At 40.7% G+C, this 104,813-nt stretch overlaps 4 protein-coding genes and 2 non-coding genes across 7 annotated transcripts in view; 1 reads left to right on the forward strand and 5 right to left on the reverse strand.

Annotated features, from left to right (window-relative positions):
- LOC119730793 (RING finger and transmembrane domain-containing protein 2-like) overlaps positions 1 to 193 on the reverse strand; it is a 9,936-nt gene extending 9,743 nt beyond the window's left edge. Inside the window, exon 1 of the mRNA XM_038203823.1 lies at positions 52 to 193. The gene's annotated coding sequence lies outside the window, so the exon portion shown is untranslated. The remainder of the gene's footprint in view (positions 1 to 51) is intronic.
- A 6,381-nt stretch (positions 194 to 6,574) lies between these two features.
- Positions 6,575 to 45,681, forward strand: LOC119730791 (proteoglycan 4-like). Of its 2 annotated transcripts, XM_038203821.1 has the most exons (13): positions 6,577 to 6,849; positions 9,725 to 10,427; positions 11,357 to 11,392; positions 13,979 to 14,183; positions 15,745 to 15,869; positions 16,858 to 17,235; positions 17,729 to 17,913; positions 19,054 to 19,156; positions 20,884 to 20,892; positions 23,675 to 23,776; positions 25,246 to 25,452; positions 43,175 to 43,338; positions 44,787 to 45,681. In XM_038203821.1, the coding sequence occupies exons 2-13, from the start codon at positions 9,837 to 9,839 to the stop codon at positions 44,920 to 44,922; spliced, it is 2,241 nt and encodes a 746-aa protein (XP_038059749.1). In that variant the 5' UTR covers positions 6,577 to 6,849; positions 9,725 to 9,836; the 3' UTR covers positions 44,923 to 45,681. The 2 variants fall into 2 exon arrangements, with proteins under 2 accessions (XP_038059750.1, XP_038059749.1); XM_038203822.1 differs by lacking the exon at positions 20,884 to 20,892 and having other exon boundaries at positions 6,575 to 6,849.
- Positions 45,682 to 52,137: 6,456 nt separating this feature from the next.
- Positions 52,138 to 75,476, reverse strand: LOC119730794 (72 kDa type IV collagenase-like). The gene is made up of 9 exons (XM_038203824.1): positions 74,891 to 75,476; positions 62,464 to 62,581; positions 60,512 to 60,750; positions 59,504 to 59,726; positions 58,365 to 58,523; positions 56,704 to 56,808; positions 55,693 to 55,853; positions 53,873 to 54,023; positions 52,138 to 52,825 (listed from the first exon to the last, which is right to left on the reverse strand). The coding sequence occupies exons 1-9, from the start codon at positions 75,032 to 75,034 to the stop codon at positions 52,437 to 52,439; spliced, it is 1,689 nt and encodes a 562-aa protein (XP_038059752.1). The 5' UTR covers positions 75,035 to 75,476; the 3' UTR covers positions 52,138 to 52,436.
- A 5,307-nt stretch (positions 75,477 to 80,783) lies between these two features.
- LOC119730754 (sodium-dependent serotonin transporter-like) lies at positions 80,784 to 96,363 on the reverse strand. The gene is made up of 11 exons (XM_038203779.1): positions 95,794 to 96,363; positions 92,583 to 92,717; positions 91,295 to 91,508; positions 90,151 to 90,424; positions 89,445 to 89,548; positions 88,827 to 88,951; positions 88,196 to 88,308; positions 86,989 to 87,120; positions 85,106 to 85,306; positions 83,793 to 83,948; positions 80,784 to 82,935 (listed from the first exon to the last, which is right to left on the reverse strand). Exons 1-11 carry the CDS (start codon positions 96,128 to 96,130, stop codon positions 82,855 to 82,857), a joined length of 1,872 nt encoding a protein of 623 aa, XP_038059707.1. The 5' UTR covers positions 96,131 to 96,363; the 3' UTR covers positions 80,784 to 82,854.
- LOC119730989 lies at positions 85,600 to 85,717 on the reverse strand. The gene has a single exon (XR_005271412.1). It is a non-coding gene; the product is annotated as a U5 spliceosomal RNA (small nuclear RNA).
- LOC119731000 lies at positions 86,146 to 86,262 on the reverse strand. Its single transcript, XR_005271422.1, has one exon. It is a non-coding gene; the product is annotated as a U5 spliceosomal RNA (small nuclear RNA).
- Positions 96,364 to 104,813: the final 8,450 nt, after the last annotated feature.

The raw sequence follows: 104,813 nt of genomic DNA on the forward strand, positions 1-104,813 counted from the left end.
TTTACAAAACCGTACATATCCAATTATCCATAAATAAAGACATCTCCTTACCATGTCCTGAATGTTTATACTACTAGCGTATCACTTCGGAATTTCAGATTGTAGGGCCTACAAAAGCCAAGCAAAATAGCAACGTCACCGAATTGCGTGCTGTAACGTAACGGATCCCGACAGGTGACCGTTTTAGCCGATTTTCGGCTAACTTTGACAGATTTTTTGTGAAAAGTTTGAGAGAAAAAAATTGACAGAATGGATTTTTTTGGCAGGTTTCTGGCAGAATTCTGCAAAAGTGAATATTCGACAGAAAAACAGCAAATTTGATAAAAATTGTATATTTGTTTTAAAAAAAAGCTTCAATCTTTTTCGAACAAACCCTTACATAAATGGGACAGGTTGGCAGGTACGTTCTGAGGTGAAATTTAGGGTACCGACAAAGTCTAGTGATGACAAAGTTGCGTTTTAATTGCCTGAAATTTACACAATGTCATAACATCTTTATCATGTTTATGTGACTATAGATTTTTTATAATGTAATTTAAACCTTAATAAAGGCAATACTACAATATCTACACGTGATTTTAAGTATTTAAAGTTGCCTGAGTAATTCTGGGGAATTTGGCAGATTTTTGATGAATCTGACAGATTTTTGAATTGCATTTAGCAGAATTGGGCCATGACCTTACGGTCACCTGGCACTTGATGTATCGGTTTCAGGTTCGCTTTACGCGCCTATCAATAATAGTCCCCCCCCCCCCCCCCCGGGCTGCCCCACCCAAGACGTCGGGATTGTCACTTTTGAAGTGACAAAATCCCCACCCCTCGGGCAAAATTTAAGTGACAATCCCCGATCATGCATACATACGTGGGGCGCACTAGTAAATGCATTTCCATGGTAGCACGCCAATGGTAAAAAAAATGTAATTTGAGTGACCCGAATCCCCACCCTGGGTCATGAAAAACGTGACCAAATCCCGACATCAGACCTTGAGCTGCGGGGGGGGGGGGGAAACATTTTGATAGGTGCGTTACAGGTCCGGGTCAACTCAGTCTGAGTCAACTCGGTTTTCGTTTCCGTGGCTTTGGCGTCGCCACGGTCACTCTTGAAAATCTCTCTGATAGCACTCTAAGGGGACTCTGACGTCCCCCAGCTCTTTCTTTCTTCTTTCTTATAAGTGCATACTTCATGGCTGAAGGTGATCGCACTGCCAGAAACACCGGGGCGAACCTTCTCTTAGCGATAAGTGCTCAGTACCTGGGTTCTTACGTGCATTCAACCAACACACGGGACCAACGGCTTTACGTCCCACGCAATAATGGTGAAGTGCCTTGCCCTAGGGCACACAGTGTCCACCCGGTGGGTTCGAACCCACGCCACTGTTGCCTCTGAAACACCAGAGCATGAGTCCGATGCTCTTAACCGCTAGGCAATTATGACACTCCAGCTTTTAAGGGGACTTATTAGCCGGAAGTTGGGTGTCGATATTAATACACGCCGAGCATGCCGGAAGTTTGGTGTTTATATTAAATACATGCCGGAAATTAACTGCAATTTAAAAAAAGCGGTTATTAAAAATTACCCCTCCCCAGCTTCAACAAGATTGCTTCCAAAGCCTGTAGAGGCTGGCTAGAAACACCGTCACACCAGTGGCGCACCCAAGGGGGGGGGGGGCTCGGGATGGGGGAGGGAGCCCCCCCCCCCTAAGAGGTTGTCAATTTTTTTAAGTCCCTTTTGACCTTGGTGGTATGTATGTGGCCTATTTTCGAGTAGTATAATAGGGGTGTTAGTGGCGCCACCAACGTCAAAATTGCCCCCCCCCCCCAAAAAAAATTAACCCAATATTTAAAAATTGTTGGAAAAAATTGTAACTTCTAAGTTCTACAATTTTGAACAAACTAAATTGTGAGGCCCCCCCCCCCCCCCCCCCCAAGCAAATCCTAGGTGCGCACACAGCCCAGAAAATTAACGTAAAAAAGATTCTCCATTTCTGTGCTGGCACAATCACAAGACCTTTTTGTGTACATTTTCCAATAAGGGACCGAGTTGATTTGGAACCGAGCTGACGGTTGACTTGGGACCGAGTTGAACTGGGACCGAGTTGACCTGGGACCGAGTAGACTTGGGACCGAGTTGACTCGGACCGAGTTGATTACGGATCGGGTTGGCTTCCACCCCAGCTGTTCCGATACCTTCGATCATCGCTTTCTCTCCAAGCTTGGCTCTCATTACACCTTTAGGGCGGGGGGGGGATATTACAAACAATGAACTTCATGGCCATCAACTTTAGGCAATTTGGCACTAAGCTTTCGTTTGATATATTGGATGTATACAGCTGGTCATTCATCACTGAGTTCCATTGGTTTGAAAAACGGTGTGTAGGCCTATACCTCTTATAGGCCAGTTTTGGTACTGTGAACACAACCAGACATCATGCATGATCTTGTGCCGCATCTTCAGTTGCATTTCGAACATCAAGAAAAAGGTACATGTATCTTCCAAAATCGTCGGGCAGGGGGACGCACAAGACGGTTCCCCAGCAGACATCAGAATCACTTTCAGGAACTTCAATAATTCAGACTTTTGAATTATTCATGACTTTGGAGCATGCTGCTACGGAAAAGAAATTCGCCCCTGCCCCTGCAGTAACCCCATCCTAACTCCTGTTCCGCGTGAGAACACCCATGGTTAGTCGTCTTTCTAGACCATTGTCGCCATCTACCTGAATTGCGGGTAATTACGGTTTTGGTATTACTCGCCCATTCTCGCCGTCCACTCATCGACTCAAAATTACCCCCCTCCCCGGTCTCAACAAAAGGTTAGCAAAGGCTTGTAACAACACAACCCGAACATGTTACCTCGGCTGGTATAACGCCATAAACAAAGTCATTCTGGCATAATGAAACAAGGGGATCCATTTCACTGGGTGGCATTGGTGCCCTTTCATTCTCCGGGTCGGAAGAGTATTGGTGCCCACGTTTTACGAGTTCAAGTTGGCGTCTTGAAACTTGTTTATCCGCGGTTGATTTTGCATTATACAACAGTACAAGGTTCGTGTGATGAATGTCCCCCTTCTGGATTCCGTCTTGATTGGACAGTGGAAAACATTTCCCCTTGGAACACTTTTTAAGTTAGAAGTGCTTTGATCAACTGAAACTGACGAGTCTGTCTACAGAAGTTATACCTTTAATATTCTGGAGTTTTCATTAAGCCCCCACTGAACCTCTTAATGTACATTGAAATGGCTTAATTCAGGTAGGGCTAAAAGATGTCTTTTATAGCGCTGCGTATTGCAGACTCTGTGAGCAATTTGAAAACTTTTGGAAAGAGACTGGAAGTTTTCCAACATCGAGCCGTCAACGCCTAAAGAGATCGCCTTGAACATGATGTGTACAACAGACAGACAGCTAGATGCACTGACGTCCCCGCGGATTGTACCATCACCTTACCCACCGCGTCAGCGTGCTGGCTACTCCGTCGACACCATGCGTTGCACCTCATGGCGACATGATGATGACATTTCACCGACAAACCCGTTCAGCCCCTTGGGGATTCACTTGCTCCCGGCGCGAGCCAAACTCCGGCTCCCCGTCGCACGGGTCAAATACAGGGGTCTCGACTCCGAGTCTGACTCGGCCGGAGTGGCAGTGGGGAGGAACATCCGGCGGGGCCGAGCCTTCTCCCTCCCCCTTGACGGTGCCAACACCTTCACGCTGATCGACCACTTCAGTTCGAGATTCGACACTTGCGGATGGTACAAATACACGAAACCCAAATCTGTCGTAAGTATCCTCTTTTGGGCTCTGCATTTGTGACATTGGCGAATGGAGCAAAGGGGAGGCTTAGGGTATGAATCCCTGGCCCCACCCCTCCCCTTCCTCGAGATTATGCTCGATTGCACTTGTCTGCAAAATGTGTGTTTATAATTGTGGCTTAGAGATGATAAGTTGTGCTCTAACAATCTCAATAATGGATCCAGCCCTGCTCAATGTCTATGTCAGATATTATCGGTAGAGTATCTCTTTCGAATCAGATGTTTGAGATTCAGATATCGTTGAGTAACTATACCTGTATAAAAACGACTTCGTCAAAACACTGGTTTTCTTTGTTTAAATTGACTAGGAATTCTAGTCTAATCTGACTGCTATTTTAGAGTGTATTATACGGAGTCAATGGAAGTTCAAACGAGATTAACGAAGACCTCTTTGTATTGGAATGTCCGGAGTAAATCAACTCTGGACAATCTTCTTTGTAGCCCCTTTATGATTCCCAAAATTATACAGACAAAACAGGAATCAGTCCAACGATCAGTATGCGACCCCAACTTATTTTCGGATTATAATAACAAGGCGGGAAAAATCACGGTTGCGTCAACATGATAAAAACGTACCATAATAATGAATGCGGGGGAGGGGTGGGTGAACATAAAATTTAACTCATGTTTATTTTTGCGGTATTATTAAAATCATATATTGTACAATTTTGTGTAAAGTACTTTACATTTTTTTTTTCGTGCAAAAAACAACAACAGTATTTAAAGTGGGGGAAAACTAGACCCACGGGTCCTTGGTGTAGGCCTAAGCAATGCTGTATTGTGTGGGTGTGTGGATGTGAGTTTGTCTTACATTCCCTACGTGGACTTGTGAACAAAAGATGTCCACATAATGCAGGTTTTGTTAACGTTATGTGGACTAAGCCGTGTCCACATAACGTTTTGCCCTTTCTGGAAAACAGGTTTAGAGGCATTTTTGGGTTAGGTTTATCCGTAGCAGAATGAAGAGAAACACTATAGGGAATCATAGAAAAAAAAATTGGGTTAAAAGAGTTTTCACAGTTTAAGTAAAGTTATTTTTTGTACCGAGTTTTCTTAACTACACGAAAACAAAGGAATGTCCACACAAGGTATGTAACGTAAACCTGGGTGTGTGTGTGTGTGTGTGTTTTAACAATATTTTACAACAAAGTGGACTTTGCTCAAAATAAAATCAGGAGTGGAACTTAAAATATTGTCACAACTGCCACAATTGGATATTTAAGCATGCGGAGGAGGCTTGGATTTGAACTATGTGCCAGTAAAAGTACTCGAAAAGCTGATTTTGCTATTACAATGTAGACATAACTGACAGCCAAAAAATCGTCTGTATTGGGCCTTATGCACGAGTTGGCCATTTTTGTCGAATTCCCTGACTGTATTTTTTAAATTGTTAACTGTTGAATGAGATGGCGCCAGACTATTTATGCAGTGTAATATTTTTTTAAATCTCGCTTAAAGCATTATGGAAAGTTTAATTACAAATTTTAAATTATTCACATAGAAGCAGACTTGAATTAATTAGTAATTTACTTGCTTTCATTTCTCTTCGCAAGTTCCAAAAATGAAAATTTTACCTAACTTTCAATTCAATATGGCCGACTCGTGAATAAGGCCCATTGGCCTAAAGCTCACTGTAGATCATTCCTTGTTTTTCTGAAGCGACGCAGTCAGTTTGCACCAAACTTTTGAAGAAATAATCTATGCAGCTTGACAATTAATTATTCCGGGCGTATCTTTTTTATGGGCGTGCAAAAGCAATTTTAAAAAAAATTCACTTTCAGTCAATTGAAACTTGAAAGCGCCCAAAATTGAAAAAAAAAAATTCCCGTTGAAATTTTTCATTCAAATTATAGGAGAAAAACAAATTCGATATGACCGGTAGAGCAAATTCAATGCTCTTTTTTTCAACCTGGACTTTATCACAAAGCTGAAAGCTGTAGCCTGAACTGCCCAACAATAATGATTGCCGGTGTCATATGAAAATCGGACTCGAATGAAAATCTGACTCTTTTTCCCTTTTATTGGTTAAACCCTCTTACGTGACCGGTCCCTCCCTAATTATCTATGCAAGAGCATGCGCAATACCACCAATGAGTCCGTATTTCATGAAATCTAAATTCATGCTACACCTGTCGCTTCAGTTGTTGTTGGCGAGAAACTAGTGAAGGGGAGAACTGCCCTTACCCCCCCCCCCCCAAAAAAACCGCCCAACCCGACCCCCACGGCCTTCTGATAGACTAAAATCGACACCCGCTGTTGAACGAAAAGTCCAGCACTACAAATTCGTGCTCATTATGACGAGTCATGCGACTTAACTCTTCTCAAACTATAAAAACCATGTCCTGTTTGTAATTAAATTCATGCTGACATTAACATTGGATGTGTGCATTATAAATAGTAAAAAGAATGTGCAAGGAAAAACAGGTCAAATTAAATTTGGATTAACTTATTTTTAAGATGGATACACAGAAGCGTCAGCAGTAGAAGCCAATGGCTTGTATTCCTATAACTAGTCCCCTATCCCATTTCCTATATTTCCCGTATTACAGAATACATTATAACAATAACTTTGTTTACCAAAAGTACAAGGACAAGTGACTTATTACACCACTCATGGACCAAAATGAAAATGGACCCAAATGAAAAATGGACCAAAGTTTCGGAATCGTTTGACGTTAGGCCTGTCATACAGTGGCACAGCGGTGTCATAGCAACAGACAACACATGGACACATTGTACCGCAAGAGGGCGCTAAAAATCAACTCCACGAGCCGGCGAACAAGACGGATACCCTGTCTTCTCATTGTGTTCTTTGAATTGCGGTTGAGTGGCACCTGTTGTGTATAAACAGCAGGTGATTAGAAAACGGGGCAACAAGTGCAGTCTGCCGGCCGGATGCGGATCGCAGCGGTGCCCGATCGCAGCTCAGGGCGAAGCGGCTTAGTCGTATTTTTTCATTTTTGAAGGCATCACATTTTCACTTCAGAGGAAGTTTTGGCTACATCACACCAACTTCACAATGGAATAGTACTGCAAAGCGGTAAGTGTTCGAATGGCCTTGCCCTTCATGCAGTGGCGTCGCCAAGGGGGGGCCAGGGGGGGCACGTGCCCCCCCTGGAAAACCTAGTGCCCCCCCGAGTGCCCCCCCATCTGAGATTTGGGTTGGTACAAAAAAATCCTGCGCGTTGTTAAAATCATTACCTCGAAAATAGCAATTTCTGGAGATATCTTCAGATCGAATTTAGCATCAAATGTGGCACCATTTTGCATCTAGCCCATCCTCCGTATGCGAAAATTTTCCAAAGGGGAGGGGGGCACCCCCTCCCCTTAGACCCCTCCCCCAGGACGGCGATCCGTATCCACCTAAGTGCCCCCCATCAAATGCTGGTGCCCCCCCTGTGCCCCCCCAGACTGAAAAGTCTGGTGACGCCACTGCCTTCATGCCCTTCCTTCCTTGTCACTTGTCGCTTGTTATGTTTTTGTTAGGCTACCCGACGGATCAGTCAACTCGACATGCTCAACCGTTTGCCAACTCGACTCGAACCAACTCGACCTGAATGTTTCACTGGATTTTGCCAATAATGCCATATTTCCAAAACACAAGCTCGTATAAAAATGATTTAACATTTATTTATTATTAGGGAGCCAATATTAGGCCTAGTTGGACAACGGTCAAGTTGACTTTTCCAGTTGAACACACAACGGTCGAGGTGGACAACGGATGAGTTGGCAAACCGTCCTGTTGAATTTTACAGTTGAACGCACAACGGTCGAGTTGGTTCAACGGTCGAGTTGGTAAACATTCGAGTTGGTCAGAGTCGAGTTGGCAACCAGTCAAGTTGACCTGACACCATCCCGACTGCTGTCTCAAGTCAAGTTGTCTCAACGGTCGAGTTGTCTGATGTTCGATCCGAGTAAACTAGGACGTGGTCGGGCGATAGTAGAGTCCTTGGATCGTACCCATCATTAATCAAATTCCAATCATTTTCACCATTAGCATTACCCCAATCAAAATCTTCAGATCTCATTCCCAAAACAGTCCTCATGCACCTCTGTAGACTTCAGTGGGAATTGAAAATACAACTGGTGGTGGTAAAGTTCATATACCTTAGGGAAGAAAAGAAAAATTTTATCTTCAATTGGGAAACCGATCCTTATTGTCCTGGAGGCCGCCATAGTTATATTGAAGATTTCAAGAATGAACTGTTTATTGCAATCAAGTTACAAGTCTAAGTTGCGTCATAGAGCAGCCACTCATTCAAAACAGATTTTTAGATACCGCTCACTGTACTGTAGTATAGTGGGTGTCTTATCAGTCTCTGCATGGTGCAATGATGACCTACAGGGTGAGTCAAAAAAAGCGGAACCCAAACCCCATATAGTATATTTCATATTTAAAAAAATATGTAGCACCAAAAATAATAATAACTGGAAAGCCAATTTCATAAGCTACTTTTAGATGAAAAAATTACTGAAATTGGTCAATCCGTTCAAAGAATATCACCATTTAAACACAATGACCCTAAAACCTGTCTCGTCCCAAATATGCGATTTTAACAATCGTCGTCACAATTGTCTTCAAACATCACCGCGATGAAATCTTAGTTTAAACGTTAACAATATGCAACAAAGTCCTTTTGAAGGCCCGTCTTTTCAAAAAGTAGATTTTATAAATCATATTGTTTGCCTAACCAGGGTTGTCAATCAAAATATTGTGTACTACAGTTGGTGACTGTTGTTGAAACAAGTATTCTGCGTCATTCTCTTTGTTGTTCCAAACAGTCAAAACACACAATAAATTGTTTTTTGGACGAGACAGGTTTTAGGGTCATTGCGTTTAAATGGTGATATTCTTTGAACGGATTAAGCAATTTCAGTAATATTTTCATCTAAAAGTAGCTTTTGAAATTGGCTTTCCAGTCATTATTATTTTTTGGTGCTACATATTTTTTTAAATATGAAATATATTGTTTGGGGTTTGGGTTCCGCTTTTTTTGACTCACCCTTTATTTTGTGGAAACTGTTATTTGAAACTTCAGAGTTGCTCATGCATAAGGGCTTGTAACTTAAACCAGTCCAACACAACACACAGACCTTTGCAAGGGTTAATTAATAGTGGGTTTTCTTACAGAAAAGATATATGCACATTCATAGCGAGTTTGTTTTGTGAAATTCAGTAAAGATGTTTACATATCGGTAGTGTAACTGGATCTTATATGTTACTGTTGTGCTTAAGTACTTGCTTCAAAAGCAGGTGTTTTAGCATTTGTTCTCTTCATAATATTTACAAAAATCACATGAATTGCAAGGTTAGACCTGGACACACACTTCTTAAAAAGCTGTGGTTTAAATCATTTTTTATGTGAGGAGCCGATTGTCGGGTAACTTTAACCGTTCTTAACAAACAAGATCTTGCAATGTTTTTCCAGTCGTTTCTGTTCGGGCTTGACAAAAGCCAGCTTCACCGTCATGTTTGAAAAGAGTTGGATTTCGTATTTGCAAAGGTCCTGGTTTTTATTTATTTTAGTTTATTTCTTTTGGGTAATGAAATGAAAGATTCCTCAAAAGTGTCCTCGGCACTGTAGCTCGCAAGCCTAAAGAAACCTGTAGAGGAAGACATTGAGAAGAAGTTACAGTTTTAGAGGTGGGAGAAAAACCCCAGAGGAGTGTTCTGGGGGAAAACCCACGGAATCAGGTAGGGACTGAAAACCCAATCCACATGTGGTCCGGGCAGGAATGGAACCCGGGCCATAGCGGTGGAAGGCAAGGAAAGTAACCACTGCGCCAACCTGACTTCCCTAAAGTAGATGTAACCAGAATGAATTTTTGTTTGTTTATACTCCAAAGCATTGCAAGCAAAAGAGGTCAAATTGATGGATGTAGTTTTGACTTGATCAGTATTTTTTTCTTTGCAGAGTACATGTTCCAGTTGGGATACAGCAGGCCTCCAAGAACTCTGCAGTATTTCAAGAGATGATTGGGTGAACAGCTGTTGACCTTTAGTTCACCATTTACACAAGTGCAATCATGTTAGACCCCAGCCTGCCATGGTTGGCCGTGGGCTACCGAAACTTCAAACAAGAAGACTTTTGCCAGCGTCAGATCCGGGATGAGATGAGCAAGTACAGGATCGACACGACCGACGTGAGGAGCGTGTTGCGGTCATCAACTCCGCAGGGTCAGCAGAGGAGGCGTGTGAAGAGCGCCACCGCGACACGCTTCACGAGTCGCAGCTGCGACAGCTTCACCGCCAGGCCTACGCCACGGCCCAAGAGTGCCCAGTCGTACCACCCGAACTATCCACACTACCAGGATGCGGACCGGTCGCCTGTGTCAAGACAGCGGCGTCCACGCAGTGCCTTTCTGCCCCACCACCGCCCTTCCCCTGCCCAGAACCGCAGCGTGACGGCTGTGGAACGCCAGTATCACTTGGAGAAGACGATCAAACTCTGCGTAGACGAAAGGGACTCCAAGTGTGCTTTTTGTCCTGTTGAATGCCGACCCAAGTCCAGCAGCAGTAACAGGCCGACGTCGTCTACTGGTCTCGTGGCGGCCCATGTGCCCTCGCATTATGATAGATATGTGGCCTGGACTAGACCAAGAACTGCCCCAGCAACGGTATGGGTGCTCATGTTCACTTTGAAATCTGGCTAACAGAGGTCAACAGTCAAGTATCAACTTGACCAGGGGAGCATGGGGAGTGGGGACCATTTAAGTCCCATAGGTTTCTGTTTCAAAGAGCAAGTCCTATGGTCTTTTAGATTTTCCCTGCATGATGGAGCCTAGAGCAAGGCTACACGCACAACTTCTTTTCTTGAAGTTCAGTAAATCAGTTCTTCAAGAGGCAAAACTGAACAAGTCTTTTACTGTTAATAATAACATGAGGCTTGTAACATATTTTTAATTTAAAGGTTCCTTTTTTGACAGTGGGAAACATTCTCATCAATATATGAATGTATAGAAAGTTGAAATGTTTTAGAAAAGTTTAATTTAATTGACTCATTTGTAGCACCTTGTTTTTCATACTTTTCATTTGAATATATTTATCACTTGATGATGACTGATGGTGAAAAGTACTGTCTGCTGTACCAGATGTAATCATTTCCTGACAGACTCATTGGTTTAATAATGATAAGACATCTCCACTCGTAAGCAGCAAGTTTGGTGTTTGAATCCCGCTGTTTTTGTTGTTTTATTTTCTGTTTTCATTTTTAAAAGAAACATTTCATTGTGCTGTTATTCAGTGAAGGGCTTACCCTAATATTTAGGCATGCAACTTTTCCTCGGATCCACTGATTTCCTTTTTTTTTTTTTTTTCTCATGAATGCTATTACAATTGAAAAACACTGTACAAAGTCTTGTGTGGTTTGAAATTTCCTCGTTTTGTTCTGAGTTCCCAGTTGCATGCCTGAAAATGTAAATCAAAAGTTGTAATAATAATTTGTAGCTCAAATTTTGCGGGAAATTGGGTGGAGCATGGAACACTCACAGCTTTATTTTTCTATTGCACATTGTGTTGTAAATTTTTATTCTGTTTATTCCTGCAGAGACGAGAATTTCTACAATTACCAAGACACAATAATGTAAGTAGACCTACAATTTAGAGGACACTAAAAAGTCTGGAATTATTTTAAGATCAAAATGATCCAGTGAGAGGTTTTTTTAAAATTAAACTGAAAAGTTTAGCTCGTTCAGACACATTGTTTTCCAGTTCGAAGTTAAACTAATAATTAGTAATTGCTGAAATGTGAGTGAGGAACACTCACAAAGATAGAAAAAACTATTAATTATTTATCGGTGAGGTAATTTTCCAAGTGTTTCAGAAAAGAAAACTCCAATTTGTGAAAAATTGGCTAGAACCCAAAAAACACCCAAACGAACAAACAATGAACTTAAACAGGGTGAGTAAAAAAACCGAAGCCCAAATGTCGGGACAATTGTTTTAGTGAAGTTCTGCATGTAGCACTTTTAAAATCTGGGATATGAAAGCCCAAGTCATAAGCTTTCTTTTAGTACAAGAATCATTCACATCACTTATGTACTTTTCAAGTTACAGAATTTTAAACACAACCACTGTTTTAAAGTTCGTCCACGGATCACAAACAGGTGTGTGTTCTTCCAGCAAAACGAAAACAATTCACACACAAAATGTGATTTGTTTTCGTTTTGGTGAAAGAACCCTGAATTTTTTGTGATCTGTGGACAGACCTTTAAACGGCCGTTGTGTTTAAAACTCTGTAACTTGAAAAGTACATGAGTGATTTGAATGATTCTTGTGCTAGAAAAAACTTATGAATTGGGCTTTCATATCCTAGATTTTGAAAGTGCTACATGCAGAACTTCACTAAAACAATGGTTCCGACATTTGGGTTTCGTTTTTTTTTTACTCACCCTGTATATAAACCGGATAGAGACTTGTCTTGTTATCTAACTCGTATACAAGGGTACTGGACCCGCATGACCTTGCCACATATTAAATAGAGGGAAAGTACAGGCCACTTTGTTTAATCACATTACTCATGGCGTCTGAGCTTCACAACTAACAAGGCTTGCATTCAAACCCTTAACCATGTTGCCCACATGTGTGTGTGGCATTGATTAAGACTTTGGACTTTTCCGCGTTGACTATTACGAAGCAATAATAAGTCTGTGGAGGACCATTCAGGATTATGTAGAGTACCCCATAAATCCCCCTGGTATTTGAATAGCTTCCTGTAGCCGTGACAACCATTGATATGGCCGTAATCTGATGTGCTCATAACAACCATGGATGGACGTAAACCAAGTCACTTGAAAACAGGCTGGGGAGTCAGTTTGCATTTGACAATAAGCTGGTCCAAATTTTGAAACTTAACATTTTTAAGCTCTAGCAGGAGCTTCTTCATATCACTTTTTTTAACCCTTTTCACACAAGACAAATCTTGATGTTGACGCAGAGTTGATGCAGGGTTTGAAAACATGCATCGTTTCACACTTGAAGAATTTCAACCCAGTGTCAACCCCGAGGCTGATTTCGCCCAGGGTTGAACTCAACCCTGCTCCAGACCAGGGTTGAGATTTTCAACCCGGGTTGAAATTCTTGCCAGGGTTCAAAACAGTAGTAACTGAGCATGATAAGCTTGATTTGCATGAAACAAGTGTGAAACGATGCAAGGTTGAACGCGGGGTTGAAAAATAAAAACTCAACCGGGGGCGGCACTGGGTTCGCCCGGGGTTGTGTTCAACCCGGGTTGAAAGGCTCTAGTGTGAAAAGGGCTTTGTGCTTGGTCGGTCGGTAGGTTTGTCCCCGGAAAATTGACCAAAAACGAGCCCCCAAGTTTCCTATAAACTACCAAATTTACAATCAGTTTACAATTTTACAAATTGGCATCCCACAAAATTATAAACCTCAATGCCAAAATTTTAAAAAAATCAAATGTTAAAAAGAAAATGTGTATATCATTTTGAAGCTAATCTGTATTTTATTGAATTATAGTTTATTTCTAATGTTGAACAATACTTAGAAGCGAAAAAAAATTACACAAGAAGTACGTAAAAGAATCAATTTGTCTGAGTACATCTGACACCATTGTGTGTCGAGCCAATTTCAATTACAGCAGAAAAAAATGTTGGATGAGTAATTTCTTTTTCAGAAGTAAATTCCACTGTATGATTATAACTTTTATTGTGCACATTATGAATTTTCAAAAATGTACGCCCGACACCCTAGAATTGCCCAAATGAACCATGGGGGAAAACATGTGCCTGTAAAATCTAAAGCTAATAATATTATAAAATTACAATTAATAGTCTCTTTGAACATGGCCTGGCCAAAGATTGAACTCATTGTTTTGTAGCTAGGCATAACCAGGTTTGTCTCAAGACAAGGGTTTGGTTGTCAAGGGGAGGGGGATATTTTTTCGGCCCAAAGTGCGGGGGGGGGGGGGGGGGGGGGTAGACCCTCTATAGCCGTGACCTGTGATTTCACTTGTATCGACGTACAGGCATGCAACTTTTCCTCGGATCAGCTGATTTCCTTGTTTTTCACTTAACATTATGCCATTAAAAATTGAAAAACACTGCACAAAGTCTTGTAAAGATTGGAGTTTCCTCTTTTTTGGTTTCTTCCAAGTTGCATGCCTGGATGTATGATAGACTTGACAACAGCTGTGTTTTCTGATAACCCACAGATAAGACGAGGCAGCATTCCACGCTACACCAACTTTGTCAAGCGGGTGGAGTTGGGACTGCGGGATGGTACCCCGTCCCCGCCCCCGAGGAGACGGATAGCATTTGAGGATGAGTCGGCCAAGCGCCAGTCTCCTTCCCTGGAGGAGTCGTCAGATGCCGATGAGGAGGATGGAGAATTGGTTCTGTCTGAGGAAGACAATATCGGTGATTTTCCCAATCAAGTTCACAGATAAATCAAATCACATTCACACATCACGCACAAGTTAAATCACAAGTCCGTCACAAGTGAGGAATCAAGCAACAGGGAATGAGAAATGTCTTTGTCACAGTTCATTTGAATAGGGCTCGCTCAATGACGGCCTTCTCTGTAGGAGAACTGTAACTGTCCTTACCGCGTTCTGGTCAAAACGTCGAGGTGCGGCGTTTGTTTTGTGCATGTCCAAAACGAACATGGCAGTTTGGCGTTCAGCGAAGTCCTTGGCGTTCTTCTCAAGTCCTCAACTAGTATCAATGAGTCCCCACGCCGTCATCTGCGTTCCCACCGCGTTTTAGTCAAGTTTCTTGGTGGCGGTACAAACTCCATGCCAGAACGTAACAGTGTGACAGGGCCTTTAATGTGTTCGAAATACGACGCAGCTGATGCGCGTTATGCAAGTTGACGTTCCAAATGCCGATGCACGTGGATGGCCTGTAGGAAATGACGTCACTTGAACGAGACCTATAGCTTGTGACTTGACTTGAGACTGAATGACTTGTGATGGATTTGTGAGGACTTTAGTACAACTCTGCAAATCAGAAACCCAGGTTGAATTAAATTGCATGGAAACGAACACATGTGTTCAGTTTTTGTTTCCAATTTCAGCAACATTTATTTCCATCAAAAGCAAAGTGAAAGCAAAGCGAACAGTAAGAAGTTATATTAGGATGGAGGCATGATTTTAAAAAGCCTGAGCTTATATACATGCCTATTATATTTAAATGCAAAAATGGAAAGCAAAAGATTTCAAGGAATTGGAAGAAAAAACAGACAAACAATAGACAAATACAAATGAAACGCAACAATAACCAATGACGGACAAACAGACAATAGGGATCAAGGACATTACATAATAATGAGACTAACTAAATAATATGAGAAAATGGGGAGCAAAATAGCTGCTCAGAACAGAGAAAGAGAAAGATACTATGCTAAATAATGAGACAGAAGATAGTATTCACATTTTGTACTTGCATCCTAAGCAGTTTCGGTGTTGTTCAAACATCAAATTGAATCATACAAAAGTGCGATGCCTGCTGAATCCCACAGAATCTAACTACTGACAAACAGCCATTTGATTACTGTACAGTCAAGATTAAAGAGAAATAACCAGCAGTTGGGATTTTGTTAGATGTAGCAGGATCAAAAAGATTCTTCCTTTTTTTAAGGGAATCCAACGAGTAGAAACTAGTGGAGCCATGTATTGCTGATGTTTCAGTAGCTAAGAAATGAGGAATTAATTTTTTTTTGGCAGGAGATCTTCTAATCTCTTTCCTATTTCTAAACCCTGTCATGCAACGATTGAGCAATTCCAATAACCTTTTGTAAAAGTAAAAAGGTAAGGCAAATCACTAATCATATCTGAATCATTTGTTATTGGCAGATTACAAACTCAAGAGTCAGCAAACTATTAAAACTACTTAGGCCACTATGTATATTGATTACTCAATTTAAATTTTTGGTGTACATAGATTTGTCATTGAAAATTTATACATTATCATTAAACAGATGAAGAACTAGAAGAAGACGTATCGATCCGCATCCCAACACCGATAGAGCCTCCCCTAGAATATGAACCTGAGGAACCGCCCACCGATGAGGGACAAGAAGCCTGGACTGAACCCAAGGCACCAGTGAGTAGCAGGGTACCAGCTTCATGAAGCTGCTAAGCATAAGCATTTAGTTTAGGATAGACGAGTTAAATACCTGGCTTACCAGTCAAAATATCATGTGGTATACAGGGTGAGTAAAAAAAAAAAGGCATCCCATATTGCAGGACCAATTTTTGATTAAAGTTTTGCCTGTAGCACTTCCAAAATCTAGGATAAGAAAGCCCAATCAATGAGCTTTCTTTTAGTACAAGAATCATTTAAATCGCTCATGTACTTTCCAAGTTACGGCATTTTAAACACAAACACCATTTTAAAGTTCTGTCCACGGATCATAAAAAGGTACGTGTTCTTTCAGCAAAATGAAAACAATTCACATGCATCCCTATGAGAATTGTTTTCGTTTTGCTGAAAGAACACTTACTTTTTGTGATCCGTGGACAGAACTTTAAAACTGTGTTTGTGTTCAGAATGCCATAACTTGAAAAGTACAGGAGTGATTTGAATGATTCTTGTACTAAAAGAAAGCTTAATGGCTGGGCTTTCATATTCTAGATTTTGAAAGTGCTACAGCAAAACTTCATTCAAAAATTGGTCCTGCCATTTGGCATACGTTTTTTTGTAGTCGCCCTGTATATTGCTTGTTACTGGTTCTCTGCAGCATTTTGCTTACATGACACACGTTAATGCCAATTTGAGTTAGCGATTTTGAATACTTTCTGCTTACTTTCAGCAACTAGGCCGAGATGCTAGGCATTCATGCATTTATCTAACAACTTTCTTTGGGTAGAGAAAAAAATCTCAAATATAATTTATCTCCTTATTTTGACTCAAAAATATTCTCTAGTGAGTATTTATGTGCGGTGCCATTGATATGTAAATTTCATGCAGGTATTAAAACAGCTTAGTTTATTTTTTTTTTAAAGCAATTAATAATACAAATTAAAGGGTCCACAAATTGAATTCTCTCTTTCTGTAGTGTTAACTTTTGATATTTCTTTACTCTTGACAGACGCCGTCCCCAGCATTGTCCGGCAGAAACAGCCCAGAACCAGAACTGCCTGAGACAACACACATGGAACCAGAAGCCCCATCCCCACGGGAGCCAACCCCACCCCCAAGGGAACCTACCCCACCCCCATTGGAACCCACCCCGACCCCACGGGAACCCACCCCACCCCCTAGGGAACCCACCCCTCCACCAAGGGAGCCCACCCCACCACCAAGGGAGCCCACCCCACCCCCAAGGGAGCCAAAACCCAAGAAGGAGGTTAGGATTCTTGAGACGCCAGTCCCTCCCCCAGCCAAGCCCAAGACTGTGCCTCAGAACCCGGAGAGGACCACCAAGTCATGCCTTGCCAAGAAACCAGAGATCCCTAAAGAAACAAAGGTGAGTCTTTGCAGGGTTCTCCAGCCTCTCTTGAAATCAGGGAAAACCTGGAAACTGAGTTTCCATTTTTCCAGGAAAAACGCAAGGGATTTGACTGGTCTGGCGATTTTCATGACTCAACCACAACCACAGATAAATCGTTCCAAAGCATTTATTTTATATTTAATTCAAACAACAGAATTGTGTTATATTGTGATTTTTCTTGAGTCGTGCCTTGAATCATCAGGCTGGCATCCAACCTTGGACTCAATTTAAACAACTTAAAATTCACGTTAAACTGAAGAAAATTCTTGGATGTTTTGAAGTAAGAATCTATGACACTTAGAGGTAACTGCTTTTGTCTAGCACAAGTCATTCACTTTGAATAAGACGTCAAACACCAAAATTCACCAATGTTTAGTTATTCAATATTTACCATATAAATTTTGAATTGTTTGAGGCCAACCAAAAACTCAGGTGGACTTTTCTATTTACACGTATTCCCCTCCCCCAGCCGCGACCCAAACCGCCGCCGTCTGAACCCGCCCCGAAAGAGGCTGAGGAGGTTGCTACACAGGTGGAGGAACCCCCGGCAGAGATGGAGCCTAAGGAAGCCAAAGAAGAGGTTCCTGAAGATGACTCGACGAAACCCGATGACGTACAGGAGGAGCCAGAAGAAACACTGCCGGAACAAACCAGGTAGGCTGCAAGAATGTTATATCGAGAGAGCCAAACAAGGCACTTCAATCCATTAGCACCTATACTGAACTCCGCAAAAAAAGAAAGTCTACACTCATTGGAGGGAGTCATGTTATTTTGAATCTGATCGTCTCACGATGCCGTCATTTATATAAACCTTTGGGGAATTGTGTTCACTTTTTTTCGATACCCTGTTTGCTACCAAAGACTGTAAATTGTCCAAGATTGACAACGGTTCATGAAAATTGATGCAGTTTGAAAAGTTGTAAATTAAAGATTACCCGAGGAGAAATTGCTAAGCGTAACCACACATGCCCGTAAATGGCTCCTATCAACTGCACAGTGCCTGAACAAAGCGCGGGTAATTCAATTGATCTATCGCGCTACAATCGCCTGAGAATCGCGTCACAAGGCAGCTTGTGAAATATTGTCCAATTACAAGATATACAAATGGACGCAGAACCCGCAAAATCTGAGACAAACAAAATTTAGTGTTCAAAAACTCCAAAGGGTTGTCTTAGGGGCGTGGCTAACTTGCAAACGGCGATAGGTCAATCCGCGTGCTCCCATGCATACAAGCATTGTGCGATCGGTATTCCCTGCTGTTAGTTTCGGGCAGTGTTACATGGTCACACAGCAATTTCCACTAGCAGACTCTTTAAATTTGCTACTTTTCAAACTGCATCATTTTTCATAAACCGTTGTCAATATTGGACGATTTACAGAAATGGGTATAAAAATGTAGCTAACAACATTCACCAAAGGTGTACATAAATGACGTTATCGTAAGATGATCAGATTCAAAATTATGCCCCCTCCAATGAGCGTGGACTTCTTTTTTTGGGGGTGTATATATTACATTGTATTTATCCCCGGCGGTTTTGGGCGATACATGAAGTAACAGGCAGGGTGATAGGTTATGATCCTTAAAAATTGAACTCTCCATTTGTTCCAAAAAATGAACATTTCCATTCACAATTTACTCTCAGAATCTTGCAGGTGCTTTCTTGAAGGAAAGAGGCTCATTTAGAAGCTTCCTACATTTTTCAAAGTTGCCAACATTTCGAAAAAGCTTTGAAATCTCACTGTACAGCCATCAGCTATTGTTCACAGTCAGTATGTGGTCTTTTTTTTTGACAGTGATTCTGAGGAGTCGGCCGCTCACAAAGACGACAGGCCGGAGAAGAAGAAACTGGGCCCACCACCAAAGTACAAAGTGGATCTGATGGCCGTTGATTCTCAGGTACGACAAGTTATATGTTTTGATTGATTTAAATTTGACAATATTCAGCTAATTTGAGCAATACAAAAGGTGGTTTGCTTTAATGCTGACTACTTTACAATTTGCTTGTGTATTTTTCCCTAGTAATTAAACATAATTTTCTGTGAAAATGTTTGCGATTTGCTTTTGGTATGCAAGAAATAGGAAATTTAACTTCAAAAGAAGTAAAATAGCACAAAAGGAGACAGTTAAACCTGCAAATATTGTTTGTCCTCAACTAAACCAGTTCATGCCGGCATCATTTTGACAAAACAGAACGAGGAGTTGGATAACTTTTCACTCGACCTCAAGCCAGGTGGGTTGAAGCCATCACCCTCGGGCAGCACACTCATATTTCCGGCCTCGCTCACTTTGAGCGGGTCGCTGACGTAGCCTATATTTCCAGTCCCGAATTTGCATGTATACTTTGCTTTTGTATTCTCATATTGAATCATTTTAAATGTGATGAAACTGTTCAGTGACATGCTACAACAAACATACAAATCCCTGATAAACGAACATATATAAATGTCTTTTAATGTCACAAATGTGTCTTTTCCTTTGACAGCACAGAGGTGGTGTTGTCCCCAAAAAGCACCACTCTTGAAATGTATAACAAATATCTGTCCAACTGGAAACCTGTCCAAGCTACCAAGAAGACTAAACTTTGCAGTAAATATTCGAAGGAGAAAAGTTTTGACATTGGCTGTTTTGAGAGAGAAAACATTGACATATTCATTGGGGATTGTTTGTTATTGTTACGTCCCAACTTTAGCATCGTCCCAACTATAGTTACATGTAGGGCAGTATACAAATATAACATGGTTTGAGGGTGGATAGTCGATATTAGCCTCCCGAGGTATTGGAAGTTGACAAACTTTGCCTCCGGAACTAATTTGTCAACTTTCAATACCGAGAGGTTGCTGATTATTGACTATCCACCCGAAATAAACCATATTATATTTGTTTTACTATACCTCATACATATTCAGTTGCCGAATTATCCTGTTGCAGTATGCACCTCGCGGACATGAAATCTTGGGAAAAACTTATCCAGCTCACTAGAAGAATATTTTTGCTCAACCTCAGAAAAAAAATCAGTTCTTTTGCAATACAAAAACTCCTAAGAGTCCGTATTGTGGTCAACTTATTTTAGTAGAGGAGGCATCTTTATTGTCCGTAATATTCTCCAGTTCAGCATCACTGAGCTTGTGAAAATGCTAATTAACATTTACATGTGCAACCACCTTTTCACGTGTAGCCAGGGCGATGTTCACACATGCGTACTACACCCGTGTGACAGTTCTACGATTGCTTCGTAAAGCGCATGCATAGTAGACTGTCTACTATGCATGCGTATTTACCCTGTGCGTGAGGTATAATAATCCCAACTATATTCAGGACTATATCCGAACTATATAGTTAGGACAAATTATAGTTGGCCCATTGCTACAGTTGGGGTATAACATTATCATGGACACATGCGATTCCATGTACATGTGACGTCCATCCATGTGAAAAACAGAACTTGACTCTGTTGACCAGCTTTGTGATTAGTTGTTTGGAGTCACACGACAATCAACATGGATGTTACGTGACCAGTGTTTTAGTACTTGCTGTGATTTCCCATTGTATTTTTCATTGATATTGACACTGCTTTGTTTCCCCCATGCAACGATGCTCCTGTTTGATTTCAACATTTTCAACAGGCCATGAAAGTATGTATCAATGCAACTTGTTTTATATCACGGCTGACCACGCACTCCAATGAAAAGTACACTTGCTTCCCCTCCCCCTTCATTCCCATACCCAAGCTCCACCCCTTGCCATGCACCACATTGCAGAGTGTGCACAAAACTTCACGGCAACCTATAAAGTCACGCAAATGCAGCATTTTTGTTTGTTTTGTTTTTGGTTGTGGGATGATTCACTGTCTTTGTTGAGTGTAGTTTTTGTTCATTGTCGATTTTATATTTGTGAAACTATTTGTGCTGTTGTGATTTTTCACACTTTGTTTTAATAGTGCGGTAGCACTTACATGGCCAAATGGTTCGTTATTGTAAAGCTCGGTTCATGTTCGGCGCGAAAGCGAAAGCGAATTTGTGACGTTGTGGCAAGTATTCGCAAAAGTTGAACACATTTCAACTCGGGCGAATTTCGCAGCAAATGTTTCATGACGTCAAATTCGCATGAAGTATGAACCGGGCTTTATCCTGTCTAGTGTTGCAGTTTTGTTGTCTTATCATCGTGTGTCCTGTTTTCGCACTGTGGTTGTGGTGGTGGGGTTGGTAATGGTAGGGGTCTCCGTGGTGGTTATTGGCCTTGTGCATGAACACAAGATGGCGCTTTTAATAACAATAATGTGTATTAATAAATCACACGTACATTTGTATCCACCAGTATTGGTGCTCAAAGCGCTACATCATTATTACCCTGCTCATTGGGCCAATGAAAACATTTCAAAGACAATCTCAGCTGCCTGGGGAGTATACATGTACAGCTGAATGCTGCCATTTCGGCGCAAAGCAAAATCAAACAAAATAACCATCTCTGCCCTCACAGGTACCCATTTACTCCTGGGCGGAGAGAAGCAATGAGTGACAAAGTGCCTTGCCCAAGGGCACATGCACCATAACCCCAGGCTGGACTCGAACCCACAACCTGCAGAATTATCCACAGACCACGAATTCAATGCTCCAGACCATGAGGCCACAGCATTTTGTGAATACTTTGAGCAGCCCCAGTGATGAGCAATAGCTATTGTGGGGACCAAAGATGCTGAGGTGACAGTAGAAATTGTCTACAAGCGTGGTCCTCATTTCCTTAACAATGAAAAAGTCCTCACAATGCTGTCAATGCTAATGCACTGATTCGTGCATGTATGGCACGAAGTACCTGGAACATATATGAGTTCCTGTTCTTGACATGTCTGAATTTCACTCTGTCCAAAACAAGGACATGAAGGGGTGACGGAAGTGTTTCCGATTGTTACGCATCGCTGCAGCAATTGAACGGATTTCGTCTTATACAAAAAAATGTAATTTGCTACAAATTAGCATGTTGCTCATGGTTTGCTTGACTCAGCTTCCTTAAAAGTTGCAGTGCAGCAAGCTAAGTCAAAACATAAACCAAGTTAATGCATACAAAACGAAATACATTTGCAGATTTTGTGTGTTACCATTAGCCATAACCTTGCTGAATCTGACTAAATTTAGGTCAGTTTGCAAACCTTTCATTCAATTTTTTGAACAGTTTGGATTCTGGTGAATACACGTACATCAAGCTCCAGTTCGATCCATGTCGCATTTTGTTTGAGTTTGCAGGGTTACACAAACGTAAAGATGTATTGTTAATGGAAAATAGCCTTAAAAACTATTTATCCTTTACCCCAAATTTGGCACTATACACTCAATAAAGATCGGGCGCTTTTTGTGCTAGCAGGAAATGCACCCGGTGCATTCCTTTTAAGTGACTCATGTTATCCCAAATTAACCCTACACAATAAAAGTACAACTTGTATATTTGCATTTGCACAATCACTTGTTTGCACTTTAATATAATGCACCATTGCAATATAACACAGCAAAGTTGTCTACTCTCCTCAGCCCCAATTTTTGGGAGAGTAATATTGGCAACATTTCGATTTAGAGAATGGTTCTATATATTTAATGCGATCAAGCTACATGAGTCGTTTGTCGGGAATTTTTATTTTTGAGATTCAGGCCAAAATAGGGCCACTTCATCACATCAATTCGTCACATCTCTTGGTGTTCCAACTTCCATAATTTTTTAACTAAAGAAGGTATCAGCATGAGGTTTTCACAGCAGTAATGCTGAGATTGTGCTGTTTTCAAATCTGTAATAAAACAAAATAGACCAGGGTCGACAAACGACTCATGTAGCTTGATCGCTGCGATGGCTCCACATCTACAACACTTTCTGGCATGAAAATGAACATCTGTGCAAAGTTTCACGCTTTTATGCAAAAGTGCACAATTCATCGATATTTTGTCACATATCCGCTGGACTATAAAACAAATAAAACGTAATAGTTTGGGTGGATAGTCTATAATTAGCTCTCCTCTGTATTGGAAGTTGACGGACTAAGTTTGTCAACTTCCAATACCTCAGAAAACTAAAATCGACTATCAACCCTAAAACCATGCTAAATTTGTATTATATAATTGGTACAACTTGAAAGGTTATTTTTGAGGATTAACACAATTTTTGTTAATCAGAATATCAGTTTTGCTATCTACATATAGTTTTTCTGTGAATTGTTGAACAGAAGGATTGATACAAAAAAATGAAACTACAACATGAAGGCAACAACATGAAACAACGCACCGAGGTACAACATTGCACTATTTTGGGGCAGATGTTTTTCAACAATCAGAATCTGCAACAACCTATCCATTAGAAACTTGGACGTTGGCTCAGGCTCGCAGAAGCCATCAACCATTTTCCAATTGTAACATGATTTTTAATTAATTGGAATAGGATTTACTGGACATGGAGATGAAGATGAGAAGGAAAGGTCCAGGGAGTCACGTGTCCGACAGTGACTCGGTTCCGCCTGACATCCCAGAACACCTGCTCAGGGTATGTTTATCATCTGTAAAACCAGTCTCTATTTGTTATGAAATATTTTCCAGATTTCAAAAACCTGGAAATTTCAGGATAAAAAGCTTTGAGAAAGTGGTAACCTTTAACCCTCCTATGGAAACATGCATTGTCAGCCTGGTTATTACTTGGGTCAATATTGGTCAAGACCCCCATTTGGTTTGTACACAGTATGCCAGGAGGTGAGATACAAACATTTTGACCATTGGTGACCTCTTAAATAGTAGGAGGGTTAAAAAAAACAAGATGTTTTAGCCCATCCTGAAAAAAAATATACATTTTGGATAGGACCACGTCTGCTTTGTTTCAGCCATTTGGAGTTTAAATTTTTAATATTGGGTTTTACCCTTCACCAATGGAAAAAAATTCATCATGCGTTTAGTGAAAGGTTAATACCTGTTAATGGTACCTTTGGCAGACATTTTGTCGTCATTAATTATACCTTAGGGAGACACCGGACATTAGGGAAACATTTCAATGTCTCCCTAATGTCGCAGCGCCTATTTAGAGGCAACATTTTGCTGTCGCAAATAGGCTAGATTGATTGCTCGTGGTCCAAAACATAAGTTTACCAAAATTCGTGGGGGTAGGATAAGGCCCAAAAAACTAATAATTCTGCTTCCGATAACATGGCATTTTAAATTGGGTTGGTAAGGAATTTTTTGTTTTGGCTTTTGTTGTTGTTGTGTTGATCATATGTAGGTGTCTGCATGTACTTAAGGATAGAAGGTAGTAATTGATGGTTTTGGGTTTTTTTCTCCTTCCCCCCCCCAAAAAAATTAGGGTAGGGGCTGTCAAAATAGGGTAGGTAGGGTAACTGGAAGCAGAACTATTATTTTTTTGGCCTAAGGTAAAATTGGGGTTAGGTGACATTAAAGATGGACAAAAAAATGTGTGCACAAGTCTATGGGAATGTCTCCCAAATGACCCATTTCCCGTAAATATAATTTGCTTGAGGATTAAATCACATTCACGGCAAACAGTAAGAGTTTGTAATAAAGTATGCCTGTTTGAATGACGGGACATTATTTGTGATGCGATCAGTCTAAATGAGTTGTTTGTCGATTCCGGTCAAAAAAAATTTCATTACAGATTTGAAAAGAGTTCTCACAATTAATCTCAGCATTACTGCTGTGAAAACTGCATGCTGATACCATCTTTAGTTCAAAAATTATGGAAGTCGGAACACCACGAGATGTGATGAAGTGATGTGATGAAGTGGCCCTTTTTTGGCCTGTATCTCCAAATGAAAATTCCCAACAAACGACTCATGTAGCTTGATTGCATCGCATTTGTACTCGTGACTCAAGTCATTCAGTCAGTAACCCTGTCAGTCAGTCAGTGATGCAGTCAATGAGAGAAAAGTAGGATGACCCTTCATGTTCAGCAAAAACAGGTCTTCTAGGTCAGCTGCAGCACCTTTTAAGGATCATCTTTTTTTCATGCAGAGGAAGCAGCCTTGGCAGGCAGGCCGTCTAGCCCTGTCCCGCAGGGCCTGCAGGTTTGAGATCCCCATGGACGTGCACCTGTTGGAGACCATGAGCCCTACCGAGTACCTGCAGAAGTACTGCATCATCAGCAAGAGGCGGCAGGCCATGTACCGTCGAGCCTTCAGCAAGGCTGACAGGAACAACAGCATGAAGATCAACAGGAAGGTAAGTCCTGCTGATGTCATTTAAAGGGTAATGCCGGGTACCAATTGGTCGGGTAGCCAGTGAAACGTAATTACAATGAGCAGCACATACCTGCATCGTGCGCTGCACAATTTTGTTGATTAAAGAGTTTGTCTATTGTTTGATGAAATTGCAAACTAAAGTATACCATATCTGGAACTTTCAAAAACTTTGTCACATTAAAGGAAACAAATAAATGTGGGAGTATGTAATCAGTGAGACGTCAGCAGGTAGTGGCCATCAGGGTATTTATAACAGTCTTTTCTTTAGAGATTTTAAGAAACTTAGCCTTGGTCAAGGCATTTGGCGGTAGTGCTCGATAGTCGGCTTCTAACACATACAGCAGCGGTGTACTGTGAACACATACATTTGTTTATGGTGTAAATCGAGGATTTTTTTTTGTTCCTCTTCCCTTTTCCTTTGTTCGTGCTCTAACTTTTTCGCAACAGCTCTCATTGGTTTTGTACACGTTTTCTAATCGAGGTTGTCCTCGATTTGGTTCCTGTCCTCAATTCACCAATGATGTTGCACGTGTTTGTCCTCGATTTACACCATAAACAAACACTGCGTACATACACACTGTATGAAGTATGAACAGCTACCTCACGTGGCTACACTACAATATGCGAATCAGGTGGTAATGAATGGGAACATCCGTGGGCTTTGGCTTATGTTTTCTTTATTTTGTCGCTGGATTTCCAGCGAGGACCCCATATGCGAATAAAGAGGCTTATTTTTTTTACAAGGACATAGAGCTGAATAGTGTGGCTACATTCTCCAAAAGGTTTGGAGTCTGCAGAACATTATATAACTCGGAATAAATCCAAGCACAAAATAGATCCTTAAACCACATTTAAATTTTTTTACCAGAGGCCAATTTAACTGTTGTGTTTCCCTATCACAAAGTTTGTTATTTTCGGTTGAAAAAAGTACTGTATTCTCAATGCTATTTGAGAGCTTGCAAACACAAAAATACCAAAAACATAGATAATAATGACCAGATTTTCATAGGATAAGACTTTATAATAAGGCCGAAAAATTACTTCTGCTTCAGATTACATGGCATTTGAAAGTAGTTAGGGAATTTTTGAGGGGTCAGTTTTTTGTGTGTGCGATCATATGGAGGCATCTGTTTGTAGTCAAGGGTAAAAGGTAGTAATTGATGATTTTCAGGTTTTTTTCTCATTTTTTACAAAAAGAAATTAGGGTAGGGGCTGTCAGATAGGATAGGTGGTGTAACCCAAAGCAGAATTATTATTTATTTTTATTATTCTGGCCTAATTATTGAAACTTCAAAATTATAGACATAATTATTGAAACTTCAAAATTATAGACAACATATTGTAGAAATTATAAAAACCACTGATTATCGAATAAAAAAATTCATCAACATGGATAATAATGACCAGATTTTGAAAGGATAAAGTGCATGGAATTGGAAGAATACGTGTTACAGAAATTCTACAGCATCACAGCGTCACGAATGTTAAGAAAGCTTTACATTTGTGCATTGAAAATAATGAATAATACATGTTGAATAAAAATTATATAAAATAAGGATAATTCTTGATAAAAAGATTCACGATAAAAATTAACATACACTTTGGTTAAATGATCATAAAGAAAACTATATACAGTCGACCACCTTTATAACAAGATCCTTGGGACTTTACTAATTACCTCGTTATAACAGGAAAACAAAGGAAAACAAAGACTTGGGACGTAAAATTTTGCTTGTTATAAGCATGTTGTATTAACAGTGCTCTTCTTATCAGGGTTCAACTGTGCATTTGTGCAATCAAAAAGACAAGAGTATAATTATAAAACAATTTTCTGATTGTGGGAAGGGCGACAACCATGCACAGCCCTCTTGAGTCTTTTGGCGAGAAAAGTGGACAAAAAATCCCAACTGTCTGCAAATTTCCATGGTAACCAAGTGAATCAACTCTGTACATTAAATCTGTAAAGTTTTCTATCCAATGAATGCAATAAACAGGTATAAATATGTTTATTGCATAGACATATTAATTGAATGGACGTGTCAAAAATAAAGGATGAATAAAGTGAAAGATAGCTGTTTTTGTTCTCAAACACACATCATAGCATGTGATTTTCTTAAAGAAAAAAAGTAGAAAACAAATTAGATTGGAAACATCTTTTTTTTCAAATATATATAACAGCATGTGCTTTTCTTTGAGGAAACAAATTAGAAAATGGAAAAACCCTGATGATAAATGCAGGACTTTTGTATATGGAAGACATTGTGGCGGTTCACTGGAAACAGTCTTTTATCAAAATTTATTTCGTCTGGCAGCGACTGCCATGCAGGGCTTATAATTCCCGCCCACACATACCCTGTAATCCATCACAGGGTGAATCGGCTTTTTCTTTTGTTACAAAAGTTGGCACGTCTCCAGGTATGTGTGCCTCACAGAAATGTTAGAAATATTTCAGTAATTTATAAAAAAACAGTAGAATTGAAACGAGTGAAGGGTTGCCGGTCGTGACTTTAGGAACTGGGAAAATGTCAGCAAATATGAAGTCAAAGATCACACAAATATTATCGCTGTGTGATAATTGCACAAAGAAGAAAGGAAACAAAATAGAAACAGTGGGGTGAATCTTGGAAGGGGGAAAGGGGTTTAAAATGGGTTTTTCAAAATGGATTTCCTGACCACAACAAATAACAAAATAGTTTGATATGTTAACACTTACATGTACAAGTACAATCCAAACAACATTTTAACAAAAACGCAACTTAAAGGCTTGTACATGTGCAATTTCCAAGTGTAAAAGTATACAGAAAGTACAGATTTAAGTTATAAATTTGATTTATATTGAAACCAGGATATATATGCTTGTATACAGTACAGATTAGCGGCGTGTATTTTATACGGGTAGTAAGCAAACCACTGGTACCCTATTGAAGTAAGATATGGGTACCGGGGTACCCATAAAGAAAACCAACCTCAAAATTCACATCTCAGAAGTTGTCTGAAGGATGCAATATAACATTGATATATACTTGATTTTATACTAAACCAGGATATATAGTAAAGATTTAACCAAATACATGTACTGGTTTTATTGTTGTTCAATGAAACCAGGATATATACAGTAGATATTTTGATAACCAAATATTGGTATTATAACTTGATTTTGTAATGACACCAGGATATAAATCCTGAGGCATTGATCCAAGATTTTGGTCCTTGTTGTGAACTGAGCTTTACCTAATATACATGTAAATGTAACTACCAAAAGTGACTTTTGGTATTGCATGTACATCTCAAATTGACATTGGACAAGTAAACTTTGTGCATAATTGGCTACCTTCAAATGAAAGAGCTAACAGTTCACAGCACTGGGCTCAGAGAGGGTTTTTCGTTGATATGTTGAAAAAAAGTGTTTGGATATTGGATAGATCGATCAGGGAAGTGCCCAAAAAACTGATTGTATGAAAGACATCACACATTTTTGAAACTTACAATGTAGAGCAAGTTTGGAAGTGAGCTGTGGTTATCCACAGTTTGACTAACCTTTACTCGAGTTAGTTGGCTTTTTCAAATTGGGTTATATATCACTGGTTCTCAGTAGCCTTGTTCAGTAGATTTGTATAGAGGGAACCATTGAAAACCACAATTTGACCAGTGTCATTTGAGCGATTAACTAATAGTTGAACCATTGTTCGTGCTAAGAAATCTTGTAAAACCAGCCTTTACTTTACATAATGCCAAATGATTTTAAGGCTAATTGGTCAGATTTGCATACATGCAATGTCATTCCAATTATGAAATATCTGATTTTCTAATTTTAACACATCCAGATAATTTTCGACAAATGTTTTGGTTGATCCCCCCACTCCTACGAAATGTTTGACGCTATGTTACATGTAAGAGAGGGAGTAGAGCAATCACCTAAGAGGTAATTTGCTCATAAATTTTGACAGATCGTCCTGTTGCTATCACCAGTTCACCTGCAGGAGTGATCGCGATGCCACGTGTAGATTTTTTGCTCTCCAAATTTATTTTGTTGGCCTCTTTGTCTTGGTAAATGTGCAGCACAGTGGAATTAAATTGCCGGTGCACTGCAACGTAAAGACTGCCTTTGCTGTCAAAACAGACCCCGGTAGGTCCTCCAGTCAACTTGTCCGTGTAGTGCATCAGGGGTTCCGGACTGCCGCTGTAGTTGGTTGCCAGGATCATTTTCCTTTTGGTGTTGGTGTAGATGAGCTGGTTCTCCCCCATGGCCAGGTAGGAGTCTATCAGCGGTGCAGCCATCTGCAGTAGGAGGATGCCATCCAGAGTGTGTAAGGAGATCTTCTCTGTGTCTCTGTAACCCACCGCTATCAGGTTTGTGTCATCCACGGCAATGCACGTTGGCTTGTCGTCGTTCTTTTGGCTACATGTAGGTCTGAACCGATAGCACAGCTGACAGTCCCTGCTGAAGATCTTGACAACTGAACCATCAAGCAAGACCATCTGGTCATTCTTGTTGACCAAGATGTGGGTGGGATTGGTCAGGTGGTCTATATGCAGCCTCTCCACTGTAACAGAAACTTTGGGGTTATGTCTGATGGAATACAACACCAGCTGTTTGAGTGTCGCATCAAGGATGACAATGTCATTGTTGGAGAAGGCTGCAACATTATTTGCACCCCTGAACTCCTGTCTCGGTCCAATTTTTTTGATTTTTCTTTTGAGTGACCATCTTTCCTTTAGTTGTCTTGGGATAGCCTCAGCTGCTACTTCCTTCAGCGCTAATTCTCCTAGTGACTGCTGTTCAGTTTCTCGAAATTCTATGAAAGTCAAGTCTTTGGGCACAACGGTTGCCTGTTTCTCGGTCAGCTCTTCGAGGGCAGAGACAAGCTTGGGCTTGAGGTTCAGAATCCCTGAGCAACTGGCGTGCTGCATGAGTCTGTCAACCTGTCTGAGTTTGCTCTGTGCTCGCTTCACCTCCTTGTTGGTGATGGTCTGAGCCTTGTCAAGCATCTCAATTCTTTCTTGGTGGATCCTGTCCACTTCTTTTTTCAGATCTTTATTCTCCTGTTTGATTTTCTCAATATCCCTTATAGCTTTCGATGAGATCTTCATCTTGGTGTCGGCAACTGCGTTGTCCAGTCTCTTGCGGGCCTCGGTGATTTCCACCAAAGCAATGGAGACTTCCTCGATGGTCTCACTGGCTTTTGCAGCCACCTTAGTAATTTCCTCTTTGACTTTGTCTGCAGCTTTAGTTTGGTCAAGGAGAGTGTGTTGCCCATGGCCTAAAACCGAACAGGTTGTGCACAACATTTTTTGGCATGTGTCGCAGAAGATGTTGAGATTTTCATTTGGATGTTCCTTGCATTTTGGAACTTCTCTTTGCAGTTTGTACTTGTGGGCGACCACGCCTGACCGCAGCTGATCCAGTGTTTGAATGGTGTGCATCTTCATCACGGTTAAGCGTTTGTGTGCCACGTGGCAGTCATGACAGAGGAAATGGTCACAGTCCACACACCATGAAATCGCCGGGCCTTCCTCGCCACAGGCTTGACACTTGATCTCTGACCCTTGAACTTTCACCAGATCTTGCAGCAGGAACTCCCCCATGAGGGAGTTCATTGTGAAGTCGTCTGGCAGTTCCTCGACTGTGTTTGTGATGACCGTTACTTCTCCGCACGTGGGACACTTGAGCTCTGGACTGGTGGGATTCTGACAGTGCCTGAGCTCTTGGATGCATGTCAGGCAGAAACTGTCCAAACAGTCCAGAATTTTGGGCTGCTTGAAAGGGCAGGAGCAGAGGCAACATAGAATTTGAGCCATGTTGCCAGTATCGGGTTCCATCTTAAAACTCAGTGATGCAGACACTTTCTTCTGTGAAACTGTCTGAAAAAAATGAGAACATAAGACTTTATTTTTAGGACATGTATAAGTTTGGGTGACAGAGAGAGATATTGTAGCGTAGACGGGCACCGAGGAAGGAAAACAAGGCTGCAGAATAAGACTTTGCCGAATAATTACGAAGTTTTATTTATTAAATTAACAAAATAATTAAATACATCTACTATGACTAATGACCGAGACTGGGGTGGTTCCAAGACCAAATTGAGTGAATTTAAGTGCAAACAGGGTCCAGCGACTGGTAAAGAATTAAATAAAATAACTAGAGGCAAGTTCTTTAACTTACTTTAGTTTAAGAAACATGTACTATTGTACATGTACTCACAAAACCTAGGCCTGCCACAAAATTTTAAAATAAATCACAAGGTAAAGAAAAAGCGAGAGAAACACAAACAACCGCTTGACCAAACGTTACAGATTTTTGCACCTTCAGGTGAAACTAATTAGTTGCGCCATATGCAAGTGAGCTGGTGCAAGCCTTGTTGTGTCTCACTTTTTGATCTCTCATGATTATCAAAGTGTTCTAGCACTGCTCCCACCCAGAAACCAAAGTAAAACTTTCAAATGCCAATTGTGAGTAGAGTGGGTATTTCAGGATGAATCAACTTTGTGTCTAGAAACTAGAAAAACTTTTGAAATGTCTTTGACCTTTTTTCTCTTGGCTTTTTTTTAATATTTTTTTTTCTGAGTAATAGGAGACTATTGAGACATTGGTGGCAGCAAACACCGCTCTTTTTCAGTAGTTTACGTCATGTTAAAGCCAAAGCGTGCATGTTATGACGCATATAAAGGAAAAAGGACCGGTGCGTTTGCTGCCACCAATGTCTCAAAAGGAAAAGTAAATCAGTACGCTTCAGGATTTCGTTTGGAAGAAAACACTCCCAGGGCCCCTTTCAAGTCACACAAAACAGTGGTCACATTTGACTTCCCTTTAAGGCAACAAGGCACTGCAGTAAATATGGATGAAGAAGTCTCACAAAGTCAAGTTTACTGTATCCGGAATAGAACAGGTCCCATACACTGTACAACCCGAATGGTTTGGATTATTGTTTTGGCACTTTGCCCAAACAGCCTTTGTTTTCGTTAAGATTTTGTTTTCTTTTTTGGCTGTTCGGCAATTGCCTTGCAATTTTTAAAATTGGTAAGAACAGTGCACTACAGAATTCGATGAAAAGATTTCTGTCACGGGCCGGATTGCAGTCAAGATTTTCAAATGTTTCCAAATTGAAATACATACAGAAAGACATTTTCTTGGAAGAACCTGTGGACGAAGTGGTCTAAAGAAATATTCACAAATAACTCACATCAATTTGCCTCCGTTAGGCCAAAAAAAAAATAAGTTGGTCTCTGGTCAGCGCGCGCGTCGATTTTAATCATGCGCGTCAATCTTTTTTTCCCAAAATGTTCCGCGTTAGCTCCAACAGCGCCCTCTATTGCCGCACCTCAATTTTTTTTACCAAAGAGCACCAAGGAATGGGAAATTGCACCAAGACAAATGATCGAGAGCACCAAGGCAAATTATGGAGGACACCAATGTACATGAGGACACCAAATAGCAAAATAGTACCCCACCTTGTCTGTACAAACCAAACTTGAAGAAAAGAAAAAAAAGCCAAAAAAAATGCCGCGTCCCCGCGTCAATTCCGGAACTTTGGTCTGACCAGAGACCGAATATTTTTTTTTTTGGCCTTTTCCTTGGAGCACTTTATACTTATTACTATCTACCTTCTCTAAAATACTGACACATCAGCTTTCAAGGTCTTGGTTTTACTTCACTTCAGTGCAGGATGCATATTTTTTGGGGTTTACATGTATGTACATGTAGAAAAATCAGAGTACTTACTTGCATGTGTCATTTGATAGTTGCAGTCTGTTCGCTGGTTGAAGTTGAACTGATGACATGGAACAGACTACAATGCATATGTGCCGGTATATGGCGCGCTCCTTTTGACATATTTGACTTGGTAAAGTTAAAGCCATTGTGTAATTTTGCATACATCTGAGTGATGCTTTGCAAAACAGCCAACAATAGGCCAAAAAAAAACAAGTCTCCGGTTTCTGGTACCGGTATATGGCGCGCTCCTTTTGACATATTTGACTTGGTAAAGTTAAAGCCATTGTGTAATTTTGCATGCATCTGAGTGATCCTTTGCAAAACAGCCAACAATAGGCCAAAAAAAACCAAGTCTCCGGTTTCTGGTATGGAGCTTGCCCAAAAAGTGGTGCGGCGACGCGGCTTTTTTTTTTTTTTACCTGATTTTTTGCTTCAAATGTCAGCTGATGACTGCAAATGGTGCCCGACTAAACTTAGTGCAAATATATGGGAGTCCAGAGAGGCCACATAAAGCTTATTCTCGACCATAACCCAATCTAAAAACACGTTAAAATTGTGCAGCAGCAGGATTCCAGTCAAACCAGTGAGTTGGTCGTTTTGAGACATCATCTTTCATTGAAAAAAACTTTTTCATTTTGCTGATGCGCATGGCTACGGCGACGCGTGCGCATACCAGAAACCGGATACTTTTTTTTTTGGCCATAAATGGAGTGCTGAAAATCTGGGATTTCCCGGGTGAAAAAAAAGGATTATGTAGAAGTCAGCTAGAGGTTACCAAATCAGGTGACAAGACTAACTGCACGTAGGACATTTCAGCAGTTTCTACATGAGATATTCCGGTATTTGGATTTTGGGGCATAAAGGTGGGGGCCGGCTGATGTCATCCGATGGATATATGTATATAACTGACATACAGATCCTTGTCATTTGATTGGTGGAACTCACATCACGTGACATTCGTTATTGCTCCCATTCATGCTGGGGCTCAAAAAGTCCCATTTGCCCATGGGGAATTGGAAATACTATGTTAGGATCATTCTTGTTCCATGACACGGTATTTGTGTGCAAATGCATGCTGATGTGCGGGTTCAGCATTGTGCGTGTTCCAAAGAACCAGTGCAACAGAGTTGGGTTCAAACATTTTCGTGAAGGGGTGGTTTGGAAGAGAGCAATACATTTTCCACCAATTTTGTATTGAAATAAAAGTTCAAATATATCAAATGACAAGGATCTATGTCAGTTATACAGCCTGTCTCAAAAAAAATTGTACAATCGAAAACATTTTTTTTTTCAATATTAAATCTCAACATAAGTAAGTCGTTTTGAGCATCACATTAAAGAAAAAAGACCAGGCTTTCCAATACTGTTTGTTTCATCTCATTTGCTTTTGTCAATCCAGAGATAACTCCAGTTTACTGCGGAACACAAAAATCGAGTTTGTTTCTTTTGCCAAGTTGCAATCTCTTGTGAGCTTCAAGACAGCATGGCACAGTACTCGAAACAACTCTGCCCATGCATAAAAGTGGCACAAAATCGATTTTGGTGTATCGCACTAAATTGATTATATCTCTGAATTGACAAAAGCAAATAAGATCAAACAAACACTATTGGAAAGCCCAGTCTTTGTTCTTTAATATTATGCCAAGTAAGAATGACTTATTTTGAAATTTCATATTTCACCAATTTTTTTTCTGATTGTACCATTTTTTTGGAGACAGGCTGTATATAAAACAAATATTGAGTGGCTTTAAATTGTGAAATGGGAGGAATATTATCGCTCAGTAAAATCTGGACTTTTCCAGTTCACTCGGCTTCGCCTCGTGAAATGGAAAAGTCCAGATTTTACCTAGCGATAATATTCCTCCCATTCCACTCTTGCTATCAAGGATCAATCACTTCTCAAAAGTGGGGGTGGACATACCTTGATCAGAACTAACGCGGGTGCAAAGCCCCAGAAAATGTTGGATTCTAGACGCTCCGTGGTCCGATCTGAGTCCATTTCTGACCATTTTAACCATTTTTTTTGTTTGCAAAAGATCATCATTTTCGAGTTTGGAGTAATTGAATCAGCTATTCTGAGCTATTGAATCAAATGAAGATTACAATTTTAGACTTGGACTTAGACAAGTCTACTTTTAGCCTCTCCACCACAATACAGCCATTGTATATCATATTCAGAATTTGTCCGCTAATAAAGAAATATATATTACAGCAGTACTTCATTAATTGCTCCCCCAAAAAAAACTGCATCCACACTGAGGGTACAGACCCCAAACTTTAGCCTGAAATTCTCTATTTCCTGGTCCATGTAGCCTTGAACGGACAAAAGTCAATATTTCTTGGTCGTTGGCCTCTTTCTTTACTATTCATCCATCATGACTGTAGTGTGATCAAATTCTTCAAACCCTTTGTGTGGAAACATGTTTGCATACTCAACTCTATTGTTGCGTTAGAAACCTGAAAAAAAATTGTTTGGAAATTTTCTAGGGACATTTTTGGAATTCTTTATGTGATTATGGTCACGTATATCTCTCTGGTAGTTACTCACGGCACAGTTAAAATGACATTACGTCCTAGAATACGCCCAATTCGGCTACAAAACGCATTTAACCGAAATAATGTTAGTCAGAAAGAACATTTAAAAGTAGGATATAAACACCGACACAACTATCCTTCAAAAACTGGGCATTTTCTTGTTTTTCTTGTGTTACTCGTGCGAGAACAAATTTCGGGTCCACTTTTGCGACCCAAAACAAACGGGCTGTTCAGTGATAGTTGTGATCCTAGCTGTTAAGTGTTCGCCTTCTGCAGACGTGTAAGAAACCACATTTGTGGGTAGGCCTACACCGCATTACGGGAAAGTTTTGCATTGTTTAACAAATTAGGACCGAGTTATTGAGACTTTCTGCTGTCCCCACAGCGTGTTTGGGCCTTGAAAATACCTCGTACAGACGAGTGTAGGCCTATGTCCCCACGACTACGGAACAAGACTGTGTGCATTGGTGCTGTGTGTAATTTACATGACACGACCCCACAATTTACATGAATTTCCTACATCATTTTTACCCTTTTCCACTTGTATTCATTTCCAGTGAGTCATCTCTTTTTATTTTATTTTTTTATCGAAATGTTCATATGTTCTATTATTTTTATTTTTATATATTCTTATTTATATTTATTTATTTATTTACTTTTCTCATACCTCGATGAGGAGCAGCAGGTCTCTTCTCATTTTAAGTACTATTTTATCATCCGGTTTGCCAATTACCGTTTAGATTTTCATTACATTTATTGTACACTTACTTACCTACTGTTCTCTTACACATGTATTAATTTGTGTTTATTATGTCCTTATTTAATGTGTCTTTATCATTAATTGCTTATTCATGTAACTTATTTAATTTCATATTCAATTGTGTACATTATCTTCATTCATTTCCAGTAATTCCTTTTCTTTTTATATTTAAATATTTTTAAGTTCTAACTTTTGGCTTCAAATACTTTTTATATTAGTATTTTTATATATATATTTTTACTCTGTACACAACTTGATGAGGAGTGGCAGGTCCTTGACCACAGTGATTGTTATCGCTTTTGCCTCTCCTATGCCCATCTTGTATGTGATGAAATAGAATTGGCATGAATAAATAATAATAATAATAATAATAATAATAATATTACTCTTTTGGCTGCAATAGGGTGACTTTCCCATAGACTTGTGCACAAACCTAAACTGTCACCTAACCCAAGTTTACCTTATCTTTTTTCCACGAAATTTAGTATTTATACTAATTGGACCATGAGGAATCGATCTAGATGGTTAGCGACAGCAAAATTCCTTGTCCTAAGGGTCGTTTTCATAAAAGGGCGACAGTTATTTTGTCGCCTCAATAAGGTGTATCGCCCTATTGTGGGCGGAGTTCGCAAAACCTGTCGCCCTATTACAGTAATAGTAGTAATAACACACAACGTGTATTGCACATTGAATGAAAATGTGTGGAAAAACGTATGCGTACTGCATCATGTCCGATGAAAACAATCAGGTTTTTTTTTCATCTTTTCTCTGGAATGATAAGACATTAGGTTAGTTTCCTTTCAACTAGACCTTTTAAATAGTGTAAGTAAACATTCCAAAGCATTTCAGGCCGTAATGCCCCTTTAAGACTTAGCTGTTTTATCTACACTGAAGATTACAAATAGTACAATGCTTTAGCTTTATGCTTTAGAAGTTGGGCGAGTCGTTAATCCTTGTGTGTAGGATCCTTGGTAAGACTCCGGTATTATTATTATTAAACAAAACCTCCATAAGTAGAGAGTATAATTTTGGGGACTATTTCTGTAATTGGCCTAAAAAAATCTCATTCCCCCCCCCCCCCCCCCGCCCCCCAAAAAAGGATCCTAAGCAATTTTTTTTTGTAAAGCCTGGTTCCCAAAGTCATGTCTAGCCCTATAGATTTTGCCTTTTTGCGGTGCACTTTCATAAGAATTCCATATGCTTGAAAAAAAATGCAATTTTGAAAGCAAAATATAAAATTGAGTTACCTCACTTTGTCTAAAGACTAAACCCCTACTTCTGACAGCCCCACCCCTCTTTTGAATGCTCAAATTTATCAATCAATGGCTTAAATGTCTTCCCATTTGATTTAACCAAACAACAAATTCTTTAGAAGTATAATTACACATTAAGAGTGGAAAAGAATTACACAGCATGCAGTATACAAATACAGAGTGGAATGGGAGGAATATTATCACAAGGTAAAATTTGAATTTCGCTGAGTGAAATGGAAAAGTCCAGATTTTACCAAGCGTAGGCTCGAGAATGCGCACGGAGACAAGCGCACGACGCTCGCATGTTAATTACAAGCAGACTGGGCATCCGCGTAACATCGTGTATCATCACGTCAGCGATTTTATCCAGAGTGACCTTTGATTAATGAACTACTTCATCTAGATAACGAACCGGCTTATATTGGAACCAAAAGTCTCTACTTTATTGTTTCGTTTTCGAGGTACATCTTACGGTTTTCTCTTATTAGGGACAAGGTGATAGATGTGGACAGCCTTTCCTGCAGCCACCATCAGCTGATTGCCATTGGGATTCATTGTGATACAATATGGGTGACCACATTCAGTGATGACTCGTCCTAAGTTTGTGTTGTCTGGGGTGGAGTGGTAGATGTTGCCCGGCACATTTGGCCCAACGATGGCAACATAGAAGCTGCCATCTGGGCAAAAACAGATCCCAGTGGGGCCTGTCTTTGAATTGTCAAGCTTCTGGTTGAAAATCAGGTTGCTGCTGTAGTCCACCGACACAATTTTCCTCCTTGTCCAGTTGGTGTATACAAACTCTTTCTGGAGAATGCTCAAATATGCGTTGATGTGCCTCGCACGCAGTGTCTTGATCAGGGATCCATCTGGACTGTGCAGAGCTATCTCTTCCTTCTCGGCAAAACCCACCGCGATCAGATTGTCATCATCCACGGCCAGGCATGTTGGGGTGCTGTCAGACTCTGCCGTGCCTGGTAGGAACTGCCGGATGAATCGGAAGTCCTCGTCGAAAACCTTGACGACAGGAGCCATCAGGACAATGACCTGGTCATCCTTGTTTACTGCGACATGAGTTGGTGCGTACACAAAACTCTTAGTGGCTAATGTGTTTGAGATGTTGTGGGACTTGGACTTTGAGACCTTGGCAATTTTAACAAGCTGCCTCTTTGCCGTATCTGCTACGACAAAATCACCACTGGCGAATGCAGCTACAGCAAAAGCACATTTAAAGTCTGTTTTTGCGGACCCGAATTTCTTAATGCTTTTTACTAATTGCCACTGTTCTTCTCGTTGAGGCGATTCTGTGGGTCTTTGCTGTTCCTGTTGAAGAGTTAGATTTTCAGGACCTATGGGTGGTTCCTCATGAGAAGGCAGTCTTTCATGTCCTCCGGGATCCTGGTTTAGAGGATGTCCTGTTGGTGTTTCTGGGGTTTCAGCTGGAGGTGGTCCAGGAGGCCTTTGTGGTACCTCTTCGTGTTCTGCAAATATTCCAATGGTTCTGGGTGGTATTGGTGGTGGTTCCTCTTTCTGAGACCTATTCCAGTACAGGTGTGTGAGTTCCTCGTTTAGAGGTGGACTGGTGGGTCTTGGTGGTTCTTCGTTTGGAAGCTGATGCTCTGGTCCTGGAAGTATCACCTCATCTGTGTGCATGCTCCAACCTCCCAGTGACGTCACACTCATTGAGAAGTCCTCAATCAACCCTTCTGGCACTCTCTCAGGCTCTTTCCATGTGCTTATCAATTCTCTCAGGGTTTCCAAAAGTGTCCTCTTGAGGTTGAGAATCTCAAAATCAGTTGCCTCAGACATTTGTTGGTTCACCTCTTGTAGCTTGTCCAGTGCCTGAGACAATTGTTTGCTGTTGACCGCTTGAGCATCCTCTATCTTCTGGGCCTTTTGCTGGTAGATATTCTCAACTGCCTGCCTGAGATTAGCCCCTGCGTCTATTACTTTGGCTACCATTTGGTCAGCCTTTGTGGAGAGTGTTGTTTTAGCATTGTCAAACTGGTTGTCCAGGCCCTTGAGGACTTTGTCCATTTCTGTCATAGCGGCACTGAGTTCTCGCATACTCCCTTCAGCTATTTCGGTCAGTTCCGCAACAGATTGTTTGCATTCAGCTACAGCCCTTGCTAAGCCGCAACGAGAATGTCTCCCATGATACAGGAGAGCGCAAACAGCACAGACCAACAGATCACATGTTGTGCAGTAGATGCTGAGATTCTTCTCTGGATGCTGTTCACATCTTGGAGGCTCATTTTGCAGGAGGCTCATTTTGCAGGTATACTGTCTTGCAATGTCGGCACCTAGCTGCACTTGAAGACTCTCAATCAGAGTGCTACTGTGAATTTAAAATGTACAAGCATCAGTTTAATTTCTTGTTTTTAATAAAGAGCACCGGAATGGTTATATATCCGGAGGTCGCGCAGCTTCAAGCCTCGCTCCAGTCAATTTCTTTTCAAACTTTTCAATTGTTGTAATTCACCTAGTCATTTTCCCTATGTTGTTCATATAAAAATTTGCAATGAAAAGCTGTATGCTCTTTGAGTGATCCCTGTTTCCTACTTCCCAGGTTGAGCATAATCCCTGGCTGTATGGCATATACGGGTTTATGACTTCTGACTAGCGCACCTTGAACAAAGATATTGACTAATCGGGGAACCGCCAACATAGGGCTGGATAGCTCAGTTGGTAGAGCACCGGAACGGTTATCCAGAGGTGGCAGGTTCAAGCCCTGCTCCAGTCAATGTTTGTCCAACTTTTTAATAAAAAGTCAAAATAGGTTTAAGTACTGTAGACAAGTTTCCAGCATTAAAATGATTAGGAAATGGAAATGTTGTTGTTTTTCGAGTTGACTGATATTGGTTGGTCAGATATGAGTCACCCTAGAAAGAGGGTTACATGGCATGGATCAACTATGTTTATAAGTACACATGAATGAAAGACCATTTACCCCAAAAAAATTGTCTATATAATTAAAAGTAGGCCTAATAAAAAATAGCCAATTCCTTTATGTAATTCCTAGCAACAAATTTTAATGACTTTGCAGACAGATATTTTATGTTCTCTTTGGTTGGTTGTAATGAAGGAATTTTGTTACCTTTTGTAATTTTTTTTCTCAGTATTTCTGATTGTTAAGGATGCACGTATTCATAGATTTCTTGTATTTTTGGAATTCGGTGAACAAGATACAACCATTGTTTCAGGACGTGGCAAATGTAGGACACGCAGTTTGTTACGTGCGAATATCTTGGACTTAGTTCTTTATTTTATGCTCTTTTTTTGTAAAGCTGATATTGTTTCTAGAAGTTATGGGGAGAAAAAAACAATGTTAAAAACAAATCATGTCATCATAGCCAATTTGGGTCAGCTCTTAGGAAACCACAATAATAATAGTAATGATAATAGTGGGTACTTATAAAGCGCATGCATCCACCAGTATTGGTGCTCAAGGCGCTACATCATTATTACCCTGCTCATTGGGCCAACTAAGCAATTCAAAGACAATCTCAGCTCCCTGGGGAGAATACAAAATGATGCTGCCATTTTGGCGCCAAGCAGCTAAAGTCAATGATTCTGTATTACTCTGGGCCCAATTGTAAAGCTCAGCTTTCCACAGATGCAGTGGTACGATCAACTTCTCTAGCAAAGAAATTCTGTATAAGCCCAAAACCCTTTTATTGTTGTGGAGACTCCAGAACCATGAAATTCATTCCTGCATGCGTACAATCTTTTGTACATGAAAGTGGGTCTGATTACTTCTTTACCTTACCTGAATTTCTGTAGACGATGTGCAGCATCAGTCAGTTTTGTGGGGGAAAAAAAGAATGAATCATGTTCATCCTGAGTGAGAGCATACCGTAAGTGCAATGTACCACTGTGCATGTACATGCCTGCATGTGTACAGGCATTTGAACCAGGATGAAGCACAATGAAAACCTTTTGTACTGTCACATGATGGGATTTAGTTGAGCGTAAACTTGGCTGTATACAAATCCTTTCAATACTTTGGAAGCAAAGAAAGGATTGTACCTCCCCAGTGTACGTGCACCAGACACAACTTCCATGAGGTGAAAGGTTAGACGGCCTGATTCGCATGGAGTTTTTGAATAGTGCAGATGGTAATAACAGTGGCTCACCTGGGGGGGGGGCTTGGGGGCTTAAGCCCCCCCCCCCCCCCCCGAGGTTGTCAAATTTTATTTTTTTTTGGTGTTTTTTTTGGCTAATTTTTTTTTAGTCCCACGATTTTACCACGATTTTTGCCACAAATAGTATGAATGTGGCCTGTTTTCGAGTAGTATAATAAGAGTGTAAGTGGTACCACCAATGTCAAAATAGTCCGCTCCCCGAAAAAAATCTCCAATTTTTTTCTGCGGCCAAATATTTTAGGCAACATTTTTTGAAGAAAAAATATTGAGCTCCCCCCCCCTCCTTTTAGGTGCGCCACTGGTTAATACAAACCACAGTGCTGCAGGAACAATCTCATTCAGTTGCTGAGCACATAGAATTTCCAAACAAAAACTTCTCTTTCGCAAAACAGAACAAAACAGCCGACCATCCAAAAATTAGTTTTGCTTTTGGTGTCGGGTTTTATCGGGCATGTTTTTGCTAGGCATGCTAACTTGCCTTGGATGACTTTTGACTTTGCACCTCCTTGAAATTTGGCCCTGGTTGATGCAGTGACTTTCGTAACACTTTAGCAAGTGTTTTGTTCACGGTAATTCGGCCTCATTTGTACAGTTTTTCAAAGTTTTTTAATTTATAAATCAAATTCAGTCAAAAAATGAAGAAAAACAAATATCGCCGAACCTACGTACGGCCAATTTTTCACGGTCGGTCGGGTTACGGGAAACACCTTTTTTTTTGGGCCCTATATTCTCAATACTAGCTTCAGCAAGCCCTGCTTACTGGACTTTGGAAGGGAATGGGGATTTGCACCAGTGTACATGTATCATTTTTTTCAGAGCACTTTTTGTGTCCTTTTTCCTTCTCTGACATGAGCCATGAGATCAATGTTTTTGGAAACCATATGAATAGAATGTAAGTTTTCTTTTTTTGTTCAAATATTATTTTGTGTGTGTGTAAATATTTCAGTATTCAAGTTTTCAGCCAAGCATGGACACACACAGGGGAGTCTGGTTGGCACAGTGGTACTTTCCTTGCCTTCCACTGATGTGACCCGGGTTTGATTCCTGTCGTGGTTTACATGTGGATTTGGGTTTTCAGTCCCTGCCTGATTCTGATGGTTCTTTCTAGGGTTTTCCTAGCTCCCACCTCTAAAACTGTAATTTCTTCTCATTGTCTCCTCTCTACAGTTTTCTTCAGGCTTGTGAGCTACAGTGCCTAGGGCGCTTTTGAGGAATCCTTGGTTTCATTACCAGAAATAATGAATAATAATAATAATAACATGTGAACTGTAACGGTTTGACCTTCTCTTTCTCTATTTTAGGAGTTCAACTCCGCCGTTGTTGAGGCTTTGGTGGACACCGTGAACACAATTCAGATCCAAGATGTCCTGGAACTGATTGAGGCAGACGATTTCACCCACTTTGGTCCCAAGCTCTTCTGTGCCATCTGTGCTCTTCTGGAAAGGCTACACTACCGAGATTATGTGTAAGTAAAAATCAAACACTTTCGATCTCAGGCTGTGCTCCGTGGTCATATATTGGTCGATGTGGCCGGCAGCCAGAGGCGCCTTTACGTGCCAGCGGCCCGACCACGTTGTAGCCTCGTCCTTCGCAATTCAGCATCCCAGCTGCGAGTAAGGATGATTAGCCTCCCAAATTATTGACAGAAAAAAAAAAGTTGAAAAAGAAAACCTGCAGCATTTTAAATACGAACTGCCATTTTGTCGTGGGTCCGTGCATGAACAGAGAGGGCGCTTTATGTACCACTTTCGAGAGCCCAGTGGACGGGATGCCCCGCATCACGTACTGGGCAGAGCGTACATGGATAGTGCAAAGTGCACATGATTAATCTTACTCAACTCCCTATAAGAACCAAGCGCTTTCAACAAAGTCCCATCCCTTACTTCATAAACGTTTTAAATGCCGGCTCTGTGCGATTTTATTGTGTGCAATTGCGTGATTTTATTGTGTTCAAAGCTGGCGGCCATCTTAAAAAATAGCCCGGCTGGTCGTTTTGGAAAATGGGTCGGGCTGCCATTTTGGAAGGGGAAAAAAAAGGCCTCCTCCTTCCTTTTTTTCAAAAAGGCACAACATGTTGTTTTTTTATTTGGCCTTATAAATTGACATTGTTACCTTTTTCCCGGTGTACAAGTTGGAGTCCATCATAAGCATCGTCGATTTCAGAATTGTCAATAATCGATATATCAGAAATCCAATATCGAGAATATTCGATATATCAATTATCCCATGTAAAAGTTAAAGACCATAAAGATGACACTTTGATTAAAAAAAAAAAATTTCAATAAAAATCTTAAGTCCCAATTTTGTACGGCTTTCTCTGGAGCATTTCTCTCAAAACTTTTTAAAACAGTCCAGAACAGGCGTTTAAAAAAAAAAAAAGTTTTACATTACATTAAGGGAGACCGCGAATTCCAGGGAATGCAGAGCTCAAAGTGACGCCGCTTGGCATTTCGCGATGTTTTATTTTGAGTCACAAGCACAAGTTAATTGCTGCCGAGTTTTATTTTACTATACAGCAAGTGATAAACACAAAGTAAAAGCACAAATGGGAGATTTATTTTGACGATAATCTGACACATTTTTGATATTTTCAATATGATTCCTCAATATTGAAAATTACGATATTTTGATATAATTGAAATATTGCTATCGGCGACACCAATATCAAAATTATATCCAATAATCGAGGAATATTGATTTATCAACGGTGCTCAGCGCATCACAATTTCATCACAAGTCCGGTCACAGTAGAAAACTCAAGTCCTTCCACAAGAAACAGAAAATGAATAATAACAGAGAAATGTTTTAGCACAACTCATTTGTGTAGCTTGTGACTTTTCTTGAGACTTGTAATGGATTTGTGACAACTCGAAATGGATTCTACTACAACACTACTTGTTTCTTCTCACACAGAACGGAGGACACCATCGACCAGGAGAACCTTGTTGCAAAGGAGAGAGTGGAGGATGCGGATTTCTTAGCTCTAGATTGGAAGTTTGAGGGTTGCGTCATCAATTCTTCACTGAAACGCCTCCTGTACATGCTTTGAGTTTGGTGATACTTGAAGGTCAGTGAACTACTTAGCCAGCAAATCCCTGGGTCCAGGTTCAAATCCTGATACGTTTTGAGCTCAAAAGATGCTATTTACTTTGCCCTGGATTGGAAGCTGGAGGGTTGCGTAGTCAATCCTTTGTTGAAAAGCCTCTTGTACATGCATTGATGATGTGGTGAAAACAGAAGACCGGTAAACTACTTGGCTAGCAAACGCAAGGTCCGGGGTTAATGTCCAAGTAGGTTTCCAACTCGAAGATGCTGACTTCTTCAGCCCTGGATTGAGGAACCTGGAGGGTTGCATATCACTAAAATAACCCTTGTACCCGCTTTGAATCTGGTGACATCGGAAACCAGTGAGCTACTTGGCCAGTTGTTGGCAGGGTCCGGGTTCGATTCCTGGTAGGTCTTCAAGTGGGAGTTTGACAGGTGTGTCAGCATTTTATTACTGTATTGCCTCCTGCACAAGCTGTGAATGTGGTGACATCGGTAGGCCAGTGAGCTACTTGGCCAGTAAATGGCAGGATCCAGGTTCAATTCCTGGTAAGGTTTACACCTATTCATTAGACAGATGTATACATTGTACGTTATTAAGCAATCACCACTGGGCCCCCTGAACTTGCGTTGATGATATTGTGAGCTCTGTTAACTACATATCGAACAACTCTTGTGACTTTGAGTAAATCAAATTAGGTTTTGCCCTTCACCGACGTATAAACACTGTATACTCAGTGTGTCACCTCCCGAGTGAAAGTTGGAAAAAATCACTCGGGTGGAACTCCAACCCACGACCTCCTGCTTTCTAGTGCAGACGTCTTACCACTCGACCACCAAGCCAACGGGATCGGTTGGCTGGTTCGAATCCGATGTACATAGCAGCGGGTACTGCACTCAATTTCACCGTACCGTGACTTTGAGTAGGATTAAGGCCATGTCCAAAACAGGCCTCTTGAGCTACAGGTACATCTATCGACAACTTGTTCCCATGTAGTTGTAATTGACTATTGAAAAACTAGACAATAGCTCAGTACAAGAGATTAAGATGTGGCCTTAAGTCCTGTTCATACTTTACACATGTCCGAATGCAAATGTGAATCCGAATGTGATGTCTAGAAACATTCGCTGCAGAATTCGCAGGAATTTAATTATGTTCAACATCATTTTCAGGCTGTAGTGAAGATACTTTATCAAATGTTGAAGATGTTCTCTTAGCTTACTTATTATTGCAGTGTCTTCAGATGGTTTTCTGTTAATTTGTGTCCAATAAGCCAGTTCGTTATTTCAAAATTGTCTGGTACACAACAAGATTCGACAAATTTTTTTCGGGATAAACGCGGCAGATAAATGCACACTAGGCTATGGGGGACGTGGTAACTGAATCTGCATTCTGTGTAATTTTTTGTGCAATCGAAAAAAGATGGACAATTTTGGAAAAGTTTGGACACACAAGACACCCAAAAACACTTTGCTGTCCAAATGTTGTTTTGTAAAAGTTACTTCAGAACACGACGATCTCTTCAATTTTGCTGGTACCCTGCTATGCTTTTGCATGCATAGGATGAAATTTTTATCCCAAAAGAAAAATCATTAAATTTTGATATGCGCATGCGTAGTTGGAATACCGAACTGGATTATTGTACGAATCACATAACTATATATGTGTGAACAATCTCAATAACTGTAGCATCAGGGTCATTCTGTCAATGTGTTTAAATGTTCTGGCTGCACCTTTATGCCTTTCTTTTCCAAGAGTGTTGTGTAAAGCAACCTACCTATCCAAAAAGTAAGAGAAATAGTTGCAAGTCATTTTAACTTATTAGCACCTGTGCTACATGGTATTACATTGTGTTTATTCACTGAAGAATCAATGAAACCAGAGTGCTCAGGTGGTTTCAGAATTATATGGATGGGCCTTATGCATGAGTTGGTCATTTTTGTCGAGTTCCCTGAATGTATTTCATTAATTATTAACTGTTGAATGTGATGGCCCCAGACTATTTATACAGGCATAATGCAGCCTTATTTAAATGTCCTTTTTTTTTTAAATCTGGCTTTAAACATTAGGGAATGTATAATTACAAATTTTAAATTATTCATTGAAGCAAACTGGAATCAATTAGTAATTAATTTGCTTTCATTTCTCTTCGCAAATTCAAAAAATTAAGATTTTACCTCACTTTTAATTCAATATGGCCGACTCGTGAATAAGGCCCTTGCTTGAATGGCAAATCACAAGGAACTAAGTAACAGGAACAGAAAAAAAAATTTAAAAAAAATTAATTTTGGCCCTCTCCTTATATTTTCAACTGTAGCATTTACTTGATGTAGTGTTTCTTTCAGTATGGCATATTTTGTTTTTAAGTTTTCCATTTTGCAATAGATACATGATAGAATTATGTATTTTCTTTCATAATTTATTTTTTAGTAAAGTATTTAAAGTACAAGACGAAGAACGAACATACTTTTTAGGCTCAGTATTCACTAGACATTAAAGGCTATTATCAGTATTCTGGATAGTGTGCACATATTTTGGAATGCATCTTTTTTTACCGTAAAAACTAAAGTTTGTTATATTTTATTATCTGAACAAATGCAGCTGTTTTAGTTAATAAACCGATGATAGTTTCTAGAGTATTTTTTTTTTCCATAAGGCGCACTCTATGTAGGGACCATATAAGGGTTCAGTGAACATGTAAACAGACATTTTAAAAGAACTTGTGCTTCTCCATAAGAAAAGAATGCAAAATGTTCATCAAAATATTTGATTTAAATGACAACTTATAGTTTAATCTGAACAAAAGAAACACGTCTTGCAACTGAGGGAATTAATCCAATGATGTACATGTCTGTTAAAAACATGGAGCTATATTAAATTACTAGAGCGCTAACTCCTCATTCTTGCGCGCAGAGACGCTTTGAAGCCGTCCTGGGCGCAGACATTTTGAATTTATGTGCGTGTTTGTAGAACACAGTGAAATTAGATGGATTGAATTTTGAAAGTGTACTCTACATGCAACGAACAAGTAGAACATACATAAGTACAACTTAAGTGCGCCAAGACAGTTAAAAAAACATCACAGCAAAAAGCATCTGCAGCGGATACGCACACGCGTTGCGCTGTTGGCGTAGAGCAAAATGACACGCTCATTTCCTGATCATGTGTATCTGTTTTGGGTGTATCGGCTTGGATGTCGCACCGGTATGGAATACAAATGATGATAGATGTACAAAATACGTACCAAATTTCTGGTTCTCTATAGGTTTGTGTACAAACATGGATGCGCCCAGCAGGCATCACCGTTTGTACATGAGTTAGCGCTCTAGTAATTTAATATAGCTCTAAGGTTAAAAACAATCTAATGCGTGTTGGTTAAGTTGGCATTTTTACTTCTTTACCTCCTCATTTGAGATTCTACCTATTTTGTAAAATATCTTCAAATTGTTTTTAAGCATTTCACTGAGAAGTTTGTTGGAATACATATTAATGTCAGAAAAATTATGAGGTTTTTAAGGAATAAATGTAATGTATACATTTTGTAGTGTTACTGTTTTTGAAAAAAAAGGAACCAAGCTTTATTTAATATATGCCACAGGTAGTTTGTATATATTTTTACAGAGCACAGAGGGTATATGGAATAAAGAACAAATTAAATTATGTTATCAATATTATTTGATTGAAATATTTCCACTTTTGTGTGTGGATTTGTTATTTTCTTTGTATTTGGCAGTTTGGATGTGAAAATCAAAAAATTAATTATCTTTGATTCAGTTTGACAGACAGTTAATGTGTTTTGGGGGAAAATGGCTACAAAATAATTTGCAGACATACACAAATAACAGCGATGTCACATGACACATGCTTTAAAACTGCTTTGTACCAGTGATACATCGTTTTTATTAATTGTAAGTTTTACATTTTTAAATTATACATTTTTTAAATTTTACGTTTTACATTTTCAAATTATACATAAATTTCTAAATTTTGGTATAATGTTTCTAGGTTGTTATTCTGTATATACACCAATATTACATAATTATTTAAAAATTGTCTGACTTATAAGTCAGACACATGGAAACAATGGCAAAGTATAATGGGCCAAAACGTTAATGAGGGCCCTTACCGGTTTTAAAACAAATACAATGTATTTTAAATTCTTACATAATTAACAGTAATCAGCCTTCTATTGTCTTAAATATTTTTCACCTGTCATATCAGTATGAAAAGTACCTTTTTTAAACCAATTATCATTGTACATCTGGCAAATTTACTCACCTTCGTTGCTTTCACTTTTTCAAGATACTGCATGAATTAAATTAGCTAAACATTTTGATTTTCAAAAGACCAGTTACTTGCACATAAAGGTAGGGTGGTTAACCCCTTGCATTTTTTCAATTTTGGCCAAAAAAAGAAATTGCTTGAAAGTTGCTGGGAAGATGCCTTAAGGGCCCTACAACACATCCTAACTTAAAAAAATATAAGGTAAAATCACTCAAAAAAAATTTTTTTCCTCCAAAAATGGATGATTTTTGCCCAAATCTTCAAAATTGTGCATGTTAGAGTATTGATTGATGTTCCTCTTGCATCCAGATGAATTCGTGCCTTATTTTGAGAAAAGTCAATTTTTGGCCGATTTTATCTAAAAATGTAAGGCTAACCCCTTGCATTTTTTTCAATTTTGGTCAAAAAATGAAATTTCCTGAAAGTTGCTAGAAAGATTCTTTAAGGGCCCTAGAACGCATTCGAAATCGATTGCTGGACAGATGTACTATTAAAGGGGAAATTCTGTCGAAAAATTGAGGTAAAATCGCTCAAAAAAATTAACTTTTTTTCTCCAAACTTGATGATTTTGCCCAAATCTTCAAAATTATGAATTCCTGCCTTATTTTGAGAAAATTCAATTTTTGGCAGATTTTGACTAAAAATGTTAGGCTAAACCCTTGCATTTTTTTCAATTTTGGCCAAAAAATGAAATTGCTTGAAAGTTGCTAGAAAGATGCTTTAAGGGTCCTAGAACACATTCCACATCGATTTCTGGACAGATGTGCTACTGAAGGGGAAATTCCGTCGAAAATTTAAGGTAAAATCACTCAAAAAATTAATTTTGTTTTCTCCCAAAATGGATGATTTTTTCCCAAATCTTCAAAATTGTGCGTATTGGAGTATTGATTGATGTTCCTCTTGCATCCAGATGAATTTCTGCCTTGTTTTGAGAAAGTCAATTTTTGGCCAATTTTGGCTAAAAATGTAAGGCTAACCCCTTGCATTTTTTTCAATTTTGGCCAAAAACTGAAATCGTTCGAAAGTTGCTAGAAAGATGCTTTAACTGCCCTAGAACACATTCCAAATCAATTTCTGGACAGATGTGTTATTAAAGGGAAAATTCCGTAGATAATTTAAGGTAAAATCACTAAAAAAATTCATTTCTTTTTCTCCAAAAATTGATGTTTTTCGCCCAAAGTTTTTTCAAAATTATGAGTATAAGAGTATTGATTGATGTTCCTCTTGCATCCAGATGAATTTCTGTCTTGTTTTGAGAAAAGTAATTTTTTTGGCAAATTTTGACTAAAACTGTCAGATTAACTGTATGTTCCGATAACATAATATTCTAGGATCTCTGTTTCAATTCAAAAGTTGCTAATCTGCGTCCAGAACACATTTTCATTCAGCTGATTGCAGCTAAGAGATTTCAAGCACTGAACTGACGAATAATAGCAACCACGCACGCGGGTGTGCCTCGTGTCAACGCTCGCGCTCACCCATTCACAGATTCACAGAATTACAAACCTAATTTCCAAAAATGTGTCACTTGACGCATCTTTGGAAATGGCCTTCCTTTTATATTGTTTTCTTCAAAATGTAAGCATGCCAGATAAAAATTATTTCACAGGGAGTTTAGTACCATTACTATCTTTAAACCAAGTAAATATTTTTAACATTAATTTGTCAGTTACTTTTTGGATAGCTGCAAATGATGCATTCTACCTTTAAACATATACATATAATACCAAATTTGTACAATTCCTTTATTCACTCTGATATGGGGCCAATTTCACAGCACTGCTAAGTACAAAAATTTGATGAGCACAAAAAAAGTCTGGCTTATAAAAGCAGGTTACCAGCCAAACTCCACGTGATTTTCATGCTAAGCAAACAACAGCTGAATACCAATCACAAGCAATATACATCGCGTGCTAAGCACGAACATTTGCCGAGCACAAAAAAAGTCTGGCTTATAAAAGCAGGTTACCAGCCAAACTCCACGTCATTTTCATGCTAAGTAAACAACAGCTGAATACTAATCACGACCAATATACATCACGTGGAGTTTTGGCTAGTTACCTGCTTTTATAGGCCAGACTTCTTTTGTGCTAAGCAAATTTTTGTGCTTAGCAGCGCCGTGAAATTGGCCCCTGGTTCTAAGAATTTCAGGTAAAAATCAACTGATTTTAAGATAAACAAATCAGATGGAGAAACAGTATGGTCGCTGTCATAACAAACTACTGTTGTAAATTTGACAACGAATATTTGGAGAGACACGCTCCTAGACTTGTCCTTAGACGTCCCTGAATTTAAAATCCCTGAATGAAACCAAACCTGTATTTGAAGAGATTGTTTTCAAAATGCTATACATGCCATTTTGGTACCTTTTAGAGTGCTGCCCTCTCTCGATTGCCCATTGTTGGTTTCGACAGCTGTATATAATTATATTGTTAAACACAATTTACAGATGACAGTAAAGTGAAAATTGTAGCTTAGAAATGGCTGTTGTACTGTGTGCTATAGGTTTTCATAACCGCGTAATGGCGGATCCAGGAGGGCCTACGGGGCCATGGCCTCGCCAAAAGGAATGTCGAAAAAGGCAGCCACTGCGTACACCACCATCTTTTGCTACAAACAAAATTGGTTAAAGAGGTCAGAAATTGCCTCAGATCTTACAACAGAGCATCTAGAATCCCAACATTTTTCAGTGTCCTCAAGTGGGCCCCGAACCCCACACCCTAAATTTTGGAATCACATTTTGGGGGGGAACAAAAAGATTTTGCCCCCCCCCCCAAAAAAACCAAATGGGTTCTGGATCTGCCCTTGTAACCGTGCAGCTTTTTTTCCACATTTTTTTTCCAAATGGATATGTGATGTGATCAAGCTACATGAGTCGTTTGTCAGGAATTTTCATTTGGAGATACAGGCTAAAATAGGGCCACTTCATCACATCACTTTATCACATTTCTTGGTGTTCCGACTTCCATAATTTTTAAACTAAAGATGGTATCAGGATGCGGTTTTCACAGCAGTAATGCTGAGATTTGGCTCTTTTCAAGTCTGTAATCAACCAAATTTTGACCTAGGTCGACAAACTACTCATTTAGCTTGATCGCATCACATATATATAGCATTTTGGAAATAGACCCTTCAAATCAGTGTTATGTGAGTTGGCAAAGGTCGTTCACTTGAGAGCATTACCAGTGTGTTACTACATGAATTGCACTATACTCTACAGAAACACCATTCAATCATACCAACAGTAATAAACCGAGAAGAATCGCCATGGATGTCCAGGTCCTCGTGACTGACACGGACGATCCATGCGAACCGGTATCTTCTAAATCATGTCCTGACGATTCTGGCAATGAATCGGAGGTCTCGACCAATCGCAGGTTACCAGCGCTCGGTGAGTTGGCGGGACAGCCAATCCAGTCCACGTGGGCGAGGCGCGGATACCCGCGGCTGATGCTAAAACTCCAGGGGCTGCACTGGTAGTACTGGAAGTTATCGGTGAAGAAATAGATGTAGTTGTCGGTCCACTGTACGGCACCCACAATGTTGTTGGGTATGCCGCCAAACACTTGCAGCGCATAGGGACCCTGGAAGCCTAGCCAGTTATACACGTAGAAACCGCCATCTGCAAGGTGAAAATACGCAGTTAAAATAAGTCATAATAGGCTTCACGCACATAACAGGTACCTCCTAAACAATTACATAGAGACAGTTGTGTGGTTGTGTGTGTGGACCTCATTTGATGCTAGGGGGAAACTCCCCCCCCCCCTCCCTTTGTTTTTCCTTTCACAAAGTCTGTTGATTGCAGCAATCCAGCATCCATGTAAAAATAATCATCTCCATTCCTTCCCTGCTTTATGTACACAAACCAACAAAGCTTGTTCTCAGAGGAAAGTGGCAGAGCAGAAATGCTCATCTCTGTCTTTTTCACCGCTGATGGAGTACTTTTAAAAAGGGTCCGTAGACTTTATACTCTAAGCATTTTCTGCACAAATTTAGGCTGATTGCGGTTTCAGATGTGAGTTCGATCCTTACCAGACAAACACACAAACACACAGAGTAAAGCCCCAGTCACACATTCACAGTTGGAGCTCCGAATATCTATGGTTCAGAATCAATCAATCACTCTACGAATACACCACGGTTTGTCAAGAATATAGACAGATTGGTGAAGAATATCGACGGTATTACTAAGAATAATTACATTAGCGGCACTGTTGTCTGCGATTGGATCACGGATGACCAAGGTTCTCCTATGAATAAAGCGTGGTTATTCGTAGTACAATCTTAGCAGAACCCTAGCACATCCGGGCTTATCCGTAGGACATTCGTAGCGAATTCATAGAGATTTCTACCACGAATGAGCTACGAATCTCCAAGAATATGCACGTATAGCCACGAATAACACTACGAATAAGTACGGTTGTCCTACGGATGTCCTACGTTTGCACAACGGATTAATTTTCATGACAGTTCAACACGGAAGTTAGGAACAGTTTAAAACTTCCGTAGCCTCTCCACGAATACCCAAGGAAGATGACGGATAACCACGGAGGTACTAAGGATGAATACGGTACTCCCACGGGTTATTACAAATTTTGAAACCGTGGAGATCCGTAGCTCCAAACCGTGAATGTGTGATGACTGGGGCTTAAGACAGTTCTATAGATACCTGTGAAGATGTACGTCTCCCCATTTCCACTGATCTCAAAGATTCCTTTAATCTTGTTGATTTCTGAGGGAAAACCTGGGAATTCCTGGTCTGCATCTTTAGGGAAGCCTTCGTCCAGTCTGGTCAAGGTGTATCGCCATACACGCCGCGCCTTCCAGAATAAAAATGTAAATATAATTCCTATAAGATGTTTTGTAATACACATATTTATGTTACTTTCGATCAGTGAGCGTGGAACTTTGGTTTTGACTGCCATGGTTTAAGCACTGAACAATAAATGTGATTGAAAACATGTTATCTTCTGCTCAACAAATCTTACAGATAAAAAGTGACAGAATAAAAAAAAATGTAAAATGTTGACTTTTTTGTAAAATCGGAAGGCTACATGTGTCCTCTTTCATGTCAACTATTTTTTTCCAAGAAAAACTCACAATAAAGTAGTTGAAATGTGACATTTCTGTTTAGGCCAAAAAAAAAAGTCTCCGGTTTCTGGTATGGAGCTTGCCCAAAAAGTGGTGCGGCGACGCGGCTTTTTTTTTTTTTTACCTGTTTTTTTTTGCCTCAAATGTCGGCTGATGACTGCAAATGGTGCCCGACTAAACTTAGTGCAAATATATGGGAGTCCAGAGAGGCCACACAAAGCTTATTCTCGATCATAACCCTATCTAAAAACACGTTAAAATTGTGCAGCAGCAGGATTCCAGTCAAACCAGTGAGTTTGGCAGTTTTGAGACATCATCTTTCATTGAAAAAAACTTTTTCATTTTGCTGACGCGCATGGCTACGGCGACGCGCGCGCATACCAGAAACCGGAGACTTTTTGGGGGGCCTTAGGAGTTAATATTCAATTAGCTGAAATAAAGCATGTTTATTGTTGCTTAATAAACACTTCAGTTTTGAATGGTCGATTTCCCTGTTTGATTTTTCTGTTTTCTTCTTTCTGTTTGCCTGTATTCTAAGTCCCATAACTTTGGAATGGAAGGTCGTATTCACATCGGGTTTTCACCAAATACAAACTGAAAGATAGCTCTATTCAAAAACGTAAAACAACAAAATTCGATAAGGGCTGACAAATGACTCATTTAGCTTGATTGCATCACATTTGAGCACAGAGTTGTAATGACTCAAGTCAATGACTCGACTCGAGTCCGACTCAGTCACAATTTTTGGTGACTCGACTCGACTCAAGTCCCTAAGGGCAAATGACTCGACTCGACTCGAGTCACTGCGAGCAAATGACTCGACTCGACTCGAGTCTCTCATCAGAAGACTCGACTCGACTAGAGCGAAGGCTAATAAGACTCGAGTCCCAAAAATAAAAGCACAACTTTGAAAAAGTATTTGCAATGACTTACGATGCAAAATGTATGCTCACTTCACTATGCGAATAGCAGTCATGTACAAATATACAACTTGTCACAGACTCCCACCTCATGGTTCGAGAACGCACAAAATACTATCCAGGAACCAGATTTGTAAACACATTTTCTAATTCGCTGTTTCATCATTGGCTTTGGGCGATTTCTTATAAAGCTCTTAGATTCGAACGCTGGCTAAACTTATGGCCTCCTTTTATAAATTGTTGGTATATAGTGTTCAAATATTCGTGACTCGAATTGACTCGAGCTAAATATTTGACTCGACTCGACTCGACTCGACCTTTTGATCTAATGATTCGACTCGACTCGAGTCACTTCTTTAAAATGACTCGACTCGACTCGAGTCACTTCTTTAAAATGACTTGACTCGACTCGAGTCACAAAAATCAGTGACTTGTTACAACTCTGTTTGAGCATCACCGCAAATTTCTATTCACCTACCTTGAAGAAGTAGGTCTTGCCCGTGTGCGGCGTCCAGACAAAGTCATTTTTCACAGTGATTGCAGCATCGATGCCCCCCTCTAGTCCTGGCCACCGTTCTGATATCCTGCGAGGGTATCCCGGCTCAGGTTGCCCATTCAAGACTTTCCAGTAGTACTCACCTGAAGGACAACGCCAGTGGAAGTTTCTTTAGATTTTGCATAATGCCACCAATTTTAAGCAACTTAAAACAACCACCTGCTGACAAAAAGCAACAGCTTTATATATAATAGTTGTAAATCAACTGTGAATTGTTCCAATTCCATCTATTTAGGGGAAATAATTTCATTTGGTAAAAAAGTTTAATTAATACTGGACTTTTCCTGTTAGAAAAAAAAGAGATCTATTTATAAAGTGCACATATCCACCAATATTGGTGCTCAAGGCGATAATCATTAGAAAGGCACTACATCAAAAAAAGAGTAGTTTTGCTTGTTTGAGTGTGTAAAATCATTCTCATTTCTTAAAGGTTTGCAAGATCCTGTTGTGCTCTGCTTGAATCACTGAGCATAAATAATTCTTAAACTGAAGCTTTAAGGTCCTGTTCAATGAGGCAAGCCTTAGTCTTGCTTAATTGTTGGCAGAAGTAATTTGAAAGCTGTTGCTGCTGCCCTCAAACAGTTGATATCAAAACATCTTTTCTTATATGCACAATTCCAGCATTATGAAAGGAAGTGACGGGTCCATGGCACAGCCATTTAACCGTGATGAAAGATTCAGAGACATGATCTGAACTGTCTGTAATCTCCTTGACCATTACAAGATGATGGATGTACAAGATCTGAAAAATACATTTTCACATTCAATTTCACTATGCTGGAATTGCCCTTATGCATTTGTGTCTTGGATTTCCCTAATTGATTCCAGAATACAAATAAAAATTGACTACCAAGTAAGTGACCAACTTTGTGGCAACACTGGGCCAAAGCTTCAAGGCATTGTTTTGCAATTTTTTTTTTATGTTTTGCATACCTTTGAAGAAATACGTAAACCCGTCAACCATTACTGCATCTATGACTACTTGGCACAGATCAGGGGTGTCTTGGACTGTTGGACCTGGCGTCGGTGCAATATCACCTAGATACCAACAAATTGAAATGATAAAAATTACAAGATTACCTTAAATTCAGCCTGAGTGAGAAAGAAAGCCATGAGATAAAGATGTTTATGACAGAGTCAGGTTGGTGCAGTGGTTCTTTCCTCGCCTTCCACTGCTTGGCCCGGGTTCGATTCCGGCCCCGGTCCACATGAGGATTGAATTTTCAGTGGGGTTTTCCTTCCACGTCTAAAACTGTAATTTTTTCATTGTCTTCTCTCCACAGGTTTCTTCAAAATTGCTAGCTGCAGTGCCTATACAGGGCTCTTATGAGGGATCCTTGGTTTTAATTACCAGAAATAACTAAAATATAAAAAAGAAACAACATCAAATAATATGCTGATGGTGGTTGACCTAATAGTAGTGGAATGGTGGAGTATGGTGATGATTGTAGGGGTCAAGTGGGGTAATAAGTTTTGGCAATGATGAAAGCGATGACAAAAAAGCTATGACAAATTGACAAACATGATTATGATGATGACAATAGCGGTGACGATGACAGGGTCTCAAGTGAAGTCACAAACTATTCAAATGAAGAAATCATTTTGCCATTGTGCCAGTCCTTTCACTTGTGAAAGGACTTGAGATTAACTTTTGAATGGACTAGTAATAGGCTTGTGACACGTGAGGCTACATTTAAACCTGCAATAGTCACCATGACAAAGGATTGCAATGTCGATGATAGTGACAAAGACAATTAATGATATAAATTGCAAATAGGGGTAACAACTTATTACTACACCTCATAAATATTCATATTGAAATTACAGCGCGTCATTGGCCGATTCCACCGCGCGTCCGGGAAATAAAAATGATACGCGCCCAGGTGACGTCATCCCGGTGAGTATCCAGCTCGCTGCCGTGCAGTAGTTTTTTCTGGACGTAGCACCCAAAATTCCCTCTGGAACCCGTCTCGTAGACATGTTTTCTATGGCATGTAATCTTTACGGAACCAGTCTGAAGATACGTTAAAGAGTGTTGGCACAGACTATTTCATGTACTGTGACGAAGAACTTGAATTGTGTTGAATAAAGATGCAAAATCTACGAAGGCCGTTATCGACAAGGCGGTGAGGCTACTAAAAAGACAGTGATCGAGGCTGCTAAATATTTATGAGGTGTAGTAAAACAAATACAGCATGGTATATTTCTGGAAAATAGTTGATTACTGGTCCCTTGGTGTAGGTCAGCTTGACTACCTCTCTCTGCTTCGCGTCGGGAGGTAGTCAAGCTGACCTACACCAAGGGACCAGTAATTCCCACTACTTCTTCTCAAACCATGCTGTATTTGCACAATACCATACTGATCCTTGTCTACATCGCATAAACACGTTTATCGGACTAGTGCCCCTTGAACAAAGACATTGACAAAATGGAAACAGCCAACTTAGGGCTGAACATCTCAGTTTGTAGAGCCAAGGAATGGCAATCCGGAGGTCGCAGGTTCAAACCCTGCTCCAGTCAATGTCTTCGTTCAACTTTAAAAGTATTCTTATACACCTATTCAGTTTCCTTTTATGTTTTAGTTGAGAACTTACCATACAGTTCACTTATACCGGCGATGTCATCAGAATGCAAAACGAAGTCAGGATTATATCCGAAGTGAATGGGAAACATAAGAGTGCCGAGGATAAAGTTGTGACCAAGACCCAAGGTGTGGCCTATCTCATGGGCAGCAACAAGCCATAAATTGGCTCCTATAGACAAGAAGAAAACAAATCCACATGGGTTCTTTTTAAAGGTATGAAAGACGAAACCTGCAGAAAATTTAGGATCTTGAGTACCGCTGGGCGAGTAACTCCATTACTCGAGTACTCGCGAGTGGTTTATGCTAGTTGTTGTTCTACTCGTGGGTTTTCATCTACTCGAGTACTCGTCCTGGTGTGAGTGGAAGTAGGTACTCACAAGTAGCAATTTAGGGTTAGGGTTCACAGCTTAATACGTCCCCTGCAAACAGGGAATCACTCCCTCCACCTCTCTCTCCCTGGGACTCCATTCATCCCAAAAAGAAAAATGCAATTCAATGTCCAAAAACATTGCCCAGTAACTATATCTCAGTGCTGAAAAATGTGGTGTAACTTGCGAGCTATTTACTTGTAAGTTACTTCACATCATACTATTAAGAGTACATGTCACTTTTCTGCTTTTATGGGAATTCAGTTAACTACTCGCAAGTACTTGACTACTCCCGAGTAATTTCTTGCGAATACTCTAGTATAAAAATCCACTACTCACTCAGGCCTTATCTTGATCATTTTGGAAGGAGAAAGGGAACAGATTTAGGATCGTATGAACTCCATGCATGAACAAGAGAAGGGGTTTGCCCCGGCGTTTCTGGTCTCCTGTACAAACTCCCACGCGGAGTATTTAGGAGATGAACCAACCAAGAACCAAGAACCAAGAGATGGTGCTTTTGGCCACTTTCAGGAACCCAGTGGACAGGACAAAATAGGTGTTCTCATGTATATGGTGTGAAGCAAACACGATCAATTTTAAAGTTAAGGGTTAAAGTTCAGATTTCAAGATTTAAAATGGTATAAAAATAATGGCGGTATGTGTTTCCGCGCCGACACTAGAGCCTGGCAAAAAAAAAACGTTGCGGGTATTTTGGGACGTGCTGTAAAACACCCGACAGTTTGTTTTTTCAATGGTTGTTCAATTTGAAAAAAAAAAAAACCTGAGTAAGACTTGGCGGTCCATGTCTCTGCTTCGTCAAAGTGAACATCCATCTTGAGGCGATCCTCGCTCCAGGGCCAGAAGGCATGTGCCAGGACCGTTCCTGGCCCATCAAAGGGCATGTTATCCCCATGATCCTGCATCGTTGGGTAGAAGGAGATGCTAATATCCACTTGGCCTCCTCGTATCCGCTCAAAGGAGAGCACAGTGGCATTAGACCAGACCTGAAGAAAAGGGGTAAAGGTGCATGTTACTGTGCAGACAAGTGAGTATAAACTGCCTTCAAAATGTGAAGTAATTTCTATTTCTTTCCGTGTGTTGTAGGCCATTCGGGCTGCAGTATGAAGCAAGAGTATTGAGAGAAGGTAAATTAAGAACATGCAACAATTGATAATGGAGTATGGGCGGATCCTATTATGGACAGATTTGCGGATAATATTCTAGGCATACTGTTCAGGAAATCTGGTTTGCAGGACCAACAAATCAGTATTAGATGACAGTTTTCCAGGCCAATTTCAATTACAAAACTCTGTCAAATTCATTTCTAACAGTTTCTAAGCTCAATCTGCAAGTTTGAGATTTATAAAGGCTGGAAAAATTTGTTGCCAGCTCTCTATTGAAAAGCTTTACTGAAGAGATCCTTTTTTCTGCTAAGCAGTTGGAGACCATCACTTCAGTTAAAGTATTACATTGTCAGACCTGAGACGATCTGAAGTCGAGTCAAATTCTAATGGATTCAGTATTTTCAGTTTAGGATTCAAACTGTCATCCCCAAGTCGCTCTTTTCACACTTCCGCCATGGGCATGCACAGCCTCGATCTGGCAACTTTACACAATAAATATAGCCGGTTCAGTTATTCCCGTGTCGGGGTTCAGATCACTGAACCGGCTATTTTTATTGTGTATTAATTTGCCAGATCGACGCTGTGCATGCCCAGTGGCGGAGTGTGAAAAGAGCGAATCGTGAACCCTTTCCCGCAAGACTTGCTGGTTGCATCTCCTAGCTCACCTCAAAAGCCCTCCTGATGGAATCATCAATGACAGATGGAGGCAGGTCGTCCGAGTACACCACGATGTCATACGTTATATGAGTTGATTGCGGCGACCACGAATCAGCCTCCGCAGGGATGTAATAGCGACGCTTGCGGCCGCCGGAATGCCTCCTCACCCGCTGGCCTGTCACAAAGTCAGGGTTGCCGCATCTTGGTCTGTTGAGGCACTCAGATGTTGCTTCATCTATTATACCTCCTGAAAATTATTTCACAAGACAGTAAACAAGGTCAAAACTGAGTGATACTGTTATTAGTTTGCAGTAAACCTGAAAAACTGAGTGATACTGTTATTAGTTTGCAGTAAACCTGAAAAACTGAGTGATACTGTTATTAGTTTGCAGTAAACCTGAAAATTATGGGGCACGTGTGGTCTAGTGGTGGAGCACAGGATTCGTGATCAAGAGGTTGTGGGTTCGAGCCCCACTGTGGCCATGCGTGTTGTGCCCTTGAGTAAGGCACTTCACCTCAATTACTCCTCTCAACACAGGTGTTAAATGGGTACCGGCATTGGTCAATGCTGGGAAGGTAACAGACTCGCTGTGGAGGAGGTGTGGCGATCCCCCACAGCAGCATTTCATGGACTCGAGTCTGGCCCAATCGCTAACGAAAGAGAGATGGGCACTCCGTTCCTGTGAACACAGGTTCGTCCCCTTTACCTTTACCTTTAAACCTAAGTTGCTAGACTCAATTTTTGAAGTCATTCTGGCCTATACTCCAGTTTTGACAAACAATCAAAGAAGTACATACAGTAGATGTATATTAATTTAGTGCTGTCTGACATCAGTGAAGTTGTCTTGGTGGGATACTATCACTTTTTTCCTGCCTGTAACGCAACGTATTGTCTGTAAAATTATTTGCAAGATTTTTTTTTTAAATGGGACAACCCGTTAAATGTACATGCCACAATTTGCGGTGGTGCTATCATTTGTGCAAAGAAACACAAAATAAAACACAAAAACCAAAACTCGACTGAGCTGAAATTGGTGAGCTACTTCTAGAACTAGAACAAAAACTAGATCTTGCACTAGAACTAAAAAGTAGGAGGCAACCCATGCCTTCTAGTTCTTGAAGTAATCGCAAGCTTTTAATTGTATGCAATATTGCTGAAAATATAAAAAAAAAACCAATTAACTGACAAAGTGCACTTTTCTGTACTGCCATATGAATCATATGACTCGAGTCAATGACTCGACTCGAGTCCGACTCGAGTCATTATTTTTGGTGACTCGACTCGACTCGAGTCCCTAAGGGTAAATGACTCAACTCGACTCGAGTCACTGCAAGTAAATGACTCGACTCGACTCGAGTCCCTCATCAGAAGACTCGGCTCGACTCGAGGCGAAGGCTAATAAGACTCGAGTCCCAAAAATATAAGCGCAACTTTGCGAAAAGTATTTGCAATGACTTACGGTGCAAAATTTATGCTCACTTTACTTTGCGAATAGCAGTCATACTGTACAAATATACAACGTGTCACAAACTCCCACCTCATGGTTCTAGAACGCACAAAATACTATCCAGGAACCAGATTTTTAAACACATTTTCTAATTCACTGTTTCATCTTTGTTTTTGGGCGATTTATTATAAAGCTCTTGGATTCGAACGCTGGCTAAACTTATGGCCTCCTTTTATAAATTTTTGGTATATAGTGTTCAAATATTCGTGACTCGACTTGACTCGAGCTAAATATTTGACTCGACTCGACTCGACCTTTTGACCTAATGACTCGACTCGACTCGAGTCACTTTTTTAAAATGACTCGACTCGACTCGAGTCACTTCTTTAAAATGACTCGACTCGACTCGAGTCCCTTCTTTAAAATGACTCGACTCGACTCGAGTCTCAAAAATCAGTGACTCGTTACAACTCTGGAATCCTTAATGTCAAATCCTGACACTTTGAACTCACCAGTCCTGCTAACGCCACACATATCTTGCAATCTGCCGAGGCCATCAAGAAGTACTTGCCTGTCCACTACTTGGTTGTCGCCCACTGATGGAATGTACCCATAATTCGCAAGATATGGCTGCAGAAAAAGAAAAGATATCAAGTTTTGAATATTCATTGTCATTTCAATGGTCTAAGTTTGTCATTTCAATGGTCTAAAGCAGACACCTGTAAAGTCTGTATATAAAACAACAAATGTGAAGCCCTTAATTTACAACTATACCAAAAGACGATGCACATGCATGGCACAGTGTTTACTAGATGTGCATTATTGAAGCTTTCCAATTAAGTCCAACAGGATTCAGGAATGCTCACAGTAATCTGCCAGGGGGAGTGTGGCCTGGTGGTTAGGGTTTGTGACTCATGATCAGAGGGTCAGGGGTTCGAATCCGCTGGCCGTGTCCTTGGGCAAGGCACTTCATCCCCACTTGCCTCTCTCCACCCAGGAGTATAAATGGGTACCGGCATTAGCTGGGGAGTAACCTATACAGTGGACTAGCATCCCATCCAGGGAGATGATTCTCAGTCGACTGGTACGCCGGCCTGATGGGCCACATTGGCTCAGTGACAAACTTTACCTTTTTATTATTAATCTGCAATGCATTTCTTGTGGTGTAAAACAGAAATTTTACGATTTGACTTTTTGGCACGATATAACAAATCAACTGTTGATTGCTGTGATTTGAGTATTGTTTGAATTTCGTGCCCAGTGCTTTTAAAAAATATATATTCTCTCCAAACGAAATTTCTATTTGTGTGTTTCTTTTAAGGAATAAAGCTTTTGTTTCCGATTTTGAGCTTTTGCAGCCCTCTGAAAAAAAGGCTGTCATTTTACATACAAATGAACCCGCCCTGCGAGAGCCAAATTATTGACGAGCAGCAAAAACTTCGAACTTTGCGAAGAAATAACTCAATAACTGTATAGCCCTTATGATAATAATTCAACTATATAGCCCGCGGTAGATTTTTTTTGTCCTATGTCTCATTCGAAAATGCCAATAAAAAAAATCCGAATTCTATAGGTGAAACTCGAAATAGCCGGGGGAATTTATCTTTAATGAGGCACATCATTTTTGTGTTAATTAATGCTTCTTTCATAATTCTTGTTTTAATTTAATACCAATAGTATTCATTTTCCCCCTAGACCAAGTAACGGGCCAGTGCAAGCATGTAACTGGGGATTTAGAGCAAAAACGAGGAAATTCCAAATCGCACAGAACTTTGTACAGTGTTTTTTTCAAAATTTTGTAATGGCGTTTGTGAGAAGTGAAAAACTATAGGAAACCAGCAGATCCGAGGAAAAAATGCATGCCTGTAGCTATTCGGTTACGTCTCGATAGTCTGAAGTCCCATTGGTCCGAAGTCCCATTGATCCGAAGTCCCATGATCCGAAGTCCCATTGGTCCGAAACATAATACTGTGTAGTTCCACTTGTTCCGGTTGACTGACCCTAACCCTAACCCTAATCCTATGGGGCGTCGGACCAATGGGGCGTCGGACCAATGGGACGTCGGACCAATGGGGCGTCGGACCAATGGGACGTCGGACCAATGGGACGTCGGACCAATGGGACGTCGGACCAATGGGACGTCGGACCAATGGGACGTCGGACCAATGGGACTTCGGACCAATGGGACTTCTGACCAATGGGACTTCGGACCAATGGGACTTCGGACTATCGAGACATAACCGACTAGCACGACAGACCCCAGTCCGAATCGACAATAAGGTCCGACAGTCCGAATCAACAGTAAGGTCCGACAGTCTGAAGTGTAAGACTGACGAACCGTATTGTCCACTCGGACTATCGAACCTTATTGTCAATTCGGACAATCGAATTTAACCTTATTGTCAATTCGGACTATCGAACCCTGCCGTATATATGGACTATCGAACCTTATCATCTATTCGGACTATTGAACCTTACTGTCGATTCGGATTATCGAACCCTATCGTCTATTTGGACTATTGAGCCTTCGGATTAATTAACCTTATTCTATTTTCGGACTAATGGGCCCTTCGCACTATCGAACCTTAGGACTGTGGAACCTTCGGACTATTGAACCTTCGGACTAACGAACATTCGGACTATGACCCTTCGGACTAAAGAACCTTCGGAATATCGAACCTTTGGACTATCGGGCTGTAACCCGTTACAGCATGTTTCACTAGCATAGGTACTAAATACAGGGTGACCCCCCCCCCCCCCCAAATTGTGCAAGCAGACATTAAATTTCTCAAAAAGTATCTGACATCAGCATTTCATGTTGATGGAGTACTTTGTTTGTACTCTTGCGAATAATCACAGCGAAAATTTGATGAAAATCCATCCACGTTAATGAAAAGACCCATTGCAGAGTGCCGGTTGAGCGATTTCCAATGCAGTGTGTCATTCCCACTGGAATGGTTGAAAAACACATATCCTTGTACAATACAGCTCTAGAGATCTGGTTTGAATGGGTTCCCACGCAGTGGCGTAGCCAGGAATTTTTCAGTGGGGGGCGCTGGGGGGGGGGGGGGGGGGGGGCTGGAACATTTCATGGGGGGGGGGGCGTCATGTAGATCAATGATAATTTTTTTAGAAACTCAAAATCTCAGGGGGGGGGGCGACTGGGGGGGGCGACAAGGTTTAACTTGCTACGCCACTGTTCCCATGACATTTTCACTGACTATACACAAGAGTAGATTAATATGCTCCATCAGAATAAAATTCTGATTTAAATAATTTTTGATAAATCTATCGATATCTGCTTGCACAACTTTGGGGGGGGGGGGTTCACCCTGTCTCTTCCATGGTAAACCGGCACTGTGGCAAGAGTCATGCTGTTTTGAGTTTTTTTCTGATTGTTTGGTACTGGTGGAACCTGGTTTCATAAAAAAAAAACTTTTTAATATTAAACCCATTGTTCGATAAAGGTAAGAAGTTCACAGACTGCAAGGCGCCCATGCATTGGTAACTGATGCATCACCAGACTGTTCATGCATGACAGAGTTTTTGGATGCGTGGATGTCATGGATTACCTAGAGAAAAAGGCTTTACATGCACATTAGGCCACAAAAAAAAGTCTCCGGTTTCTGGTATGGAGCTTGCCCAAAAAGTGGTGCGGCGACGCGGCTTTTTTTTTTTACCTGATTTTTTTGCTTCAAATGTCGGCTGATGACTGCAAATGGTGCCCGACTAAACTTAGTGCAAATATATGGGAGTCCAGAGAGGCCACATAAAGCTTATTCTCGACCATAACCCAATCTAAAAACACGTTAAAATTGTGCAGCAGCAGGATTCCAGTCAAACCAGTGAGTTTGGTGGTTTTGAGACATCATCTTTCATTGAAAAAAAACTTTTTTCATTTTGCCGACGCGCATGGCTACGGCGACGCGCGCGCATACCAGAAACCGGAGACTTTTTTGGGCCTTAGGCCTATCAAACATAGGCCCCGGGCCATATAAATCTGCAACCTCATTTTCTGAAGGGGCACTCATTTTCTGAAGGGGGCATGCCACTTAAGATGTATTAACAACTAAAATAATGCTAATTTTTGTCTTGAAATTGCCAACTTCTGGGGGGGGGGCACAAGGACACAGACCCCGAGCGAGGGGGTGGGGCTGTCCCGTGTCCCTTCCTAGTCAACTCCACTGTTGAACATGGGCCTATACGGTTTAAAGTTTGTACATTTTAACCCTGTGCCTTGATCAGTTCTCGCATGATCCATTGTGAACCCTTAACATTTTTTTTACATACTTCATAAATAATGTTCCATGTTTCGTTTGAATACTCAAATAAGCCACATTGGTTGTAAGTCCAAGGTGTTGCTGATGAGCAGGCTTAGTTTGAGGCCAACTGCGATGTGTTGCAACTTTCTGCATTGTGACAGCCTTTGCTGCACGTAGCTGGATTCACTAACCGATTTTTGTCTGTGTGGCAACTGTTGCAAGCAATTTCAACTACCATACGGCTTGAAATATCTGTCCGTTAGCCGCTCCAGTGGCTTCTAGCTTATTCAATCCACATATACATTGCTTTCATTCTTTCACAACTGAATTTGAATATAATCATAAGTATTGAGTACCACGCGGTTTGTGTGCGTCGCGTCGCCTGTAGATTCTGGGGAGTTGCTTTGAAATGTTTCTGCCAAACGTGAATCCTGCCATTCTTTCCCTGCATAACAATAATACAGTTCAAAACCACAATTTCTCTTTTCTAATAAGCCGTGATAATTCCAACCTATTTACTGGCATAGCCTAAAGCAGTATAGTACGTATATAGGTCGCCTATACGGCCAAGATGGGTCCGCTCATAAGTCCGACGCCTCCAGGTCCGAAATTTTGGACTTATGGGGCATCGGACTTATAAGGCATAACATTTATTTATTCCGCCTCATAGGTCCAACGCCTCATAAGTCCGAAACAACGTTTGTCTATTGTCGGACTTATGAGGCGTCAGACTTTTGTCTGACCTATATGAGGCGGAATAAATAAATGTTATGCCTCATAAGTCCGACGCCTCATAAGTCCGAATTTCGGACTTATGAGGCGTCGGACCTATGCATGAGGCGTCGGATTTATGATACGGCCCCCGGCCAAGAATTAATTCGATTATTTTTTTTAAATACGATTAAAAAAATCCTTGGATAAATACTTTTTCCAAATTGCGTTGGTATTATTTGCATCCTTGAACCGTCGTTATCTCATTATGTAGAGATAAAAAGACTCACTAATAGTAGGCCCTAATCTGTAGTAGTTTCACTTTTTCGGTTTTACAAAATACATGTACCGTCAATTACATGTAAGAAGGCGTTGCATGCCGCATTTATTTGGTTTCCCATTGCCGACTACGATGAGTCGCGATGTCGTAAAAAAAATCGTAAAATTCCCGATGTCTCGAAAAATATCATAGTCACGTCTCGATGTGATGTCTGCTGACTCTGTTCATGTCAAGGGTGATAACAATGTTTCCATCATTTATCCATTTACAGTGAACAGAAATACTGGGAGAAAAGTATACAATTATACAAGGCAATTACAGGTACGGTGAAGCGCATAGGAATTACTCCCCACTCAACCTGCTGAGGACAGGCCAGAGCACACTCTCCAAAACGTCGAGTTCTACACTCAACCAGCCGGTTCTTTCCAGTCAGAACCACACTTTTTCCCAAGAAGAGATTTCTTTCCACATCCCGTGTTACCCGCAATTTTGTCTATTTCAAGTTTGTATTTCGATACATGTACTTTTAATAGTTCGTTTCTTTAACCTCATTGATACATAATAATTTATGTATACTAATAGCTTTGAGGAGAGGTGTATAATATGTAACATATTCAACTGGCGCCTTTATTTCGATTTTTAGTGTCCAATTTCGCGAACAATGTGTGCGGCGATACCAGAATGTCTCAGTGGTAAAACCTGAGATCCTATAGACCTCGTCCCCAGGGTGTCGAGCAGTACGCGCCCACTACTACCTGCTCTCTCACCCTGGTATTGGATCATTTGTATGTGCAAGATTTTTGAACACGTATGCAAATGAGGAATAGTCTGGCGCCTTGCCTGTGGCGTTACATTGGCGTTTGTTTTTGTATGCGGTGTCTGGGGTAAAAGCCGAGTCCGTCAATTGTTACGATCTTATCGAGACAACATGTAGTATCACATTTCATATAAATATGAACAAATTGGGAAGGAAATGAGTATTTTCGAGAAGGCGTGGACGAATGATCGTGAAAACACGTACTGCACGTTGTGAATAACAACACCAAGAACACGATACAAATCCATTACTAGTCAATTGCCGTATCGAATCAGGATGCAGGAAGAAAGTTTCCTATCCAGGGCTTACTATTGGAAACTAGGTTGGAAATAAAGTAAGCACTGGGGACGAGGTTGTATGGACCTTTATCGTGCTGCCACCATTTTAGTCATGCTCCCTGTAACAGTAACAGTACTGAATGATAATGTTTTTGTGCAAAAAGGAACCAGACTATTTTTCCTTCCAGCCTCGCTTTGGTTACATTGATTTGAATGGGGGGGGGGGGGGGAAATCTGCAACATGATAATGGTCTATACTCAGCAATCGGGCCTACTTGTTATGACTGTATTGATGTTTTTATCCAACACGGCATCGAGTATTAGCCAGGTTGGAGTTTGGATTAATCCAAGGACGATCACGGGATTAAAAGCGATCCTCTTGAGACAGAAGACCTTGGTAATTGTCTCCGAAGACAAATGGTTCTGAGATATTGGAGACAGCCCCACAACATAGTAAATGCATGGCCACAAAACTTCTCCGTAGAAACAAGGGTTTTTTTCTTCGCGATGTTTCACTTTGGTTTCGTTTGGATGCGTAGGTAACCCTGATGTGTCCATTTTAACAGATTAATTTACATCGATTGATTTCGAGGTTACAGAGTACTTTCACCCATGCGTTATACTTCACTGGGGTATTTACATCATTACGCGAGCCATGAGTCGAAAGGCCTCAATACGACAACAGAATTAAGGAATGCGGAAGGACTTTAATAATCTCAAAGAGATAGTGTTTGGCTGTTTTAAAAGCCTGGCTAACAATGGTATAATAGTTTTGTATTCATTGCCATTAGACTGGTTCCCGGGCCGTACATTATCCATACTGATTGTTGGGCGGGAACTGGCAAACCTCGTCCCCAGAGGTTACTTTATTTTCAGCCTTGTAGCCAATATAACTGAGTATCACCCATTATCCACGGAGCCAAGAGTCTCCTGTATGACGTCTGAAATGTCTAAACATGCAGATAATTATATACAAGCCGCGCGCCAGCCAATCGGAGTCGACTTTACTAAATTGTGACGTCATTTCATTCCCAAATTATGACTTAATGGTTTGATTGGTCAATTCGAATGCAGTGTGTTGTAATACAACAACCGGGCGCATTATCGCGTAACATGATGCAGAGCGCGTGACACAGGTTTTTTATCCACTGTATGTGACGCGCAACGGGTGAATAACCGAAGACCTGATATAGAAAGCCCCGTTGAATGGTCAAAATCTAGAGGTCAAGAAGCGGCAGTGTCTTGCCTTATTAATCAGCGAATCTACTCATATTACATAGACTAATATATAACCCCTCGATGGGACATTTTCTCCGTATCATGATACAGCAATATTTTACCTTTTCCTTAATATCTTGACTGAGTCATATGCTAATCAATTTCGTACGATGTGGTTGTTTTTTGCATTGACAAACTTCCTGTTTGGTATACCGCAAAAGCAGAAATCTTTTGTACGGACTACACGGACATGTTTTTTTTTTCTACACAGTCGGTGAACATGCATGTAAATTTGGAAATTCGGCTGTTAATCCATAATGATATTTTCTGTGACCCCCCATGCAGGTAGAACGTACGGTAAATATCCACACTCTAGTTTGCTCGTAGTGCCTGTCCATGCCACACAAAACCATTGCCCTCTGACGCCGCCTTAACGCATAAGGTCCATAGACTTGTGGGTACACCATGAAATATCTCTGCCACAAATAAGTGCATGTGGTTGGTTATAAAAAGAGCCACAGTTGACAAAAGTTCTTTGAAGCACGGACCTATAATGTTTGAAGAGACTGATATTCCATGTTGTACACAAATTATTTTGTAAACAAGTTCTCCATGTAGGCCTATAGCGGGAAAATCGAATAAATTCCATTAAAACTATATATCGGCATGCATTTTACCCCTCCTTGACAACCGGCGTCAAATCCTTAATAATATTGTCCGGATTAATGCTTTGTGTGAGATTCAAGTATCCGAACGAAATGAAAAATTGATCCCTATTGCAGTCTGCTGCAGTGTATAATGAGTCCCAATTCTATATCACAGTAGGACCCGTGCGTAGAGGGGCGTTTTCTAGTCACCATGAAACTTGTTATGATATGTGCTTTTGTTATTGGTATTGGGTGGGTTCATTCTTTACAGGATTTCTAGTATTGTTCTGGCCTGGTAATATTGACCAACCTTGAAGGCCATATAAGGGAACACGTGCCAGTTGTAAGTACTGAATAAACGTTGGTGACTTGGCTGTAATAAAGAAGAGAGTTGGGCTTTACGCTCGATTTTGTGGAATGGAACCTATATTGTGTGGTGTCTTTTTCAAAAAGGAATCAATATGTTCTTGCTATATAGACGGGTTTCAAAGTAGCACCGAAACCGAGGTCTTAGCCGTTAATACAAAACTAAGGGACATTTTCCCATTTTTATCTCCCCGCAAACGAAAAAGAAACGATGCTAATTTGAACTTCGTCTATTCCGTGCTACAATCCCGGCCAAAATGGTTGGGACACTTCCTGAGCCTCCCCCGGTCAATGTTGTTCTCTCCAGCTGATGGAGTACACACCGCGCAATGAGAGACAACATTGAACGGGGGCCGGGGTGGGGGCCCAGCGAGATTTGGCCTGGATTGTAGCTAGCACCAAAGTTAAGTGGCGAGCAAGCTTGCCAGACGAGTTTGCCAGACGAAAACAAGACTAGTTTCAAACAAAGAGCAAAGAAATAACTGCATTATGCCTCCGCACAGTAGACAGAGGTAACTGTCATCGGCCAGCTAAGGGTGCAGACCTACAAATCGACTATTATGCCTCAGTGATAATTACGGGTACTTCCGAGAATTAATAAACACATGCACTCACAACACTCCAAGGTGTTTGGGACACCCACCAATTAAAGCTTATTCATAATCTTTCATTTTCTGTTCAATGTTTGTTCAATTATCCGATTACTTTTGGGAGAAAATTCCATCCAAAGATGGTCAACCCGAAAAAAATTCCTGTGGCAATTTGCCATTTTGAAAAGTGATGACTAGGCCTACATGCGCTCCACTGCAAAGTAGAGTCATTTTTAGGTCCAGTTTCATGCGAACTTCACAGAAATACGAGCTCACACTCCTGTGCACGGCTTCCACCAATCATTTTTACAAACCTTCAAGTTCGTGGTCCACAAAATGCTCTAACAGCAAATAAATTGAGGGCATACAAATTGTGTTTTGGCCTGCGTAGGGAATTCTCGGCCTATTTTTACAGGTATACACTCCAATGCCTACCCAAGCTTTTCTATTCATGTACAAACAGTCCTTGCGCTTCAGCAAGTGAAACCGAGCTGCTGCACTAGGCGTCAACGTCAACATTCATCACCGAGTGCTGCTGCACAAACAGAAATTAACTTCCAGAAATAAACAAACGATAGAAAATCATGAACTCCGAGAAATCAGACTAAATAAACCTCAAGGACCATTGAGAGCGTGCAGCTGCCCTGAACATTGAAGGGAAAATCCGGGAGAAAAACACGGCTGCTAATAATAAAAGCCCTACTAAAAAATAAAACCGGATCCAACCGGAGTATATAATGGGCGTTGATCATTTCGCCAAAATTGGGACCGGGAAATTATTGAACTCATAGAATATGACATGAACTGAAACCATAAAAAAGAGTATATTCTATAGGCAATGTAAAAAAAACAACCTATATTCCTGACTTGGTAAACAGGCCTCCTGCAAAGTTATTGTTGCATGCATATCGTGGTTATACAGAAAGGGGAAACAAATTGGAAAAAAGAGGAGCCCTATACATAACATGTTGATAGTAGGGTGGAGTAGGTATTCTGGACATATTATAGCCGACTTGTAGGTTTTAATATAGTTCTGGCTATTGTCTATTTTTGTGGTATTGTGCATATTGTATGTAAATTAAGCAAACACAACGAAAGCAAATTATGGACATGGGTCTTTTGCACGATTAAATTGAAAGAGAGGCTAAACTGGCGAAGCACGGCTACTTCAAATGGATTCTTCTTTCAGCTTTATAGAAGCGTAGTAACCCGACATAAAAGTCGTTGGTTTACAAGCTTGTTCCAAAATAAATGATGACTCCGTGCTAAGAGCAGATAGGCCTACGCTGCAGTCCATCCCTGAATTCTATACGTATAGTTAGACGCAAAATGTATTAACAAAATTCGATTTCAACAATACCTACACAGTTTAGCAGTCAAAAAAAGCGAAACCCAAATTTCGGGACTATTGTTTTAGTGAAGTTCTGCATGTAGCACTTTCAAAATCTAGGATATGAAAGCCCAATTCATAAGCTTTCTTTTAGTACAGATCATTCAAATCACTTGTGTACTTTTCAAGTTACGGAATTTTAAACACAACCACCGTTTTAAAGTTCTATCCGCGAATCACAAGAAGGTATTAAGTGTTATTTCAGCAAAACGAAAACGAATCACATAGGTATGTGTGTGAATTGTTTTCGTTTTGCTGAAAGAACGCACACCTTTTATGTGATCCAAATTTTTTTTTTTTTTTTTTTTAACTCTTCATGGAAGATTGTGAGTCACAGGGACAGAATACATTGACGCGGGCTCAAGATTCGCATGGTGCTAGCTCCATGGTGTGAGGTTGGGGCTTTATTTGAGTGTCTTCAAATGGTTGCAAGGAAGCAGTGGAACACTGGCCGGGTTGAAGGACGATAAAAGGGGTAGGGGTTGAGATATGCAGAAAGGCTGCGTTCCGAAGACGTATACGCGTACAGGGTAGGATAAACTCTGTGGTTGGCCCATTAAATTGGGATAAGTGGTTTGGAAGAGGTGCAAATATTTATTGAAAGTATCATGACAGCTATATAGGAACTATTTATGTCAAGTACGAGGCGGGTTCAGCTAGACCAAAGCATAATACGAAACATGGAGACTCGACTCGACAATGGCAAAGTGGTTAACAGGCTGGTGGAAACCAAACGCAATTAACCTGCCGCTTTATTATTACACAACGTGTAAAGAAATTGGGTTTTAGTAAACCGCCTAACAGACTGGTTTGAGACCACTGACCCTACAGAATTATAACACAGATATTATTTGGTCAATGGGCTTACAAATGACCTGTCTTTGGTTTCCACAACAAAGATTATCTTCCTGTGCAACAACATTAAAGTGGGACTAAAAGAACACACCAGTTTAGTCAGTTTACAAAAGTGCTAGACCTTGTGCGCGTCGAGCCTCCGATGAATATTCTGACTGCACTATACAGAGATTACAAAAGTGGACCTCAGGCATTTGTAGAACCTCTGTCTCCTAAAGGACAATTGCTTGCGGGAGTGAAAACTGTGCAGTTTACCTTTGTTTATGCAGGCTGGTGGCAGGTCCACGTTTCAGTCAGACAAGGACTTATAGTGTGTGTGTGATAACGCCGATTGCCTGGCTACCCGGTGTGGAATAAAACCCAATGCTACCGCCGCGGCTTGTTTGAACGCATCTCTCAATTCTCGTGCAACAACTACAAACTGCTTCGAATCTAATTCAACTTTGAGACTTTCAAACTTGTACATGTAGAGTCCCGATACACAGCGATTGCAGATAGGTAGAACAATCAAGCCAACTTTACTGCAATGCATTTGCGCCAACAAAGGTCTTAAATAATGTCCACTGAAGGCAAAGGTGAAGTCAGTACATATCCCTTTTGCACTTCAGACATCTTGGAGGAAACTGCTTTTGTTCTTCTGAGATATGCTGGAGGATAAATTTCGTGCATTCCATGTTACTAACTAACTCTCCAAGATGGCCGCTTTGCAATACCACTACAGCCAAGTTTCAGGTTTAAATTCAAATTTTGAAGGACAGTTTTTTTTGCACCATAGTGATATAAACTTGAAGATATGGTAAGACTATAGACAAACAAATACAAGCAATCCGAAAGATGGACAATTAGTAATTTTTATAGTGGCGTGATTGTGGAAACAGAGCCAGATGTAATTTTTGAGTAAAACTTTCTGCTACATAAGTGTTTTCCTTCTTAGAGTTAAGGCTTTCTCCGGAAGACGGTCAGAGCATACTGACCGGAACGTCGAGTTTATACCTCTGGTTCTTTTCAGAACATTCTCTTAGTTGAGAAATTATTCGCACATGGTGTTTCCGCAAACCTTTCATTATTCATTATTTAAAACTTTAGTCGTGCAATAAAAAAGACAAGTTGGACAAGTTGTGTCGTGCGCACGTCCTGATTTTCTGACAAGGCAGATACCCGCGCGTGATGACTGGTTCCCAAACTATAAACGCACAGGCCCCGCTGTTCCTCTAAAAACCATGGAGGAAACTTATAGCAGTACTGTGTGCCGTACCATACATTTATCTCCACCTGTTCCCGGCTCCACAGTTCAGTTTGTTGTCCACCGACGCAGTCAACCGTAAACATCGATCATTGTCCCCGCAAATCGAAACAAGTTTCTCGTGTGCTCGTGCGACAATAATTGCGCCATACACATAATGCCCTGAGCACAATGGCGAGAGCCATAGGCAATTTACACAACTTCATGGTTGTTGGACAAAAATGTCTTCGTTTTGAAAATCAAGACTTGCAGAAAGGAGAGAGATGATTTTGAAAAACTTACCACGGTGTCGTTGATGTTGTTGAATGTTCCGGCCGACACTAGTGATGCTATGAGGAGAAGTAAGGAAACCACAGCTGACAAATGCACAAGGTCCTTTGTTGAACTGTCAAAATGACCCATCCTGGTTGGACCCGTTGTTCTCATAAAAGTTGATGGTCATTCAAACTCTTTAAGTAATGGTTGCCTTGTAAAGTTACTCTACATACAAGTACGATTGTATAAATAGCTTCAAGTGGCCCCAACTTGAGAAGGCATTCACCGGATGATCAGACTAGTAACCTACCGTCGGATCGAGCATTTCTACGGGTCTGTGTAGATCCCCTTCTCGGTACATGACGTCTGTTCGTATAAATAACTTCGCCAAACAATCCGGGCTCCGTCGATTTAAACTGCGCAGGTGGATCGGGGCCTTTGTTCGCGATCGAACAAAGGGAACAGGTATAGGCCCTATAATCGTATACGTCACCTACAAGGTCACATGATATACTTCGTGACTAATGGCCCAGGCACGATGTTTAAACGTGAACTGCAAGGGGCTAAAGCGTCTGGACTTTTTATGATGAACGATAAGTTTGTGTGACTGTTTCAAAGATCTGGGCACGCGGTGCTGAACCCCACTATGATAGTTCTCCAAACACAATACATCTCGGTTGGCTAACCCATGGCTAGACGAAGGGGCCGGGCGGGGTGGGTTAAATAGTTGAATGGGGATATCAACATTTATATAATAGATAGTTGAAGAGAGACATGATTAAAGGGTGTTATGAGGACAATAACTTAATTAGGGATAGGGTTGGTGGGTGTTTACATAAATGTGGAGGCCAGTGGTATAATTCACATGTTCTTTCCTTTCATGGGGCATTTCCATGTTAAAATAACCAACTTGCTAATATTTGTGTTTTTACTTTATTGCCCATAATTATCACTATGTACCCACTGAAAAAAAAAAATTAAATCACCACAATGCATTTGTATAATTTTGATCGAAAATTAGCCAGAATTATGACATTTTTAGGTAAAATTGCGTGACATTTTTACAGCTTGTCCAATGGTGCACAGTTTTCATTCTTTCAATTGATAAATTTGATCCTTTTTAATTCTAAATGATTGATGATAACCCAAAACTTAATAATAAACACAACGTTCGTGCATCGGCAACTTTGTATCATTTTGACATGCCCGCTAAAAATACCATCACCCTGTAACATTTGGTGTCAGCAAATCCTGTTACAGGGTGAACTTTACCATTGATTATAATATTTGTAGAAACTGTCAACTATTCTAAATTTTAAGTGATTATTGAAGTCTTTTATTAAATAAAGAGACTAAAGAAGACCAAAAGTGAAATTCAAAGAAGTACAAGAAATATACCAATTTTAAATATTGGCAGATCAATTTGGTGTCATCAAAAAACGTTACAGTGTGATACTTTGCAGCTGCACTCTGAATTTGTCAAACTGTATTTGTCAACAAGTTTAACTAAAAATATATCCTGGATGTTGGCTTGGAATATAGATGTCATTAAATTTTGAATCCTTCTCTTAGAATTTGAAATAAGAGGCAATAAAGGTTTGGTGTTAACACTAACTCCGTTACAGGTGAAATACCTATTTTCAGCTGAAACAATGAAGCAAAAGCACCTGTTTGATTGATGATTGAGTTTTTAGCTAAAATAATGACTAAGTTTTTTAATACAATGAAAACTTTGGCATAGGACAGGTTAAAGTAGAACTACAGTGAAGAAAAGTGATAAAAGTGTTTTTGGTTTTGGTGTCAGCGTTACAGGTGAAATGATTATTATAACAAACTCTGATATTTAAACTTCCAGTCCCAGAAACAAGTATCTGATGTAGAAACCATCAAGCTTATCACTAAATAGAAAGGTTTAAGTGGTTTGATACCATTTATTACTATTATTATTAGTTAGTTGTAGGATTGTCACTCTGTAACAGTGACTATTTGGTGTCAGCGTTGCAGGTGAAATGTTGGTTAACACCAGGCTTTACTTACAATAACATGCTTTCTAGTGGTATTTGTAAATCTTCATTGTTCTTCATAGTTGCAGTTTTGGCTGTCAAACTTGCTTTTAGAGAACAAGTGAGTGTTTGTCTTAAAATAATATGATTTTATGTCAAGTGAGAGCTACATTTTTGTAATCATCATAATATGTCAAATTTTCTGAAACTTGATATTTGATTTTCAACAAATGTTGAACAAGGATAGTGTTAAAGATTTTTTTTAACTTATATGTGTTGCAAATAATTGCTTAAAAAGCAACATGTCTTTACCATACCTGAACAATAACCTGGTGAGAGCTCTAAAAGAAATTAACAATTTGGTGTCACTGTTACAGGTGAAATTTGTGTCCCATATGCCAGTTCATCATGTTGCTACTCTAAAAAGGGTCATGTTACAGAAAAATGGTTTTGTTTTTGACAAAATATAGACCCTAGACTGCAAAACCATGTGAAGCTGAATTTAATTTGGTTATTTTGAAAATTTGACCCTAATGTCACACACTGGCCTCCATATTTATGTAAACACCCTGGTGAGGGTTGTGAGAAAGACGAAAAGAGCGGACACTCATGAGGGGCACTTGAGGGGGCTGTATTCTTGTTAGGCGGTTTAATACAAAATTTATTAATTTAGAAACATTGGTTTTACCTGAAAACGTACCTGCCGATTCAATGAGAAAACCTTGCTCAAAGATGAAGATTGGGCAGGTGCCAAATACCCTATTAAATTATTCTACTTGAAATGGCAGTATTAGAGAAAACAACGATTGAATGTGATTTTTATTTTGTACCTTTGCCCGCAGAAACTCTTCTTTTTTTTGACGTGCGCATGGTGCTAGCAATTGCAATTAAAAGTTATGAGGCCCTATGCTTTATGTTTTCGCAAAATGTATAGCAAACACTGCGCGAAAACTTTCATGTTGCTTTTCTATTCCAACTACAGTGCAGTTTAACTGCGTGGGCCGATCAGTACTTTAGAAAGGAAAAAAAATAAGTTTGCTAAAGAGGTGCATGCATATGAGTCATTTCTTGCAAAACACTGTTTATTCTTGCATGACACAATTTAGTAATATACACACATTTCGGTATATTTTCGATTAAGTCGTGATGATAAACATCCACAGAAAGTAACACAGAGGCGTACGAAAACACAAAAAGGTACGGGTTAAAAAAGTGAAAAATCCCCTTCCACACAAATTGTATTTGACAGCTTCACGCTTTACAATTTCTTCCTTTCGGTGCAATGTTTTCCTTTGAAAACTGGTCCCTTTTAAAGGATGAAAAGAATGCATATGCGTGATCTACCAGCTAATCGCACACCGGTAATAATGTCACGCATTGGTTGCAGTGGTGAAAAGAATTGGGGGAGCATATCCCTACGTTTGCGTAAACAAAATATAGCTCGTCACAACTACAAAATAATTGCCGGCTTGAAACTCGCTTTCATTGAAAACGAAATCCGCTGCTTGCGCCAACTGTACATATCTCGAAACAGAGTTTATAATCAAGTCGCCAATAATCATCATGTTTATGTCGCTAGTGCACCTCAAGTCAGTGGCGTCACCAGACTTTTCAGTCTGGGGGGCACAGGGGGGCACCAGCATTTGATGGGGGGGGGGGCACTTAGGTGGATACGGATCGCCGTCCTGGGGGAGGGGTCTAAGGGGAGGGGTGCCCCCCTCCCCTTTGGAAAATTTTCGCATACGGAGGATGGGCTAGATGCAAAATGGTGCCACATTTGATGCTAAATTCGATCTGAAGATATCTCAAGAAATTGCTATTTTTGAGGGAATGATTTTAACAACGCGCAGAATTTTGCAGAGGATAGGGGGGCACCAGCATTTGATTGGGGGGCACTCGGGGGGGCACTAGGTTTTCCAGGGGGGGCACGTGCCCCCCTGGCCCCCCCCCCCCCTTGGCGACGCCACTGCCTCAAGTATAGAGACAACCCTCTCAAACGAGCAAATTACATGAATCTTTTGTCAATGTTCGTCCGAAGATACTTGCAACCAGTGGCATAGCTAGGATTTTTTTTAGTGGCGGGCACAGGGGGTCATCAGAATATTATGGGGGCACATATCGCAAACGTCCTATTGCATTTTTTTCAGTTGGACCGCATAATGGCTCACTATATCCAATGACAAATTGTAAAGAGTAAGACATTGGCTTACTGAAAAAAATACAACTTACAAAAACCCTTTATGGTTGTGGAAGGAAAGGGGGCTTTGTCAGTGTGTTGGTGGGGCGAAACTGGGGGAGGGGGCTCGGAAAATTTGTGGGGGAACGTGCCCCCAGGACCTCCCCCAGGCTACGCCACTGCTTGCGACCTACTTGGATTGACTTGATGATTGTCTTGATTGAAACTATGTTGTGAAAAAGAAAAGACTTATTTGAAAGTAACGACTTCCTCCGTCACTGTTCTTGACTTGTCCTGTTACGTTTGACCTTTCCTAACGGCCTTGCCGATTAACTTGCGATTTACTTGCGATTAACTTGTGATTAACTTGTGATTGACTTGTGATTAACTTGTGATTAACTTGTGTTTGACGCGATTGTACTTTTGTTTACTTACGACCTTGCTTGTGACTGACTTGTGATTTAAGTGTGACTGACGTTGTTATAAATCTGTTTTAAAATGATATGGTAAACCATATGTAAACGAAAGTCAACACAGAAAGCAATACAGTTTGAGATGATCTGAAAAAAGTCTATGTCGTACACCATTATACTGCAGACTTGGCTCCGTGGATAAGGTGATACTCAGATTATAAAAAAAATCCGGCTGTCAGCGAAAAGGTGATGTGCATTGCGTTTCACTGATTTTCGTGTGGATTTTTCTTAATACCATGCAAAGACAAATATAATATCTGCTTTGCAGCATCCGTGGAATGGCATGACCGCCTACCTGGGTATTATGCACACTTCATCCATAACAAAATACGATTGCCAAATGTGGTTCAGTGAAGCAACTAATGGCATTATATACAGGCCAGACAACTCCATTCTTGGTATTCGCCCACGTACCCCGACGGACCATTCATTGCAATATACCTAACAATGGAGCTATAAACACAGATCCTCGGCCTAATCCTACACTTTCCAAATAAATCAGTGACAGTTTGTCATCAACCAAAAGGTTCCTGGATACAAAATACGACACCCAAGCCAACTAGCCAAAATATAGACAGCCCTATAGGCAATTATCGTCAATGCAAGTTGTATCAGTTTCCACGTCTACCATCACGGTATAAATGCATAAAATGTAGCCTGACCTGGACAGTGATGTCTGGTGGCGATGTGTGGTCATCTTTCTTTCTGAGATTTCAAGTCTTAACTTTAAATCGAGGCCTATTCCTAAGCTGTCAATTTGTCGAAAGTCATGCAACCGCGCAACACATACCAACGTATTATATGCGAAAACTGGCAAGTATAGCTCGATATGTGACACAGGGAAACCCGCTCCCCTTTTGTGTTGGTCATTGTGTTACCAGAATCTCAGGAATTCTTTTGAGATTTCTGGCGGATGTTAGGTGACAATAGTCTAGGGGTGTAAAGGGTATAGGGAGATAGGGGAGGGGGTACCCTCTGTCACATATCGTGCTGGGTAGAAAAATTGGTAACCAAACGATGAGAATGGTCTAGAGCCATTCCGAAATTCTAAAAAGCGGATAGCAACATTGCTTAGTACTTCTGCGCTGCATGTCGCCAAAATCAACCAGAGATCTCAAACCCCAAGCAACATACGATTCGTGGGTTTGGACTAATAAATGATTTGGCTATAACCAAAAGGTCTTGATATTTCCGCCCAACACATATGGTTATCACAATAAACTTGATACTTTTAAAGTATTTATTAAAAAACGAAACGGGAGACTACGTACTTCTAGACACTGCAGGAGTGATATCCCATGACCCTTACGGAGACGAATCATTAAGATTTCAATGCCCTTTAAGGTCATCGACCCTTTATTTCTGCATCACAAATTTACAGAGCATTAGCCAAACATAATACTTGGACTTACTGACTGAGGATTATTTACAACACCGACAGACATTCCATCATGGTTCTTCCATCGTTTAAAAGAGGATATACATAAACTCAAATGAAGTGGAAACAAACTTTTTAACATTTAAAATGGGATATACATGTACTTAAATTACCTGGACAAACAAACAAGCCGTAAGAGTCTGATACGTTTAATGCCTGCAAATATTACTCGAGCTGGTCGAAGTATTTCTGCACTTTTGTCTTTGTCAGAAATTTAAGGTTCTATATTAACTGATATTTTAAATTATGTGACCGATTAACTTTTTTTTCTGATCTCTGCCCGGAATCCTCACTTTTGAGACTAAAGCCAAGGCAGCCCCTTGCAAGAACATCCTTTTCTGTAGGTTGCTAAACGAATGCATCACGAAGGCCCACGATTCACCATCAGAAGATGAGCAAACATCAAGTGACAAACAATCCCAATAATTACGCAATTCTGGCTAACATCTTCCCACGCAAACTTGTTCTTTGTGTCGATCACTAATCTGGATCATTCGCTCGTGAGTCAGAAAACGCAGCGCGTGGCTGTTTTGAATACAATATGCTGTGCGTACCTCCTTCAATACGAAAGTTGGTTCCAGAGAAAATTTCGTTTTTCCAAAGGACCAATTATGTTTTGTTCGCATTCCTGGCCTTTCAAATCTCCTGCGCCCACATACTGCTGTCTGGGCCATCGTTAAGAAGTTTTTTACCTTATCATGTCTCTCGAAAATACATAATGTAGCAAGATATGTGACAGGGGGGGGGGGAGATATCTCGGGGGGGGGGGTGCTAGGTAGCAATAGTCGAGGGTGTGTGTAGGGACATGCATGGGGGTACCCCTCTGTCACATATCGTGCTGGGTATACGAAAATCGCAACTGGTCAGGGAAAAGAGTTCCATTGCCTTTGTCTGTTTTAAAGAGTAAGGATAAGACGGATGTTATACTTTCGCAGAAATCCGTTAAGAGCGCGAGTGGTGAAACCTTCAATCTTCCAGCCAGGCATCCCGGTGTTAATTCGCCGTGAATCTTTCAAGCGTAGGCTGTGCTCTTTGTTGTAAGATTATGACATCAAAGGCCTAGTTCTACATGTTCGGTTGTCAAAACCAAAGCCATGAAGAGATAAGGGAAAATGAGCTGCGTCCGAGTTACTTGGATACGACCGGCATAAAAAAAACCTATAGACATTTATCATGCTGCCACCATTTCAGTCATGCTCCCTGTATCCAATAACAGTTACTGAATGATAATGTTTTTGGTGCAAAAAGGAACCAGACTATTTTTCCTTCCAGCCTCGCTTTGGTTACTTTGATTTGAATTGGAAAAAAAATCAAGATGGCCACAACATGATAATGGTCTATAGATCATTTGCATTCATCGCTGTCATCTACGAGGTGTGGTTTTTTTAAATGTCGGTGCACAAAGAAATCTACTCAAAGGTATCCCGCTGAGGTAACTTTTGTTGATAACGTGTCTTGAGGGTAACTTTACAGGCATTAATGGACCTGTTTATCAAATTTTTCAAAATTTTCAAACAGTTAATTTCCTCTATCAGTAGAAAAGTTACCAGCATGCAGTGTCATCGGCATCAGGTCTTCAGATATGAGCATTTATCTTAAAGATTATTAAATAAACTTTGCGGGCGATGTACACGTACATAATTATACATTTCACATAAGACAAAATCCTTTAATATACAATGTCTTTTTAAAAGAGATACTTACAGATAGTCTTCTATTGTTCTCAATTACTTTCTTAGTAACCCTGCATAATCAGATACATTATACTCGCACTCGTATACATTAAAGCAGCAAGGGGCGCTCTTAGAATACAGGGAAGTCGATATTACGATCAGAGGGGCGAACCGAATCCACGCCGACCTGAAGGTAGGATACGAAGGCAGCCGGGACGGTAGGATGTTTCACACGTAGGCAATCGGACCTTTTGTATCGCAGTTAGGGTTAAGCGGCTTCTCTTGTGGACGACAACTTGCTCGCAGTCGCTAACAACAACAACAAAACAAAACACAAAGGGTCTTAATTTATTGTCAGTTTCAGTACTCAATGAAAGCCTTGAATGTGGATCCGCAATAAGATCTGCTAAACCTGATGTAGGTCTAATAAGGCATGTATGATCACTTGCGTTTCATGTATTTTGTTCGTTTCCAATAACATCACCACGACACCACGCAAAATCCAAAAAAGAATGTTCGAAACCTAACCTGCAGTTGAAGTTTCAGCTCATGGATGTTACACTAATGGCGTAAGCAGTGAAAAAATAACTGCATTACCTTTTGATCACAAAACACGATTTCGTAAATAAAACTCTTTATTCTAAAAATCAGTCAATTGACATGATCGTTGGAAATCACCTCCTTTTTTTATTTTTTCGAAAATACAGCAAAGCCAGACGGACTAATTTCACGGGTGTTTAGTACCAGTATATACGATCTTTAATCCAAGTATGCTTTATGAGGTAGGCTACTTTTAGGATGATCCTAGATGCATTTGGTTGCTCACACATTTTGGACTTTCCTCTCGACTTTCTGTAAACTCCTGATTCTGTGATATCAATTGAGGCATGTACTAATAAATGAATTCAAAAGGGACAGTAAACGAGGATTTTGTATATTAGATTACTCCCTTCACATGGTGCCAACAGGGGGCGCCCTGAACCCCGACCGGTCGTAAATCAGAGCCATGAATAATGGTCCAAAACCCGGATACAAAATGGTTCCTTGTGTCATAATGAATGCAGTCTTTATTGTATTTTCGATTTTACATGTCCACTGATACACCCTAAGGCCATTTTGTGTCCAGAGTTGTCACATGCATGGATGCAGCGTTGTAATGTAATTACCTGCATGAATGATCCAGGTGTTTCAATCAGCTTACACACTGCATAGACAGGAACACACATGATTGAGGAGGCGGTGAGAATCCACCCCAAGCACTCGGCCCACTCCGGGTAATCAGGGATGGGCTCGTAGTGCACTAGGGCGAAGATCACGATGAACTAGGCGGTAAAGCCAGGAGAAAAACAAAGGTAGTTAAGAATCTCAAAGAACACAATACAGTGGAAGGTCACTATAACGAACATCGTGGGAGCCACCAAAATTGTTCGTAACAGCGATCGTTCTATATACTAGCGATTGTCATACATTAGTGAAACTCTCGATCTAATGACCATTGTTAAAGTTGAGTTGCATTTATAAACCACGCGCGGACTCGCCAAACATGTCCATTCATCTTTCATTTAGCAGAACTTTATCACCCTGCACGCCCTGGTACTGACTGAACTGATACGACTTGAGCACGGTGCAACTATTGAACCATGTAATTAAGTTAAATGTTCACGGGTTGGTCTTCCGTTTGATCCTTGGGGAAATAATAGCCATTTGTCACTCTTATGTTGACATTTTCCAACAACAATGTTCGGTACGTTTTGTACGCAAAAATCAGGAGCCAAGGCTGATGTTCGGTATAGCCGAATGTTCGGTATAGCGGTGTTCGGTATAGCGACGTTCCACACAGCGCGAGACCGCCGTGCCACGCCCTTTTCCAATGATATCGTCCTAAAATACAAACGAGAGTCAGCAAGTCTTCAACACAAGTTAATTTGCAGTTAAGGGCTGGTTGCCTTTAAAATGGCTTTGTGTTGAGTTGGGATTGGTTTGGTTTATTCAGTTTAAAAGTAGTACTTTGGGTGGAGTCGGTGGGTTTCAAACTTAGGCTACACGGGTTGGTTTCTTTTGGGTTAGGAAGTTGATTTTGATCCTCAGTAGGTTGGCTTGGGTTGGGGTGGGTTGATTGGTTTTCTGTGCTCTGGTCTGGTTCTGTTTGGTTTTCATTAATTGTCTTACACTTCACTTTGATTAAATTCATTTAATTTATGTTATAATTTTTGATTTGATCAACCATGCATGCTTGAGCCAGTTGGTTAAGTTTGATTCCGATAACTTTTGAACTGATGAATTCTATACACGGAGTTTCAAATCGGCGATTTCAGTTGGTTTTTGTTCCGAATGATTGATGAACTATGTTTGGGTGGGTTAGTTTCGATAGAAGGTATACATATTGCCATAATATAAACTTCTTCGCCCGTGTATATAGGCCTATGCATATAATTAATGTTTGGATAAATGGGTTAACAACAGGTGGAGATATACTCACGCATATGGCAGTCGGGCTCAAGAAGCGCCAGCAGATCACCCAGAAGGCACCGGGTTTATGCCCGATCATCGCCTTGATGTCACTGCCCATAGCCCGCACACCGTAGCACCAAGCCACAGCCACTGCCTCCAGGGCGACTATGGCTAGGATAGTTACTGACACGGCATATGCATCGTAGAGCTGGATGACATACTGCCCGCCCTGTCACGGTGAAACAGAAATGAGAAAAAAAACCTGTGGAACATTTGCTGAGCAAAGACAGATTTCGTACAATATGAGAACTTTCTTATTTCCAAGGAGAGAACTTAGGGACCGGACAATCAGAGTGTTAATCGTAAACACTAAAGTGTTTGATCGATAAACTTTGAAAATGAAAAAACTAAGGCGAAGGCTAAATCTACTCGATAGAATGAACTTCACTCGTACTCTGAATCGTCTTGTCCCTAGACTTCCCTCTTGGCATGAAGGTATTCTGTCTTTGGTTTTAAATTATTAGGCCAAACTTTCGTTCAGCCGGTGAAAAATTACTCAAACTCTTCAATTTGTTCACCTGCACGGAAATCTTTAGTAAAAGGCGAAAGATTTGTACGAAAATGCAGATGAGCCAGAGCTTCTCATACTTTCAATTTGATTAGCAACAGCGAAGTAGCTGCGACGGTTCCACATAGCAGTCACGGTATTAAAAAGCGTGTGAATACGTGCCCTCAGGGCGTGGAAGACACGCCCTTCTCTGGGCCCATCCCTCATTGTGCTTGTTTACCCAACTATAGCGTCATAACCACTCATAACAACAGAACTTCTATTGAGCTCCTAACAAAAGAAATTATTCAGCCCGCAGTTTCACAACTGCAGGAACTTTTATAACCCTCCCTGCTTTTTTCAAGTTTCACCCCCGAAATTTTGAACAACTGTTACTTTTCTGGCAAAATAAAACTTAAAAGAAATTGAAAGAACAATTAGCGCACGTATAATTAAGTAGTAACTGACGATTAATTCATATGTGGTGAGAACAATGATTCTTTCTTTGGATTTGATTTATTAGGCCAAACTTTCGTTCGGCCGATGAAAAATTACTCAAACTCTTTAATTTGCCCACCTACACGGAAATCTTTAGTAAAAGGCGAAAGATTTGTACGAAAATGCAGATGAGCAGGAGTTTCTGAAAACCTCTAGATGTTTTTTAACGAGAATGCAACTGAGCGGTGTCTACAAAGAAGTCACAGTATGCTAAGTGCGTGAAAACGGTTCTTCTGGGCAATAAAGACACGCCCCTCAATTGCCCCACCCTGCTCGGCAGTGCACGCTTTGTGTTTGTTCGGCCAAGTATGCATCTTTATCGTTATCAACAAAAGGGATTATTCAGCCCGCATCTTCACACCTGCAGGATGCAGACCAGTAACTCAACTCCGGTAGACCTCAGTGATAATTACACACACTTCCAAAAGTTATTAAAACTACTCACTACTATCCAGGGTGTTTGAGACACCCATCAAATAAAACTTATTTCATAATCTTTCATTTTCCGGTGGCAATAATTATATCCGTTGACTTTTGGAAGAAAATTCCATCCAGAATGATCACCCTAAAAAGTAGTCCTGTGGCCCATTCCCATTTAAAAAAAACAAAACATGCCTGTGCTCCATTGCAAAATAGAGCAATTTTAGGGTCCAATTTCATCCGAATTTTACAGAAATATGACCTTCAAGTTCATGGCCGACAAAATGCTCTAATACAGACAAAATTAATAGAGCACACAAACTGTGATTTGGCCTGTGTAGGCAATTTTGGGCCTATCTACTGGCCTGCTCCCTGCAATGTTGAGTACTCGTTATCATGTCTCCAAACCTTGCTGCCCATGCTCAATGCATATGCTTTCAACTTACGTATGCGACTGTGGAGAGACTGCCGAGGAAGCAGCAGGAGACCAGAACTCCGACAAAGAGGGCGCGCTTCTTGCCGATAGTCTGGGGGAATTTGTCCATCCAGGCAGTGATGATCGATTCCAGACCTCCGAACTGTGGAACAAGAATCGAAATCAAAGTACTTCATAAGGAATGACAAGATACTCTGGGCATAAAGAGGTTAAAGCATTTGAGGGTTCACCCCCGAATGAAAAAAAAACCCCAGAGACACCAGTTCTGAATTCCCATACTTCAGCATTCTTTTTAAAATACTCAGAACTCTCATAGGCGTTTAAGCTGCAGAGGAAAATTATGATCAACATGTCTTTCATTTTCTTTCCAAGTTTTAGTGGGTTGGCCATTGACTTTTCGAGAAATTCTCAGCCAAAAGAAGACGACCTCTAAAAGGAGTTAGGTTTCCTAAAGTGGAAACTAGCCCTCTTGAAAAACGATCCCTCCACAACATGGCTAAATAGCGCCACAACATGGCTAAATAGCATCCAAAAATGCTCAGAGTCGGAAGCCCCAAGCCCAAGCCAGAGGTGCATTACCATATCTCTTCAATTCCCCAATTCCATGGATTTGAGTGTATAACTTTTATTCAAGAGCTCGGCGGACGGATTTTGGGCCCATTTACTGGGGTGGATGGACCCCTGATCCCTCAACACAAATCGTAGCCTGCTCATCTCTCACTGGTGGACCTGAAATCGGGTACGATTTAAAGTTCGGCGGCACTTGTTTGAAGGCCCAAAATCGTAAGGCTGTAAATCAGCACATTTTGCGTTCGGATGGGCCTAAATATAACACAGCCGAAACCTTAACCAGGCAGTCACAAATAGTGTGCATTAATTGTAGCAGCTATATATAGGTAGCCTATTTCTGCTATTTTAAGGTGTGGAAAATTCACCAAAGAAAACAGAAATTAATAGATTTGTGTTCATCCTCATCCTTCTAACATTGACAAATCTTGCCAGGATATAGACCTTAAAGTAAGTTTAGTTTGTTAAAATGTTCAGTATAAGATATTACTGGCCGTCAAAACGATGTCAATTTGACTTCAAAACAAGATACGAAAGTGCAACTGGAGGAGCCATAAGTTATTAAATTTTTGTTTTCTTGCAGAGAAACTGAAATCTCAGTCAACATTAATATATGTGCAGCTTTCAGTCCTCCTATAATCCAAACCTACCGTGCTGTCGAGTCCGAGTGTGATAATCATGAGGAAGAAGACCACGGACAGTACGGCGGAGGCGGGCAGGGTGGCCAGGGCCTCAGCGTAGGCGACGAACACCAACCCGTAGCCTGCTTATACAAATGAAAGAAATTGACGTTTAGTTCCAGACAGTTTTAAAGAGTTTGCTTCTCCCCATGTTCATCGGACCGTGAACTGGAAAGTAAACCACATGACAGCAAGGAAGGAATCTGCATTGGCTCCTACAAGTTTGAAAAAGCTTGTCAGTTGACCCGTAATTAACTTGCGCTGTGACTTTTTTGATGACATGAAAACAACTGTGCGGCTTTGGTAAGTAAATTGCATGGTCGAGTTATTCTGTTGGTTGGATGGAAAGTTCATCGAGATATATTTGTTTGTTGGTCTGTTGATTTGTTTATTGGCAGGGATCGAAGATGGCAGGCTGCATTCCAACATCCCATGGCCAACAGTTTAAGTTAATCAGTCGGTTGGTCAGTTAGATGCATTTGTGGAGGTTTTGTCAATCTGTTAACCATTGTACTACAAGACAGTTGATTGTTTTTGTTGGTCAATCGTTTAGTGTGTTTTCAATATTAGTGACATCTGTCCAGGTTTAATCATGTCTTACCTTCGGTGGCGACTTCTTCGACAGTAGTTTTCTGCCTCATCGCCATGTAACCCAACACTGAGAAGATGGCGAAGCCCGACACGAAACTCGTTGCGCAGTTGATGGCGCTGATCACTAGTGCATCCCTGCCAACGAAATCATACATTTGAATTCTCTGATAGGCTCCATTCCGTGGTTTTATTTTCAAATCGAAATATTATATCATAATATTGGATAACTCCAGAAGAATAAATCTATTGTTTTAATGCAGTGACGATGCAAATTTCCTCAGATTTGGAGGTTGGCGAGTTTAATTGTTTTCATCTCAATCACACGAGGATAAACAAGTGAGACACTATAAATCTTCGAAATGTGAAGAGAAATGCCGTATCCTGCTCGACCTAAGCTGACTTAATGTTTGTACTTTTTTCGCTGAGCTTCAAAGCGAGGGGAAACGGAGAAAGAATATGCTTGAGATATATTCACCAGCCACCTGAGGAATCAGGTATCTGCCGACAACTCAAGACACGCGCATCACTGGCGAGACTCGAACCTCAACCAACAGAAGTAATAGGCCATTTGAAAATATATCTTATTCTTCCCCTTGAAAGTGTGTTGTTGACTGTAACATGGTTATACCTGTAGCAATTATTGTGGAACTTGTTATAACTGGAAAGAGCGAGCATGACGCCGAATCCTGGTCCAAGAGAGAAAAACACCTGCACAGCAGCGTCCATCCAAACCTAGAAATAGAATCCAATTAAGAAGAGAAATTCCACATGATCCAGAGACACAAATTAACGCCAGAAATTCTTGTCAGAAGATTTTTCCGTAAATGATGTTGAAACCTTTAAACGTCAGGATTAAGGTATCTTTCGTGGTAATGATTGAAAAGTTAGCGTGATATGATGCAGCGATTTTCTATAAATGGTTGTGAACCGCAATTCTTTGAGTTTGCGCACACGAAACTGCTCAGTGGACTGCGTCAAACTATCCATAGACTCGGGGACAGATTATACTTGTTCACGAAAACCGTATCCAACTAGGTCATGCCTAGACTTTGTCGACGTCACGGGAAAGTTTCTCATCAACACCCATAGATGCGGTAGTATGTCATCGAAGTCGTCGTGGTCGTTGTCGTCATTGTCGTTTTCGTGGTTGTCATTTGGTCATTTTGTCATTAACGTTTTTGCTGTGACTGTTGCTGTCGCTCTCCTTTGGCCTATTTTTGTTTGTAACATTGTATACGTTTTGCAATAGTGACGTGTTATTGTAGTTGAAATGGTGATGTGCAGTAATCATAATTACTTGGAGTTGCTGATTAAGCATGTTTTAACGAACGTACCCCGGGTACCAAAAGCAGCTCCCACTTGGGATTCAGGTAGAAGATGATGCCGTCAACGGCGCCCTCTAACGTCACCCCGCGCACCAACAGCACGGTTAGGCAGATGTACGGTAAGGTGGCCGTCACCCAGACTACTTTCCCCGACGCCTTGATGCCTCTCCAGAGGCTCAGGAACACGACCACGTACACTGCCAACAAGCAGAGAGACAGGTCCCACTTGACCCCGCCTAGGTCCTCGATGCTGCGCTCGGATGTCAGTCCGAGGACTTTGAATCTGCCAGGACAGGGAAGAGACAAAAGAGATATCAAGAGGCTTGCCAAGACAAGCTACTCCCAAACGTTTTACATAGAGTTTTAGGTATGGCATTATTCTTAGTGACTCAGTCAATCAGTAAGTAAGTAAATCAGTCAGTGACTTGGTCACTTAAAGGATTATGGGCTGGCCCTAATATGGTTAAGCAAAACCATCACATACTTTGTGATGCTGTGCAAAGTCAAGTCAGCCTGCTGGCAAGCCTCGAATAAAGCTAGTTACGTTTCAGATTTGATGACCCGAGTATTCTAAATGAACTGCTGTTTAAAAGCACGGGGGTTTTCAATGAGACAAAAGTGGCCCAAGATAATTAACAGATTAAATGTTTCAAATGTTGATTTTTAAGTTTCCCGCTTTTAATTCCAACACCACTCAAATTTGCTCATATATAGCAAAAAATTACAACGAAACGAAAGCAGTCTATAATTGTCAGTACTTTTACGTGAAAAGGGAGGTTTTCTTCCATATTTTGTCTTCAGAGATAACATATTTTCAAGTTCAGCAAGGACAGATACGGATAACATTTTATTACAATGTTCCCGTCACTATATATAAACGGCGCCATACATCCTTTGAAGACCGTTCAGGAGAGCTAACAACAAATTTGCCTCACCGTGGAACACCTTGCCAAGATATTGCTTTCCCCATCTTTTTACTCATCACAGGTCAAGCGAAGCATCCCCAGACTCCTCTCTCTCTCTCTTTGATTTGCTTCTGTATTACTTGCAAGTAGTCACTACCTTCAGTGGCCCTTTTCCATGGATTGGTGATTGCCTTAATAACAAAAACATGAGCGTTGATCTTCCCCGAGTTCATTCTTTTACTACTTACTCGTAAAATTCGGATGCCGGGGACCTGCTGTTGTTGTTGATGATCGTCATATTGAATGGGTCCTGGCAGTCGGCCGTGTTCCACGTGTTGTTGCAGGACGTCCAGGGCAAGACGCTGGTGAAGGAAGAGAAGAGGTAGTAGACGGCCCACGCGATGACTGTGTTGTAGTAGAAGGAGACGAACATGTTGACCACGCAGATGGCAAAGCCGATACCTGTCGGAGGATTGGAGAAAATGGAGATGAGGGTTTGAACGGGTACCTTTCTGGGAGGATTATAGGGGTTTTGATGCTTATGAAAGTGTTGGTGGTAATGGCGGCGGTGATGATGATCATTTGACGAAAACGGTGACAAAGATGAGGATGTTGGTGATGCTGGAATTTATGAGATAACATAAATGTTGGTGTTGATGGTTATTATTTAGAAGAGGATGATATGGTATAAGATCACGATGTTTCGGTGTTGTAGTCGAATGCATCACAAATCCATCACAGGTCCATCACAATCGATTCCCAATTCCTAACACAAGTAACAGGAGGTGGTCATTAAATTAAGACAGAAATACCTTGGTCACATCTCATTTGAATGGCTTGTTAACTTGACTTGAGATGAATGACTTGTGGTGAAGTTGTGACTACCTCGATTATATTCAGACGGTTACGATTAAGACGATGAAAATTAACGGAAGGATAACATTTTCAAATGAATGCCTGTTACATAGCTCATTTGAATGTCTCTGTAGTTCAAGGACTGTATGACTTGTGATTGACTTGTGATTGACTTGTGATTGACTTGTGATTGACTTGTGATTGACTTGTGATTGACTTGTGATTGACTCGACTACAACATTGTGACGCTGTTATAATACCAACAGTTATACAGAAAGTTGACAGAAAGAATAGAACGGCAAATTTTACTGGAGTGAATCAAATGTAAGGCCTCAGCAATGCAATAAGCCTCTGTACCGATGACGTCACACTGCTGGCTCCATAGGAAAGTGCCCATGTAAACAAAGTGTGACGTCATCAGTACAGAGCGTTTTCAGTTTGTTTTGCAAGTGAAGCCTAGCTCGCCTTCTCGCTCCAATATGGTGATGCGTTACCAATGTTCAAAGACCGTATATAGAATTGAATATGAGAATGATGTGCATAACTGAACGAAGGTAGTCATCGTGGAACTGATTGCAACAGAAAGTTAAGTTACTAAAAAGAGACAAACACTATGACGGGAGGGGAACATCATTTTACAGGAGACTTCAGAGCTAGCAGCAGGGGTGCATATAGACCTACCTGTCAGCAGAGGGCAGATTCTATTCCACACGGTGATACACCCAGTCCGCTGGTACTGCCCCAGAGCAAGCTCCAGGTATAACAGAGGTATACCACCAAACACCGCCATGATGGCGTAGGGAATTAAGAAAGCTCCTGGAGAGGGAAACGAAGACAACAAAATATTATAGAGGAGGTAGGAAATTCAACACTTAGAAATAAACAAAGAAATTGACGACTGGAGCGCGGAATTTGAACCTGCAACCTTTGGATTACGGTACCGCTGCTTCCACCCATTAGTTCCCCTCCGTGGTTTATTCGATTAAAATATAATACTAAGGCCAAAAAAAAAAATAAGTTGGTCTCTGGTCAGCGCGCGCGTCGATTTTAATCATGCGCGTCGATCTTTTTTTTTTCCAAAATGTTCCGCGGTAGCTCCAACAGCGCCCTCTATTTCCGCACCTCCTCAATTTTTTTTTACCAAAGAGCACCAAGGAATGGGAAATTGCACCAAGGCAAATGATCGAAAGCACCAAGGCAAATTATGGAGGACACCAATGTACATGAGGACACCAAAAAAGCAAAATAGTATCCCACCTTGTCTGTACAATCCAAGCTTGAAGGAAAAAAAAAAAGAAAAAAGAAAAAAAAAAAAAGCCGCGTGGCCGCGTCAATTCTGGAACTTTGGTCTGACCAGAGACCGAATATTTTTTTTTTTTGGCCTAATATTTTTTTTTTTTTTTCACAAAGTTGTACACTTGACTCGAGGGGTGAATAACACGTGAAAGACTATATTTCGGCGGATGTCTTGCACACGTATATTGACACCGATTGTGTAGCATTTAGACGCACCGTTCTCGGTAATTATTATCACATTTTTCGAACGTATGGTGCCAATAAATGCAAAAACAATGCATCCCCGGAAAAACTAACATTGGAAACACAATCTGCGAGGCGTACAGATCACGCCACTCGTATGAACAGTGATAGCGTGCTCGAAAGATAATCAAGTCCTGATGAAGGCGTATGAAAGGATGGACTGCAGGTGATATGAAGGCGGTTATCATGACTCGTACGGGGTTCTCGAGAAAAAAAAACTTCTGGAAAACAAAACATGAAGTGAAGTTTCAAATCTATGGGCATTATTTAGGCCTATAAGTTGTTATTTAACCCAGTAATACCTCTGTACCCGTGCCTTTTTGACCGTTTAAGTCATGAAAGCCCACGGAATTTTACCAACTGTAATCACAAAATTGGCTGATATTGCTTAGTAAATGCCAAACAATTTGTGATCGCAAATCGTCAATTGAAATTTATCGAGGCAACGACATCGCATGATGATCGGGCCATTAAACAAGTCTGTTAATTGCTATAGCCGGTCCCCACGGCGTGTTCAAGAATAACACTGGCGACCGGGACTAACTACTTGATTCTTTGGTAATCGGTCTCTAGAGTCACTAATCGACATCACAAATTGTTCCTCAGAATTCGCACCTTTTTGGCAACAATAATTAGTTGCCCTCTTGGGAGAATGCAACGCAGTAGAGAGTGATTCAAAACGATGAATCAAATCAGTCCTGCTGGGAACTTGGGCATTTGGACCCGACAAATTCCGAGCATATATGCCTCTATCGCGCCATGGGCCTTATGCACGGGTTGGCCATATTGAATTGAATGTGAGGTAAAATCTTCATTTTTGGAACTTGCGAAGAGAAATGAAAGCAAGTAAATTGCTAATTAATTAAAATCTGCTTCAATGAACAATTTAAATTTTGAAATTAAACGCGCCCTAATGTTTTAAGCCAGATTTTAAAAAACGATAATAAAAATAGGGCTGCATAAATAGTCTGGCGCCATCCCATTCAACAGTTAACAAGTTATGAAATACATTGAGGGAACTCGACAAAAATGGCCAACTCGTACGTGCATAAGGCCCGTGTTCAAGCTTAAGTGTGCGCGTGTGAGGTAGGCTCAAAATTCCTCGGTCCGAGTGCCAAGTTCCCAAGCCTGGACCTTATTCATCATCGCGCATCCTTCCAGACACAAAACCAAAACTCCGGCGTTTTTTGGACCAATACTATATGCCTCATATAGGTCGACAGCAACAATGCAGTCCTTTAGCGATGTCTGGTTGATTTCATTCGCAAGAAGACAGTTTCGTAAATCGAAAAGTTGGCCCAGAAAACTACATTGAGATAGGCCTAATTGAAGACTACGAATATTAAAGAAAATATAAAAAATAACCATATACTAAAAATCGGTGAACAGTTATACCACACAATCCAAAATATTTAGTATAGGGCCGGCAGTCCAGGATGGATCCAAAGGTGGCTGGGTGGCGAACCCCATCCATGATCAATCTCAATCAAATTGACCAATGGCCTCAACTTCCCTGATTTTTTTTATTTATTTATTTAACAGGTTTTTTAAGGGTAGCCCCATCAGTTGTCTAATACTGTTCTCCCTTGGAGTCCTTCATCACTCAGTATTGGAAATGTTGACTCGTTGTTTTAGGCGTATTGTCTTCTTACGCGTTGACTGCATGAAAAGCCTCATCCACCCCTTGCAATCTTGGACTTCACCCCCATACCAGCCACCCCACTGGATCCGCCACTCATGTACTGCATGGTTCGTGCTTTCTGAGTCATTTAAAGTTGGTATATTATACGTGCTTTTTTCAAATTTCGATTTTCTTTTCCGAACGAAATTTAATGGAATATAATGTCCTGTAACAAATAAATTTGCTTGTTTGTTTTTTTGCAGGCCTTTATACAGTTTTAAAAAGTGGTTTTAAATGGCGCGTTCAAGTTCAGAAATTGCACACACTATTATTCAGAACGAATTAGGATCAGGAGTGCTCCGCTCTTAATTCAAAAGTTGAAATTAATTAATTGATTACTTGTCGTGGGGCGATTTTTTTTTCGTGCGATGTCTCATTGGAAAGCTCTTTACTAATGTAATGCTAGAAAATTATCAATTCAATTTGAAAATCTATTTTTTCAAGGTGCCACGCCCAAAAGCATGTATATATATACCAACTTAAAAAAAAATCGGAAGGTTGCCTATGTCAACTCGGGGGAGTCCGACCCAGTGTATTACGGCGAAGTCTCCGAACGAGCTTTCGAGGGTCAGCAGATACAGCTTAAAAAAAAAACTATTAGCTGAAATTGACCCCATTTCCCCATCCAAAATAGCTATGTATTCTATCTGTTCACCCTAGCGCCTGACTCACCTCCTCCATTCTTGTAACAGATGTAGGGGAATCGCCAGACGTTACCAAGATCCACAGCGAAGCCAACGACAGACAGCATGAAGTCCAGCTTGGAGTCCCACTTTTCCCGGTCCACTGAGCGGGACAGCGTCTGGGCCTGCCCCGTCTCAAGCTGCATCAGCTCCGCCTTGGTCGCCGGGGCTGGCTCGCTCGACTCGGCCCTGCTGCTGACGAGGGGACCGAGTCCCTTGTGCCGCTTCAGCCCCACATCCCCGGAGTCTTCTGCCTGGTGCACCGCGTTTGCAAGCAAACCACTGGTCGAAAGCTGGGCTTCTAGCGGTTTATTGGAGCTTGCCATTCCAAATCACTTTAACTAGTTCTGTCAATAATGAAACATGAGGTGAAAAGTTAACACACACGAAAGAAATTCAAAATTTGATATTTTTTTTCCGCCAACTTGAAGGCAGCTTTTTAAATTGTCCAACTTGAGTTGAAGACATACCAGATCCAATGCAGAACTGAACAGAGCAATACACGAGTGTGGTTCTTATATTATCTACCGTTTGACAGATAATGCTATTTATAAAATATAAGACGAACCAATCAAAGCCCAAGGATTCATTACTGCCTGTTTTTGGAAAAGTCTCTTTTCCCGTCATCCAATCAACAGGCACCCCGCACACTAACGAAGCCCAAGGGATGGAACTGCTCGGTGATGACACTAGGCGTGTTGAGCGCGGCACTGCACGGGCGCCTTTCGCGGTCTTCCCCGGGAAGAAACCGTCAGACTTCGCGCTCTTTTCCGTGGTAATTAAGATGGAAAAAAATATCGGGAACAAGTAAGACAATAGACACTGGTGACGAGGAGTGGTTTCTACGTGTCAAGTAATTGCGGCCGAATGGATCATTGTCGCCTTCGATAAAGTGATTCATGTTGTTGCGTATATATCGACACTGAACTGTTAACATTTGACAAGTTTTATGTTATGGGGTTCATGGGCCTATGAATGTCATAGCTTCACGGGAACTCGGAAGATTCAGCGTACAGCACGTACTCATTTTCTTCATCTGCATGGGCGTCGCGGGGGGGGGGGGGGGCAAGGGGGCGCTTGCCCCCCGGACAAGCCAAAAAAATGTTTTTAAAAAAGGAGGAGGAAGGAAAAAAAGAAAGAGGCGCAAATTCATATTTTTGTTAATTTAATGGGGGGGGGGCAAATGTCCCTGCCCACCCTTGAAAAAATGATCAATCGGGAAAATGTTGGAAAAGATATTGATTTGGGGGGAAATGGGCTTTGTCCCCCTCTAGAAAAAAACTTCTGGCGACGCCCATGTTTATCAGTGTGTATATCTTCATTGAATATCGAGCATCTGGCGCTTTTACGGCTGGGGGTTGGGAAAATAAAAACGGAACTAGAACGGAATTGTTACATTTTCTGTTAAAAGTCCGATCTGGAGGGAGTTAAGTTTGATTTTTTTTTTTTTTTAATCGTTATAAAATGCCCGGACTCTTGCACTGTAAAGTTGGGCAAAATGGGTTGAGAAGTCGACCAATGCTGGTCGAATGATCAACTGCATGGCAACACTCTGGGGATTTTTTCACCAATAGTTTGACAGTTTTTACTGAATTCAACCCAGTAGGCCTATATAGTTATGCTGGGTAAATAATATTGTCCAACAGTGTTTTATCTAACCTTTTTACAGTGAATTGTTATTAGAGTCCGACTTAGAGATCGTCAGTTTTCATTCCTCGAGTTTCTATCTTCCCTCTACAGGGTGAGTAAAAAAAAAGCGAAAATTGTCGGGACCGTTGTTATTGTGAAGTTCTGCATGTATATCAATATCTAGGATACAAAAGCCCAATTTATAGGCTTTCAATAAGTACAAGAATCATTCAAATCACTCATGTACTTTTCAAATTACGGAACTTTAAACACAACCACCGTTTTGAAGTTCTGTCCACGGCTTATAAATACAAGAAGTTCAGTGTTCTTTCAGCAAAACGAAAACAAATTACATAGGGATGTGTGTGATTTGTTTTCGTTTTGCTGACAGAACGCACACCTTTTTTTTGTGATTCGTGGACAGAACTTTAAAACGGTGGTTGTGTTTAAAATTCCGTAAATTGAAAAGTACATGAGTGATATACAAGATTTTTGTACTAAAAGACAGCTGAAGAATTTGGCTTTCATATCCTAGATTTTGAAAGTGCTACATGCAGAACTTCAAAAAAACAATAGTCCCGACATTTGGGTTTCGTTTTTTTTTACTCACCCTGTAGATTTCCTTGTCACGACCAGAATTGTTCATGTTCCCGGCCTCAAATCTTGTCATAATTCAAGTGTTTTGTCAACAGTGTCAGTTTCGCTGTGATTACATGTTTTCTTTTTCGTTAGTTTAGCATGGTCTTTCTTTGACCTTGTTTACAAATCTCAAGTCCATCCTTCATCAGACAAGAAAAAAACCCAGTTATTTGAACACAGTGGATTTTTCACATTAAAGGTCATAGGATCATTTGCCTTTTGTGCATTTTTGTCATTTGAAGATACAAAATTGATCGAACATCTTTAGAAGGGTGCATAACTAACACTTGTTGATGTTTCAGCTCATTCGATACTATACATTTTTAGAAAACGGAGAAAACGTATACACACAATTTTTGGGGGACAGGTAACTGGATTCCGCACGTAAAACACAACTGTGCCCGGTAGTACGTTTACGGGTAATTCCAAACGTTTACGTGCCTTTAAAGTAGAAGAAAACCCCAAAGAACAGAAAATAGTGTACATACCTGCAGAAGGAGTGCAACTATAAATTCTCACTGTCTTTTTCATCCGATATGAAAACGCTGTTCTGAATTCACACAACCGTTGAACCCACGAAACTCAAGTTTCAACGAACAACATGGGTAGTGACTACATGCAGTGTGCAAGAAACGTCGTATGTAAAATATGTTCAGACAAAGAGAGCACAAAAATAGATTTCCACCTTTCATGTGTCGAGCTGGAGTGTTTACAGAGCTGTTCAGTTTATGTGAACCGAGGTTCTGAGTTCACAACCAAAGCCGAGTCGGTGCGGAAAGTCAAAGCGATTGCATTGCGTACCAATGTCAGGGCCAGCAGTGGGCGTTTATTATCATGCCGGTGGCGCACACACATGATCTTGAATGTCAAGGCGCATGACTGTGGTTTTGCTGTTCTTGGGGTATTTTACTGTGGGGGCCTTTTATTCTTGTTCTATTTTGGGACATCTGTAATTGGCGCCTTGAAAGTTGATTCTAAGGTCAGGGACACGTATGCCATGGACAGGTCATTTTCGGTAGGTTTTACCATCTGAGGGTGAAGGTGAAATGACCAACGGAGAAGGCCTAAATTGGTTCAAACGAAAGCACCCGTGTTTGTTGAATGCATTTTAACCGGAGTGGGAAACTGAAGCGATATATTTGGGGATTTCGGACCAAATATTATGTCTCTGATGTTCTTCATATAACCTGCTGCACTCAGTGCACATGCATCCTCCAACACATCGTCACCGACACCACGAATTGACACCCTCTGCATCACGTGTACAAGTTGTTTTTTTAAACTCAAATTTTCTTTTTTTGCACATATTAGCAGTTTGTATCATGAAGTTTAACATGACAAAGTTAAAATTGCTGAAATCATCTAAAATAAGCAAAGTTTACTAATGAATTTTCAAGAAATTGGTCAATTCTGGTACATTTTGTTACCACGAAGTGACCCTGCATAGGGTGTCAGTTCGTGAAAACAAAAATTTGCGTGTTTTCGGAGAGTGCGCGCATGCAATAGCGTTAGGGAGTGTCAGTTCGTAAAAAACGAAAATTGACGTGTTTTTGGAGAGTGCGCGCACGCATTCGCAGTGTGTGCGTGCACTCTCCCAAAACGCGTCAATTTTGGTTTTCACGAACTGACACTCACTAACATTATACAACACCTGAATAAATCCCCGTCATCTGATTGGTGAATTGTAGATCACGTGACATATTATTATTCGGTATAATGCACGGTGCGATCATGCGTTATACCCATGCGTTATATACCGTTTCACTTTGCGCTTGTTCCATGACGCGGTATTTGCGTGCAAAATGCATGCTGGTGTGCGCGTTCAGCGTAGCGCGTATTGTTCCAAAGAGCCAGCGCTACAGCGTTGGGTTCAAACATTTTCGTGAAGGGGTAGTTCAACATCTTTAAAATCAAAATAAATTGTAGTTTATAATAATTTATTTACCAATCAAATGACGAGAATTTATTCAGGTGTTGTATAAAACAAATAACGAATGTTTTACGTTCGTGCGATGGAAAGAATAATTTCATTCGGTGACAGATTGAATGTTCTATTTCACTCGGCTTCGCCTCGTGGAATAGAACATTCAATCTGTCACCTCATGAAATTATTCTTACCATCGCACTCACAAACATTCGTTATTTGTATACTATCGCATGCGTGCACTCTCCAAAAACACATAAATTTTCGTTTTCACGAACTGACACCCATCTTAATCATTTAATTGCTAATTAACTAAGCAGATTTTCACAATATAACGTTTATAATTGAGTAGTTTAAGCATTTTCACGTTAAGTGATACTAAAACCTCTAAGAAAGATGGAATATTTTACTGAATAAATTCGTGTCAAACCTTTAAAAGCGTTTTTCTCCGATTTGTATTTATGCAACGCTGACCACCGGGTGTCAGTTCGTGGTGTCGGTGACGACATACACGATACCACTCACTTATCTATATATATAAGAGAGAGATTTACTCGGCCTCCGAGACGATGTTTGCTCCTTAAAGGATCCGAGACCGCGGGCTCCCGCGGCGCCAAAATCGCTCCACGTCCGTGGAAAAATGCGGAGGGTGTCTTCCGCCGGGTAGGGCACTTTGGGTCGTCCTAATTTTCCCGTACGGACCGGCGATCCGTTTCGTCGATTTTTCGTGACTGCGTTTTGCACAGGAATTTGCCATCGTGTGCGCTTGTGACGTTGACTGCCTGGCCGCCCCCTGTGCTGGCTTTTCTGCGAGTCCAGACTGTGCAAGGCAGTGGCGTAGCCACGGGGGAAGGGGGGGGGGCGACAGTCCCCCCATGAAACCTTGTCGCCCCCCAGTCGCCCCCCACTGAGATTTTGAGTTTCTAAACAAATTATCATTGATCTACATGACGCCCCCCATGAAATGTTCCAGCCCCCCCCCTCCCCAGCGCCCCCCACTGAACAATTCATGTTTACGCCACTGGTGCGAGGTCAGCGGCTTCAACGTAGGGCTTCCGTTTACGTGTTCTACAAAAGTGTTCACCAAACGGTAGTATGGGGTGACCTTGGCAAAATATTTTTCTCCATGGTGGGTGGCCACCACGTGTCCCTACTGTTTCCTATGCTTTGCTTGCCGCCCCTGCGCCGAGTGCAACGAATACTCAGAAGGACTACACATTAGTATGCCTTGCGCGGTCTGACCAATCGAAAGTCTACACTGCGTAGTACTTCCGAGCTATGCGTAAAACCGTCGATGGCAACGCGTACTGCAGCCTACTCCACACCCTGGAAACAAGGTTGGGTCTACGGTGCTCGCTATTTGAAGCACAAGCACGTGACGTGATAAAGTGCTCTGTTGCTTCCATCATGTGTTTATAGCTCCATGCTTCCACCAAGGCTGAACGTTGTGAGTTCGCTGCCCGCCACGTATAATAAAAATAATTCAGTGTCGCGTTATAGTTCGGGGGCCTGTTTGGGATTAACGAAGGATCGATGCATTGCTTCAAATATCGCTATCTTAAACGCAGTCACACAAAAAAAAACGACGAAAAAGTGTCCAACCCAGCAGAAGACACCCTCCACATTTTTTTCACGGACGTGGAGCCATTTTGGCGTTGCGGGAGACCGCGGTCTCGGATCCTTTCAGGAGCAAACATTTCTCGGAGGCTGAGTAAAACTTTCTCTTATATAGATGGTTGAACCAACTTGAATAAAAGAATCGACTTTTTCCTCGCAGACGGTCTCGCAAATTGTAAAAAGTTCAAGTTTACGTTTGTTGAAGAGTCCAATACTGAAACTTAATTACCTTCCTCCATGATTCCAACCGTTTGTAATTTTATCCGTTTGTAACACTCAACATTTTTCATTTCAAATGACATCTGTGACGTTTTATTGCATTACGATTTATTGTCAAAACTGTACAATCAGCCTTCGCCTGTGTACTACGGTTACCTTTTCACTACGTTTTCCCACAATATGCGACTGCCTCACAAAATGCCAATTTAACAGACCAACGGGAACATTTTACAGACAGTTGACATGGTACAAAATTATCATGTGCGTAAATCGACAGGGGACCCCCCCCCCCCACACATTTTAAAGTGGGGGACATTGTTTGGTCCCCCCCCCCACTTTTTCTTCCCCGAATAAAAATTGTAGCCTACAGTAATGATTCTATTACTCAAAACTCAAAACTTTAACAGATGATCTTTTGCTGAAATTGGTTTCAGTGGTCAGAAATTGCCTCAGATCACACCACAGAAATTGCTTTTCTATAACTGCATGTCTCCTCAACTATATCCCCCATTTACATTTAACTCCCCACATTTTCACCCCCAACACTACGCCCTACCCGATCTATGATCAGGTAAATCAGCTTTTAGTTAATAAGGCCAAAAAAAAGTCTCCGGTTTCTGGTATGCGTGCGTGTCGCCGTAGCCATGTGCGTCGGCAAAATGAAAAAAAAAATTTCAATGAAAGATGATGTCTCAAAACCGCCAAACTCACTGGTTTGACTGGAATCCTGCTGCTGCACAATTTTAACGTATTTTTAGATGGGGTTACGATCGAGTATAAGCTTTATGTGGCCTCTCTGGACTCCCATATATTTTGCACTAAATTTAGTCTGGCACCATTTGCAGTCATCAGCCGACATTTGAAAAAAAAAAAGTAAAAAAAAAAGCCGCGTCGCCGCACCACTTTTGGGGCAAGCTCCATACCAGAAACCGGAGACTCTTTTTTTGGCCGAAGACATATAATTAAGATCATTAGCTTTGCATGCATTTTGTTCATTTCCAATAATACCACCACTCAAAATCGAAAGAACAATGTTCAAAACCTAATCCGTTGAAGTTTCAGCTCAGTGGATATTACACTTTTCGCGAGAACAATGGGAAAAAAAACATGCACAACCTTTTGATCATGAAACACGATGTCGTCAATAGCGTTCTGTGTTTCCCAAAATACTTCGATGGAAACTATGCCCCTACATATGTCTTCTAAATGACAGCAACCCAGACGGAATAATTTCACGGATTGTTAGTTACAGTGTGCGATCTCCAATTCAAGTAAGCTTTTTAAAAATAATTCGGTAGGTTACTTTTGGCATTAACGCAACTGATCCCTCTATAGACAGGTTAAAAAAAGTGTTTGTTGTATCATGCGTACGTTGCATTGTGTCATTTAATTGGTTAAGAACCAGTACGTTTTTTTTGTCAATTTTGCAAAACTATATGAATGTTATATCAAATCGCATACCATCTTGCATGCGCACGTGAAACATTATTCGCGTCAGGGTGCATGCGTCATAGTGTTGTTGGGCGTGTGCCGCGATTAATGTGCATTAAGCACACAACAATCAAAGCTTACCGTTTGTTGGGGGTGTTGGGGTGTTGGGGTGTTGGTTTGTTTTTTTGTTTGTTGGGGTGTTTGTTTGTTTGTTTGATTGCTTGATTGGGAACAGAAGATCCTACGCTGAATTTGCCTCCGTAGAAGTAGATGCGCAAATGCCACTTTCTGTTAATCTTGAAGTCACGTGGGAACATTAAGTACATACCAATTGAATGAGAACAACCGTGCTGAAAGTGAAGTTGGGTCTGTTGAAATTATCGTTGAAATTATTCTGCCAGATATGGTTTCGATCGAAATAAAAATAATCAATAAAGGCCGGCACCACTTCCTTTTTTTAAAAATGTGCATTAGCAATGGAATCCAGTTGCAAGACCGAACAAATTGTACATATATTTTATAGTAGCTACTGAGCTAAAAATCTCATCAGGTTTAGTTGTTACACGTCGGTGAAGGGCAAAACTAATTTGAGGTTTAGTTGTCATGCACCCTTCTTAAGATTTTGAGTAATTGTGTTGCTTCAAATGATAAAAAAAAATGAACAGACAGCAAATGATCCTGTGTACGTTTAAATATACTAGACATTTTGAGATAACAGGAAAAACGTATGTACAATTTTTGGAGTCTAGTAAACTGGATTATGTTGCTAACGCAATTTACATGTAAACCACCTTCACTGATTTTCCCGAATGATACCATTTCAGGCGGAATGATTTCCCCTGTATTTGGTACCAGTCCTCTCTTCACTTTGGGGTCTCGCAATGTTCCCCAATACCTATGTTCCCCAATACCGATGTTCCCCAAAATCCTTAGAGTTAGGGTTAGGGATAGGGTTATATGGTAAGGATTTCGGGGAACATCGGTATGGCCTACTGGGGAACATACATATGCCCCCCTTCACTTTGAGCAAGGATTTTATTCATTACATCGATAGGTACATGCATCATTGCAAATGTTCTTATTTGTCTTTAAATAATGACACACGAAAGAAAGTGCAGTCACACATTGTTCGAAGTACTTGTCTTTAATATAGGCCCAGTCCACCTCGCATCTCAATATGATGCAGGATCGTCGTGATGTTTCGCATATACGTATTTTCTGGACCCAGACGGCAAGTATTACAAGACAATGTGTATTCTGAGTAGCAATAAGTATAAAGATACAGTAATGAACAGTTAATGGTTCTCAAATTAATGAAAAGCATGGTTGTAATCGAATATCAATAACAAGTCAATCACGAGCTACATGACAAGGAGTGAACATGTGAACATTGGGAAAAGAAATGCCCTTGTTACAGCTCCTTTGAAATGATCCTTACTTGGATTTCGACTGGATGACTTTACTTGCGATTGTGCTATTGATTGACTTGTGATGACTGGATTAACCCTAACTCCCTAGGCATTTTTGCTAGGATGCAACCTATATCCTGC

This window comes from Patiria miniata, unplaced genomic scaffold (assembly GCF_015706575.1).
Source record: "Patiria miniata isolate m_02_andy unplaced genomic scaffold, ASM1570657v1 HiC_scaffold_22, whole genome shotgun sequence".
NCBI classification, from domain to species: domain Eukaryota; kingdom Metazoa; phylum Echinodermata; class Asteroidea; order Valvatida; family Asterinidae; genus Patiria; species Patiria miniata.

Coding starts and splice junctions, on each gene's coding strand:
- LOC119730791 (XM_038203821.1), top strand. CDS start 9,837: ATGTTAGACCCCAGCCTGCCATGGTTGGCCGTGGGCTACCGAAACTTC. Junction 14,184..15,744: donor GTCTGAGGAAGACAATATCG/GTGATTTTCCCA, acceptor ATCATTAAACAG/ATGAAGAACTAGAAGAAGAC. Junction 43,339..44,786: donor CTACACTACCGAGATTATGT/GTAAGTAAAAAT, acceptor CTTCTCACACAG/AACGGAGGACACCATCGACC.
- LOC119730794 (XM_038203824.1), bottom strand. CDS start 75,034: ATGAGAACAACGGGTCCAACCAGGATGGGTCATTTTGACAGTTCAACA. Junction 62,582..74,890: donor ACAACATCAACGACACCGTG/GTAAGTTTTTCA, acceptor CTTTTTCTGCAG/CCATATCTTGCGAATTATGG. Junction 56,809..58,364: donor CGGTATAAGTGAACTGTATG/GTAAGTTCTCAA, acceptor GTTGGTATCTAG/GTGATATTGCACCGACGCCA.
- LOC119730754 (XM_038203779.1), bottom strand. CDS start 96,130: ATGGCAAGCTCCAATAAACCGCTAGAAGCCCAGCTTTCGACCAGTGGT. Junction 87,121..88,195: donor CACTCGGACTCGACAGCACG/GTAGGTTTGGAT, acceptor CTTGTTCCACAG/TTCGGAGGTCTGGAATCGAT. Junction 82,936..83,792: donor CACCTGGATCATTCATGCAG/GTAATTACATTA, acceptor TGTTGTTGTTAG/CGACTGCGAGCAAGTTGTCG.